This window comes from Lycium ferocissimum, chromosome 5 (assembly GCF_029784015.1).
Source record: "Lycium ferocissimum isolate CSIRO_LF1 chromosome 5, AGI_CSIRO_Lferr_CH_V1, whole genome shotgun sequence".
In the NCBI taxonomy this organism is placed as follows: domain Eukaryota; kingdom Viridiplantae; phylum Streptophyta; class Magnoliopsida; order Solanales; family Solanaceae; genus Lycium; species Lycium ferocissimum.
The window spans coordinates 12,394,789-12,538,136 of record NC_081346.1 but is presented as its reverse complement, the minus strand read 5'-3'; the positions used below and the strand labels follow the sequence as shown (position 1 = coordinate 12,538,136).

The window sequence follows — 143,348 nt, the reverse complement described above, 5'->3', positions numbered from 1 at the left end:
AATATAATTGGAGAGGTGGTTTTCGTTAGTTTAGTATCGGAGTAATTTTTTACTACTTCATCCTGTTAAACCTTATGAATTCTTCAATTGGCATTCTTAGAAGTTCTCTTTCTTGTAGTAAGTTTTATCACATCTACTTTCACATATTGTTGAAAAATAAACGATGAAAACAATGCAATGAAATAGTAATCTGCAGTAGCAAGAATTTATTGATGTGTTTTGTTAATTTCTTTTCTTCTATTGTTTTGAAGGGTCTCGGAATAATACTTTTGTAAGCTTTTTGTGAGTTTGCAAGTCGTTGTTTCCACAATCTTGAATTTACTTTCTGTGATTCCAACTGTTCCATGTTTAAATCACTGGATTTGCTTGTGATTTCTGTAGCCAGTTGCTAAAAGGTGTACCTCGTCAAATTGTTGTTCTGGCCGCTGTCTTAAACACTAAAGATAACCATTTCGCTATAAATTACGTCTTGCAGGGCAGCTTCTATTCCGAGGTTCAAGAATGGCACTTGTCTACAAATGAAATTGGCATACAACAACTTGGCGCCAATACTTCTGTTCTTGCTCCAGTGGATGGATTTCTCATGCACATGCTTACTTCCAAGTTATCTCAATCTCTTCCACATAGTTGTATACAAGGTTTGTTCTCTTTTCCTGGGCTTTTAATTTCTTCTCATAGTACAAGTAGGTTAAAAATTTTATTATACTAAGATGATATTGTCATATTTTGCTGAAAAAAGTTGTGATCTTTTTAAGGTTAGCCCCAATAGCAAGAAGAAGATTCCTTCAGATGGGAGGAAAGCAAGCATTAGAGAATTCTATGGTATGCACCATTTTCATTCATCTAGCTTCAACTAGCAGTTGAAGATGTAACCCAATGAAAAAAACATTTGGTGGTCTAAGAGCTGTAAAATTAGATATACTTGACATTGTATTCTGATATACTTAATCAAATATACTTTCCTGGATTGAATTTCATTTAGTGAGTATCTGATTTCATCCCATCAGTAAATAGAGAGACCTCATAGTAATTACATTGAGCAAACTTTTTGATATTTCATTGTGCCTCTATCTTTATGTCTAGCGTTTTTCTCTAACTATATCCATATACATGAACACGTATTTATCTGACAAATACCAATTTGCAGCGGTTTTATTACCATATCTCCAGCGCTTACATGATAGCTCATCAGAACAGGATAGTAGACAAGACGAACCTCAAGTTTCAGAAAAGATTCCTGGGAAGAAAGTACAAGAGCAAAAGCATTTTGATGCTGATCTAGAAAAAGAAAATGAATGTGGGATCTGCTTAGAACCGTCCACCAAAGTAGTTTTGCCAAACTGCTGTCATGCAATGTGCATTAATTGCTATCGTGACTGGCAAGTGATATTCTTGTTCCTCGTTTTCTTTTTCTGGATCCCTCATTATTACTTTTCATTGCCAAAAGAATAAGCTTTCTGGCAATTTTCTTAACCTTGATCTGTTGCAGGAACTTAAGGTCCGCGTCCTGCCCATTTTGCAGAGGAAGCCTCAAAAGAGTGAACTCAGGGGATCTGTGGGTTCTGACAGGCAATAGCGACGTCGTTGACCAGGCAACTCTTTCAAATGAGGAAATGTTGCGCTTCTATCTTTACATAAACAACCTGCCTAAAGATATTCCAGATGCGCTGTTCCTAGTTTATTACGAATATCTGATATGATTTAACTTCTGAACTAATTAAGATGTTTGATATTAGAAGTTTAACATACCGACCAAAGCCTGTGGATAGAGTCCGGTAAAGCCCTCTAATTCCTTCATTTGTCATTCATCCAAAACATTTATTGTTAACTTTGAGCTGAATAACTGCATCCTTACCGTAATTTGTAATAGACATTGAAGTCAGTAAAGAGACTGTTACCTCACTTTCAGCACTCTGACAAGTACTTGATTTGTAAGCGTATCGTCTTCTGCTAGTATAGACACTAAGATATGGCCTATGAAATCTTTCAAGAGGCATGTATTTTGCAATCAAAGAGTCAGACAAACATAAAAACGTTTATAATGCTCGTGAAGAAGCCCTTTTAATATGCTGCTACCCGAAGGAATTGTTTCTTCTGTCGAGTTTTTCGGATGAAGCTGTTGATCTCAAGCTGTAGAGACTGGAATCTAAATCAAACTAGTATTTTGTATTAAAAAAAAAAAAAATCGATTGACAATATTGTGCTACATGATAAGTCTACAAATAGCCGTTGTTAGCACTGCTATTTACTCCCTCCGTTCACTTTTGCTTGTCCACTTTAAACTTTTCACGTTATTTAAGAAATAATAAATGAAGTGCATAGTTTACCAATATGCCCATATTAATTAGTGCATATTTTTATTGGATTTGAAAAATGATTTGAAGTGAGTAATTAATACTATGGGTAAAATAGGAAAAATAAAATTCTCTTCATACTATGGGTAAAATAGGAAAAATAAAATTTTCTTCTCTTGATATGCTAAAAATGAAAAGTAAAGTGAAAATCTATTTTTGGAATGCCTAAAAAAGTAAAAGTGAATGGAGGGAGTAAAAGAACGACCGGACTTTACAAGAAGTTTAAATTTTAGCCGCGTTTTCAACTTCAGACCGTGGAGTCTAAAGTTGGCCTCTAACAAAGCCTGAGAATGCAGGTCAACTTCAAACCTGTGGTACAAAGTAGAGGTGGAACCAGGATTTGAACTTTACGAGTTTGAAATTCTAGACTAGTGGCATTAGGTGTTAGTAACTGGATTTTGAATTTAATTTTGTATATATTTGGTGAATTTTTTTAATACAAATACATGATTTAAACTAAAATTACTAAATTTAGACGAATTCATACGTCGGCTCCTAGCGCCCTTGATCTGAAGTTCCACCCAAGCCTATCTAGGTGCATTTCTCTTCACTCATCGACTCACATAGACTCGATGCAATTTGATAGAATCCCCTTGAAGAGAATGCATGCTTTGCACCTTAAACTTGTTCTGAAAAGTCATTTACCCACTTAAACTTTATGAGCTTCCCCGTACCCCCTAATCTTGTTCCGAATGGAATTAGCGTCACCTTTTGAGTAATAGACTCCTTAATCAATTAATAAGTTCAAAATAAAAACAAGTACATTATTGGTATAGCAATACACACAAAATTAAAACAATACTCAAAAGAAAAAGTTCAAACAATAATATAACTGAGTTAGATATATCAGAATGCACACAACCGAAAATATTGAGATAAACAGAAACATATTCCTCAAATATACACTAGTTTTACACCTAAATTTCCTCGAATGCAAAATGAAATTGAAAGAAAAGACAATGCATCCGGTGAAGAAAATTCCAGATAGCGAACCGAAGTGGACAGATGCCGCGGCTATTGGAAGAAAGACGATAGAATGTAGAAAATTCCAAATAGAACGGCAAAGTTGAATGGTGCGAGTGACTCTTAGTAGACGTGATTGGCCATAGAAACCAATTTTTTTTTTATTTGAATATTTTTAATTTGGGGTCGTGTTTGGTAATAGTTTTTGCAAAAAAATGTTTGGTTGTTTAAATGTACTGAAAGTGAAAAGAGTGAGAAAAAAAAGTGAAAACGAACTTTTTAGATGTTTTGTTATTTCAAATTTTAATTACTAAACGCCGATTTGAATAAAGTGGAAAAAAAAAATTCGAAATATGCATAATTCTCATGGTTAAACAGGTCACACTTGCAATTCACTATATCAAAAGTCTAAAATACCCTCGATAGAAAATTGCTATTTTATACTATATCAAACTATAAAATACTTCCTATATATCGAGCAAGAAATGAATTTCCAACGGAAGTCGTTCAGATATAACTTCAAACCAAAGTATTAATTGCAATTAGAGGAATAATATTTGTAAATTAATGCATGTTTTACTATTTTGTCCATTAGTATTTCAACTTAGAGAATTTAAAATTGAAAAAACTTATTTGAAAAGTATGCTAAGTTAATAAGTAGTTTTTAATCATAAATTTTCAATGTCTTCTCCAAATGAAATTCATGTTTTAATACAAGGGAAATATACATGACGTGGCAAACTACTACTACTAATTTTGTTTAGTAGCTATAGTTTGAATTAATTACTTCCTATAGCTAATAGTTGTATGTTAATGACACTTATTAGCTATTAAGGTAAAATAAGTTGAACACATGTATGTATCCCAACACTCTAGGTCAAATACTCTCTCCTCCTCTCTCTCTCTCTAACGCCTTATGGGAAATCTTCTCAACTGCTTCCACGTCTCTCTCTCTCTTTCCCGGTGGCAGAGTTGTAAGCCACCGTCGACTCCTGCTGTCTTTGTCGATGGCGGCGGTGACAATGACTTTAGATTGGGGAAGAGATAGCAGCGAATTGGCAATTCAGAGAATAGAAATACTCAATTCTGTGACTAGTACAGTTCTTGGATTTTATTCTCAACAAAAGGAAGTACCTTTTGACTTTTCTATCATTAAAATTAGAAGATGAAAGTGAGAACATGAATCCTTCAATGTTTTGTTGATTTCAACTATTTGAATTCGGGCAAGAAGCACTTAGGTTGCATTGACTCCCATTTTTACGTGTTTTTGTAGTTGGTACTCCCTCTGGATCAAAAAAAGAGTCCACTTAGCCATTTACACATTCCTTAAGAAAATACTAACTTCAAGACAAAAATAGGTAATTTGACTAAACTACCTCTAATTAAATTGGTATTGAGATTTGATCATATAACACTTAATAAGGGCAAATATGAACAAACAAGGTTAATTCTTTCTTGATTTGCTAAGTGGACCCTTTTTTTATCAAAAAAAAAAAGGCTAAGTGGACTCTTTTTTTAATCCGGAGGGAGTATATGATTTCAAATTCATGAAAAAAAATCTGGAAAGGAAATCCTCTGCGCAACTCGAAGTTAACGGGATTATGAAGATACAGCGGCGGTTGGTGGTGACGATGACGGTGACAGCGATGTTTTCGTAGATCTGGTGGCGTTGGTATCAAATCTGGACGGGAAACAGTCAGATCTAGCAGGATTTAGTGTATTTTGTATTTTTGAATACACTTTATTGTCCAAATCTGACCGGAAAATACACTTTATTCGCCCGTATTTCGAAGGAGATCTTTTTGTATACATCGAATACAGTGAATTCGTTGTATCTTAGATTTGAGTATATTCGTTTTTTCTAGTGTAAAATACCATGTTTCCTTGTATTTGTCGCCTGTATTTTGAAGCTGATTTTTTTGTATACAAATAAATACAGTGAATTTTTTAATACAGCTGAATATCCCTATATGTTTCTTTGCATATATGTAGTTTGAATACAATCGAATTTAAATACAATAAGTTGAATACAATATGTTTTTTTTTTAATCTTGTTTGAATACCGCTGATTTTTAAATATAATAAAGTGAATACAATGTAAAAGTAGCTACAAATAAATACAACTGAGTTGAATACTTTTGACGTGAATACATATGACTTGAATACAGCGAAGAGAATTTTTGAATACATTTTTACTTACTATATTTATGAATACAGTGAGACCGTTTTATGAATAAAGCTAGCCATTTTATGTACAGTGGGAAAACAATAGCTATGCCATGTAAATATTGAAACTATATATAGCTATGAAAAATTTTAAACGCCCAAAATATAGTCATTTATGTAAAATGCCCTTTGATAAAAACTCAATTTTCAATGAACTCAATTTTTTCAACTGCACGTGGCAGGAATTTGAGTTCAATGGAAAATTGAGTCATTGAGTTCAATTTCAGTTGGCTTCACGAAAAATCTTCACTAGGGGATGGGGCCCATCTTATCAGGACACGTGGCATGAATTTGACTATTGCTCCCCCACCTTCCCTTACGCCGCCCACACACAAGGGTATTGCTTCCGGAGTCCCGTCCTAATATGAACAGCTAGGTAGATAAATAGTCAGAATCCATGACTTTTGTAGGACAAAAAAAAAAAAAAATTGAACCAATACAAAAAAAAAAAATAACATAAATAGTAATTCACGCACTAATTTAGTGCGTGAAAGGACCAAACTATAAAATAAGAGTTTGGCCTTTCACGCACAAAATTTGTGTGTGAATGAGGCCTGCATTTTGTCAGACTTCTTTGCTCTCTTTCCTTGCACCACTTCAACCATTCCCTTCATTTTCTTCTTCTTATTAATTACTTTTCCTCCTCTTCTTTTTTTATTTTTTATTTTTTATTTTATTTTATGGTGAACAAATAAATGGGTCCTTTTTTTTTAAGTTGAGAATCAAAGAATATTGAGAACACATATAGATTTTTGACGGTGCATCTTTTATTCTTTTTTAATTTTTCTTTTTGTTTTTCTATTATTATTCTGCTAGGATCTTGGTCTATCTAATACTGTTTGATTTATCTTTCTCTGTTTCATATGTGTTATAGTTCATTTTGGGGTCCGGAACCAAAATGACTCAATAAAAATCAAGTGAACCAAAATACCCCAAAAAAAAAAAGTTACGGAGACGGAGCCGTTAACGCTTTAGCGCAAAAGATTTTACTACGTTCAAGCTAATTTTTTTTTTTGCATAGCGCATATTTTCTTGCGCTATGTTAGTAATCAAGAAAAAAATTTGGTAAACTTTTTTTTTTTTTTTGAAAAAACTTTGTGTTTTTTTTCATACTTTGACCAACGATTAGTCGTGTGTCAAGACTCCGAAACGTTAATATTTTATATAGAACCCGTATTTTTTGCGTACGATAATGTAGGCCCAATACATCAAGGATGCATAAACGTTCGGATAGTCATTTTAGGGGTTGAAAAGGTGCTCGAAGTAAGTTTTGTTTGAAAAAACTTAGTGTTTTTTTCATACTTTGACCAACGATTAGTCGTGTGTCAAAAGATCAAACGTCAATATTTTATATAGAACCTGATATTTTTTCTCGCGTACAATAATGTAGGCCCAATACATCAAGGATACATAGACGTTCGGTTAGTCATTTTAGGGGTTGAAAAGGTGTCAAGTAAGTTTTTTTTGAAAAAAACTTAGTGTTTTTTCCATACTTTGACCAACGATTAGTCGTGTGTCAAGACTCAAACGTTAATATTTTATATAGAACCTGATATTTTTTTCTGCGTACAATAATGTAGGCCCAATACATCAAGGATACATAGACGTTCGGATAGTCATTTTAGGGGTTGAAAAGGTGCCCGAAGTAAGTTTTTGAAATGGGTTAAGTATTTTATTTTTTAAGGTTTTGATTTAAGCGTGTTATTTTTTAATCAAGACATAACTTTATTTTGAATATAAATCTAATTCTAAAAAATATAAGGTGAAAAACTAGTTGTAAAATGGGTCAAACTTTAGATGGTCATAACTTTGCGCTTAGTCAAAGTATGGAAAAACACTAAGTTTTTTCAAACAAAACTTATTTCGGGCACCTTTTCAACCCCTAAAATGACTAACCGAACGTCTATGTATCCTTGATGTATTTACCTACATTATTGTACGCAAAAAAATATCGTTCTATATAAAAATATTGACGTTTCGAGTCTTGACACACGACTCATCGTTGGTCAAAGTATGAAAAAAACACTAAGTTTTTTCAAACAAAACTTACTTCTCGGCACCTTTTCAACCCCTAAAATGACTATCCGAACGTCTACGTATCCTTGATGTACGGGGCCTACATTATTGTACGCAGAAAAAAAAATATCGTGTTCTATATAAAATATTAACGTTTTCGTTTCACACACGTGTGCTAATCGTTGTCAAAGTATGAAAAAAAACACTAAGTTTTTTCAAAAAAAAAAAAAAAAGTTTACCAAATTTTTTCTTCGGTCTTGCTATAGCGCGGAAAAATCTTGCGCTATGCAAAAAAAAAATTCTTTAGCGTAGTAAAATATCAAATGCCAGCTAAAAGCGATTCTGGCGTCTCCGTAACTTTTTTTTGTTGGGGTCTTTTATTTCACTTGATTTTTATTGAGTCATTTTGGTTAGGACCCCAAAATGAACTATACACGATGAAACGAGAGAAAGATAAATCAAACAAGTATTAGATAGACCAAGATCCTAACGGAATAATAATAGAAAAACAAAAGAAGAATTAAAAAAGAATAAAAGGTGCACCGTTAAAAAATCTATATGTGTTCTCAATATTCTTTGATTCTCAACTTAAAAAAAAAGGACCCATTTATTTGTTCACCATAAAATGAAAAAATAAAAAGAGGAGGAAAAGTAATTAATAAGAAGAAGAAAATGAAGGGAATGGTTGAAGATGGTGCAAGGAAAGAGAGCAAAGAAGTCGACAAAATGCGAGGCCTCATTCACGCACAAATTTTGTGCGTGAAAGGCCAACTTCTTATTTTTGCAATTTGGTCCTTTCACGCACTAAATTAGTGCGTGAATCCTATTTATGTTATTTTTTTTTTTTGTATTAGTTTGGTTCAACTTTTTTTTTTTTTTGTCCTACAAAAGTCGCGGATTCTAAATAGTCATAGAAGGATGTAAGTGCTCCTAACTTCCTTGACGGGCATACCCTTGTGTACTTTCTTGGAAGTTGGAATGTTACTACGGTTCATATTCTAAGGAGCCGTTTGGACATAATTTGAAATTATGAGATAAAATTATATTTAGACATGCAATTTAGATTTCTTATATCGTATTTTTTTTATATACATAAAAAGCTCACAAATTGTGAAAACCATCAAAAAAAAAATTAATTCTTATACAATCTTACCAAATGAGCAAGTCACAGTCATAACAAAATTAATAAGCTACCAGAAGATCTTTTTAAAAGATATAACATCAATTGATCAAGCTTTAGTTCAATAAAAAGAAAAATTTAATATGAATAGTAATGTAACAACTCTTTAATATAACTCTCCTGCATGACAACAATCCCTTCACGCCGAGCATGCATTTTCCGATCAAATGATCGAGAAGAAGAACCAATAGTGTTACATTTAAAAAAATTATAAGTCTTTTTTTTTTACAAAGTATAAACTTATGGATCAAGTTTTACATTTAAAAATTTTGAAATCATGATTTGAAATCTCAAATCATGCCTTTTTTGGATGATTTGAAATTTTATCTCATGAGATGAAATCACATGTGCAAACGCCTACTAAGTTCATAAATTTTAATTTCATATCATTTATATGTCCTAATTTATGTGATATATTTTCTTTTTAGTCTCGAAAAGAATGTTACATTTTTATAATTAGAAACAATTTAACTTTAAAATTTTCTTTTTATAATTTATAGTCACACAAATATTTAAGGTTTGTTTTTTACCACAAATTTTCTTTATTAGACTTTGTTTCAGCTCAAATAGTGCTACATAAATTGAAACTGAGGGAATATTGAATAAATAGGGGCATTTAATTATTGGTGACTCTTTAGTTTTTTATTTTAGGAGACGTGACTCAAGTTTTAATTATTAGGTGGAGGTGCTAATTTTCTATTAGTGATTAAGGGGTTTTGAAGTTGCCCAAAGTTTTCATTTTGACACTTTGACCCTCAACTTTATTTTTAACACTTTGCACTCAAGTTTATTTTTAACACTTTGATTCCCCCCCCCCCCCCCCCTTCCAGACTCCGCCCCCGACCCCATGCCCCCCACGCCCCTCCCCTGCCCCCCACCCCGCCAATTTTTTTTTTTTGGATTTCTATAAAAAAAAAAAAAATTCACCCCCCCTCCTCCTCCCAACCCCCACAACCCCCGCCCAAAAAAAAAAAAATTAAATTTTTTTTTGATTTCCTTATTTGTTTTTTTCACCCCCTCCCTCCTCCTCTCCTCCTCGCAACCCCCCCCCCCCCCCACCTTCCAAAAAAAAAATTTGATTTTCTTTATTTTTTTTCACCCCCCCCCCTCCTCCTCCTCCCTCCTCGCAACCCTCCCCTCACGCACCACCCCCCAAAAAAATTTAAAAAAAAGTTTGATATTTTTTTTGTTTTTTCACTAGCCCCCGCTCCTCCTCCCGCCCCTCACTACCTCCACCCAAAAAAAATATTCAAATTTTATTTATATATTTTTTCACACCCCTCTCCTCCTCCTCCCTCGCAACCCTCTTCCCCCTCCCCACCCCCAAAAAAAAAAATTTAAAAATTTTGATATTTTTTTTTTAATTTTTTCACCAGCCCCCCCTCACTACCCCACCACCCCCCACCTTTCCCAAAAAAAAAACATTTGTTTAAAAAAGAAAAGTATTGAAAAGTTTTTGTTTTTGTTTTTGTTTTCTTTGCACCACCCCCCTCCCCCACTCAAAAAAAATATTGAAAAGAAGTTTTTAATTTTTTGGGGGGTTTAGGAAAAGTTTGGATAAAGTGTTGTTGTTGTTGTGTGTTTGTAGTGAAATAGATGATTTTTTTGTTGTTGTCCTGGTATGGTTCAGGGTTTAGGAAAAGATATCTAATAGATGGTTTTTTTGTTCTTGTCTAGGTATCTATCTGGTTCTGTTTATAGAAGATATCCAACGGATTTATAGTTGTTGCAAAAAGCTCTATACTTGTGGCAACAAGTAGACAATCTGTTCCAACAACTATAAATCTGTTGGACATAACTTCAGTTATTTGATTCTGTTTGTAAAAAATATCCAACAGATTTGTAGTTATTGTCCAAGCGGAAATGCTCCATAGTTGTTAATTGCACTATGTTGTAATAATAGTTATTTGTTGGAACTTTATGACATTTTAATGTTATTCTTTTTTAGAATGGTAATTTATATTCTTGGTGCTTATGAACTTGGTTTGTATGATATGTTGATCGTAGTCATATCACAAATGTGTGTATTGTTGTTAATAAATTGCTGAACAGTTTTCAACAAGTAATGAATGTAGCAACGGCTCAGAATTGTTGGGTTTTATCCAACAAGTAACAAGACTTGTTGCATGAACAACTAGTAACTTGTGTTTTATCCAATCGCTAAAAAGATTTCGAAAAATAAAAATGTCATTGCAACAACTGACAAGCCTTGTTGCGGAACTAAGTTACATGTTGGGGTTTTCCAACAAATGGAGTGACTTGTTGCGGAAAGTGGGTAACTTGTTGCGTTTTATCCAACAAAAGTAAGGACTTGTTCATAACTATATCATTTGCTACAACGTATACTACGGTTGTTGTAACAGATAATACGATTGTTAACGGATGCTACTTGATTCACCCATATTTAGTGATCAACAAAGAGAATCAATGATATTTAGTGATAAACAAAGGAAATCAATAATAAGTAGTGATCAATATATAATACTTAATCAATTTGATGGTAATTTGAGTCGAGAATATGCACTAAATCCAATAATCATTAGAGTGAATTGATGTGAACTACTTGATTCACCCATATTTAGTGATAAGCAAATGAAATCAATGATATTTAGTAATCACTATATAATACTTAATCAATTTGATAGCATTTTGAGTCAGGAAAGATGATCTACTAAGTTAGTATGCACTAAATCGAGTGATTATTATAGTGAATTGATGTGAACTTCTTGATTCACTCATATTTAGTGATAAACAAAGGAAATCAACTATATTTAGTGATCAACGTATAATACTTAATCAATTTGATGTATTTTGATTCAGGAAAGATGATCTACTAAGTCAGTATACACTAAATCGAGTGATCATTAGAGTGAATTGATGTGAACTACTTGATTCACTCATATTTAGTGATAAACAAATGAATCAACGATATTTATTGATCAATATGTAATAATTAATCAATTTGATAGTATTTTGAGTCAGGAAAGATGATCTACTAAGTCAGTATGCACTAAATCGAGTGATTATTAGAGTGAATTGATGTGAACTACTTGATTCACCCATATTTAGTGTTAAACAAATGAAATCAACGATATTTAGTGATGAATTTATATATATCTACTAACATCCTTAATGGATTAGATAGTAATTTCATGGATTAGATGGACAATTCTAAGTGTATTCTTAGACCAGATACTACGATTCTTGCCAGCCAATACACGATTCTTCATGACGGATACTACGATGTTGCAACAGTACTACACTTGCTATAACGGATACTACGGTTGTTACAAAGGATACTACGTTGTTCCAACGATACTACACTTGCCGCACGGACAATACACTTCGTCGCAACAGATACTACTTAGTTCATCCATATTTGGTGATCAATAAAGGGAATCAGCCATATTTAGTGATAAACAATGGAAATAAACCATATTTAGTGACAAACAATGGAAATCAACCATATTTATTGATCAATATATATAATAAAGCAATTTGATGGTATTTTGGGTCAGGATAGATGATCAACTAAGTCCAATACGCACTAAACGAAGTGATCATTCGAGTGAATTGATGTGAACTACTTGATTCACCCATCTTTAGTGATAAACAATGAAAATCAACCATATTTATTGATCAATATATATACTTAAGTTAAGCAATTTGATGGTGTTTTGGGTCAGGATAGATGATAAACTAAGTCCAATACGCACTAAACGGAGTGATCATTAGAGTGAATTGATGTGAACTACTTGATTCACCTATATTTAGTGATAAACAATGGAAATCAACCATATTTAGTGATCAATATATATACTTAACAATTTGATAGTGTTTTGGGTCAGGATGGATGATCAACTAAGTCCAATACGCACTAAATGAAGTGATCATTGGAGTGAATTGGTGTGAACTACTTGATTCACCCATATTTAGTGATAAACAGTGGAAATCAACCATATTTAGTGATCAATATATATATATATATATATATATATATATCTACTAAAATCATTAGTAATTTGTTGTAACTTCTTCCACAACTGTATGATTTGTTGCAACAGATTAGTAACTTGTTTAAATAGATTAGTTATTTGTTGGAACAGATTAGTAACTTGTTGAAATAGATTCGTAATTTGTTCATGAACTTCTTCCACAACTATACTATCTGTTGCAATAGATTAGTAACCTGTTTAAACAGATTAGTTACTTATTAGAATGGATTAGTAACTTATTGAAGCATTAGTAATTTGTTGCAACTTCTTCAACAAGCGTATGATATGTTGCAATCATTTAGGCAACTTGTCTAAGCAGACAAGTAACTTGTTTAAGCAGTTAGTTACTTGTTGGAACGGATTAGTAACTTGTTGCAACTTCTTCAACAATCGTATGATCTGTTGCAATCATTTAGGCAACTTGTCTAAGCAGATTAGTGATTTGGTTAAGCTGATCCATATTGAAAAAATGATTAGTAACTTGTTGCAACTTCTTCAACAAGTGTATGATCTGTTCTGACAATTAACTCATCATTGCGACATATTTTTTAGTTTTTACAATAATTTAAGCAATTGTTTGATTTTTTCCAACAAGGTAAGTAATTTGTTGCAACAACTAAGTAATTCTACTGTATGCATCTACTGCAACAATTAGTAAACAAAATAAATAAGTTCATAAATAGAAATTGTTTAACAACCACCTTGGCTTCAAATACCACAACTAATCAAAATAAATAAGTTCATAAACATCATTCACAAATAACATAAAGGACAAAAAAAAAAATTGTTCAACAGCCTCCAAATACCACAACTTAAGTAATAATTTATTCGTACAAATACCTTCTAGGGTGTAGCAGATTTCCTTGATGTACTTCATCTCCTTCATTTCCATCATCAGTTTCTTAATCTTCTAGTTCTTCTTCACTTTCTTCATTTGTATATACTGCTTCTTAGCTCGTTCTTCATCTCTTTACGAGGATTGATTGTCGGTTTGGTACGCTTGATTTAACTATATCTTTCCTCAACATTTCTTGATTCATAAATAAATTGGCTACTTGTTCAAAAGTGTAGAACTTGTTGCAATAATTACAAATATGTATGATATCCTCTACAAACAGAACCAAATAATTGAAGCTATATCCAACAGATTTGTAGTTGTTGCAACAGATTATCTACTTGTTACAACAAGTGTAGAATCTGTTGGATATCTTCTACAAACAAAAGCAAATAACTGAAGCTATGTCCAACAGATTTATAGTTGTTGCAACAAATTGTTTATTTGTTACAACAAGTGTAGAACTTGTTGCAATAACTAAAAATTTGTTGGATATCTTCTACAAACAAAGCAATAAGCAAATAAAAGCTATGTCAATGATTAGTGAGTCGTTGCAACGAGCTTGTCTACTTGTTGCAAAAAGTGTAAAATTTGTTGCAACAACTACAAATACATTGGTTATCTTCTACAAATAGAACCGTATAAATAGCATGACAAGAACAAAAAATCTATCTGTTGAATCTCCAAACCAGACAACAGAAAAATCATTTATTTCACTACAAACACATAACAACAACAACCTGGATTTTATCCAAACTTTTCCTAAACCCAAAAAAAAAAAAAAATCAAAACTTCCTTTCAAGATTTTTTTTTTTGGAGTGTGGGGGGGATTGCAAAAAATCAAAAATAAAAACTTTTCAAAACTTTTTTTTAAAAACAAAATTAATTTTTTTTGGGTGGGTGGGGAAGTAAGAAACGAAAAAAATAAAAATTCAAAACTTTTTTTCAACAAAAATCATTTTTTATTGGGGGGGGGGGGGGGGGGGTAGCAAAAAAATAAAAAATTTCAAAACTTTTTTTTTCAAAACAATTTTTACCGGAAAAAAAACAAAAAGAAAAACTTTTCAAAATTAAAAAAAAAAATTGGGGGAGGGGTGTTGGGGGGAGGAGGAGGAGGGGGTGAAATTAGGGGGGGGGGGAAAAGGAGTGGGGCTCGTAAAAAAATCAAAAAAAAAAAACGAAAATAAAAATAAAAATTTATTTAAAAAAAATGTGGGGGGGGGGGGGGGGGGGGGGTGGGAAGGAGGAGTAAGATAAAAAAAAATTAAAATTTTAAAAAAAAATTTGGGGGTGTGGGGGGGGGGGGGGTTGGGAGGAGGAGGGTGGGGTTAAAAACAAATAAAGAAATTCAAAATTTTAAAAAAAATTAGGGCGAAGGGGTGGGAGGAGGAGGAGTGGGGGCTGATAAAAAAAATCAATTTTTTTTAAAAAAATATTTCTAATTTTTTTTTTTTTTTGGGCGGGGAGGGGGAGGGTTGGGAGGAGTAGGAGAGGGATGAAAAAACAAATAAAGAAAATCAAAACATTTTTTTAAAAAAAATTGGGGGGAGGGGCAACCCAGGAGGTGGGAAGAGAGAAAAGGGGCGGTGGTGAAAAATAAAATAAATAAATAAAAAAATTCAATTTTTTTTGGGGCGGGGGGTGGGAGGGTGGGAGGAGGAGGGGGGTTTTAAAAAGCAAATAAAAAATTCAAAACTTAAAAAAAAAAAAAAATTGGGGGTGGGCTGTGTGGTGCGGGGGAGGGGTGGGAGGAGGAGAAGGAGGTTGGTGGGTTTTTTTGGATTAAGTTAGAGTCTTTTTATATTCTGTAAAAGATTAAGAAGTTAGAAAAAATACATTTTGAACCCTAATTTTCTTAATATCAAATTTAATTAAATTTTGCTTTCAAGTGATCCTACGAGTCACCTATACTAATTTCACACCTAAAAAGTCATCTATTGCTGATTCTTCCAAATAAATACTAGTATTACCTTTTCCCGCATGAGGATTAGACCAATTCCTACATGGATATTTCCTTGGTGACGCACGTTGACAGCTTCTGCTCCTATAATTTTGGGTTACTTTAGACATAATTTCAATAGCAAGCAGTACCTAATTAGAATTTAAGAAGAGTAGTAGATAGGAAATCATGAATGGCGTCGTCTGTTCTAGCTGCATTTAGTACCCAAATGAATCTGATTTTCTTGCTCCCTTGGCTGCTTGTTCTGTCAAACACCCTTGTGGGCGTCAAACCAGTCATCGCTCAACTGAACTACTTTTGTCCAAATACCACCGGTAATTATACAGGTGAGAGCAAGTATGAGTCAAATCTTAACCGCTTGCTGTATAGATCACTGTACAATGACGGTAGCAATTCCATCTATGCAAAAGCCAGTAAAGGAGAAGACCCTGATAAAGTTCATGGAGTATTCCTCTGTAGAGGAGACGTTGCACCTAAAGACTGCCAAAACTGCATAGATGTGGCAACTGACCAGATCCTGCGCGTATGTCAGCCCAAGAAACGGGCAATTATATGGTATGATGAGTGTTTGGTCCGCTATTCTAATGTACCTTTCACGTCCACGTTAGACCTCGCGGGTGGTCTGGTCATGATTAACGTAGAAAACATTTCACAGCCAGAACAATTTAAGGGGATTTTGATTGCAATGTTTAATAATCTTACCACTGAAGCTACTTCCGTCAATAACAATCTGAAATATGCTGCAAATTCTGAGGGAATTAGCCTGTCTCAAGAGTTGTATCGATTGTATGGCATGGTGCAGTGTCTACCTGATTTGTCAGCTGTAGATTGTCTTAACTGCCTGAGCACGGCTTTTGGTAATACTCCGTCTGACCCCATAAGAAAGGGATGCAGAGTTCTATTTGCAAGCTGCAATTACAGGTATGAGCTCTATCCATTCTTAAGTCCTGGTGGACGGGGACTGGAAGCACCACCACCATCGACCAGCGGGAGCCAGATTAACAAAGACGAAGGTATATTAAAGTCTTAAGATCTTATGAACTTCAAGGTTCTTGCTCAAATGTTGAGATTCATTTGATTTATGAACTTCAATTTTCAGTGCTGAAACAGCTCGTTTTAATTTAAACATGTTCCTTATTCCTTAAGGTCGTTATTAATCTTTTCAAGTTCAACTTTATTCTTTTTTAAACATTTGCAATCAGATTTCAAATTTGAAAAAACATTAGATAAGGATTTCTTTCAACATTTACATATGAAATTCATCTATTGAAGCGAGCGAAAGGTCCACCGATTTTTATTCTTAGAAAGATCATGTATTTTGTACTAATTAATAAGATTTATACTTCACCTCCAGACTCCTTGGCTTAATCTTCTGATTCAGAATCACTTTCAACCATCAAAGCAAGTTCAACACTTACAATTTTACCCTTTGACTCATTATGGAAGCGTTTCCCACTCTGCTAGCATTACTTTCTTGAAAGCTTTTGTTGGTCCCATTCAATATGTGGTCGGATACTCAATTTCCTTAAAAATAACCAAAATACTAAAATATACATATATTATACCCCGTAGTTAAAGATAACTTAATTAATTTAAATATAGAAGCTTTCTCAGTTGTTATTCCCTTCTTTTCCATTTTAGCTGATACTCTTTAATTTTTAGTTGGAGTGTCAACCTAAAGTCATAAGTTTTAATCGGTTATTTAATAAATTCTTGCCATACTAATTTTTTTAATTTCCGTATCTAATCAAAATTAAACTTTTCAAAACCGACTTGATCATATCGATTTCTTTTCAGTATTGGTACGGTTCAGAGAATTTTCAATAATTCATCTTTCAAACGTTACATAAGAATCGCACTGCTATTAGAATATCTTGTTATATGTAAGATTATTAAATGTCTTAATATAAGACATAAATATAGTATGTTCTTAGGTACAACTCAACAATCAAGAGAGATTCTGATTTTACTACTATATATAAGGAACTATAAAAGGACATTTGTAATCCTCACAAAACTTTTCCAAAAAATATTAAACTTTTCAATTAATTAATTCTAGGTCCTGATCTTATTTTTTAAAGTCAAATTTATTTTTTTGTTCTTATGGATTACTTTTTAAAAGCTATCGAACATTCTCGCTTTTATTTATTTGTTTTCTATCCCAGGGTATTCAGATATGATTTGAATCGCCTAATCCCGATTCGCGTAGCATAGGGCCCAATCGGGGGGAGCCTCCTACCATTTTTTTTTCCTGCTTCTCGAACCGGCAGGAACCACGATTAAGGAAGAACAACTCCATCCATCTACACTTTATTTTTCCCCGTTGCTTTCTTCTATTGATCTTATCTATTAACCTAAAAAATAGTCATTTCTTCGCTAGATATTCTTACTTCTTGTTCTCTTTGTTTTCTTCTTTTTCATTTCTTACTTATTATAGATTTTTACATGTAAGCATTTCTTTTACTTTATATTTGAGAATTTCTAAAAATTCTTTTACTCATGCTTAGGCATTTTTTACTTTATATTTATACTTTAATGAACTCATATGTGTTTACCAAGATTAGTAGCACAAAAATGATTTTCAGATAGTTTTAAAAATTATTAAATGATGTCATATTAAAAATTATTAAATGATGCCACATAATGTTGAAAATGAAGACAATATTATCAGTCAAGATCTGGTTATCTTTAAAATCTCTTGTTTGGTTAACTAAAATTAATCTTTTTAAACACAAAATGAGTTAGAAGTAGGGCGAATTAGAGTGTCGGTTATCTATTTGATCGGATTGATGAAGACTTTGCTCAAATTCTCGTATTTTTCTTAAGCTCATTATATATGTATAAATTATTAATTTAGGACTAAATAACTTAAAAAATTAGGACTTGAAACTCATATATCTCAAATTATGGCTCCACATTTAATTTGAAGTCAATAATTTCATCAAAATGAAACTTAAACGTAAAAGGAGTGAAATGAAAAAAGAGTTCGGTTTAAGGTGCATTTTGGTTCATCGAAATATATATCATCATTAGCTATTGGGGAAATGTAGTATTTGGTTTAAGGTGTAGTTTGGTTCATCGAAGTAATATTGAATCATTAGCTATTGGAGGATAAGAATTTTGGATGTTTAATACACAGCAATAACTGCTGTCTAATCCTTTACATGAGCGAGGAATTGGGATACGCACTGTATATTTTGGATGTTCTTGCAAAGGCTAAGTAAAAATAAATCTGAAATGGTTCAATTTTTTCTGTTTCAGAGAATTTGAAAAGGTCAAAGTAAATCCAAAACGAACAAATTGAAACCGAAAAGAAGAATCGAATTGAACCAAATTTACTTGGGTCTAGTTTCAGTCGAGTATTTTTTTTAATATCAAACCGGAATTTTAGAAAATTGAACTGAACCGGTCAAGAAAGTAATTATAATCTGAATTTGAAGAGTGTCAAAATCAAGAGACTCTTCTATGCTCAAGTCTTTTGTACTAAATAAGTTTTGGTCTTCGTGCAATTATGAAGGCACTCTCTTCACAGGGTAAGTGTTGAATGTTGATTTCAGCGTTGAAATGACGGTCTATGTTCTTTTTGCAGGCGGAAATTCTTCAAAGACAAAGCTTATTAGTATCATCATAGGTGTTATAGCACTTTTGGCTGTTGTCCTCTCAGGAACTAGCTTTTACCTTGTGAAAAGAAGAAGACAAATAGAGAAAGGTAAAAAGATATTGGTGTTTTAAATTGAAAAGAAAGTAATTGTTTCAGCTAGTCGATCACTAAGCTGAATCTTTGCAGAGGCTGATGAAAGTAGTCAAGAAATTCAATTTCTTAACACGGTAGTAGGAACACTTGGTGAAGACTTTCCGAATGATGATTTTCACTCCGAAAACCATTCGAGGTCCAAGGAGTTTCCAGTTGTGAAATTAGACCTCGTTCGTGCAGCTACAGAAAATTTTTCTGAAGAAAACAAGCTTGGAGAAGGTGGATTTGGTCCAGTGTACAAGGTAACAATTCCCTTTCATTTATCTCCAATTAACTCGGAAGTTCTTAAATATTAATCTAGTGAATGTAGGAGCTAGAGGGGATCAATTTGTCCTTTAATTTGGGTTATCTGATTTTGTGTATAACATTCGAAGGGAACACTAGCCAATGGCGTAGCAATTGCAATCAAGAGGCTCTCTAGAACGTCTGGTCAAGGACTGAAAGAGTTCAAGAATGAAGTAGTCTTAATTGCTAAATTACAACATAGAAATCTCGTGAGGCTTTTGGGTTGCTGCTTAGAGGGAAATGAAGCATTGCTTATCTATGAGTTCATGCCCAACAAAAGCTTGGACACCCTCCTCTTGGTTTGACCTTTACTTATTTGGACAATTAGAGTACTGCGAAGTGGCAATTATTCACTAACTTCCATGCTTTCTTTTTCTAGATTCAAGAGAAAATGAGATTCTGGATTGGAGAAAACGCCTCCACATTATTAAGGGAATAGCTAGGGGTATTATGTATCTGCACGAGGATTCTCGACTAAGAATCATTCATAGGGACCTAAAAGCTAGCAATGTTTTGCTGGACAAAGATATGAATCCGAAGATATCTGACTTTGGAATGGCAAAGATGTTTAGCGGAAATCAACGTGAAGCCAATACAAATAGAGTTGTTGGAACCTAGTAAGACTTCTCCTGATTCAAGCTCTGTACTTCTCATCACTCTGAGTTTTATTTCTTCTATAAAAATTCGGCCTTTACTTTGTCTGAAATCTTAAGAATATAAAAGATGTGTCACTTTGTGCGTTTAAGTCCTGCCATCAAAATAACTCGACACGCAGAGTGCAAAGAGGAAAAACTAGCTAGCACATTGAGGAGTATGTTGAGTACAATTGTATAAACAAACTTGTGCTCTTTCTTTAAAACAAGCTTTTAGATGAAGTGCTAACAGGGTTCAACATATTTGATGTGTGAAATTACAAGCTAATAGAAGATGATGCAAAATTCTGTTGGTTATAATTTAAAACGACATTGTGCTGTAAGATTGTGGCAAGGAGTAAGGACCAATTTTTACTTCTGCCATTTTTGCAGTGGATATATGGCCCCTGAGTATGCTATGGAGGGGCTTTTTTCTACTAAATCAGATGTTTTCAGCTTTGGTGTTCTGGTGCTTGAGATAGTGAGTGGGAGGAAGAACACTGGCTATCTTTCCGAAGATGGTCAGAGCCTCCTTAATTTTGTGAGTGTATTTCTTCTCCATTTTTGTTTTGAAGTCAGCTTGTTTTTGGTTATATCAGTTCAACTTGCATGAAGTAACCTAAAACCATCCTGAAAATTTAGGCATGGAAATTGTGGCGTGAAGGACATGGATTAGAGCTTATGGACCCTTGCTTATCGCAGTCCTGTGTGGCAGCTGAGATAACAAAATGCATCCATATTGGATTGCTCTGCGTTCAGCAAGATCCAGCAGATAGACCTACCATGTCGTCTATAATATTTATGCTAGAAAACGACCCTCAAACGCTTCCACAACCATCACAGCCTGCATTTTCCATTGGGCGAACCGTCATGAGACCAGCTGAGCCTGAATCTAATGATCAATTGTGTTCCGTTAATGAGGTCACTTTGTCAATTCTATCACCTCGATGACCTATGGACGGTTAATTCTTCCACAAGGGGTTCTTCTGTTTGCAGAGAATGCAGGGATTTCATACAAAAAATGTTATCCTACTCTAAGTTAAACTCTAAAATTATTTTTCTTCTTCAGTTCCTTCGTGACTTCTATCCTTCTATCTTTAATTAGTTTATTACTATTATTTTTATTCTGTTGCATATATTTCGAATCATATCAATTACTTTGAGAAAATGAAGTGTTCCCACTGTGTAAAGGTCAGTGAGATCTGACTTTATGCATAAAATCCTTCAAACAGAATCTACAAAGCGCAGGCTTACTAATTCACTGTGAATGGAAAGCTAATGACTGACTCGTTTCAAAACTGCAACTATTTCGCCAGCAAGTAACTAAATGGAGGTTTACAAAATGTCCCATTAAGAAACAAGCTAGCCATAGTCTTGTACATTGCTTCAGTAAGTTGAACACCGTCCCAATTAATGTACTGAGATGGGTCCGGACAAGAGCTTGAAGAAAGAGAACCACAAGTATTGAACACGTCTAAGTTCTAATTTCCACCACCAGATCCACAACAACTTTTGAACACCTCTTTAAAGCCATACTTGTTGGCACCTCTCACTACTGTGCTGTATGCATTCCAGTAGTCCGCATAAACAATGACAGCTTGTTGGAATTGTTTTCCGAATGAATCTAACTTGGCTTGGATGATGTTGTTGTAGATGCTGCTTTGCTTGTTTGCACTTCCCACACATCCCATGTCATCTCTATCAGTCTCAGGTTCCAAATATATAGATAGTGTTAAGCAACCTGTTGGAGGAAGACCTTGAACAAGAAGGTATTTTGCTCCCTTGTTCAGTAATGCCTGTACATGAACCCATTCAATTATGAGATTTGTTGGCCAAATTGTGTAGAATTAGAAGTGGTGAGACACAATATAATTAAGAGATTAAAAGTGTGTACTCTCAAACAATTTAAATTTTTAAATGAGGCGATCACACAATTTAATGTGGTATAAGATTTGACAGATGTCTATGTCGTGATGCACGTGAGAAGGCGTGTGGAGACAAACTAATATAATTAAGAATTTAAAAGTGTATTCTACTAATCTTTTAGGTGAGATAATCGTGCGATGACCTAAATATAATTAAGAAACTGAAAGTGCGTAAGAATCGAGTCAAACGTCATGAGCGCAGTGAGATATAATATACATATATCAATGGGATCACATTATAATGTTTTATCAAATAATGATTTTATCTTAGTAAATTTATATTTTTTAAAAGGGAAAAGGGTCAAGTTTACCCTCCAAGTATGATTTACAGTTTAAATTTGCCCTCCGTCAAAGTTTAAGGTCAAATTTGCCCTTCTCGTTAAGTGACGATAAATTTCTTCTTTATGAATGGAAGTGTGAGCTTAGGGGCGGATGCGATGAAGAGCTGAGGGTGTTCACCCAAACATCGTGACAAAAATTACGGTGTATATTTAAAAGTAAATTTTCTGTGTTTATGTACATACATTAACTTTTGAACACCCCGAACATATATTACAGTGTATATTTAGGACCAATTATTTTTTCGAACATCCTGAGTGAAAATTACGATCCGCCACTGATGACTTGGACTCCACAACACAAAAAAATAGCCACTTCGGATCCATGTCAGATCCACGTAGAATTTCATACCCCACTCAATTAACCCATTACCCGACCCGTTTCCCCATCCCATAACTATTCTTTCGACCTATTTCATTATAAGAATAGCCATTAGGTTAAATAGGGGAGAGAGAAAAAGGCAAAGCACTGGACCACTTCGCACTTCAACTACACAAGAAGAACATGAAAATTATCCCCACAGAAATAAGTTAGTAGCTTTTTATTTATTTATATTATTTTCCACAATATTTATGAGTTGGGTATGGGTTGAAAGAATATTTATGGGATGGGGAAACTAGTCGGGTCATGGGTTAATTGAGTTGGGTATGGGATCCTACGTGATTTTTTTTTTTTTTTTGTGATGTAGAGTTCAAGTCACACTTTTATTCATATAAAGCGCAATTTCAAAGATCCAACGTGGAGGTTAAATTCGATCCCAAATTTTAAGGGAGGGCAAATTTAAACTATAAACCATATTTGGAGGGTAAATTTGACCCTTTTCCCTTTTTAAAAATATTTAAGTACTTTTTTCTTTGATATGTAAATTAATTATGCTTAAAAATAAATAAATTATGCACATCAGATGTTAAAAAACAGCAGTAACTTAATCATTTAGATGTGCATTTACAAGAATTATTAATGTGTATGGGAAACTCTACATTAACTAATTATCCACACACAATTCCAACGTTCAAAATGATTTGACATTTTATATCGAAAATGGGGATCAATTGAGAAATTGGAGTTTTTCCTACTTATTTTGAGGTCGCAGTTCGAGTTCAAGACAAGGATCCTGGTCGCAGTGGAGAAAAGCAAAAATCCAGTTTAGAAGCATGCTTTGTTTGAAGTTGCATTTCTTCCACTGTTATTTCAGTTGATTACTATGTACTATGTGAATATCTGATTTTGAGTTATGAACTCTGGAAAATTAAATGAATCCTCTCACTGTGATTGTTTGGGTTTGATTTGTTTTTTATGTTTCTTAATTTATTTATTTTTTGCTTAAATTAGCAAGTTGTATAGATTCTGACTTCAAGTATATCCTTAAATGCATAGACTGGTGGGTTGTTAATTGGATCTGGGTTCTGTGGGTTAACTTAATTAAAAAGTTTTTTTTTATCCTGCATGGTATACGAAATAAACCAAATAATGCCAACTCATCCATTTGTTGACGGAAAATTGAACTTTATGGCTACGTTAATATTTTTTTAGAGACAATGCAACAGTTGAGTGATTTCATTGCGATAAAAAGGAAAAAAGAAAATGATTTTACTAAGTAATTTGGTCAACCTTGTTAGAATCTATGGAAGCTGCTAGGTTAGTTACCAGATGAGAGCATTTGAGAAAAAAGAAGTGCAGGAAAGAAAATATCTTAAAAGTGTGTATTAGAAATGAATGTAACAGTGTTTACATACAAGGCCTAGTGATCACATAATTAATGCTCTAACTAACTAATTGGCTGCTGCATTAGTTAAGTACTACCTGAGATGGAATGCTAAGTCATCCACGCTCCTTAACAAACCTGAGTGACCAGTTAAGAAATTAAATCTGTCATCGGGGTGACAGAATTGATAGGGTGACCTCGTTAACCGAACACAATTGATCATTGGATTGAGGCTCAGCTGATCTCGAGACAATTCGTCTAGTGGAAAATGTAGGCTGTGATGGTTGTGGAAGCGTTTGAGGGTCGTTTTCCAGCATAAAGACTACAGAGGACATGGTCGGTCTATCTGCTGGATCTTGCTCAACGCAAAGTAGTCCGATATGGATGCATTTTGTTATCTCAGCTGCCACAAAGGACTGCCGTAAGCAAGGGTCCATAAATTCTAATCCATGCCCTTCATGCCACAACTTCCATGCCTGTATTTTCAAGATAGTTTTAGGACGCTTCATTCACGTTGAAATTGAAAAAACCAAAAACAAGCTGACTTTAAAACAAAAATGGAGAAGAAATGCACTCACGAAATTAAGGAGGCTCTGACCATGTTCAGAAAGATAGCCAGTGTTCTTCCTACCACTTACTATCTCAAGCACCAGAACACCAAAGCTGAAAACATCTGATTTAGTAGAAAAAAGTCCCTCCATAGCGTACTCGGGGGCCATATATCCACTGTAAAAATGGAAGAAGTAAAAATTTCTTCTTACCATCAATCTTACAGCAGAATGTTTTTTTAAATTATACCAACAGATTTCAACATATTTGATGTGTGAAATTACAAGCTAATAGAAGATGATGCAAAATCTGTTAGCACTTTATCTAAAAGCTTGTTCTAGAGAAAGAGAACATGTTTGTTCATATAATTGTCTTGAACACACTCCTCAATGTGCAAGCTAGTTCTTCCTCTTCAGGCTCTGCATGTCGAGATATTTTGATGGCAGGACTTAAACGCACGAAGTGACACATCTTTTGAAGGGGAACCTTGGAGCAGCGGTAAAGTTGTCTCTGTGTGACCTATAGGTCGCGGGTTTGAACTGTGTTTGGTTAGGCTGTCTACATTACACCCCTTGAGGTGCGGTCCTTCCCCGGACCTTGCTAACACGGGATGCTTTATGCACCGGGCTGCCCTTTTTTTTAATCTCAAACAAAGTAAAGGTCCAATTTTTTATAGAGGAAAAAGCTCAGAGTGATGAGAAGTATAGAGCTTGAATTAGGAGAATTCTTACTAGGTTCCAACAACTCTATTTGTATTGGCTTCACGTTGATTTCCGCTAAACATCTTTGCCATTCCAAAGTCAGATATCTTGGGGTTCATATCTTTATCCAGTAAAACATTGCTAGCTTTTAGGTCCCTATGAATGATTCTTAGTCGAGAATCCTCGTGCAGATACAGAATGCCCCTGGCTATTCCCTTAATAATGTGGAGACGTTGTCTCCAATCCAGATTCTCATTTTCTCTTGAACCTAGAAAAAAAAAATATGAACTATGATGTTAGTGAACAATTGCTGCCTTGCGGTACACTAATTGGCCAAATAAGTAAAGGTCAAACCGAATAGGAAGAAGTCCAAGCTTTTGTTGGGCATGAACTCATAGATAAGCAATGCTTCATTTCCCTCTAAGCAGCAACCCAAGAGCCTCACGAGATTTCGGTGCTGTAATCTGGCAATTAAGACAGCTTCATTCTTGAACTCTTTCAGTCCTTGGCCAGATGTTCTAGAGAGCCTCTTGATTGCAATTGCTATGCCATTGGCTAGTGTACCCTGAAATGTGATACACAATATCGACTCACGATTAAGATTTAGGAACTTGCAGGATAATTGGAGATATATGATAGGAATTATTACCTTGTACACTGAACCAAATCCACCTTCTCCAAGCTTGTTTTCTTCAGAAAAGTTATCTGTAGCTGCACGAATGAGGTCTAATTTTACAACTGGAAACTCTTGGGACCTCGACTGATTTTCTGAGTGAAAATCATCATTTGAAAAGTCTTCACCAAGTGCTTCTACTACCGTGTTAAGAAATTGAATTTCTTGACTACTTTCATTCGCCTCTGTAGAGATTCAACTTAATGATCGGTTAGCTGAAACAATTACTTTCTTTTCAATTTAAAACACCAATATCTTTTTACCTTTCGCTACTCGTTTTCTTCTTTTCACAAGGTAAAAGCTAGATCCTGCTAGTAAAACAGCCAACAGCGCTATAATACCTATGATGATACTAATAAGCTTTGTCTTTGAAGTAGTTCTGCCTGAAAACAGAAAATAGACTGTCATTTCACCGCTAAAATCAACACTTACCCTCTAAAGAGAGTGACGTGGATGATTGAACAAAGACCAAAACTTATTTAATGAAAGACATGAGTATAGAAGGCTCCATTGATTAAGACACTCTTCAAATTCGGATTACAATTGGACATTGGTGTCTATGCCCGTTCATTTCAATTTTCTAAAATTCCAGTTTGATTTTTTGATTTTTAAAAGTACTAGACTGAAACTAAACTGAAGTAAAGTTGGTTCAATTTGATTTCTTCTTTTCGGTTTCGATTTATTCGTTTGGGATTTACTTTGACCTTTTCAAATTCTCTAATTGGGTTAAAATTGAACAATTTCAAATTTAATTTTACTTGGCAAAGTTGGATAACTTTATGTGACAAAAAATAGAAAAATGATTTTAGTGTGATAAACTAGTGTAATAGAAAAATGATTCTTGTATGATAAATTTTAAAGTTTGATGAACTTTATGTAACAAAAAATCGAAAAATCATTTTTGCGTGAAAACTCAAAGCTAGATGACTACCGGTGAAATTTATCCGAACTATTTCACCAATGGAATCTAAGTTCTAAATTAAAGGAAATCTCAACATGTGAGCAAGAACCTTGGCTTCACAAACACCATCTAGAAGTAAAATTAGTGCATGCAACTTTTCAAAAATTGAAAAGGAAAAAGAAAAGTTGCAAATTTTACTTCCAGATGGTGTTAATGAGTTATTGCATGCAGCTAGGCAAGTAGAAGAAGATAAGATCTTAATTATACTTATAATATACCTTTGTCTTCGTTAACCTGGCTGGTTGATGGTGGTGGTGCTTCCAGTCCCCGTTCACCGGGACTTAAGAATGGATATAGCTCATACCTTAAATTGCAGCTTGCAGACAGAGCTCTGCCTCCTCTTGGTACTTTGGCGTCAAATAGTTGGTTACTCATTACAGAAAGAGCAGTATTCAGGCAAGTGCGACAATCTACAGCTGACAAATCAGGTAGACACTGCACCATGCCATACAACTTTTGAAACAGGCTAATTTCATCAGAATTTGCAGCATATTTCTGATTGGGATTGACGGAAGTAGCTTGAGTCGTAAGATTATCAAACATTGCACTCAAATTCCCCTTAAATTGTTCCGGCCGTGAAACGTTTTGTGTGTTATACATGAGCAAAGAAACCGAGCGGCCTAACGTGGAGGCGAAAGATACATTAGAATAGCGGATCAAACACTGATCATACCATATAATTGCCTGTTTCTTGAAAGCACACACCCGCAAGATCTGCTCAGTTGCCACATCTATGCAGTTTTGGCAGTCTTTAGGTGCAACGTCTCCTCTACAGAGGAATACTCCATGAACTTTATCAGGGTCTTCTCCTTCACTGGCTTTTGCATAGATGGAATTGCCACCGTTATTGTACAGTGATCTATACAGCAAGCGGTTAAGATTTGACTGAAAATTGCTTCCTTGCGTATAATTACTAGTGGTTCTTGGGCAATAGTTTGCCAGAGGACTGATCTTTGCAGGTTTGACGCCCACAAGGATGTTTGACGGAACAAGCAGCCAAGGCAGCAAAAACATCAGAATTTTTCGGGTACTGCGCAGAACTATAACCGATGCCATTCTTGATTTCCGAGTCTTCCTAACGTCTGAGGTTACTAGCTTGCCTGGTGAAATATGTCTGAAATAATCTAAATGATAGGAGCAAAATATGACTCGGCTGGTCGAAAACCACCTGCTGCTTTTTCCCACTCCATATATCAGTTCGTCAACCTTGGTAATTAAAAAGGTTTGGCACTTATCTTGGCAAAGTCAATGAAAGAAGTGGTCTATTATATTCCAGGTTACAAGTAAGCTAGCTTCCTTCATATTTACAGCACTTTTCTTCTTGTCTAACGAGTTGGGATTGAAAGTAACGGCACTGGGCAAAGAAGCAATAAGCGCGTTAAACGCGCCACAATGTCCTTTTGAGATGGGACCAAGCAGATAACTTCTAGAAGCTGAAAATTAAGAACTTGTAGAAAGTTGAGAAGATTTGTCAAAAAGGCCACTTCTAAGTTTTAATTGCGACTGTGGCCACTCATTTTTTTTTTCAATTATTTTTTCGTATTATGGTTTAGAAATATGGGAATGAAGTATTTTTCATAATTATAAAAAGATTGAAAGTTTTAAGTTATACACTTAAGTCCAGTTGATTTCTAATAAAATACACAAACACCCCCTCTCTCTCATCCGTCCCTTTCTCTTCTTTATTTCTCTTTCTAGCTTGGAACTCTCAAACTTCCACCTCTCCCCCAAGCTCCAACGCGCCTTGATCGTCGTAAACAAGTAATTTCTTTAACTTTGCAACTCCGTCGGAGCATTTTGAGCTCCATATTGCCCTGAATTTTTTTATTTTTTTTCGATTTTGATAAAAAAAAACTAGGGTTCATAAAGATCTGCTTTTTTTCAAAACCTTTGTTGTTTTTCCTTTTTTTGTCAAAATGTGTGTTATTTATTCTTATTTTGGTTGTTTCGATCTTTGTTTTTCTGTTTTTGCTTTTTGAAATTATATATGGTCTATTAATAGGTTGTTGGTTGATTATTGTTATATCGTGGTTGATCAACGTCTCTATTGTTTGTATATAGATCGTATAAATGCCTCGGTGTAGAGGCAAAGGAGGAAAAATACTCCTCCGTTCTTGTACTATGGTTGAAACTCATTCTAATGTGAATCGTAAGCATAAAAATAAAAGAGGTGAAGAACTTAGCCGAGATAGAAAAAGAAAGAGAAGTGCAGAAGCTAAGAGTGCATCTCATTCAGACCCCATTGATGAGTGTGGTGTTGATGGAGATAGAGCTGATAGTAGAGTTGAGAGTGTATCTGGGGATGGTTCAAAACACTCTAATGTTGCTGAAGATGTTGATCCTTTGTCCTTGCCATATTGTGCAAAGACAATCAACGTTGAAAAGTATGGCTTGATCAATCAACGTTGAAAAGTATGACTGGATGATTATGAATCTTTTGCAGCAAAAGTTTCTGTTAGGAGCAGGCTGTCATTATTAGTTGAATTTAACAATGTGTTGAGAGATCAAAAACTAAGGACAATGTGGAAGCGTTCCTGTTTTGGTCACTTTAGAAAGCTGTCAAATTCTTCATCAATTTCAACGCACGGATGATCCACTATACGCTTTTTCGTCATGTGGTCTAGAAAAAGAAGCATGAAATGTGGCTCCTCGTGAACTTTTGGCTTGAAGTAGTTTGCGTTGATCACCGGTTTAAATTGTGGATCCTATCCTTCTCAATCTAGAGAGGACAGGGCAATAAAGAAAGGGGCAAAATTCTACGCAAAAGTTACTCGAAAGAAGAAGATTACATCAGACAAGCTATTGTCGGTGATAAGAGGGCCTAGATTAAATAAAGAAGAAAAGCTGAAATGTTGTCTTGTGTGGTTTCTCCATACAATTTTGATGGCCAAAGATGTGTCCAGGGGTGTGGAATGGCTGACGATTTGGAATTCTTCCAGAGCTATCCTTGGGGAAAGGAATCCTTTGAACTCACTTGGAATACTTGATGGACAAGGTAGACATGCCCAAGCACCACCAAACCCACCTTGATAAGAAGACGTCATCATATGCTCTCTACGGCTTCCCCTGGACATTCATGGTATTTATAAACCACTGGTGTAGCAAATTATAGACTGTGTGTTATTTATTTTTACACTCAGTGATTATTTGTGTTATTATAGGTCTGGACTTATGAAGCTTTCGCCGCACTTAGATTGCATACTAGCAAATCAGATGAGGTTCCTCTGCCTATTTCTAGGATTCCTAATTGGCACACCACAAAAATGGAGCGATTTACTGAAGGTGATCCTAGTATTAGAGGGGGAATTTCACAGGTATAAATTTGGAGTCTATTATCAATGTTTTTACAAAAATATAAACTAAATGCTAATGTTTTGCGTATTTGTAGGTTGTGCACCCTTACATTATCCCCACAATGCGTAAGATGGAGCAGGACTACATGCAAAACTTCTTGGCATTTGATGATGAGATTGATGATCCCATCATAGATAAATTGAAGATTGAATTGGAAGACGTGACCGTATTGGTTACACCAAAGAATTGCTCGAAGGCTCCCATTAGGTTGAGAAAGCAGCCCAAGGAGAATTCTGATGAGGATACTCATCATGCCTCGAAGCATCGTAGTAGGTTTGAAAAGGAGTCCAAGGAGCCCTCATATGATGTGGAAGATATTCAATCAGAAGATTTTGGTGGTAATGTTGGCATTGGGACTTCTAGGGGTCGTGCCGGACCAAGTGGGGCCCATTAATGTTGATATAGCATGTGGAACTATAGCAGCGTTTGGTAAAGATAGAGGAGTCTCTGAATGTTGTTCTCGCTTATGTGCAGGCCGAAAAATTAAGAAAGAGCGAGAAGGCGAAGAAGAAGAATCAGGACACTGTCAAAGAGAAAGGTGAACTTTTTATTATTATTTTTTTTTTTTTTTTTGCTGTAATTGTGTTGTATACGATTTGCATTCTTTTTAATTATGTCCAAAAAATGCAGCACAAGCACCTGTGGACCCATCTGCTATGAATAAGTTGAATGTAGGTGTTGAGCTCCCTATATCGGCTGCTCAAGCTGAGAAGGCAACAGATGTTCTGTGCCAACTGCCCAGGTTAATGAGAAGAATGCTAGTGCTGATTTTGAGAAGGTTGAGTTACCTACACTAGCTTCTGAAGTCGAGAAACTTGAGAAGGTTGTGGTCGAGAAGGTTGAACTACCTATGCCAGCTGCTCAAGCTGAGAAGGCTGCAGATGTCCCTGCTAAAGTTAATGAGAAAAATGCTAGTAAGGCGAGTCAAGCTGATGTTGAGTTTGACCCCGAAAAAGCTGTGTCGGGCATCCTCGCTCGGATTAATGGTTCTTCAGACAACTAATTTGGTTATTTGGGTTGTAACAAACAATTGAGTTTTTGCTGAATGTGTGTGGTGGATGATGCAAATAATCAGTACTAATGTCTGATAGTTTTAACAAATAATTATTTTGACTTTTTTGGATTAATTTATGCGAAGGTTAGATCATTGAAACCTTTGTATATAATTGTGTTGTTGCCTTTTGAATTTGGATGTGCATAAATATTTTGGATGTTTTCAAATATGATTGTTTTAACAAACAATTAATCTGACTGTTGTGTATCTAAGTGTGTTGTTTCATTATGAACTTATATGTCTTCAAATATGACTGTTTTTACAAGTAGTGGTCACTTCTTAATATAATTATCTATCGGCGACATGAAGCCTTATTATCTGCTACGATGATTGTATCATCAACTGTGAGTTTATATATACTATTATCGACTATGAATAAAGTTTATGCACAAACTCAATAGAAATATTATAGCGCTTGAGTATAAACACATATATTTGTCATATAAAAAAACCCGTTTCATATTGTCCAAAATTCTTCATACGCCAAAATGAAATACCCAGTCCCATTACAGCCCTGTTACATATTGCCATATAGCAAACACCACTAATAAACCATACAAAAGCATCGTTAGTCTATTATTTTTCTCTTCAGCCACCATCAACCTCTGTTTTACTTCATCCCTCTCAATTTTAGCTTCTCCTAACATAACTTTCAAGCGATTCTTCTTTTCTTCAGATTCTCTAAACAAAGACTGAAGTAATTCCTTGTTCTCTAAAGATTCTCTGAGCCTATTTTGCAGTTCAGATTTGGTTAAGGCTCTTGATGTTGGCGTCTCAGGTCCACCTGGGCTCTTGCTAGGTCCTGGCTCATTTGAGATTTTTTTGGTATTTTGTTAGGGTGTAGATCAATAAACTTAAAATAGTCGCAGCCACCATAATCCTAAAACAAACAGCAGTCAATTAGAGTTTTTTGTCCCGAAACCATATAAAAAAACGCATACATTTTGAATTAGAAACTTACAGTTCCAACTCATAATTAAAGAATTTGTGACCTGGATGTCTTCAAGACAGTATATTCACTGTAGAAACAAATGTCGGGATCTTGTGGTAGAGATGTTTCGGATAGCTGAGACATTTTGGGTGTTTTGATCAACAAAAGAGATAATGGTGGAGTTTGATCAAGAAAAGAGACTATGGAGGTGTTTGATCAACAAAAGAGACAATGGAGGTGTTTGAATTTTGAATCGGTTTTATATAGGGAAGGGTGTATTGTTACCGTTGTAAATTTAAGAATATTTTATTTTATTACCGTTGTAATAAATACGTTTTCTGACCCTCGAAATAAAGCTAAGTGTGTTGGATCATAACTACAGTAAACGACTATGATCGATAATTACTCATTGATATTGTCTATGTTGGACCTTCAAGGTTTATTATAAACCACGGGAATAAAGGTTTTTATTGGAACGAGAAGCCTGCTAAATTTGCACAAGTCCAACAGATAAAAAAAAAATGAACCCCAAACCCCAAATCTCAAAAAAGCCAAAAACAAATAAAAAGACTTGATACTATTTAAACATTATAATAACACTTTAATACATCATATGAGAGTCCCCATTCATTAGACACATGATCAAAATAGTTTTAGGACACCTAATGGTCCTTAAATCACTAATATTAGTCTAAAAAAGCCAAAAATAAATAAAAAGACTTCATAATATTTAAACATTATAATAACACTTTAATACATCATATGAGAGTCCCCACCAATTAGACACATGATTAAAAGACCTTCAACACAAGTAATGTTGTCCTTAGAACAAGGTTGTGCTTTGAGAACAATAACTTATTGTCAGACTAATTGGATAGTAGTGATATGATTACCATTACTTGTGCTTAAGGTCTTTTGATCATGTGTCTAATTGGTGGGGACTCTCATATGATGTATTAAAGTGTTATTATAATGTTTAAATAGTATCAAGTCTTTTTATTTATTTTATTTTATTCATTTGGGGCTTTTTATGACTAATATTAGTGATTTAAGGACCATTAGGTGTCCTAAAACTATTTTGATCATGTGTCTAATTGGTGGAGACTCTCATATAATGTATTAAAGTGTTATTATAATATTTAAATAGTATTAATTCTTTTTATTTATTTTATTTTATTCATTTTGACTTTTTTAGACTAATATTAATGATTTGAGGACCATTAGGTGTCCTAAAACTATTTTGATCATGTGTCTAATAGATGAAGACTCTCATATGATATATTAAACCGTTATTATAATGTTTAAATAAGATCAAGTCTTTTTATTTTTGGTTTTTTTAGATTTGGGGTTTTTTTTTTTTTTTTCTCTTTGGGTCTATTGAACTTGTGCAAATTTAGCAGGCTTCTAGTTCCAATAAAAACCTTTACTCCCGTGTTTATAATCAACCTTGACGGTTCATCATAGGCCGTCTCAATGACTAATTATAGATCATAATCGTTTACTATAGTTATGTTTATTAATAGACCCAACACACTTAGCTTTATTTCGACGGTTAGAAAACAAATGCTACAAACAGACTGTTTGATATAAAGACTGTTTGCATCGGTTAAGTGAACCATCACCCAATGGCTAAGAGACACGTGGCTATGGGCATGGAGGTGTCATTTAAATTTGTATTGGCATGGAGGTGTCATTTAAATTTGTATTTTATCAATGTGATTAGACATGAAAGGACAGTATTCTGAAAATGTAATCATTACGCTACTCACTTCCACATGATAAGGGTTTTAATTGGGGAGTATAGATCTCCCAAAGGAAGATTAATCTCCTAACTATGAACCATTATAGACCAACGGATTGGTTTATTATAAACACGCATAGAGTCTATGATAGACTAAAACAAAGTTGATTAATATTGAACTAATATAATTAAAATACATTCAAATTTTTTAAAAAAAAATCAAGTGGGATGCTCTCTCAAATATCAACACATTGTTTTCTTGTGACCAGCCCCCTTGCAAATTGAGCACTTGTTTCTCGTCCCTTTGCTACTTCCTTTGGACTTGAAAGATTCCGCGACGCCAGGAATACGCTTCACTCTCTTCCTTCCAAGTTTGGGGTCGTAAGGGGGTGGAGGAATATATGTTTGCGTACTTCTCTGGGACTTCCCATTCTGACTCTGCAGGGACTACATTAATAGTTTCACCAAATACAAGAATGTAAGACTGGACTTTATACATGGGCGAGGAATACTCGTAGATGCTTGAACCATAATTAGGTCCGTACTTCAATCTCAAGGTTGCCATCGCATGAGCGCACAATAATTTCACCAAGTTGTACTCTCTACAAGTACATGTTTTGTTCAGTAGATTGACTTTGGCAGTTAGGCCACCGCCGACTATGGCAAACTCGTTGGCATCCCGTTTATATTATTGACAAACAAGGAGTCTCCCTCATTAATCTTTTCCCTTAGCGTCTTTTTAGCTAAAGGCACAAATAAATTGATTGAACTGCTGATATTTGCATGTCTTTGCCTAAAAATTTCAGCAAACCTCCTGGAAATGAAGGTGAATAAAGCAGTCACAGGGTACTTTCTTTCATCCCTCAACATTAAGTTTAGCGACTCCGCAATGTTTGTGGTCAGCACATCGTACCTATTTGCTGCAAAATATGCCCTGCTCCACTCATCAAATACAATATCAAACTCGAGGCAATTAGCAGCTTTGGGGCATTTATTCCTTAATTGTTGAAAATGTTCATTGAACTCCTGGTAACCATATGCCTTTGCTGCATCATAGTACACAGGAAGAGAATCTTCACATTGGAAATTTTTTCGAGGGTTATCACCAAGATGCTTCATGCATTGTCCATGATGAGCATGCTCAAAAATTCTGAAACACCGTTGGTTGTGATCTGGTGCCTATCAGATATGATGCACAAGTCTGGTTCATCGGCGATTATATACCTCTGCTACTCGAAGAAGTAGGTCCAAGATTCATCGTACTCCTTATCCGCCACGCAAAAAGCAATTGGATAAATATTGTTCTCAGTATCCTGTGTGACGGTGGACAATAAGACACCCTCATACTTGCCGTATGAATGTGTGTCTTCAACGGCAATAACTTTTCACATGTTTTTATATCCTCGAATGCAAGCTTCGTAAGCTACGAAGTAATATTTGAACCTGTCCGCATCATCAAGACTAATGCAAATTCTGGAACCTGGATTTAGATTTTCAACCATGTACGAATAAGCTAGTAAGCAAGCACGTGCTCCGGTGTCCCCCTAACCATGTTCTTAGTCATTACACCAACCTTCCAATACTGTCAATAGCTTGGTTTACAATGGAACTCCCTGAAAACCGTCCTCTGGATTTCATTTGTCATTGGCCCTTTGTTGTCAATACAGTCATTCATCAAGACTGATGCAAGGACAGCTGTCGAGGCATGCTTATGAGTGCTCGTAACATGTTCAACCCTGCAAGTGTGATCACTAACGTACTTGTAAATGCAAAACCTATCCGAGTTGTCGTGTTTATTGGCCCGTAACACCTAACCACAATCAGGAGAGGTGCATTCCACCTTCTAATGTTTGATGTTCCTTGGATTTAGTTTAAAACAAAATGGGGTCTTTATTGCAGCTTTCTTCAATAAAACCTTTAAATACTCATTGTTCTCAAATGTTTGCCCACAGTAAAAATCAGTTCCATCACTGAAGTTGTGGTTGCTTTGTGAACCACTTGGTGGTTGTCCATCACCTCCATCATTTCCATCACACTCTCCATCATCACTATCAGGATGATCCATATCCATAAAATTATCACCATTGCCCTCATGTTGCAATGAAGCTTCAGTCAGGTCCGCGCTATGGCGGGTGGGTCCGCGGGGTGGAAACGCCGCCGATATAGAACCAACTTGAGACCTCTCAACAACATTTATTCTTAAAACAGGCCTAGAACCATCAGCAACAACATCAAGCATGTACAATACCACCTGTCTATCATTCGTTATGAAAGAATGATGGGTTTTTCCCCTAGTGGGCAAAGCATTAATCATATAACTAATGTATAAGTCGCTAGGCTCACAATTTAATTCCCTATTTTCCATTACGCTCGTGACCAAGCCATTATACGTACCATTGCGACGCACGGCAATCGGCACTGTCACCTTGCTCACAGAATTCCAATTCCAACATTTTGGGGTCTCCTCCCATTCACCCATGTAATCACTACCTACTATAATATATTCTGCAATCGATGCCGTAATAAACTATATAATAGACTACGACTTTGGTCTATGCCTGATCGATGACTCGACGACCGTGATCTATTACCGACCGAAGAGCGTATTAGACGTATGCAGATCAAAAAAGAGCAGGGATAAAGCTCTTACCAGTTGCGAACTGAGGTATTTGAATGGAGAAGTGACGGAATGTTGGAATGAGGCCGGAATTTTCGCCGGAAAAGTGAGCTTTACAACAATGAGGAAAGCTCCTTCTCAACTATTTCTACCAGATTTTACTTACAATGGCTGAACTATGGAAGCTTGCCATATTGGGGGCCGATTATCCGGTGAAAAGCTGGAATTTTTGCCCAAAAAATGGTCAGAAAAAAGCCGAAAACAGAAGCTTTTGGAGCTTTATATTTTGTTTTTATTTCTATTCCAGCTAATAAAAATGTTGGGGCTGAGGGGGCCAAAGTGTAGCTTTCAAAACTTTGGGGCTGGAATTTGACACAGCAATTCTCTAACGTGCTGACGTCATAAATGGAGGATAAAGCATTAATTTCTGAACACTTATGGCCTTTTGGCAATATAAGTTTTCAAAATAGCCTTTTGGCCAGTTCCCCCTAAAAAGTTGATTTCTTCCTCGATATATAATTAGTGATTGATTCCTCGAAAGGTCATTCAAGGAAATTGTCTACGAAATCATTTTTCTTTAGTATAGGAGTTGGGACAATGAACACTCAACTAATCTTTTGTTACTGAAAATATAATACCAACCAGTGCAGCCATTTTCAGGCACCAAAATTTTGACTTGGCATCCCATATTTTATTGTAAATGATTTCTTTATTTTCTTAGTTGGACCAAGACCCTTTCAATTAAAAAAGATATCCAATAAATAAACTATTCAACTAATACCCAAACCCATCATCTCTTGCGAGGGTCATTCTTACAAATCACATCTTTATATTCTAACTAAATGATTAATACTTCATTCGCTCATTCTTTAGAATAGATGTTTCATATTGTGATTTTGACATAACACTTTTATAAAGTCGAAAACCTTGCTGTTCAATTTTAATTCCAAAACTATTTTCAAGTTGTATTCTTGATCACAATTATTTCTTCTTTAAATTTTGAAACCTTTGGTTCTGGCTTACTTTTTGTGTGATTGACTTCACATATCAATTGTTATCATATACGGCAAGTTAAAGTCTAAAATTATTTTTGCTCTTCAGTTCCTTCTATCTTTAATTAACTTTCTATTTTTATTCTGTTGCGTATATTCCAAATCGTATCAGTTACTTTGGGAAAATGAAGTGTTCCCATTGTGTGGAGGTCATGATCAGTGACATCAGACTTTATGTATAAAATCCTTCAAACAGACTCTATAAAGCACGGGCTCATTAATTCACTATGAATCGGAAGGTAATTACTGACTCGTTTCAAAACTATTGCTATTTTGCTAGCAAGTAACTAAATGGGGGTTTACAGTATGTCCCATTAAGAAACAAGCCAGCCATGGTCTTGTACATGGCTTCAGTGAGATGAACACCGTCCCAATTAATGTACTGAGATGGGTCCGGACAAGAGCTTGAAGAAGGAGAACCACAAGTATTGAACACGTCAAAGTTTAAATTTCCACCACCAGATCCACAACAACATTTGAACACCTCCTTAAAACCATACTTGTTTGCACCTCTCACTACTGTGCTGTATGCATTCCAGTAGTCTGCATAAACAATGACAGCTTGTGGAAATTGTTTTCTGAAAGAATCTAATTTGGCTTGGATGATGCTGTTGTGGATGTTGCTTTGCTTGTTTGCATTTCCCACACATCCCATATCATCTCTATCAGTCTCAGGTGCCAAATACATGGATAGTGTTAAGCAACCTGTTGGAGGAAGACCCTGAACAAGAAGGTATTTTGCTCCCTTGTTCAGTAATGCCTGCAAACGAATCAATTCAAATATGAGGCTGGTTGGAATTTTGTAGAAAACAAATTTTAGAAGCGGTGAGACACAACATAATTAAGAGATTTAAAAGTGTGTACTCTCAAACAATTTTAAATTTTTTAATGAGGCTATCACACAATTTAATGTGGTATAAGATCTGACAGATGTGTGTGTTTTGCTAATGGAAAAAAAATTGTGATGCGTGTGAGGAGGCTTGTTGAGACAAACTAATATACTATAATTAAGAAATTAAAAGTGTATTCTATTAATAATCTTTTAGATGAGGCGGTCTACTATGACCAAGATCAATTTAATATTTTTAAAGAGTTAGGTCAAAAACACATCTCAAGTATCACTTTTTTTTTTTTAGTTTTTTACCTGAACTATAGGTGTGAGATCAGTTTTCTACCTAAACTATCATTAACTGGTTGGCAAAACACACATCAATTATCAATTGTTATCATAACTTTATAAAACATATAAAACTAATTAGCATATGCATATACATGACAAAAAAATCATATATTCCATCTTGGATATATTTTTAACAATATGAATTATAAATTTATCAATGCCTTAACCGCGCGAAGCGTGGGTGACTTTACTAGTTATATCATAGTAACACACATCATATCAATAATTTTTCTACCTCAACTATGTAGAAAAGCGAACAACTCTTTTTCACACCTTGAATAGTTTATTAGGTAGAACTCTCTCACACCCGATGAACTCAAAAAAAAAAAAAAAAAAAAAAGTGATCTTGAGGTGTGTTTTTGACCCTTATCTCAAAAATTTAATTATTCAAAAACTATACAAACGTACGTATTACAATTTAGAAATCTTTCTCATGTCAATATGATGAAAGAATATATTCTAAAATATTGATCAAAGAGTAGTATAACTAAAACGTGCACATTAACAAGGATATTGTTAATACCGCGAGCTTCAACACAAAAGAATTACGCACTATGCGGGAAACTCGTTGGTTCGAAATTTCTCTTGTCGGTGCAACATTTCAGTATGAAAATTCATCATCTAAGAAAGCAATGGATGCATGTAAATGATCGCACTAATGAACTGGATACTTATGACATGCAGCATTAAATGGATAGATAAGTTAATTACCTGTAAGAAACCAGTGACACTTCTGGTAGCAAGCCGTTGAACAGTTCTAGGTGAAACAGTAGATGCAAAGCTATACGCATAATCATTAGCACCAATTTCACCTACCCAAACCAGAGCATCACTAAACACAGCCTCACACTGCTTCGGCGTTGTTGTAGAATTTTCACAACCTTGACTCTCCAAAAAACTATTAAACCACTTAAGCTGCGTTTGAAGAGATTGAGGAGTCACATTCAACGTCATATTATTCTTCACAAAAAATCTATGCCTTATAGCAGTAGAACCAGCTACAGCAAAGTTAACACCATAAGTTTTATCCGCTTTTTGGTTAAGATGAGGCTGTAAAAACGGCAACGACAGTGACTCAGCGACGAAATCGATGACTAATCGACCGTCAGAGTATCTGTTGGTAGGGTGGTGGAAAAATGTGTTACCATAAGGAGGATTGGATACGTAATTGAAAGAGCTAGGACCAGTGGCTGAGTGTGTGTTGCCTGTGTCTGTGTAGGAATCACCAAAGGCATAGATTTTCTTGAATTTTTTGGGAGTGGAAGAAGAGGAGAGTACAACTGAAGGTGAAAAGATTAGTGTAATGGTGAATATGATGAAGGTGATATTCAAGGGGATCATTACCCTGGAGGAAAAAGCCATGGCTTCAGCCTCAGAGAGTATTTTTTAGTTGTGAGAGGTTTGAACTTTGGGAAAATTCTATGTGGTATATATAGATTTGATGCCTGTCAAAGTAGCATAGTTTATTATGGTAAACGGTCAAAAAACGAACTAGTACTAAACAAGAAGGTAAATAAAATCAGACAAGTATACTTATTTTGTTCTTCCCAATCTTAAAAATAATGACACGTTTTCATATTTAGAAATTATTTACATTAAAACATTTCATTTACACAGAGTGAGATGATTTACCTGTTTTCACTTTTCGGTTCTCGAGAATTAATTCGACCATTCTTCAAATTAAATTAGATTAAATTAATTTAATATCTTTAAATTAAAATTTTAGATATTCAAAACTATACAAAAAGTACTATAAATTGCAATTTTTCTTATGTTCGACCATTCTTCAAAGTTAAGTTAGATTAAATTAATTTAATATTTTTAAAATTAAAAGCTAGATATTCAAAACTACACAAAAAGTATTATAAATTGCAATTTTTCTTATGTCAATATGGTGGAAAAATATATTTTAAGATGTTAGTTAAAGTTCAAATATCTAGTTTGAAACGTGACAAGTATCTTGAGACGGAATGAGTAGGTTATTTACCCTACAATTTCAAAAATCTTTAGCCCTTTCTTAAACTCCTTTTTAATCAAAAAAGACAACTTATAATTGGATGGAGGGAGCACCATATTAATATTCAGGGATCTCATTTTCTTCTCTGATTTTATTTACCTTCTGTTTTGTTAGTTCGGTTTTAACCAATACTTTGTTTAGCATAATAAAGTATGTTACTTTGATGGGCATCAAATCTGCATAAACCAACACCACTTTGTGTGTAAAAGGGGGAAAAAATGGACATTATATGGAAGAGCAATTTCCTCTATTAAATGAGGATAGAGAAGATCACTATTGGAAATTAAACTCACTATCGATAACAGTACCATTCAACTGTAAATGCAATTAAATATTATTCAAGAGTGTTAGGATCATATTTCAAACACGTTAGTACTCCATTATACGGTTAACAGATACTAATTCTCAACTAAATTTGCTGCTCAATTATTAATCATCAAGTAACTATCATAGTTCTCAAATCTTTAATGTGCAAAAGTCAACAGACGAATTCTCAATTAAATTTGTTGTTCAATTATTCACCTTTCAAGATTCTTTGAAATGTGAACTTTGAGAAAAGATTTATTCAAATCAACTCCAGATCAATGCTCCTATAATTTAAGATTGGCTATAATCCATATTTTCAAACAAGTTACGTTAAACTCAACCTATATTGTCTTTGTGACTTTCTTTTCATGGAAGAGGTAAAAAAACTAGAAAAATGACATAATTACAATTGACAAATCAAATCCTCCTATTATCATATTTCAGGTTTTTTTTTTTTTTACACATGGTTTATGAAAATTATATTTTACATTTCGTAATTCACCCCATACTTTTCAAAACAAGTTAAGGAAGGCGGGGCCAAGCTCTAGAAGAAGAGGATGGAGGTAGTCAGGTGGTAGAGGAAGTAACAAACAAAATTTAAAGGTTGGAATAAATAAGAGGCTGGTGGGAGGGGATTAGGAAGCACTGAATTTATTAATGAGGGGAAATGTGTGGAAGTTAGTAGTTGAGGAAAGTAGGATTTCATATAAAGCTTTAAATGCAACATTAAATTCAGCACCACCTGCTTCCACGGTGATTTTATTGGATGATAAAATTAGATGTACAAAAATTAAAACGAGCAAAAGAGAGTTGAACACGTACGTTATAAAGCTATATATAGCAAATACTGGTAAGACTATAATTAAGATGCACGTAAAGTAAGATCTGTGTAGCTCCACCGCGGAGGCTACTGGCTTACTGCATTGCAACGCATCGCCGAACCCCAATTAATCGCCTTGACGTTGATAGTTACTAATCATTTAAATTTTCTCACATGGTTTGACCCGTTTGGCCATAGAAGTTACTACTTTTTTGCGGAATAATTTTTACATTATTTTGAAATCCAAGAATATTTCAAATTCAAAATTTCAAATTCAATTTTAAAAACAACTTAGATTTTCTACTCCATCTCCATAATTTCAAATAAAATGTTCTCTTATCTTCTTTGCGAAAACTATAACTAAATACAATTTCATCTTCAATTCCAACTTTAAAAATGCCAAATAATTGAAAAATAATTGATTTCTATGGCCAAATGCCGACTAATTTTATTTCATGACCTCAGGATTCTATTCCAAGCCTACTAATCTTGGCTGACTTGTTTTTCTTGCGCTAACCCCTTTACACAGTTGGCAAAATAGTAATCATGCGAGGCATATTATTCTTTGGCATCACAAAATTCAATTTTTTTTGATGATTTGTATTTTTTGAGCAATTAACATATAAATTAGTGGCTTTACTGTTACAAGAATTAGTTTGTGATTTAGCGTTACAAAATGTTAGCTTAGTGGTTTTACTGTTATAAATATAATTTTGTAAATTTAGTGTCATAGAGGGTATATTTAGTGATCATAGGCAAAATTAATGATTTGTAGCTCCACCGTGGAGAGGCTCACAGCATTACAAGTTGTGACGCATCGCCCAACACCACCAATTAATCCATAGCCTATTCCCTTATTAGCGTCTTTGTTTGTCATGGAGAAAATGTTGCATCAAGTTAGTTCAGAAAGGGGGGGAAATCGTACTCCATAAATAGAGATTTTGGATAAGTAAAAAGGTGCTAAGAAAATTAATAATCTTTCATTTCTCTGAAAAAACTGAGACCTTTATCTTATTATGGATTGTGATTTAATTTGTGGCCAACCAGACATCTGGCATTAGCCCATCAATGCACAACGTTGACCTCACCCGCTTTCACCGTCTTATGAAAGCTGCATGACTTTCTCAAACAACCCCTTTAAAAACAACTATTATATCTAATTCATAAATTTAAAATTTTTGTAAGTATAATCCATGTATTACCCGACGAAAGAATATGAATTTTATCGCTTTCGGATAATTTTAAACTGTGATAGAAAGTTTGATTATAATTTCTTTTATAATTTTAGGTCATCATCTAAAGTTTTCGATTGAACTTGTGTCGCTTAAACTTAATGGGCAACTTTAAACCGTATCTGCTTATAATCATTTTATAGGTAGTCTAGCTTTTTCTACAATTTAATTTAGACCGTCAACCAATACTTCAAATCGAACTTGTGTGAGTTCAACCTTATGTACAACTTTAGACCGTGGTCTTGTTGAAGAATGAAAAAAGTAAAAATACAATCATGAACATTGAGTTAGCTACGCGATTATTTCTTTACATGGTATCAGCGGGACTCCCACCCACACGTTAGCCCCAAATTAAATCGTCTCCTCCCGCATTGGAAGGGGTGTAAGAATGAAAAAAAAAAAGCATAATTGGGTTACAGGTCCAAAATTTACTACTGTATAAGATTAATTTCTATATGTAGTTCAGTTTTTTCTATAATTATAGACTATCGCCTCAAGTTTTCGATGAACTTCAAAAATAGTTTTTATGAGATGTAGTTGGGAGGTAATGCATGATTTCAGATTCTAATTGTTGTAGATGCTTGTGTTTTTGTACCAAACGTCCAAAATTTACTATTGTATAAGATTAATTTCTATATGTAGTTCAGTTTTTTCTATAATTGTAGACTATCGCCTCAAGTTTTCGATGAACTCAAAAATAGTTTTTATGAGATGTAGTTGGGAGCTAATGCATGATTTCAGATTCTAATTGTTGTAGATGCTTGTGTTTTTGTACCAAACGTTAAACCAGAAAGAAGATGAGGAGGAGGAAGATCAAAAGAAGAAAATAAGAAAATAAGTGCAAAAAAAAAAAAAAAAAGAAGAAGATCTAAAACGAATGTCGTTTATTAAAGAGAAAATTATGGCCCAATACTGTCCGCCATCTAGTTCACGAAATTTGGCCCAACTCTCTTATGTTTACCAATTTTAGCCCACTTCATATATATTTTGAAATTCTTCTTTCAGCCCTAATTCACACATCCTCTTCAACCCCCTTTTTCTCCTTCTCCTCTCTCTCTACCAGAGTTGCCAAATACGGATCCACAGTTGGAGAGGACATATTAATATCTCAGAATTTAGTATGACTCCTCCTGTTTTCACTCACTCCTTCTCTTTACAAGAGCTCGAATGAATTTTCTTTATTCAAGAAAAAAAAATTATAACCTTTTATTTTCTTCGAGTTATTCAAATAAAAAAATTGTATAATGGACAATATTGATCGTTCAATGAGTTGGAGAGGAATTAAGTAGATCTGCTGCTATCAAAAATAGGCATAAAGTTATGCAAATTTGGCATGGAATTAAAGCTTTTTTTTTTTTTTTTTTAGTGTTTGCATGTCAACTTATATTAGATAGATCAAGATTTACGTCATCAATATCGCTAGAAATGGAGAGTTGTTTGGCTTTCTTATGAGCCCTTTTCTCCATTTTGAAAACGTCACTTGTCTATTGTTCTTGTCTTATATTGGCTTTATTATTTACACCTTCTTCCCCGAACCTCAAAATCTAAAATTTTAATTAGCAGAATTGCCCTTCTTTTGGGCGAATTGCCCTACCAATTTTAGCCCACTATATATTTTGAATTCTTCTTTTCAGCCCTAATTCACGCTTCGAAAACCCCTTTTTCTCCTTCTCTCTCTCTACCAGAGTTGCCGTGTTCGAACGGATCCACAGTTGGAGAGGACATAGTAATATTTAAAATTTAGTATGACTCCTCCTGTTTTCACTCACTCCTTCTCTTTACAAGAGCTCGAATGAATTTTCTTTATTCAAGAAAAAAATTTATAACCTTTTATTTTCTTCGAGTTATTCAAAAAAAAAAAATTGTATAATGGACAATGTTGATTGTTTGGTGAGTTGGAAAGGAATTAAGTAGATCTGTTGCTATCAAAAATAGGCATAAAGTTAGGCAAATTTGGCATGGAATTAAAGCTTTTTTTTGCTTTCAACATCGATATCGCTAGAGATGGAGAGTTGTTTGGCTTTCTTATGAGCCCTTTTCTCCATTTTGAAAACCTTACATTCTTGTCTTATATTGGCTTTATTATTTCCACCTTCTTCCCTCAAAATCTAAGCTACTACAAGTCAAGTCCCAAATTGAAATTCCTTCTAAGATGGTTGGTCAAATTATCATGACTGGGTTGTATAAAATATAGTTTTCAATAAATTTTTACTCAACCAAATGTGAAAAAGCTTGAAAAAATTTGATGATTATACACTGATATACAATATTAATACATTATTTATACAATAGAGATACATTTTTTTTTTTATATATATATATATACTAGTTGCATGACTCGAGGAAAAATAGTACGCTCTTCGTTTCAATTTATAAGAAGATGTTACTATTTCTCGTGTTCTTTGATTATAATTTTTCAAATTTTCTTTTTTCAAAATATTTTGAATCATTAGTTATGTAGACTTGAGTTTTAGAACGTAAATTTTATTTTAAATTATTTAAAGAATCTATACTCAAATTCATGCCCGTTAAGTGATTGATCCTCGTACCGTACACCTTCGTGTAAATTATCCTTTTTATTCTCAACTCCATGCCAATTCAATATATCTACCCAATCGCCATTTAGTTTTGATTTTGATTTTGTTGTTGAAAATTAGTCTTTTCCAAATTAATTTTTTGAACAATAATTACACAAAAAAGTGGTCATGGAAGTTACTTATCCCCAATTAAAGTGGATTTGATTTCTTTTAACGACAATCCTTACCATGACTTTTTAAATTGGATGGTTAGACAAAGATTTATTTTTTATAATATGGTATCAATGCCTCCATCTCAATTCTAATTAATTCGACGCCGGAACACTTTAATTAACACGCTTACGTGCGGTAGTGTTAAGTTGTTGCATCGATTATGATAGTGAAATTAATTTCTTTAAATGTTGTTGGTCAATCCTCTCTCCATGAATTGAGATTCAGATACATTTATTAACAAATACCTATTAGTTTCAAAATTTTCTCTAGAAACATTGGTATTGTAATATATTATTAGTTACAATACCAAAAAAAATAATAAAAGGGAATAAAAATCAAGTGTATAGAGTATATGCGATCATGAACGATGATACAAGTTATTTATTGTGATTATTTTCGTAATATTGAGATCATGAATCTTGGAGATCCACAATAAAATTAAATATTTAATTATTGATCATCTAATATTAGTTATTAGGTGCTTCAATCACGTTTTTTAAGTTTGAGATCGAAAATCAATACATTACTTGAGTATATTTTTAAGTGTTGATCATAATATAAAGACGCAAAATTCAATTATTTTTCTACCGCATAATTAATTTAATAGTTTAACACACCTTTATAAATTAGCTGTAACACCTCTAAAAAGTAAAAAATATTTTTACCGAATTACACTTAATTAAACCCTATATATTTAGTATAATTTTTTTATTATGTAAAATTTCGAATCAAAATAAGCGCGAATTTGAAAAAAATATTAATATCTTCGATTATATAAAAAATTATTCATTTTAAAACTAAATGTAAAAACTAAAACGATCATATAATATGATCTGGATAAATAATCTAAAGAGGAGATCCTTAAATCATTACACTACACATCAATTATAAAAGGCCCAGTGGGCTCCATAAAATGAAAAAAAAGATGATGATGATCTAAGAAAAAAACCCATTGCAAGTCAAGTCCCAAATTGGAATGCTTTCTAAGATTCGGCGTATCACTATCATGACTAGGTTTTATAAAATATAATATATATATAATATATATATATATATATATATATATACATGTGCGTTTCTTTTAAAGTTTACCAAATATAATATATATTCAATGTATATATGTGTTTAATTAATGTATATATATATGTATAATGATACATATAATGTGTTCAATAGTGCTAAAAAAACATGTGAAATATGTGTGTACAACCTTTGAAATATAAAAGTGAAATTGACAAAAGTTAAAAGGTAAGATTAAAAGAGACAACACTTCTTTCAGCTATTTCTATTTCAAATGCAAAGGTTTTTGGGCTATGTTAACAATAAACTGTTTGGAACCCCTTTATTAAACTGTAAGAACCCCTTTATTAAACATTGGGCCCAAAAGGGACACTGGGGGGAAGTTTTATAAAATATTTTGGATAGCCCAGTCCAAAACTTCCAAAATAAACCCAAACTTTTCAATGACTGGTGCTTTTAAAGGCAAATGTAGTTCGATACAAGAATTTCACAGGGTGTTATTTGGCATCCTGACACTCATTTAATTTTTGTCCAATTTTTAAATCTTTTGCATGTATGACTCCTCCTTATTGTGCTTCTCTTCCTCCTCCTTCTTTATCTTCTTCATATTTGCTGTAAAAATTAAAAACTCAATGCTTAATTATTTGTGGTTGGTTTGGATTGATTGAGGAAATTTAAATAGAAAAATTGTTGTGTTTTGTTGAGTTTGATTGTTGAAGAAGACAAAGTAAGTTTATTGATTTTTGAAGGTTTGGGTTGAACTTACCATTGAGAATTATTAGGATCAGTATTAGAATTTTGGATATCAAGTTTGGAGTTGATTTAGATCGTTTGATTCCTTTTGAATCAAAAACATAATAGTGAATTTGTACACAAGCAAGTTTTAATGTTCCGTTAGGATTTGTGACCATTTTGTATCGAAGTTATGACAAAAATTATAATAAAGTCTTGCAGATCTATAAAGACTTGTGGCAAGTGAAGTCTTTGTCCATTCATCATAACTTTGATGATAAGATAAAACTTGTGAATAATTTGTTCCAAAATCATGACACAATTTGTACCAAATTCCCATTGACCTGTCTAAAATTTTGGCAAGACTAGTATTTATTCATTCATCAAACTCTGATGAAGAACTTGTGAACAATTTATTTCAACATTATGACACTGTTTGTACTAAACTCAAGACCATCTGTCAAGAAAAATCAAGGTCATGGAGGGATGTCATCCGTGTGAAACTAATTAGTCATTATAATTAGATGAATATATATTTTAATAATCTCTAAAATTAAACTTGAAAAATAATGTACTTATTATAACATATTTGTTATATGAAGAAAAAAAAATCATACTAACAAATGTGAAAATATAACAGAGTCCTTTATGTAAACACATTTTCACTTAGAATACATTATAATTGAAAGATGAATATATATTAAACACATTAATAATCTCTAAATTAATGACCATGATAAAAATAATCATTAAAATTTATTTTCGTTTAAATTTACAAAGTATTAATGAATCAAATTCATTTGTTATTTTTCTTTAAACATTTTCAAAGATCTTCATTAAAATGTTATACATGTTTTTATTTGTCATTACACAATCGTGATGATTGGTCAATTATATGATAGAGAAATTTTTATGTAATAAACAATTTATTTATATGAGATAGTTACTTTTAATTGTTGTGTGAAAGATAATATTAAAGTAGTTTAGTTTTATTTTCAACTGAGATACCATTAATCGTCTTGACCTTTATTAATGACCATGATAAAAATAATTGGCATTAAAATTTATTTTCGTTTAAATTTACAAAGTATTAATGAATCAAATAGAATCAATGTTGTGATCACTTTTTCTCCAAACATCTTTTCTAAAGAATTCTTTAAAGCATTTTCACCATAATACTCAATTTATACATAGTCCAACACAAGTTTTTAGCCTGTTTAGTAAATATGAATATTTAAATTAAAATTAAAATCAAAATAAAATAAAAGAAAAATTACCGAATATATGATCTGTCAATTATATGAAAAACTAACTTTTATTTAAAGAGAGTATTTTTACAATAAGAACAAAAACTATTCTTTCTTTCACAAATTATCCTTTTATAATGATCATACTTGACAAAATAAAATGACCGATTGGCCAACAAGATAAAAAGCAAAAACTCTTATCTTTGGAAAAAAAAAACGTCACTAAAGGCTAAAGTCTAAAAGAAAAAGCAAAATTGGAAAAAAGAAGGAAAAAAAGATTACAATAATACATATAAAACAAAAGGCTTTATTTAAAGTCAAAAATGCTTTATATAAAAAATTCTTTTCCACTTTATTGGGCGGGAATTGGAAAAAGTCTTCACTTCATTTTTATTTCCCTTTGTCTTTTAAGGAGGTGGAACATGCTTCGCCACTTTTGAATTGCTAAAATTGTATAAAATCCTCATTATTATCATCATCTTCATTATTTGTAGTATGTCGTTTCATTTACATCATTGTCTACATCATCATTTTCATTATCTGTCGTATTACTTGCATAGTATAAGATTCAATTTCAAATTTTTTATTAATCTTTCTTAAATTCCTCCATGTAGGTGGCTATCATTTCTCTTTGGATATAACTTCTTTTTTCATTTGAATCCTTCTCCTAACAATGTCTTCAGGAAAGGGCTAGGAATTTCCTTTGTTTGGAATTAATCGAGTCTCTATAACTAGCTATAGTAGTCTCAATTTGGTCTATTAACTCTTGTCCACGAATAGTTCCATCGGTAGATTTTTGAGTTAATTTTTTCCGAATTTTGTATAAAAATCCGTTTAAACAAGGTATATTTTGTGGGGTATGACCCATTTTCACAGACCATTTCATGATCCAAGGGATAGAAAATTCAATGAAGAAATACATATTGGCAATTCCTTCAAATAACGTAGTATTAGTTTCACAATCTATAATTTTTTGAGAAACTTCAACCCATTCAGTATATAAACTTTTAAAGGGTTCTGGTAAAATTTTTACAGTTGGACCGTAATGGATCCACCATTGACAAAACCAATTTGGAATGCCTTGTTTATAAACATTGACACATATTTTTATAAACCATGAATGCTTCTTATTAGGATTTTCATATAAAAAGACTTTATTAAAGCCTTTAACATAGTCCCAATAATTAAATTTGACTAGAATTTTTTGATCAGGATGGATATAATCCCTTTCCTTTAAAGTACTTAATCCCCATTCATTTGGAGAGAAAATCTTTTTTATAATGATTTTGGAAAAGTTATAAACATTTTTGCTATTAGCAGGGTAGAAATGTTGAAATTCTATTGATCCTAAAGATGAAAGAACCAACTCATAATTCATACGATATTTATAAGTAATTGTAGTATATGACACTTGATCAAGATACCTTTGCATTATTTGCCAAGGTTCATCTCTCCATTGGAGGTCTTCATTTTCTATGAGAATTATTAATTCTCTGTTGTCATTTTGTTCATATGAATCAGTGTCCTCATGATCATCATCGGTGAGGGCATTGGAATATGAAGGTGGCATATTATCCTTCTTCTTCTGGGATTCTATAAAATCAGCTATTGTTGATATGTGATTTCCTTCCTGCTATTATTGGAAGATCCTGTAATATTATCAGCTATTAGCTTTTTATCATCCATTTGGGCAAGAACAGTGCCTCTGCCTGTTCCTTTAGATGTTGTTCCTCTACTCCCCGTCCTCTGTTAGAGTTGGGGCTAAATTGCGGCCTCGTCTTGCAAATAAGATGAATAAGAGTTATGAACTCAAATATTTTCTTGTGAGAAAATCAGGGAGACTATTATCTGTACCTTTTTTATAATGGATTTCAAAATCAAATGGGGCTAATAATGCCTGCCATCTTGCAAACATTTGTTTAGAAACATCATGTTTACAATCTTTATTAAACATAAATTTAACTGCTTGGCAATCAATCTTTATTAAAAACTTTTGATTATATAAATCTCCTTGAAATTTAAGAACACATTTTACTATAGCAAGAATTTCTTTAGCCACAGTAGCATAATTTTTCTGGCTGTTATTCCATTTACCAGAATAAAATTGGACCAAATACTCCTGTTTATCATCTGGAGAATATTGTTTTAAAATCCCTCCATATCCAATATCAGAAGCATCCGTTTCAATAATCTTTTGCCAATTAGGATTGGCTAAAGTGAGACAAGGAAGGTTATTAACCTTTTCCTTAATTTTGCGAACTGCTTGGGTATGACCATCAGTCCATGGTTTTGGGATCTTTTTTAATCTATCATATAAAATAGATGTATCTTTTGCCAAATCTTTATAAAATGGTGAAATATAATTTAAGCTTCCAAGAAATCTTTGAAGGAGTTTTATCGTAATAATATCAGGAAATTTAGAAGCAAATTCAATACTTCTATTAATGGGAATAATTCTTCCCTTTTCAATGTTATGACCCAAAAATCTGACTTTTGTTTGAAAAAGAGACATTTTTGGTTTGGATATAACCAAGCCATTTTGAATAATAATTTTCTTGAATATATCAAGATGTTTAAAATGCATTTCTATAGTATTTGAAAATACTAAAATATCATCTATATAAACAATGATAAAATTGCTATAAGGCATAAAAATATCATTCATAATTTTTTGAAATTCTGAAGGGGCATTTTTTAATCCAAATGGCATAACATTCCATTCGAATTGCCCAATAGGGACATTAAAAGCAGTCTTGTATTTATCTACTTCGGCAATTTGAATTTGCCAATATCCCGATTTTAAATCAAATTTAGAAAATATAATAGCATTATGGAGACGATCCAATAAGTCCTTTTTATTAGGAATCGGATATCGAATCCATTTTAAAACCTTATTAAGAGGTTTATAATTAATAACTAATCTAGGAACTCCACGTTCCTGTTCGCCATGTTTATTAACACAAAAAACTGTGCATGACCATGAAGATTTTGAAGATCTTATAAGACCCTTTTGTAAAAGAGAAGAAATCTCATTTTTACATAATTCTAAATATTCAGAATTCATTTGACATGGTCTTGCTTTAGTAGGAATATTTTCTTCAGAAAAAGTTTCTTCATATGGAAGAGAAACAATATGTTTTTTTCTATCCCAAAAAGCATTAGGATGATCACTACAAATTTGTAATGAAAATTGATTTTTTAGAAAATCTATTTTTTGCTGTAATTTGGGATTTTGTAAAATCTCTTCAATATTAAGAGTATAAATTTCTTGTTTTAAAAAATTGACTTGTTGATGTTTATTCATCAACCTATCTTTGATTTCATTCAAAATCCTTGAAAAAGGTTCAGTTATAAACTGAAATTCAATTGTTTTCCTTCAAAGGTTCCTATAATACCTTTAGTATCCCATTTTTGGATAGGAAATATTTTTTGAAAAAATGGGGTTCCCAAAATTATTTGATTGGAAATATCTTTTACCAACACAAAACTTTCTGGTATACAGACTTTGTCTTGGCAAATATAAGCTTTTGGTAATTTAAAAGTAATACCCATTTTCTGCCCATTAGCAGACCTTAAACTATGGGTAGTTTTATGAAAATATTTTGAAGGAATTAAACCTTCTTGAATACAATTTAAATCAGCTCCGCCATCAACTAGAGCAGTAAATTCCTTTTTAAAATTATAATCAATTAAAAGAGTAATTTTTATAAAAAAACTTTTGAGAAGTAATAATTTCTAGAGTTTTAAGAAACTCTCCTTCTTGGCTAGTACCTCCTTTTTCTCCCATAGCTGGATCTTCTATGGTGTTATCAACTGGAGTTTCTATAACTTGTTTTCCTCTTCCCTCAATTCTAGAGATTCTTTCATCTAGAATCATATTATGCTTTTTGAGGGTGGAAATCTCCTGTTTGAGATTATCAATCTCATTTTTGAAATCTTGAATTGTGGCTGGAGTACTTACGATATTTCTCCTTTGTTGAAGAAGTGCTTTCACTTCTGACATGGTGTATGGACCTGTTGATTCCTGTATCTGAATACCAGTTTGAATTTCTGGTTTCTTAGGTGCTTCATTCACCTTATCAATGATTTGAGACCTAAGCTCTGGATCCTTAATAATTTTTAATAAACCCACAAGGTTATTTCAATCTAAAACATTGATATTGGTATCTTGGAATTGGGAGAAGAGATTATAAAATTCATCTTCTTATTTATTACCCTTGCTAGTATAGGGTTGTCCCATTTGACATGGTGCACATTCTTCATCTGAACTTGTAGAGGTACAACTTTCATCTTCAAGGACTCTAAGATCTTCATTTGATGAAAAGTCCTCCGATTTGTTAATATTGGACTCAAAACCCGAATCCTTCAAAAATCCAATTTAATAACAGTTTATATAACGATTCTTTTAGGTCATCATCAATATCAAGGCTCTTATTCTTTTCCTTGACTTTACAATTTTTGTAATAATGACCAACTCTGTCACATTTATAACAGGCTTTTGGATTTAACATAATCCTTTCTATTTTTAAACTCTTTTTCCCGTCTTGCTTTCTTTTGCAAGCGTTTCTCTTTCCATGCTTGGAAATCTTTCTTCTTTTTCTTGCGCCTATAAGGCGCTTTGGTCTGTGGAATATCCATACCAAATCGATATCCGATTCCTAATAAAAAGGATTTATTGGATCGTTTCCATAATGCTATTATATTTTCTAAATTTGATTTAAACTCGGGATATTGGCAAATTCAAATTTGCCGAAGCAGATAAATATAAGACTACTTTTAATGTCCCTATTGGGCAATTCAAATGGAATGTTATGCCATTTGGATTAAAAAATGCCTCTTTAGAATTTCAAAAAATTATGAATGATATTTATATGCCTTATAGCAATTTTATCATTGTTTATATAGATGATATTTTAGTATTTTCAAATACTATAGAAATACATTTTAGACATCTTGATACATTCAAGAAAATTATTATTCAAAATGGCCTGGTTATATGCAAACCAAAAATGTCCCTTTTCTAAACAAAAGTCAGATTTTTGGGTCATAACATTGAAAAGGGAAGAATTATTCTCATTAATAGAAGTATTGAATTTGCTTCTAAATTTCCCCGATATTATTCCATTAATAGATAAAAATTCAAATTACTTGTGAAAGATTTCTTGGAAGCTTAAATTATATTTTACCATTTTATAAAGATTTGGAAAAAGATACATGTTACTGTATTTGTAGTGGTTAAACTACTTATACATAGCACCAAAAAATATCTTCTATAGATATTACTTTAGTTATTAAATTTTGGTTCTAAAGAAAAGGTTTCAACGCTGGATCTTGGATTTGTTCAAACTTCAAACAAGCCCACAACTCGATGGCCCACGGACCACGGTAAACAACATTTTTTTGCGCGGAGTGCCCTTCTTTTGGGTTTTTAAATTTTGCCTCTCATATTGGGGTCTTTAAATTATCTTTTATCATTTATGCCTTTTAATTTTTTTACTTCGCATTGCAACTTTGAGCTTTTCCAAATCATGAGGTTTTGAGTTCGAACTCCGTGAAGATAAATTAAAAAAAAAATCTCAAGACAAGGTTTGGGTCAAGTAAAAACAAATTTATCAATATCACGCCTATCGGGAACGCCTTGCATAACTTTGATAATTCCGCCAGTCAAAGTCAAGCGGTCCCTATTAAACGAATCAACCGGCGTAATGTGCGAAATCACAACACGGACAAAAATCATCCGTAAGCACAGCGGTGGGGGCATACTGATTATGCGGATCCGGACAAACTTGATGAATTATCAGCCATGGGACTTCCGGTCGGCGTATAACTTTTAATTCCTTCACAAGTGTACGCGTCGTGAGTGTAAGCGAAAGGTAAACTCTCGCCTTGCGAATTTTTTTTTTTTTTAAAATTTTGACCGGCGCGGGTTCGAACCCTGCACCCATGTAATTTAAAGGCTTTAATCGAAAATTTAAAGACCACCCCAAAAGAAGGGCAATTCGCAGAATTGCCCGGTAAACAACGCAACGCGATTAAGCAATCTCAACAAGTAAAAACCAATATCAAGCCTTTAAATCTCGGTTAAAGTCAAGATTCCCCTATTAAACGAACCAAAATGAGCGAAACACAACACCAAAAATCATCCTAAGCACAGGTGATTATGAGCACTTCCTTAATCTACATGGTAATAAAGGCTGAAAGTTTAAAGAAAATTCCCACCACGCGTTAGAAAAAAGCGAGAAAACACTGCTATAGGAAAAAAATGAAAAACCAAAACCTGACATATTCACCGATTCATTTTCATTTCAACAATTAGATCTGATTTTTCAAATTGAATTTGAATTCTCAACTTTAGGGTTCTACAAAGTTGATTGATTCCTTCACGTAGAGCCCTAGGGTTTTGGTTTCCTTTTTTTGAGGATGTCGAGGGTTAACGAGAATTGGGAGAGATTGGTGCGAGCTACGGTGCGGAGAGAGCAGCTGCGGCAGAGTGGGCCGGGCCATGGGAGGACACCTAGCGGCATCGCGGGTTCGGTTCCGGATTCTCTTCAGCGGACTACTAATATTAATGCGATTCTTCAAGCGGCTGATGAGATACAGGATGAGGATCCTAATGTCGCTAGAATTTGTAAGTCACACCTCCAATTTGTTCACTTATTACGTTTTATTCTACTACGTATTACAATTTAAGGGCCTGTTTGGCCATGACTATTGTGAAATTTGGAAAAAGTAGCTTTTGTTTTCGAATTTGGAAATTGGAGTTGTGTTTGGCCAGGAATACAATTTGGATTTGTTTTTGAATTTTTGTGAGTGGTTTACAAGGTAGGGGTAAGGTCTGCGTACACTCCAACCTCTCCAGACCCCACCTGATGGGATTATACTGGGTAAGTTGGTTTGCAGTGAAAAAAGTGAAAACAACTTTTGGTGTTTTTCAACTTGAATTCCGGAATTTTATGGCCAAATATGATTTCCGGGATTCAACTCTGGAAAAAAGAAAATAAAAATATTCATGGCCAAACGGCCACTAAATGCCCAATAAATACACATGCTTAGGTGGTTGTGCCATTTAAAAAAATTGGATATCACATCCGGCAGAAGGTGCTACTAGCACAACAAATGATAAAATGAGAGAAGTCGCATGAGATGGTTTAGCCATGTCTTACATAAATATCTGTATACACTGTATTTTAGCCTCTTTACCTCCATAGGGTAGGGTTAAGGTCTGCGTACACACCACCTCCCCAGATCCTACTTGTTGGATTACACTGGATATGTTGTTGTTGTTGTTGTATTATGATGATTGAAAAATGATACAAGTGACATTGTGGGGGTGGGGGGGTTTGCGTGGGGGGTGGGGGATTGTCTCGAAAGACCTACTATCAGTCACTAGATTTAGTCTGAAACATACCACAATCGATTTAAGAATCCATATGGGCTACGTGAACGAGTTGGTATTACGACTTAGTTGTTGTTGTTACACTTTGCATTAATTTTCAGGAGTCTCTTTCTGGTCAGAGATTTGCATTGTCGTGTTAGGAATAATTGTGAAAGTTAGAGATCCTCTAGTTTTAAAGAACCCCAGTTTATGTGAGAAGTCAAATCATATTGTAGGCATTTGGACATTACTCAAAAATCTTGTTTTGAAGTAATGATTCCAGTGAAGTTATAATTTAAAATTAAGTTGTGTTTATATAACAATTTTTGCAAATAATACATGGAATGAAGTTGATGTTTGGATGCAATTCTTCAAAATTTGAAACAAAACTTCAACAACAACATACCCAATGTAATCTCACAAGTAGGGTCTAGGGAGGGTGGGGTGTACACAGACCTTATCCCTACGTTCTGTTTCATAGAACTTATGCCGCACAATATGATAGTAACTATCAAAACTTTTCGTGCTTCACCACATTCCTACCAAACAATAGTTTTCTAAGGCTTTAAGAGATTTCTTAATTTATTTTGCTTGAAAATGACTCCTCATAAGTCATAACTTAAAAAGGACTTTCCAAGCTCATAAGTTTTGAAAAATGTTTATTAAAAAATTCTAAACAAAATAATGAAGAGAATAGAGGGGATTTTTGTCTTGCTAAGGAGAAGAAATGTGAAGTTGGAAGTGGTTCACGTAATAAAGTTTTAGTAAAGTTCATCATCTTTTTTAAAAAAAAAGTTTTAGTAAAGTTGGTTGGATCATGAATTATAAATTTAGGGAAAAATTTTGCAAAAATAAAAATGTCCGATTTTCAAAATTTCACAGATATGAAACCTTAAATCTACTGCGTCAATAATTTACTATTTCAAGTAGAAAATGAAATACTTAACAAATTGATGTTCAAACATTGATTTGCAAATAATTTTCAGTACTCGCAAATACTATGCATGTCCAAATGGCACGTTAGTTTTTAAATGAAGTTGACCTTAATTAAAAAAATTAGATACAGATGATTCATGTAGGCTACTCAGCCCAGTTTGCATTCATGCATAGTCGATAATTTTGATATATGAATGGTATGGTTTTAATGTTTATAGGAGCGAATTGGATACAACAACAACAACGCCTCAGTCCCAGACTAGTTGGGTTGGGTGTATGAATCCCCACTTCTTCATTTAAGCTCATTTCATATCCTCTGCAACAACAACAATATAGATAAAAGTCTAAAACGTATCCTCAATTCGTAGATATCAACTCATCGTACAAAGTAAAATAAAAGTGAAAAATAAGACAAAGATATACTTATATGTATATAAAATAATAATAATAATAATAATAAAAGTTGTTTAACAAGTCTAAAACATATCCTCAACTCGTAGATATCACCTCTATGGATCTGTTTCTTCCGTTGTGCCTATCTTTTGCTAAGTCTGTATCGACACCCAGGATAACGCTAGAAAATCCCGGGATCCAGTCGTTAGCTTCACTGTCTTTAGCTGTTTGTGAGTCCTTTTTGTGAGATGTTCTGACAGGTTTGATGTGCTTTCAATAAATAATAATAAAGACAGTGAAGCTAAAGACTGGATCCCAGGATTTTCTAGCGTTATCCTTGGTGTCGATACAGTCTTAGCAAAAGATGAAGTGTTTGCTTTGTTTCACTTTTGGTGTAAAGAGTGCCTTTTAGAGGAGGAGGTATCCTTAATAGATTTGATAGGGCAACTGTAACTGTTTGTAGATTTTTGTTGGTTGTAGGGATATATCCTCTGTAACTATGGCTTTTGCACTGCCCTAGTGCTATCAATACCAATGTTATCAGCTCACAAAAAAAAAAAAAAAAAAAAAAAAAAACTAGATAATTATCCCCAATTTCAGGATCTTACTTTTTCTTGAATAAACTAAAGAACATTTCAAAATTTTGACTGTGGTTTATTCATTCCTTGTTGCTGTTACACACCTATTCATCGGATTTATTATTTGGTTAGGTGAGAATAAGTTTTAGTGGTAATTTTTTTGAGCTTCTACTACCCTCCCAAGACCCCACTTGTGGGATTACAGTGAGAATGTTGTTGTTTCATCTGAGCTTCTAATGTGGATCTTAGTTTTTGAACTTCGTTGGTTCTAGATGTGATCTTATGTCTAAGATCGGTTGTTTTGCTGAAGTATGTGAGCAGGCATATTCAATGGCGCAAAATTTGGATCCCAACAGCGATGGTCGAGGTGTTCTTCAGTTTAAAACTGGATTAATGTCTGTTATTAAGGTATTTCTCAAGTTAATACTGCTGATTATGGGCCATCTTAACCTTAAGGCAATTAGCTAATCATTTGGGCGATGTGGTAGTGACTGTTTATATTTTACGCGGCAATTCAACAAAATCTAAGAGAGGATAAACCGTGTATTGGGAGGAAAAAAAGAAAAGAAAAGGAAGATAAAAGACGATCCTTCTGCAGATTTTCTACGTTTTGGTTTATCTCCTGTATATGGGAGCTTTTCCGTTATCAATAAAAGATTACTCTTGATCGAAGAAATGAGATCGAAGAAACTCCCGGATTGATCATTAACTAGTATAACTCTTGCATATGGGAGCTTTTCCATTATCAATAAAATATTACTTAATCAAAAAAGCAAGATTGAAGAAATCTCGGATTGATCACTAACTAGATTCCAATACCAAATCCTAGTATCACCTCTGAAAACTTGGTTTTCCCAACTGAGAATCACTCCGTTTATTAGATTGGTCAATTAAAATTCACCATGATTAATGGTTTTGTTCACATTTTAGACTGTCCGTATTCACAGGACTATCTACCAGTCTTTGGTTGGAGGAATTTATTAATTAAAAAGTTGGATGCAGGCTACTAACTAGTTTGTATACTAATAAGGCTTGGTATTAAAGGGTTTGGATTCTTATCAGTTGTGTGCTTCTACTTTTGGGTTGTAGTTGGAAGATAATCAGGTAAATTTATCACTTTGCTTTGTCAGCTTTGTGTTGTCGTTTGTTGGATTTATAAAGCAAGTGCTTGCATCACAAGTTGTAGTTTATAGATGAATACAAGATTGTTCTCACAAAGAATTGATACCCAATATCGAGTAAGTTCAAACATTAGGGCGACCTAATTTTATGAAAACAATGAAGGGGTTAACTTATACTAATATTGAAGCATTATACAGGCAAGCAAATTAAGGATTAAAGTAAACTTAATTGAAGCTACGGTCATATGTCTCTTGATATTTCGGTTTGGGCTATATTATCTTCCTATATATTTGATGGCATGCGAGATTGTAGAAGTCACAATTATTCCAATTCTCTTTCCTATGCCAAATGGACCTAATTTAATAATCCAATATCCTATATCATGGATCATAACTTATAAAATAAGTTAGATGCTCTAATAACTAACTCTAATTTGAATGCTTGTGGTTTGCAAGTACCCAGTATTCGAACAAATCAAATCAAATCATCTCAAGTTCAATGCGTGAATCCAAATTCCCTTGACTTACCAATCAATCTAATTGGTGGCCGAGCAATTAGAATTATTTTAAAAAGAAAAATTAATAAACAATCCAACTTCCATTACATTAATACTAATATTGAAGCATTATACAGGCAAGCAAATTAAGGATTAAAGTAAACTTAATTGAAGCTACGGTCATATGTCTCTTGATATTACGGTTTGGGCTATATTATCTTCCTATATATTTGATGGCATGCGAGATTGTAGAAGTCGCAATTATTCCAATTCTCTTTCCTATGCCAAATGGACCTAATTTAATAATCCAATATCCTATATCATGGATCATAACTTATAAAATAAGGTAGATGCTCTAATAACTAACTCTAATTTGAATGCTTGTGGTTTGCAAGTACCCAGTATTCGAACAAATCAAATCAAATCATCTCAAGTTCAATGCGTGAATCCAAATTCCCTTGACTTACCAATCAATCTAATTGGTGGCCGAGCAATTAGAATTATTTTAAAAAGAAAAATTAATAAACAATCCAACTTCCATTACACTAATACTAAGCAAGAAAAAGTATTTTACAATCTAAATTATGCATCAGCTTGAACAAGCAAGTGCATCAGCAACAAAGGATATTTTGTCTTTTGAGGAACAATGGAAATCGTTACAAAAGTTTTGAACTTGAAGATACTAAAGAAAGAAGAAAAAGTTGAAGGAAAAAAGAAAGAAAGATAGAAGAAAAAGGTGAAGGAAAAAAAGAAAGAAAGATACAAGAAAAAGGTGAAGGAAAAAAGAAAGAAAGAAGAAAATGGTGAAGGATAAATCTGCTATAGCTTTCCAAGCTCTCTTTCCTTCAAAACATGATTTGTCCATTGCATACGACACCCCTTATGGGTGTGGCCGTGTGGTAAATGTATTGGGTTGAGAACCATGAGGTCTCATGGTCAAATCCTAGCGGAGGCAAAAAATACTAGGTAATTTCTTTCCATCTGTCTAAGTCCTGGTGCATGGAGTCACTCGGTATCTGTGCTGGTACGTAGTAGGTGCCCAGTGGAATTAGTGAGGTGCGTGCAAGCTGGCTCGGGCACCGCAGTTATTTAAAAAATGACATTTGTTAAGAGTTCTCCTTGGATATAATTTAAAGGTTCCGTCCTAGAGGCAACTCTGAATTTTCTTCCAGCAACTGGGCACTGAGGTGTCAGAAGTTCACTGGTCAGGGATGGCAAGACAGTAGGAGTTTGGTTGAGAGGACTCTCCACCTGCCATCTTGAGGTTGGTGGTTGGGTCACCAAAAAGGCAATCTGGGAAAAGGTTACTAATGAGCTGGCCAGGGATATGGGGATGAGTTTTACCATATCAAGCAAAGTAGTTGCTCAGAGTCGCCTGCCAGTGCCTAGACACCACCCAAAAACAGAGCCTAGCTGTTGAAATTTCTGAACCTCAAGGGGAATTTCTCCCCCCCTTTTTTTTGGGGGGGATAAGGTAAGTATTTTATTAACAATAGGGGAAGACCCCGTGTACAAGCCGTATACCAAAAGAAGAGAATCTACACCAAAATATGATTCTCAACAAAAGAGATCCAATCCTCTAGACATATGGGGACCTCAAGTGGAATTTCTCTTCAGCTGCTTTCTGGCGCTCGAGTCACCATTTTGATTAAGCTCAAAAGTCTCCTCTAAACTCCAAAAAGTTACTAAACTTGAACAAATATAATTGACATACAAAGACTTTATAAATCCAACAAAGTGTGAAATAATGTAACTTCTGAACAACTACTTAAAATTCGTCAATAATAAATGTGCATGTTAACAAGGTAAATCTATTTTTACAGCTTTATCACATTGCCGGCTGCTGCTTAACATGTGCTTAACTTATTGTACAATTGTTTCAGTAGATGCAGCTGATCATAATCTTATGCCTAGCTAGATTTGACAGCTGCATTATCCTTTACTAAAAATAATTAAACCATGATGTATGTTAGGTTAGTGAATGATGACCATGACTCTGATGAAAATATAATTCCACTCTAAGATTCGGTCATCAGTCTGATGAAGCACATAAGCGAAGCAAGGGGCATGTTTCTTTTCGTAGTCCTTTGTACTGAAAAACCTTGTACATAACTAAATCCCGTCTTATTACGAGTGCTAACAATCCCCATTTTGCCATTATGAATCCCACATAATCTTTTTTCTTGAACAATAATCCCACATAATCTTTTTGTTTTTGAAAAGGTAAGTAAGTTATATATTCAAAAGAGGATCAGCTTAGCACTAAGGTGGTGCTATGGCAGTACACATATGTGGAAACCCTCTGTCCAGAAAACAAAAAGAAGGCTTCCTACCATGGAAGTTCTATCCTTTTTTTGAAATGAATGAAAGACCTATCCTTGTAAAGATTCTATGAAGTTTTTCATGCTATTTTCATCCTTTATGTCCTGCAAATTCCACCACAAAGCCAAAAGAATCTTACATAATCTTGTGTCTGTAGTAGATAACCCTTTTGCATGTCCTGTACCCTTTGAGTGTGATGAAGTTTGATTGGAGTTCAATATTTGCAGCAAAAACTTGCCAAGAAGGACGGGGCTCAGATAGACCGTAATCGTGACATTGAACGCTTATGGGAATTTTATCAGCAATACAAAAGGCGGCACAAAGTGGATGATATTCAAAAAGAGGAACAAAAATGGCGTGAATCTGGAGCAGTTAGTGCTAATTTAGGAGAGTATGTTTCTGTTACCTTCTTGTATCTGAGTGTTACTTAGCGTACTTCCTATTCTCCTTTGGTTAATCTTACAGTAATTAGTGGTAGCCTTGCTGCATCAATTGCTCAAGATTATGCTTGTCTGACAGATGGAATTGATCTTCTTCTTAAAATAAAATTAAAATGGGTTGTTAGAATCTTGTCGAACTTTTCATGATAATGATGTGAATTTAAGGCTGGAAATGTCTGTTACTGAAACATTTGATTGCAGGAGTCTGTTTTTGATCATTATAGTATCCACTACTAAATATCCTGAGAGAAAATAGTAAATATGTCATTTAATCGTGTCAGCTTAAATTGTCGTTTATAGCCTTGAAAATATTCTGTAATTTCATGTGGCATTCTGTAGCATTTAAACTGAGATTCTTGTCATTGTTTGCCTTTGTCTTTTCAGTGGGTTTGTTTGTTAATGTGGAGGAATCATTGTAGAAGTGGCTTTGTCTGCTTGACTTGATTAATATCTATTTAGTTTCTGTCATCTGTTTGACTTGATTTGTGTGTATAGCTAAAGTGTTCATTCACTTGAAAGTCTTTATATTTTAGATTTCGGGGTGATGCAGCAGATCTTCTTGGTCCTTTAGCTTAAGCCTTGAGGCATCCTTTCTATCTATCTTCCATTTGCTGCAGTGCTTGTCTCTCATTTACTGACTGAGGCATTCTTCCAGTTAGCTAGCATATTCACTTTCAGCATATAACCTCTTTCTGATCAAAATTGCGACAGTATGGAATTTTGATTGTTGAATAGTAGTTCTATTATCAGAGAAGTTGAGGACGGATCTTATTCTTTTGTTTGATCCTTGCTTGTTGTTTTTGTAAAGGAAAAAACTTCACCCAATTATTTGTTCTTTTATTGTTCTAGGTTGGGATTTAGATTTTCAGAAATGAGAAAGGTGTTCGCTACCTTGAGGGCTGTGGTTGAAGTGATGGAGTATCTAAGCAAAGAAGCAGCTCCTGATGGTGTGGGAAGGCTTATTATGGAGGAGGTAATATTTCCTTTCACTCGTTCGTATATCTCTCTTACTATAGTCTGAGACTAATTCCCTACTTGTGGCATCTTCCATGGATTGTTCAGTTGAGAAGGATCAAGAAGTCTGATGCAACTTTATCGGGGGAACTTGCTTCATACAATATTGTTCCTCTAGAGGCACCATCGTTGACAAATGCTATTGTTTTTTTTCCGGAGGTATGAACGTTGATTATTCCTTTTATTCTTTGACCAACAATAATCTTTTTTGAAACTCTATGACCAATAATATTTATTTACCAAATTTATGAATCTCCTAATCATTCCCCCTATTTGGCTTTGCCTGTTCTGAATTATGGCCCTTTTTTGATTGTATGAAATGATTTTATTTCCTGTCTCTCTTGAGTGAAAATTCCTCATTAAAAGTTTTGTAAATACCGGTGTTTTCTTCCGGTGCTTAAAACCTACTTAACGGAAGAAGAATGTGGGCTTGAGTGCCAACACCACTAAACTGATAAGGAAATATTGCACGTTATGCTAGTCGCCTGTATAATCTGCATTCTGCTTAATTAAAATAGTTTCTGAACTATTGTGAGTCTTAGGTTTCATTTTATTTTGGGACTACACTTCTTTGCTACAGTAGTGGATCATCTATTCTTCAGTATGTCTATCTACTTGGCTGCATTTGAAAAATCATCCATTCTTCAATATCTCTACAGATCCGTTATATACATTCATGTAATGTGTCAAAGAGAAGTAATTTTACTGGGCAACACATGCAGGTTCAGGGTGCCATATCAGCAGTTAAGTACACTGAGCAGTTCCCTCAGCTACCTGATAATTTTGAGATTCCTGGACAGCGGGATATGGATATGTTTGATCTTTTAGAATATGTCTTTGGCTTTCAGGTTGGTGTTTAATGTCATTTTGAGATGCCTTATTTCTAATTTTTTTATGTAAGAACTTCAAAATGAATTTGTAAGCTTCACTTTACCAAATTTGGAATTTGCTATATAATTAAACTTATCTTGTTTGCTATTAAAACAATTTTTAATATCTCCTGCCTTCCAGAATACATTGTAGGGCATAAATAAATATGAGGCATTACTTTTGTTCTCTAACAAAACTAAATAGTGTCATATTGCATAATTCCTTCTTGTAACCCTGCAAAATTTCCTTTATCAGATAATATTGGTAAGTGGTCAAATTTTAAGTTGTTTGTACTTGTGGAATGATTCACCGGAGCTTTGACCATCAAGAGAACTTCCTTAGCTGTAAAAAGTGTACTTCAAGAGAACTTCCTTAGCTGTAAAAAGTGTACTTGTGGGAAGAGTCGGTGATTTCTATTTTGTGGAGGCCTCGTGGTTTTGTTGAGTTTGGGTATTGCTCCTTTGACACACCATTCTTGCCAAACCGATCTCACGGGGACTGCATAGGATTGTATATTGTATACCTCTATATGCAAGTTGCATATGGAAATAAACAACAATAGGATAGGCAAAGTCAATTATGTTAATTTTACCTTTAGCTCTAGCGGTTTTGCATGTCCTATAACTCTAGTTCTAACCTGTTACTATGTTGCATTGTGTCACTATTCCTGCTGATCTGGGTTTTCTTATGTGCAGAAAGACAATGTAAGGAACCAGCGCGAGAATGTCATCCTTATTGTTGCAAATGCCCAGTCACAACTCGGGATACCTGTTGAGGCTGATCCAGTGAGTTATTAGTTGATTATTAGAGCATTTGGTTATCTGTTTGGTGTACTACTGTACTGGTGTCATTGCATAAATGAGTGCTTGAATTTTCAGTTTTTTTGATAAGTCATTAATTCGCACCCAAGTGTGTGGCATAGTGGTCAGTGAAGTCGGTTGAGCACCTTGAGGTCTCAGGTTCAAATCGTGGCAGAGAAAATATTAGCTGATTTCTTCCCATCTGTTCTAGCCTTGGTGGACAGATTTACTTGGTGCCTGTTGCAGGTAGGTGGGAGGTGACTGGTATCCAGTATAATTAGTCGAGGTGCGCCTAAGCTGGGCCTGACACCACAGTTATTAAAAAAGAAGAAGGAATAAATCATTAATTAATTGAAGGTGTAAAATCTCTGCGCACAATCTTATATACAAAATAAGTGTTACATTGTATGGTTTTGGAGATGTCCTCGCTAGCGGGGTGGTGAATTTGGTAACAGCGTTAAACTAAGAATATTTAATGGTACTATCTCCCCACTGGTCTGTAATACCTTTGTGGTCCAAGGAAGTAGTTTTATATCTAGACTAGATATCCCATAGTCGACTGGTTAGCAAGAGGCCGAAGTGAGTCATTGTCAATATATTACATTTTAAAACTTTTCCTCTTTCATCGTGTCCTGCTTATTAATATTGATAATTCCTGATATTTTCAACCCCCTAACCACAGCTTTTAAAGCCGTCTTGGACTCTTCTTCTTTTTGTGTTTGAATAAGCATCTGAAACATTATTCTTATGATGGCTGAGATGTCACATGGTAGAATCATCATATGAACTTCGAGTGGATGCATTTGGTCATTTTTCCGTTTCAAATGTAGCTAGCAGAACTGTTACGTCACAGTGTTGAGATGAGCATCCATCATCACTAAATCACTACTAGTTTCTCTGTTCAGTTGTATATGCATCAACGTTCAGGATTACGTTGATATCTTGTCTTAAATATTTAAATAATTGTTGTGAGCTGGTTGGTTGAAAGAGTTTTGGAAAGGTTCCAATTAAAGTCTACCTGCAAGTCAATGTTCATTCTGATGGTGGGCTGTTCTATCTTCTATACAAGAAATTTTTGCTTTTTTTGTTTTTCCTTCCATTTTTTTAATAATATTTTTAAAACTTAGTAGGAACCTTAAGCTGATACTTTTAAATGGTTAATGTAGTTGAAAGTGGCATTACAGTTTATATACCGAATTGTACGTGTTACTTCAGTTACAGGAGAAAGGTTATCGCTCCAAACTTATGTGTGTTTTTTTTTTTTTCCTCTTTGACAGAAAATAGACGAGAAGGTTATCACAGAGGTTTTTCTGAAGGTCCTGGATAATTACATCAAGTGGTGTAGATACTTACGCATTCGGCTTGTGTGGAATAAGTTAGTTCTGCAACCTTTTTTATATATAGTGCTAATGTAATTCACAACCGATTCTCATTTCAATCATGTCAACAGATTAGAAGCCATTAACTGGGACAGAAAGCTTTTTCTTGTTTCACTGTATTTCTGCATATGGGGTGAAGCAGCAAATGTCCGTTTCCTTCCTGAATGCATCTGCTATATATTCCACCATGTAAGTCAGTCTCTGTTTTCTATTTCTTTTGCTATTTGATTAGTGGTTGAACTGGAGCTATTTGCTGTTTGACCAGCAGTCTTGCAGGAGATAGTTGGCCGCTTTAGAATCTGTGGCCCTTTATTCTAGTGATGATTTCGAAATAGATTATTGACATATTTAGTCCCAGCATTAACGCGTGAAATACAAGATCCCTCTATTCTAGTGATGATTCTAAATAGATTATTGACATATTTAATCCCAGCATTAATGCGTGAATACAAGATAATAGATATATTTTCCGAGATTAAACTATTCAAGTATACATAAGCTGTCACAAATGTCATATTATTGAATGTATATTTCCTTTTTTTTTTTTTTTGAGTCAAAAGGTAACCAAAAAGAAGAGCTAACAAATGTCAATTTCTGATATTCTATTACTATGTGTTGTAACTGAAAGGTTTGATCAAAAAAATGTGTACTAACTGAATGGTGTGGTTCCAAAACCTTGTAAATCATGTTTAGTTGCTGAACTATTTAAGTTAGCTGAACCTATGATTTGTAACCTAGACTGTTTGAATGAACCCGAAGCATGACAGGATTATGGTCTCTTTAGAGTATTCAATAATGTGGATGCTGCCATTCATTGTAAGAAACAGGATCCTTGTTGACAGCTGGAGTAACTACTACCTAGCCTGTTCGGAACTTAAATGTTATGTAGTAATCGCGGTTAAGGTCCTGAACTTTTGTCTAGCGTTCCTTGGTTGGCCTAGGATCTAAAACTTTTTGGCATTCATGACAGTCAAAAAGATTACGCTGTGATCTGTCCTTTATATTACCACTTCTATTCTGCATCGCTCCAAGACACTTATTGGATGTCCATTCCAACTGTGATGTACTGTTGCACTTCTAGTTTTTAGATGAGTGCCTAAGTTACCACCTGCAATATTTTCAGTTATCCTTATGGCTGTTCTCTGGTGGTTTATCTTCCTTTCTCTGTTTGTTTTCTTGATGATAATTTCAGGCTAAGGTTTTTCTCCCCAAACTTTTAAACCCTCTCTGATGGTTGAAGAGGGTTGTGGTGTTCTCATTTTCACCAAGTAACCTAACCAGCTTGTGTTTATTTGGAAGTCAACTGATATCTGTCTATCTTGGAGTGTATTTCTTTAAATCTTGGCTCTGTTTAAACTTTCCATTAGCGAGACTACTTCTCTTATTTGGTTAATGGCCTGCCTCCCTTCGCGCAGGGATTGTAGTACTTCTGAATTCTGAAGATCTGTGCCTCTGATTGTTCTGTTTGACTGTATTAATCACTTCATCAAATTATGCTAGGAAAAGGAACTTCTTAGATTTTTTGATACCAAAGTGGCAAGTATATTGAGATATTCCTGAAAAATATAGAAAGTACATTCAACTTGTTTGCATTCATTGATTGTGAAACACATCCATCACTTGGTGAGCTGGACTGATTGACTCTGAAATCTGTCCTGAATCCAGTTTTTCTCGTGTTCTAACGGACAGTTTTGGCGAACACGGGTGAAATTGTGATGTTGAGTGCATGATCAGATTGGAATATGAAATTTACAGTTCCTACTGAGCTGAAATCACATTTAAGCCGAACATAATTGGTGTTTAGTTGTCGTAAGATTACTTGATGCTGACTCTAAAGTATTACTGTCCTTTTTTGCTTTTGTCATTGTGGTGTTCAGTTTGACATTATTTTAAGAAAAATGTTAAGATGAGATCATTCTAAGGATGTTCTAGTGGTTTGTATTCTTTTCATGAAGCAGCGTCCAGCACTAGTTATCTCTGCGTAACATGTGGCCTCCAAATTAGGGCCACACGAAATATTTGAATGTTTGTCTTGATGGGTTCACACGTTATTTTGCATTATGCAGATGGCTAGAGAATTAGATGCAATTTTAGATCATGGAAAAGCCAGTCCTGCCGCGAGTTGTGTGGGCAAAAACCAGTCTGTGTCCTTTCTGGAAAACATTATCTGTCCTATATATGGCACAATATTTGCGGTGAGCACATTTATCACACTTTATCCCGTTATTCCATAAGGTTTAATCCATTTCTGTACTTACAACTACTGTTTGAGTTATGAATAATACGTGTTGGAGTAAGAACTGTGATTGTGCGCCATGAAGATGAAATGATCTTCGTTTGCTTGCAAAATCAAAATTGGAGGGCTATAAACTGAAAGAATTCGGTGAAGTTTGAATAGCCTAGTTATGCTATGAAAAGTAGTAACATGTGCTTAACCGATTTGTTCCCCAGCCCATGGTTGGAAAATGCTTGTGCATTCTATTGTGATGACACATCTTATACTTCCATTTCCCTTGAAAAAAAAAAAATATGTATGCTTCCATATCTTCAAGGATCTTCAATGCAAATGAGTGATTTTGGCTTCTTGTAAATTTCTGACCTTTTTATGGTACCTTTTGTTCTGTGCTCCTATGGTTCAGCCGTCTAATCTTATCCAATATCAACCATATTAAGGATTATCTGATGCTCTTTGTTACTGTATTGTAATTTCAGTGGTCTATCTTTTAGCATAGTTGCTTTTTGTTTTGTGGTAGTGACAATTTTAGCTAAATTCCCCGTAATGGCGAAAAACCTTGTTCAGAAGGCTGGTGAATCCTTGTTAAAAAGTGCATGATGTTTTACAAGCAGTGCTTTTTGTATATATGCAGCTTATTAATTTGCGTCTTCTCAAAATATTTAAAAATGTGATTGACATCTTCCGCAAATTGGTAGAGGAATGTCTTAGTTTGTTCTGGTGTTTACTCTTCATAAAATAGTTAGAATGCTATCTTGAGGTCTTGTAATATTTTGGTACATTTTGTGCTTGTTTTGGGAGTTATTTACTTTTCTTTAACCTATTTACCTATGTATATTGTTTCTGGGTTGGTTTTTCCTTTTTTTCTTTTAATCTGCAGGAAGCTGAAAGAAACAATAATGGGAAAGCTGCACACTCAAAGTGGCGAAATTATGATGATTTTAATGAATATTTCTGGTATGTTCCTTCTTGATGTGCAAATTGAATTTAGCCCCACAGATTTGGATCTCATTCTTTGTAACTGATGCTTATCCAGGTCACCTTCTTGCTTTGAGTTGGGTTGGCCTTTTAAGGAGGATTCCTCGTTCTTGCGGAAGCCTCCCAAGAAAGGCAAACGGGTTGGTTTTACTCTGTTCTAAAATTTCTCTTGAATCATGAGTTAGTTAGATGCCTGCATATTCAAAATCTGGAGTAGAGATATGTTTCTCCACATGTCCTTCCGATGAAGCGTGACATAGTCTTCTGGTTTCGGTGTCTCTGTGGGTATTTTCTGGTTTTTCATTTTGTGTCTTGGATTGGTTTGTATTTGTATAACATAATGACTAGAATGTGAAGAGTCCAGCATTACCGTGCCATCAGATAATAAATGCACGATGGACTGTCTCACATGATAGAATGTCACTTTGGGGTAGTGTTTTTTGATGACAAACTGAAACATGCTACTCCCTCCGTTTCAATTTGTTTGTCTTACTATCCTTTTTAGTCCGTTTAAAAAAAAGAAGTTTTTTTGGCAACTCTTCAATTCCAACTTTCCACTTGACATGTTTAAGACCAAAAGAATAAAGGGCATTTTGGTCCATTCCACATATCTTTAATTTAAGACCAAAAGTCTTCTTTACTTTCTTAAACTCCGTGCCAAGTCAAAACCAGATAAACAAATTGAAACAGAGGGAGTATTTGATTATCTAGATTTATTACATATATAATAACTAGGCATGTGATGCAATATGGGTTCCAAGTGTTCTGAGAAAAGTGTGTTTTTTCACTTGGCTAGCCTCTAGAGGGGTGATTTTGACAGCGGAAAATCTTAGAAGGTTGAAAGTTGTCTGCATCAGTTGGTGTTACATGTGCGTGCAAAGAGACGTCGAGTTTCTCTCACTTGAGAAGTAGTCTCCGCTCTCTTGTTTACTTTATGCGTAAACAGAAAGTTCCTAGTTGTATAGAGGATTGGGTGGAGTTTTTAGAGGATCGTATTTTGTAGATTCTTGATCTTTTGTTATACCCTTTGTATACGGCCGATGTGGCAATGTTTATGAATGAAAATACTTTTACTTGATCAAAAAAAAAAAAAAATAACTTGGATTTAGTTTTCTGCTCATGGCGAGGAAAGATGTTTCTTAAGTCTTCCTATCCTATTTCATGATTGTGGATTGTGTTAGGACTGCTTTTGGCTTATGATTGAAGTTGGTGAAGTTTAGGATGAGTCCTGAAAGTGATTTCTACAACTACTACTACATACATACCCAGTGTAATCCCACAAGTAGGGTCTGGGGAGGGTAGTGTGTATGCAGAACTTAACCCTGCCTTGGGAGAGAGGCTGTTGCCAATAGACCCTCGGCTCAAGGACTGAAAGGGCTTTCTAGACACATGAATATTTGGGTTTCAGGAATCTGGTTTTGAGTTTGTTACATTTTCCGAGAGATTTAACTGAGGTGTATTAACTGATGGTTCTCATGCTGTTCCTTTTCTTGGTTTTTACTTTGCCGTTTGATCATTTTGACCTGCATTATGTTTGTTTTTCCCCATATTTGTCCCTATTTCCTCAAACCTCAATATTAACTGTACTATGCTGTTCTCATTTTTTTAGTTTTAATATTCTTTTTGTTCGTACTCTGAACTGGCAGACTGGAAAAAGCACATTTGTTGAGCATCGGACTTTCCTTCACTTGTACCGAAGTTTTCATCGTTTGTGGATCTTTTTGGTTGTCATGTTCCAGGTTATATTCGTTCTTCTCATGCTGCTTATCCACTAAGTTATTTTTTTCTTTTTATTTTTGTGTTTTGGCTTATCCACCAAGTTAGATCTATAGCATAAAAGGATTAATATCATCTTTTTCCTCTACTGTTCAGGCATTGACAATCATAGCTTTCAGCAATGAGAAAATCAATCTGGACACTTTCAAGAAATTGCTTAGTGTTGGCCCGACATTTGCTGTTATGAATTTCATAGAGAGTTAGTTGGCAGCTGTGCTATTGCTCTGATTTATTTTTTAGTCTTTTCTTTTCTTCTGCTTACATTCTTGTTTACTGAGTGATCTCGCTTCTTCTCTAGGTTTCTTAGATGTGCTCCTCATGTTTGGGGCCTACAGTACCGCGAGAGGCATGGCTATATCAAGGATTGTTATCAGGTTTTTCTGGACTGGTGTGAGCTCGGCATTTGCAATATATGTCTATCTGTAAGTCTTTGTTTCTAGGAGTTAGTTTTTATTCTTGTATTTTCTCATTAAAGATTGCTATTTGGTGTAATCACAATACAGGAAACTTTTAGAAGAAAGGAATACAAACAACAACTCCTTTTATTTCCGCCTTTATATCCTGGTTCTGGGTGTTTATGCCGGCATACGGATAGTTTTTGCGCTCCTGACAAAGTTACCTGCCTGTCACAAGTTATCGGCTATGTCTGATCAATCTTTCTTCCAATTTTTTAAGTGGATCTATCAGGTATTATTCTCGTATATGGTTTTGTTCCCCTAATTTCTTGATCAAAAAATTATTTACCTTATCAAAAAAATCCGGTATTATTCTATACATTGTAAGACTTCTTTGCCACTATGCTTCGCTCAATTTGTTTGACATATTAATTATATTTCCAGGAGAGATACTTTGTTGGCCGCGGTCTTGTTGAGAAAACAACTGACTATTTACGGTTTGTTCTTGGTTCTTTTAACGTTTAAGCTTTTGAATTTTGTAAGGGTAGTCTTGATTCTCATTAATTACTAGTGGAATGTTCTGTTAAATACATGATTTCATCCATGCTTTTCAGTTACTTAAGTCTCTTTTGGTTTGTAAAATACAAGCATAAAAACTGGCGAAAATGATTTTGTGGCGTTAACTATGGTTGTTGTTGTAGTTATTATTCTCAATATTTCATGTGATCTGTGTCTGAGGTTCCACAAATTACTTGACAACAATCTTGATTTAGTACTTTCCACGACTAACAATTTTATTTTATTTTTGTTCTTTTTTCTATTACATTATACTTCCTCTACTTTTTTTGTGTATCGTGGTTAAGTTGTCTTATCCTCTAAAGTGAAGCTCCACTGTAGTCAATTTATGCCTGTATACTTATGGTCTTTTTTCTGTTTTCTTTTCCGGGTCTTATCTTTGTCTAGTACTGCCGTTTGTAACTGAGAAAAGTAAATTTTTTCCAGAAATCAATTTCCTCTGTCCCAATTATGTGGCACAGTCGGAATTTCGAGATTCAAACTTCTAAATTTTGACCGTGAATTCGGACATAGAAGCTTTGATTTTTTCTTTGTAATAAAATTTATATATTTTGAAACTACATAAAAAATAATATAAATCATACTCCCTCCGTTTCTATTTCTTTGTCTGGTTTTAACTTGAAACGGAATCTAAGAAAGTAAAGAAGACTATTGAATGTTGTGGTCTTAAACTAAAGATATGTAGGATGTACCAAAACGCCCTTTAATCTTGTGGTCTTAAACATGCCATGTGGAAAGTTGGGATTAAAGAGTTGCCAAAAAAGGAATGAGGTATTCTTTTGAAATGGACTAAAAAGGAAAGTAAGACAAACAAATTGAAACGGAGGGAGTAATAATTAGCAGCTTAAAGTATGTAGAAGCCATAGAAAATAATCCAGTCAAAGAAAAACTTGGTTGACTCGAGAAATCTGAACGGTGCCACATGAATTGGGACGGAGGGAGTAATTTTTTTGAAAAATAATGAGAGAAGTTATATGCTATTTCATCATTTAATATTCTTGATTTTTAGCCATGGTTAGTTGCTTGTAATATGGATAAATGATAATCATGTATTGGATCTAGCACAATCTCTTTTTGTTCCTTTTGTAATCCTGCATCTTCTTGTTGCCTTCAATGGATCTATTTACTATATTAAAAAAGTTGCCTGTAATATGGATTTTATTGCAAATTATTTGCCTTGTTTCACATTTACTCCTGGAGTACTAATTTGGCTTGCTGTCATATGTGCGAAGAGTTAATGTCTTCATGTGTTTTAAATGCTGCAGATATTTGGTCTACTGGTTGGTGATATTTGCTTGCAAGTTCACTTTTGCCTACTTTCTTCAGGCAAGTGATGGTGCTTAGCTTTTGAAGTATCATTATTTTTTATCAGTATTACTTTTTGCCAGTCTTTGCAGTGCAGTTTAGTTTCATTGTGCTGAGATCCTTTGTTTGCTATGATAACAATTGCAGATCAAACCGCTAGTTGTACCTACTCGGATCATAATGGATTCTGTTTTCCTGCAGTACTCCTGGCATGATTTTATATCGAAGAGTAAGCCAACTTTTCTTATTGGTGTCTGTGTGATCCAAAATTAAATCTATTTGTGATTGTTATTTTCCATCAAAATTGGCTTCGGTTCTGGTGATGTTACTTTAAAAGTATATATTTCTGGCTTTACAGTAAATTAGTAACATTTGGAACCAATGATTACCCTGTCTTCCAGCTTAGTAACAACAACAACATACCCAGTTAAATCCCACAATGTGGGGTCTGGGGAGGGTAAAGTATACGCAGACCTTACCCCTACCTTGGAAGGTAGGGAGGTTGTTTCCGAAAGACCCTCGGCTCAAGAGAAAACATGCTCGGAAAAAGGCAGAGAGGGATAAGATGTTCAAAGCAGTATGAAAATGAAACTAGCGAAAGCAAAAAAAAGCCACGATAAAGCAGTCTGAAAGAAAAGAGCTTCCAACTTTGTAATGAAATGGGTAACTGTCGTGGAAGAAAACTTGAGATCTTTCTCTTTGCGCAGATTGTTGTCACGACCCAAAATCCCTCCTAGGCCGTGATGATACCTAACCTTACCCTTGAGGCGAACCAATATAAAAGTAACCACGATACTCAGGCATTATAGTAAAAATAAAGAACAACAGAATAACATGAATAAAACATTTCCATGTCAATACAACACGTAACTATACAACCCCCAAGAACTGGTGTCACTAGTCATGACTAATGAGCTACTAATAATAGGAAACCGAGTTGATTTCCGATATTTTCTCATGAACATGCAACATGTTAACTCAACCTGCACATAAGGTGCAACAGGTGTTAGCATGAGTACAAAATCGATGTGTACTCAGCATCATTGAACCACCCCAAAAACTTTGAAAGATTTGATGTTTTATTGGAGGAGTGGGAGGAGGAGGAGAAACCGTAAGGCATGGAACGTGGTTCCTCTTACGTTGATGTGGGTGGTTTGGAGAGAGAGAAACAGGAGAGCTTTTGAGGGGGTAGAGTCGAGTTTAACTCAGTTGAGAAGTAGCCTTCGGTCTCTTATTTTCTTTTGGTTCACCCATAAAGTTCCTAGTTGTATAGAAGAACGGGTGGATTTTGTAGAGATTCATGTTTTGTAGATTCTTTAGCTTTTGTTATACCCCTTTTATTCCGTCAGTTATGGCCATGCTTATAAACGAAATACCTTTACCTGATAAATAAAAATCAATAAAATATATTATCACCAAATAAAAAAAAAAGATTTCCAAGTAAGTGTCCTGTATTGTTGCCTGGAAAAGTAAGGCTGTGTACTGCAGAATGATCTGAGGAATAAACAGTTTCTTTAAATGACTTTCCTTCCCAGCTAGAACTAACCTTTAAAATTATATTATTGACTTGTGTTTGATAGTCTGTCCAGTGTTGGTGAAAGTTTATTGTTCTGCTACTATAAAATGCTCATTTTATTGGGAAGAATCCCCCTCCTCGGTCCTGATATGTAATTAATCTTGGATTGCATTTACTTTGTAGGTTAGTAATAGTTTATGTTTTATGCATTAATCTAGTCACCCAACCTTAAATGACCAACGGATTTGTCCATTATTTTTTTTTTGTTGCTGGGCGTTAATTAGGTGGTCTTCTTCTACTCCCCCTCCCCTCTCCCCGCGTGCGTGTATGAGATTAAAAGGAGCCTCTTCTAGCTTTTTTGCAGATGCATGTTTATGCATGCAATGCACGTGCTCTTTTAGTCTGCCTTTCTAATCCCCTTTTGTTGGGTCGAATCTTAAAATACTTATTGGCTTATTGATAGTTATTGAACATTTAGTGTTCTTCTTTATCCAACAGAAACTAACATTTGTTTTTGTCAAGATGCGAAATTGGTCACTTACGTATGTTTTTCTTTTGGCAGACAACAATAATGTATTGACAATTGTTAGCTTGTGGTCTCCTGTTGTAGCTGTAAGTATTCATTATTGATTTCAATAACGTACTTTAGGTTTTGGATATTGCTTTCTGAAATGTTTTAAAGCTAATTTTAACAATATAGCAGTTCTATGCTCAGTTATTTTCTCTTTTTGCACTTTGTATTCCATTATGGTTATTTAACTCTGTGGTATGAGGAAGATTCTCTGCAAGTTCATATCTATAGTTAAGGATGTTGAGTACTTACGTCTTACTAGCTTTCAACTCCACTCAGAAAACTTTTACATCCAAATATAGCTAGCTCCATAAGAGATCTACTAAGTTGTTGTCATTGCTATGATAAAGTGCAAAAAGGGCAGTGGAAGGGGGAAACAGTCACAGATTTGCAACTATTAAACTATCCATCCATCAATTATTACAGCTAATAACACACTTGTTCGTATTAAAGTTTTATACTTTACAACTGCTCATTCCCTTTAGTGGCTGCTATTAATGCTGGTCATTCCAGTTTGAGATTGCTGGTATTATTCCCTTTAACAGATTTTGTCATGGCTTTTTAGGTTATGAACGTAATCCTCATTTACTAAATTCTTGTTAGATTTTGTATTCCTTTTGTCTATATTGGTTTGGTGTTGGTTCCTCTCTTTAATACTCTTCATTTCCAGATTTATCTCATGGATATTCATATATGGTACACTTTATTATCTGCAATTGTTGGCGGTGTAATGGGAGCGCGGGCTCGCTTAGGGGAGGTATAGTATCAAATTTCGGCTCTCTGAATTTTCCCGGAAAACTTTGCTGCCTCTTGTGCATCTTCTTGCCAATTTAGTTGCATGCTGTTAATCTTTTATAGGCAACTTTATCCTGAAGTTATGTTTTCCTTTAAAATATTGAATTTCTCAGATACGCTCAATTGAGATGGTGCATAAACGTTTTGAGAGCTTTCCTGAAGCCTTCGTCAAGAACCTTGTGTCACCTCAGACAAAAAGGTGATGGCCCTCAAGTTAGGCAATTGTTCATCACCTACCATGTTGCTTATAATATATTGAAATTTTACATTTGCGCGGATCTTTTTTTCTTTTACATGGTGGTTGGTCAGCCCAGCTTTGTTCTAGCCAATTAAAAAACCATGTACTCTTTGAAATCCGCTTCTGATACTGCATTCCTGTAACATGTCTACTTTTATGCATTTACAGGATACATACTGACAGACAATTATCAGAGGTGAGTCTCTTTGAAACCTTGAATGTGCATTCTGATCTCTATGGATTATCAATATATTAGTTCTGTTGCGTTTCTGTTTGTCCTTCGGTGCTTTTTCATTGATATGGATGTGATATGATTAAGGAGTCGTGACTATTTCTTGGTCGAACACTCTGGGGTAGCGTTTTGTGTATGTCTATAGTTAATATGTTCTTCCATTTTTTTAACAGTACCGGTTTCAAAAAAAAAAAAAAAAATGTACTTCCATTTTGATGTCTATTGTTAAAAGTTTCTTCAATTTTGCAGACATCTCAAGATAACAACAAAGCATATGCAGCTCTCTTTTCACCATTTTGGAATGAGATTATCAAAAGTTTGCGTGAAGAGGACTATGTCAGTAACAGGTAATTTTTTGATGCTTGTGACCCAATTTGGCACTTGTTCCTTTCTGTACAAATCTCTTGCTTTTCATTCTCAAATATTTACTTAACCGTTCCAATGCCCTGATGTACCTTAGGGAGATGGATTTACTTTCAATGCCTAGCAACACAGGAAGTCTACGACTTGTACAATGGCCTCTGTTTCTTCTCTGCAGTAAGGTGCTCCCAGCAGAATTTTTCTTATAATTTCTATATTGGGGAGCATCCACACACTGTTTGTAAATGGAGCAATTTTTACAGATCTTGTTGGCTATTGATTTGGCTTTGGACTGCCAAGATAGACAAGAAGATCTTTGGGCCAGAATATGCAGGGATGAGTACATGGCCTATGCTGTCCAGGAGTGCTATTACAGTATCGAAAAGATCTTATACTCTCTGGTTGATGGAGAGGGAAGACTTTGGTATGACTTTTTACATCTGGCAAACTAGATTTACCTTGTTTTTCTTGTTGCATATAGTTTGTTTGATGTGTTCTTGCTCTGAAGTGGTCAATATTCATGTTTTCCCTGATGGTAGGGTTGAAAGAATATATCGCGAGATCAACAATAGCATAATGGAGGGTTCACTTGTGATAACCTTATCACTGAAGAAACTTCCAGTTGTGTTATCAAGATTTACAGCATTGACTGGACTTTTGGTAACGTTCTGCCGTGCTATATTGTTTGTGTTGAGATTATTAAGTAGTCCACTTGGCAACTGACCTCAACTGCCTATATGTATTATTATATCTGTTTACTGCAATGATTTAATCTTGTGTTCATGGCCTATGCTGCTCGGACTCTTCAAAAAAGTTGCCGAGCGCGTGTTGGATACTCCAAAAGTAGTACATTTTTGGAGAATCCAACACGGGTGCGACAACACTTTTGGAGAGTCCGAGCAGCATAGTTCATGGCAGTGGATAGACAATTTGAAACTTCTTGTTGTAGGGATAGAGGTCCTAATATTTTCTGAATCACTCTTTTCTTGTAGAAAGTTATAGCAAACTTCTGTTCTGTATTCGGGGATTAGCCAATGCTGGTATAAGCAACGGCATACGGTTTTTGTTAATAGTGGTTATGTCGTACCAAATATTTTGCAACTTGAAACATCTAGTGCTTGTGGCTTGGATTAGGGCCATGGGTGCTAGTGAGTCGGCCAGGGTAGCTTGGCTTGGATCAACTGCTCCTAATCCAAACTTGGCCTGTTTAAACAAGTAGCTTTCATAGCTTGAGCTTGTGCTCGAAGTCAGTGATTAGCACACACAAAATTGACAATTAGACTTATTGCTCCCTAATGCACACGCAAGTATACGCGATCGAACAAGTGATAAAGTGATAAGTGTCGAACCTAAGAGACTTGTGAGTTACCATTAACTAAATTAAACTATCCTACTTATCTAAGTAAGAAATAAAACCCAAAGTTACAATAGTAAACTAACTCAAATATAAAAGAAAACAAATTATGAAGTAATGTTTATGTTATAAATGAGATGCAATAGATCTAGGGCTATGGGCTATCTAACAATCATGTGTAATCTTCATTTGATTCAATTTCATAATTTATCTAGTTACTAATTAACAGGATTAATATTATTGGTAAGAATCTCTCGAGTTCTTACTAGCCTATTCAAGTTACTTTCGTCTATGGTCATGAACCTTAACAAGAACGCATGTATAAATCTTGTAAATAAATCAAGCAAGGCAATTTAGGTATATGTCGATCCTAAGTGTAAATCCGCTCCCCATTGCCCCGGGTTAAGAACTTACCCGATTTAATCCTATTGCTATCTTGAATTCCCACTTTCGGGTCCAACTTATCCAACTTCAAGATTCATAGATATTCGATTGACGATCAAGCAATCAAATAAGTAAGCTCAGGATTAAATAAATACACCAATATGATAAATTAATTAATTGAAATCAATATTCGAATAACGACCATTATGAAAGAACCATAACCCTAGAAAGTGAAGTTTAGCTCCACAAAGACATGGAAGAAAAACAACAAATCATCCAAAGAAACATAAAAACTAATAGTATGTGGGAGAAAGGTAGAACTCAATGAATTCTGGCATCCATGGTGGCTTGTTGCTCTTTTTCCAGGTCACAAGTTATCTCAAAATCGTGTAAAAGGATGTATTTATAGATTGTAAGGATGCTGTAGACTCCCAAACAATGTCCTGATTGGATCAGGCAGTTAATCAGGAAAACTGCCTGGACGCCACACGGGGCGCGGTGCACTTGCTGGTGCGCCAGACAGGTTGCACTTTAGAATTTGGACTTCAATGCTATGCCAATGCGACATCTAGGCACCACACAATCAGGGTGGACGCGACACCCACCGCGACGCGGCAGGTGGCGCGCTGTGCGTCTGGAACTTCTGCTCTTGCTTTGTGTCGCTATGCCAATGTTGTGCCATTTGTAGGTAAATGGTGCGCGGCATCCACCCGATGCGCTAGGTGGCCCGGCAGTGTTGTCTGATTCATGTGACTTGTTTTCCATGCGCCACCAACACGATATCATATCACGGCAAGTCCTGAAATGCTCCAAAACGCTCCAAAATATCACTAAGTATTGATTGCAACTCTACAACCATGCCATGTCATGGTGGCTACTCACGTTTGGTGGTTTCTTGCTCGTTCCACTCCGGTTTAGCTCCAAATAGCTCGAAACTCACATACTCATCAAAATATACCAATATAAGCACAATCACTAGAAATTATACTTCAAAAGACGATAAAAGTACTAAAATGTGGGCCAATAGTGGCTAAGTATGTTGTTACCTTCTCAAAAGAAAAAAAAAATGGCTTAGTATATGCATTTTAGGCTGAACACTAAAACTACCTTAAAATTGGATGTGAATCTTTATACCCAATTCCTCAAACTTGAGCATGTATAAATAGGCACAAGTAAGGATATAACAAAAAGATTATAGATTCTCAAAATGTAATGAGAATCTTAGATCAATGTATTATAGGCAAACAAGAACTGGTTCATAAAAAAAAGGAGAGGAAATCCAACAATCAAGACTTCACCAGTTCATTAAAAAAAAGTAGGTGAATAATCAAGACTTTAAAAATTGATATACCTATAATACTCAGTGACTTTTCCAATGTATCATTTTGAAGCAATGGTTGTTCATATAATTAGTAGGCGTTTGGCCATAGAAACTAAAATAATTTTCACTTTATCTCAAATTTTTGAAATTGGAGTTGTGTTTGGTTATATTTTTTTTTGCAAATAATATTTGGTTCTTTGAATGTACTGAAAGTGGAAAAAGTGAAAATAAGGTCTTAGGTATTTTCCAAATTTCAAATTTTCGGGAAAAAAGTGAATAATTCTTATGGCCAAATTTTCAGTGGCATTTTTACAACATTAGTTAAAATATGGTTTCAAATGTATCTCAGCCAATAATAAACAACTCATATTTTGTACTCACTCTCTTTGTTATTGTGCTGAACCAAAGTGAGCTACCAAATTAGGTCAGAGGGAGCATATATCAGGGGTTGTGGTATTTAATGTAATCCCATGTCTAGATCATGAATGAGAGTAAGATAAAATGAGCCTGCAGTTTAAATGTCCGAGATTTTGAAATCAACAAAATCTTACGGCGGCAAATCTAGCAGGCTTCCTAGAAATAGGCCTCCTGTAAAGATTGTTCTTAGTGTTTCACTGACTGCATCACACAGATAATCTATGTTTAACACCTGCTTTGTGTTGTTACTCTGATTACAATTTATTTGCTATTTTTTGATTCTTGCTATATCATCTTTTATGTCTCTGAGAGTATTTTTAGTTAATTATATGCGTTCACCCTTAGGAAACGTTATTAGTCTCAGTTCTTATTTAGTTATTTTTAATACATCTTGTGCTTTTATGGTTCATATCACTCATGTCTGCTGTTGTTTTTCCAAATTCTTGTGCCATTGCAGATTCGCAATGAAACTCCTGAACTTTCAAAGGGTGCTGCCAAAGCTATGTATGATCTGTATGAGGTTGTTACCCATGATCTGCTGTCATCCGATTTAAGGTGAATCAAATTGTATGATTATTGTTCTCAAACTTCAACTGGTTTTTTGTTTGGGACGTTTTGAGAGTTAAATATGTTCTTAATCTGGGCAGGGAGCAGCTTGATACTTGGAATATATTAGCAAGGGCAAGGAATGAGGGCCGACTCTTTTCTAGGGTGGAGTGGCCTAGAGATCCTGAAATTGTATGAGCCTAGTACTTCTATTGAATTTGTTGCTGATCTGTCATGCTATTGTACAGAATCTTTCTTAACATTTTTTTTGCCGCTAGTCTCCTTTGTTGATACACTAAGCTGTTAAATATCTTGTGCTTCTTGCAGAAAGAGCAGGTGAAAAGGCTGCATTTACTTCTTACTGTGAAGGAATCGGCCGCTAATATTCCTAAGAATCTCGAAGCAAGAAGAAGACTGGAGTTCTTTACAAATTCTTTGTTTATGGACATGCCACCAGCAAAGCCAGTTAGTGAGATGATGCCATTCTGGTATTTTGATGCTGTCACCTTGTTTTTTAGTTGAATATTTGACATAAGAACAAAATCTGGATGTTTCTTAATATGGTTATATTGGGAACAGTGTCTTCACCCCATACTATAGTGAGACAGTGCTATATAGTTCTTCTGATCTGCGATTCGAAAATGAAGATGGCATATCTACCCTTTTCTATCTTCAGAAAATATATCCAGGTATCTTTTTCATTTGGTCTGTTACTATACTTATCCCATCTTGTACATAGCTGTTGAGACTTTCTTCTTGGTAGATCTGCTACATCTTGGCTTTAACCAGCATGGAGGAAAATGTGGAAAATTTTAATTTTCTTCACTTCGTGTTCTTCTGTTTACATTAGAGAAGTTCAGAGAAGTGTTTTTCCTACTCTTCAATTTTGATTAACCATTTAACTAATCGCGCTTGTTTAAATCAATAATTTAGATTAATTGTGTGGTTGCTTGATATGTCACATGGATCCTTCATCTCATTGATGTACTTGTGTCGGATGGGTATGACCTGGGTGTGGTTACTTTGGGCATATTCTTTATAATACACTAAAAGTTTGCAAAAAATCTACACGTGCCTCATCTGTGTACTTGTACCCCTATCCAGTATGGACCCATTACGAGTCCATGTGACACAGGCTCTACACAAGTGGTCAGGTTAATTTCATGTTTGATTACTTCTTAGTTCTTTCTGTAAAACGGAAGAGAAGAATGTTAAGTTTCAACCAAATGCTTAATGTATCAGTTATAAGAATACTGTCTGCGGAGGTTTTTGAGGAAATTCGTCTTAATTAACTGAAATTTAACTAAGTAATATACATTAAGGAAATACAAAAGAAGGCCACTGATCTGTAAATAACTTTGTATGATTTTCTCTTCTATGTTTTTGTATTTCCTCTGTTTCCTTTCCTTTTCTATTTGTATTTGTTTATTATTGCTATCGTTGAATCCTGTGTTTTATAACGACAAACTCTCTTATTTTATTGTTCCGCAAGATTTGAATTCGTGTATTTCCTTCAATTGGGTGGCCTTCACTTCGTCTTGCAATTAATTACTGGTCATTTTCATGTAAGCGTTTAAATTTTGGTTAAATTTTGGTTGTTATAGTCTATATTGTGTTATTTGTATAAAATATATATTTGTTTAGATTCTAGTTCACTTCTAGGGTGCGCGTGATCGAGATAAAGGAGTACCAATTCGAGTCAAAATGCATAAATGCAGGCTGCAAGAGTACCGATTCGAGGAAAACTTTGAATACTAGATTTGACCTCAAAATAATAGGGGTTAAAGTCGGCTAGTGACATATGATTGGGGGTAATCTTCATCGTATAGACGAAAACTGTCCGGATCACCAGTTAAGGCTCCTAAATGACCGCTCAGTGATAAAGGAGGTAGGGGTCAGAGACAACCAAGAGGATTGGCTCGAAGCAGCCACCCAATTATTAAGTACTTAATCTTAAAAATGTAATGCTTTATAATTTAAAATTGTGATCACTTTAAAACTGTCCTCCAGTAGTTATTTTCTTTAGAATGGGAAGTGAAAAAAAAAAGGGTCTTATGGGGCTTGAAGTGAAGCGCACTATTTATTGAATTAAAAAAATTACCGTCCATATATGGATTTAGTATTTGTGAATATCAAATTTCAATTAAAGTTACTAACTCAACATCCAACATATAATAAAATGACGCTAGTCATTATTACTGTATATTGGACATTCATGATACTAATTCCTTATATAAAAAATGACAATTTGTTTCCTAATTAAATCGGTAATGATATTAGACCAAGTTCTCAGCATAAAACATCATTAGACAATATATTAACAATGTCATTGAAATATGAGGCTGTTATGGAAAAACAAGGAAGCCTTGAAGTGAGGGACTCATGATCTTGAACAAAACTCTACTTGAAAATGGTTAAGGAGGTTCGGGGTGATGGAGCAATCATTATGGAAGGGCTGATAGTGGAAAAGTATGACACAAAAATTGGGGAATGAAGGACGAGTGATGTCACACTCCCCGCTGGTGTTCGGTTTGTGGAGAAACATCATGAAAGTTAGGGAGAAATTTCAGTGGCCAAATAACTTTTCGGATGGGTGATGGGATTAGTTTCTGGGTCCATTGATGGACGTTGCATACTTCTCATAATGTTTATGTTGAGTTTCGTGCTCGATAGAGATGACAGTGTTGGTGTCTCACTTGTTCGCGGATGATACCTTGTTTTTTTGCGATGCAGATGAGACCCAACTAGATTACTTAGGCCAAGTTCTCACTTGGTTTCAGGCGGTTTCTTGCCTGAAAATTAATTTGAGGAAGTGTGAGATTATTCATGTTGGGGAGGTGAATGATATTTAATCGCTTGCTTAAGTATTGAATTACAGGGTTGGGGCTCTTCCGACTAAATATCTTGGAGTACCATTAGGTGCGTCGAACAAGGATCATATGGTGTGGAATCCGATTTTTCAGACTGTTGAGAAGAGGCTAGCAGGGTAGCGGAAAAAATATTTGTCCAAAGGGCAGGAAGGAAGTGCTCACCAAGAGTACTTTCTCTAGCATCCTCACTTACTATGTCTTTGTTTCATGCTCCCAACTTCGGTTTGGAAAGGACTCAGAGAAATTTCCTATGGGATGCAGCAGATGGAGCAAGAAAATCACCTGCTGCGGTGGGAGACTATCACTCCTCCTAGAAAATGGGGAGGTCTTGGCAAAGATTTGAAGGTCTTTAGCAAACCTTTATTGGGCAAGTGGCTTTCGAGGTTTGGGATGGAGGTACAAGCTTTGTGGAGGGGGTGATAGATTATCATTGATAGTTGATAAATTTTTTGAGAATGTTAATTTTTTTTTTTTTTTTTTTTTTTTTTAAGAATGAATCGCTATTAGTTTAAAAATATTGAGTTACAGAAGAGGGTTGGAGAAGTAGAGATATCAATTTGCATTCAAGGTTGGAGACAGGAGGAGAGTATGTTTTTTGGGACATAGTAAGTGTGGGTACTTTTTATTGAAAGAAGAATTTAAGAGTTTGTACAGAATTTCTTGCCAAAGAGACTTGTCAATTCAACAAATTAGGGGGACACAAGGTGGCGAAACTTTATGGGATTTGAGATATAGAAGGGAATTTCTAGATTGGGAAGTGGCGGAGTTCCGGAGATCGCTAGCCTTTCTACATAGGCAAGATAATCCGGTTGATGATTCCGATGTTTGGAGGTGGGTTTTGGGAAATAATGGAACGTTCTTTGTAAACTGTTTTTACGAGAAACTCTTGGTTAAGGAATAGATGAATTTCCATGTAATGCAATATGGATTCCAAGGGTGTTGAGGAAGGTGTGCTTCTTCAGTAGGGATGATTTTGATAGCGGAAAATCTTAGAAAACGGAAGATTGTCTATGTCGGTGTTACATGTACAAGGAGGCAGGCGAGGACGTGGATCACCTTCTCTTACATTGCGGGCTAACTGTGAGGCTATGTTGGAATATATTCAGGTGGTTTGGCACTCTTTAGACAACGCCAAAAACGGTGAAAGATTTGATGTTCAGTTGGAAGAGCGGGAGAACGAAGAGAAGATGAAGGGCTTGGAACGTGGTTCCACTTGCTTTAATGTGGGTAGTTTGAAGAGAGAAACAAGAGAGCTTTTGAAGGTGTAGAGTCAAGTTTCTCTCAATTGAGGAGTAGTTTCCGTTCTCTTGTTTTCTTTTGGTGTGAACAAAAAGTTCCTACCAACAACGGTTGTCGTGGAGTGGTAAGTACTCCTTCATCCTTAACCAGAGGTCTCGGATTCGAGTCCCTGGGTATGGAATTGCCTTTGTTAGGCAGCACTTTACTCCCTAATGTGGGACTTTCCGGCGCGAATCAGATTTAGTCAGTCCCTGATGTGGGTACCAGACACTGGGGTGAGAAACAAAAAAAAAAAAAAAAAAAAAAAAGGAGTGAACAGAAAGTTCCTGTTTGTATAGATGATTGGGGGAAGTCTGTAGAGTCTTTACCTCTTGGTATACCCTTTGTACACGACCAGTTTGGCCATGTTTATTAATGAAATACATTTACTTGATCAAGAAAATGGCAATGCAACAAATCCGCAAGGTACAAGAAGATTAGTTCTTTGAAATCTAAGATTTCGTAGGAACTTTTAGGATTGGGTGATAGGGAGGTTTCCATATTAAAGAGGAACTACTTTACAAGCAGAGCATGTCACACATTTTACAAGATTCGTGCTGATGGGTTTAAGGAGAGACAAGATGTTCTTAATTAAAGCTTACTACCAGAAACTGTTGGTGAGAGAGGAGGTGGTTTTTTTGCATGTTTTTGATAAAGACTCTTAGGGCGCCTAAAAAGTGTGTTTTTTGATGTGGCTAGTACATAGGAAGTTAGGAAGAGGAGGATTACACATGTCAGCTGATGTTTTATGTCTCTGATGTTCGGACGAATATGTAAATCATTTCATATTGCATTGTCATTAGGCAATGACTCTGTGGTGGATGGTTTGGAGGGTTTTTTTTTTTTTTTTTTTTTTCTCCGATCAAACAGAGTCACGATTTTATTGACACCAAGAAGAAAAGTTGAAAAAGTGGGTTAAGCCTGACCTTTTGCTACAAGATGCGAGTTCATACTATGGCTGAACAACCTTTCTATCAAATACACAGAAGATTCGTCAATAAGTGATAGTAAGCTGTAGATTCAAGGTGGTTCATAGTTGAGCATACTTGGACTCTTCTTCTTGATTCTGAATGAAGGTAATTGCCATCTATCAGTGTTTGACAAGCCTTTTAATCGTCTTGGGAGGTCAGCAAAAGTATAATATATACAGTTGTTCTCTTGATTGTGGCTTAGAGAAGCTAATTTATCAGCAGCGGATGGTTTTGAGTTGGCTCAAAGTATAGTAAAGGGATAGACGCGAAGAGAAGCCCAAGAGCATGGAATGTTGCCTCTCTAACCTTATGTGGGTTATTTGGAAAGAGTTCAATATAGAGCATTTGAAGGTGTGGAGAATGCTATTTTAAACTTGAGGAGTACTCTCTTGTTTTTAGTTTGTTTTTGGCGCACCCACGAGGTTCTTACTTGTATAGGTGATTGGGTGAGTGTTATAGAGAACCATATTTTGGTGTAGAGATTCTCTATATTTTGATTAAATTGAAATTGACTTAAACAAAGGAATTGCAGAGCTTTTGATTGGGTGGAAAATGACTTTGTATATTTTCTTAATAACCTCCTGATTTTATTTAATTTTTTGTGCACACACGAGGTTCCTGCTTGTATAGGTGATTGTGTGTCTTTGTAGTGAATTATATTTTTGTGAAGTTCTCTACTTCTTGGTATAATGCTTGTTTACGGGAGTATTATAATTTTTTATCTTGTTCACCTTGTTTGATAAGATAATGCCTCTATTATCAATCGCTCTGCCTTATGTATTTTGTCTTTCCTTACTGCTGTATGGTCTTAATCTTTGTCACTGTGTATGACCCATGTTATAGATGAGTGGGAGAATTTTTTGGAGCGGATTGGTCGAGGTGATAGTGGTGATAATGACATTCAGGAAGGCTCCAGTGATGCCTTGGAGCTTCGGTTTTGGGCGTCTTATCGGGGCCAAACTCTAGCTAGGACAGGTTTGATTGTTCTCATGGTAATTATGTTTCTATATTTGGTGGTCTAGTATCTTCTGATAATGCTAGTTATTGTTTTTATGTGGTTTTGTATACAGTTCGTGGTATGATGTATTACAGAAGGGCATTAATGCTACAAAGTTACTTGGAAAGGAGAGCGCCAGGAGGTTGGTAATATTTTTTAATTGTTGTTATGTCAAATGGAAAGCCTGAATTTACTGATGTAATTTTTCCGTATCTTTTGCAAGGAGTGGATGGTCATTCTCAAACAAACTCTTTGACGAGCCAAGGGTTTGAATTATCACGAGAAGCACGGGCTCAAGCTGATTTGAAGTTTACTTATGTGGTTTCATGCCAAATTTATGGGCAGCAAAAACTGCGAAAGGCTCCAGAGGCTACTGATATTGGTCTTTTATTGCGAAGGTCTGCATTAATATTTTGTTTCTTCTGATGCACCATTTCAGATGATATTTTTATCAGTTAGGTTTTTTTTTGGTTCTTATATAATATTGCAAAATATCTTGAACTATTTCTTTCGATCTCCATCTTTTTACCCGTAATAGGTATTGGTATATACCCGGATTTTGTTCTTTCATTAGCAGTTGACAAGGTCGATGAGGTGTTGTAATTGTTGTGGACTCTAGATAATTTTCTTTTGGCATATTGCAAGGGAGCACCCAATACCTTGCTATGATGTCAAGTTTGAGTCTTCTGTTTTTTATTCCCCAGTTTTCTTGTCCTAAATACTGAAGTCTTTCTTTGCTTGATTTACTAAGTAAACTCTTGATTTACTAAGTAAACTCCCTAAATTGCAATCATTTGCATGATAGTCAAGCACTCAGCAAACTGAAACATGATTCTAATTCAATGTCTCTTTGCCTCTTTTTTGCTTTATCCCAAGTATGTAATGAACAGTTGTTCATTGGGTGGTGCAAATCTTGAAAGTTCATGTCCACTTTTATATTTTGAGGATGCCTTAATTTATGCATCATATGTTTTATGCAAGGAATGAAGCACTTCGTGTTGCTTTCATACATGTTGAGGAGATTGCAGGGGATGATGGGAAAGTTTCAAAGGAATTTTATTCAAAGCTTGTCAAAGCTGATGCACATGGGAAAGATCAGGTATGATCTATTGTTGAGTAACTCTTAATTTAAGCTTTTGTGAATGAATTTTGGTATGTATGGTATGGTAGATGTCTGAACTTCAACTAAGTTCATTACCTTTCAGTTATATTTGTCCCATCTGATCTGTAGGCTGCTCCATTTTTTTGGCTACTCTTCGCTTTTGCCTTAAGGTTTTGGGTTGGAATGCTCTAATAACTTTTATATGGTATCAGACAGTGTTATCTGTTAAGATTCTTAGAGAAGGATCGAGTCACAGGACGGTGAACAGGAAAATCTAAATCAATTAACTTCGACTTTCCCTTGTCTTTGTTGTCACGTCCCCAAAATACCCCTAGACGTGATTGGCACCCAGCATACACCACCCGCCAGACGAATCATATCTCATACTAATAGTCATTTATGAAAGCACTAAAAGAAAATAGGTGCAGGTCCAACGACATTATTAATAATAAAATACAAAATAGTCATCAACCAAATCCATTAAGGACGGTGAACAGGAAAATCTAAATCAATTAACTTCGACTTTCCCTTGCCTTTGTTGTCACGTCCCCAAAATACACATAGACGTGATTGGCACCCAAAGACACACCACCCGCCACCCGCCAGGCGAATCATATCTCATACTAATAATCATTTATGAAAGCACTAAAAGAAAATAGGTGCAGGTCCAACGACATTATTAATAATAAAATACGAAATAGTCATCAACCAAATCCATTATCGACTAATGAAAGCCAACCAACGCTAAGATAGAAGAATCACTAGCCCAAATTCCACATTGAGACCATGGAGCATCTAATAGAGTTACATGAGTTTAAACGTCGGGCATGTAAACCCAAAATAAAGGAAATAACTAGAAATAAACTAGATAAAGCTGAAATGGCTGCCTCCAAGAACAATACGGTGGCTTACCTCAGCAATAGAATCCACTCACGAAATCTTTAGCCACAAACCTCGTTCTCAACAACGGTATCTGCATAGACATGCAGGTAAGGAGTGAGTTATACATAAATATAATCCAGTAAGATTCTCAACCCGCCACTTTAAATACCCCTGGAACAAGGGTAAGAAAATACAAACACACAACAAGCACAACAATAATATGTACGAGAATTATATCATAATATAATATCCAACAAGGTCCAAACCATCATTTATCAAGAATAATATATATCTCAACTCAATTTACACTAAGGACCTCCTATAAATGGCAATTAAAGAATAATCAACACCATGAATCCACGGCAGCATACATAATGTGCCAAATATATCAGGAAGCATACACAATGCTCAGGAAGCATACAAAATGCCCTAGTGAAATCAAGAAGCATACACAATGCTAAACGAAGCATACACAATGCCCAATCTCATGGCTCACAGCCGTATCACATCACGATACAATTTATAATGAGAGTTTTAGTGTATTTGAAAATCAAATACATGTGGCTGGCCTTATGGACCACCGATTCTGCCAAGCACACGCTCGCCCCAACACATGGACCAGGCAGACAAAACATATTTTTAAAACAGGTTTTGAAAAACAAGTACCCAAAGCTTAAAGTCTCACTTACTTCGCTAATGACAAGTTTCCCCAACCTTGCAACGTCTAGAACACCAACTAAACGGCCTCCTCTGGCCTCAATCTGTTCAAAAATATTTATTAAAGCTGTCAATTATACTAGTCAGGGTCAAACCTCAATATCTCTAACTTTCAAGATTAAAGATAATAATATCTCAACATCACTATCCAAACTTAACTAGCGGATATTCTGTCTAGTAAATTCACATTCGCTATTCCAAAAGTGATGATCAACTGTGTATAAACAGTTTAAGATGGAATCTGAAGTCTGCAGCTAAACAACACCGAACCTATGGCTTCAACTGGCCAATTTCCCAAAATAGTGCTAAGTCTCAATTTCTCAAAGTAATGCTCAGTATCATAATTTGCATATGATTATTCATCATAATCATTGTCGTATCTTTATTATAATCCTATGGCCTCTCATTATTATCCAATCATCACTTACTCATTAGGTCTTCAACTTAAAAGTACTCCTACTAGAAATTGTAGCTGCAGCAATAACAAAATTGGGTTTTCCATAGCAACTTTCAAAGACTAGTATTTCATGTCTAATTACACCAATTCACCAATAATTGCCAAATCATTGTGTCCTCCAGTCATGGCTAATCATTACCACAGTAATCATTATATATTCTAATAAGTACAAAGAATTGTTTAGCACAGTAGCTTTTAAGAAAAATTCAGTACTTCATCTCTAATTCCACCAAATCCTCCCTACTCTCTCTTCTCTCAAGGTTGAGCCATATATATATATATATAAAATCTGCTCTTATTCTAATGTGATAGCCATAGTTTTATTTGGGGAAAATCACAATTCACCAAAAATATATTATGCTAAAGAGCCAAAGTAACCCCAATACCTGCACTAAGGAAGCTTTGTTGTGCCCTTCTAAGCTGCCCGTGAACTTCCACAATTTCTCAATAGTTTTGCTCTTTGTTTTTCCCTTTCTTTTCTTTTAAAAACTACAGCCAGCAACTACCCTAATTTTCTACTCTGTAAATCCTAAAAACTGACCAGCAACCAGAATAAGACAATAGGCTTGGCCCACTCCTTTTAATTTCGTTTTTAAAAAAATAATATTTAGGACAAATGACCAAATAACCCTTATTTAAAATTGGGTTATTACATGTGTCCAAAGTCCTAGATCGACCTATTTTGGATATAAATTCAGCTCGTTAAAGGGAAGCTGAAACCTTAAAGTTCAATGGAAGAGAGAACTCTGATCTCTTGTTTTTGGTTAAATATGCTTGTTATTTCATTCCCCGAATACCCGTTTAATTAGGGAGTCTTATTACAGCAATAGGAAGTTTAAACCTTATGAAACTAGGAAACATAAATTCTATTCTAGAATAATAACGATAGCTAAGCGTAATCCTTATGAAGCTAGGAAACATAAATCCTATTCAAGAATAATAAGAATCACTAAACAGAAAGCTACTACAAATATAATTAAATACTCAATTTAATTGGCTTCATACTGCTTTGAAAATCTTGTCATTATGCCGAGGGTCTTCCGGAAACAGCCTATCTACCTCCCAAGGTAGGGGTAAGGTTTGCGTACAGTACACTCTACCCTCCCAGACCCCACTTTGTGGGATTTCACTGGGTTTGTTGTTGTTGTACTTAATTTAATTGGCTTCCCTTCTGGAATACGTCTTTCCCACAAACGCGTCCACGACATTATCAAAAGTGAAAAGCACCAAAAAGCTCTAAAGTCTGTTGAGGCTTTTGAGTGCAAAGCGCAAATAAAACATGAGCTTTAATGAAAGAATTACAAATATGCGTGTTTAGTTCAAGACTAATAATTATAAGCAAGAAGAACAAATATGTAGACAATGAAATTGAAAAAATTACTATAAAGTGAAATATCAATTGTTTAGTGTCGCCTCTTCCGGAGACGCTCGTTGGCAAGGAAAAGTATGTCTTATAGGCTTAATGACGACATTGAAGCACACATAAAGCGAGGCAAAGCGCTCAACACGTTTTGAGCCTCGCTTAGGCTTAAGCGCGCCTTTGACAACACTGGTATCAGGGCCAACACTTTCGTAAGCACAATTCACGCTCGTAAATCCTCATTAAATTTAGCATGTGAACTTCAAATCAGGTTAGGCGTGTGGAAGATGTTGAGCTATATATGTCCTTTATGGATTGTCTAAGGGCTTCAGAAGGGGTTATAAAGGTCTTAGACAGCTTTACCCATTGCATTAATGTTTCTGGTTGGATTTCAGATTCTTTGTCCGACACAAATTTGTTAATGGTAGTTTTTGAAATTATGAGAAAGCATTTGCTGAAATCAGGGTCTTCTAAACTTGTATCATGGAACTTTATTGCATCTGAAACCAGGGTCAGTTTTATTGATTGTAAATGACAAGATAATCAAATTGATCCTTTAGGGTTCCAATAAACGCAAGTAGCTTTCCATGCCCTGATGATTTTGTTGTAGGTAAATGATGTCAGACACAACTTTAATAATGCTCTTAATATCGTTCCTGTATGAGGTTTTGACTTTTGGCCAGAACGTGTAAGAATTCTTACGAGACTGGAAGAGATTAAGTAGCTTCTGATTAAGGGTATGCCAGAACATGCTTCATAATTGTACATTTATTTTGATCCATGTAGTTCATTATCTTCTGTAGAGTTCTTGGGTAAGTGTCATCGTACTTCTGATCGATGAACCACAATTCTAGTGAAGCAGCCCAAGAGATATAATTACTATAGCCTTCTAACTTTACTATAGTAACGGTAAGTGAAGGATTAAAGGGGGAAGCAGATGAGAAATTCAACAATTTGATTATCATTAGAAAAAGAATCAAGCAGATGCTAAAAGTTACATGATATTATGAGTTACTCCGGCCTGTCCACTTTACTAGTCATCCTTACTAAAAATAGATGGTCCAAAATAGTTGTCATTTTAGAAAACCAAGATACATTTAACTATTAGTTTCCACCTTTTCCCTTGGTCAAAGTACCCTTTTAGTTAATGTTTTCTTAAGGGGCCTGCAGAAGGTAAACATGACAAGTAAAATGGACCGGAGAGAGTAGCTCCTGTACAGGCAAAAGACTATGCGAGGATTAGAGTGCTAACAAAGTCAAAGAAATTGATCAGTGCAATTTACAATAGTCAAGTTAGTCCAGCTCAACAAATTAGGGAAACATCTAATCTTCATAGAGTGATTTAGAGTTGAGATTCCATAAAAAAATCTGCTGTTCCTTGACGCACCAGAAAATGCTTGCAGGGGATCATCATCCATAACCTTTTTATGGCTTTATCAACTCTTCATATACACCAGCTGGTGTCTGAGGCATGAGTTCATGACCCCAATTAAGACCAAATATTGCAAGGAACATGTACTTAGATCAGTGGCCACTATACAATGCAAAAAGAGAGTTGTAGGTTCTCCCTCTTTTGGTATACGGCTTGTATTCATGACTTGGGCATGGTAATTCAATGAATTCTAAATCCTGATAAGCCATGCTGATATGGGACTGGGCAAACACTCGTTTTGGATTTAGGATGGATTAATAATTGTAGTTGATGACCTACCTAGATAGACTTAGCTCTCTATTGTTCTTCTCCTAAAATTGTTTTACATGCAGGAAATATATTCAGTTAAGCTTCCTGGAGATCCAAAACTTGGAGAAGGCAAACCGGAAAACCAAAACCATGCAATAATATTTACCCGTGGGGAAGCAGTTCAAACAATTGATATGAATCAGGTAAATAGTTTTCCCTTAATGCTTGACTTATTAGGTAAATGTTTTTCCCTGTCCAAATTGTATATGATTAGTTTACACATACTGAGCGTGGAATCAGGAATTCTTCAAATTTTCAAATAAAAAAGGCATTTCTTTTAAATTTTTGCTTTCAGAACATCTTTGTCCTCAAAGATTTGCATCTGTATTTCCATGTGAATCGTGATTAATATTGTGCGATTTACAGTGTTCTTTATTTGGAAGTAAATCAGTATACTTTTGTATTTCCAGTGTTGTCATGCCAGCAGAGCCTCATTTTGGATGATATGTTAACGTGGTTTATTCGCAGTTTATACTATTCTGTAAAAAAGATCTTTTCCTTGCTCCTGGGATACATTGTCATTACATTTAACTGTGAAGTGTAAATATAAACAAGTTGAGGTTCTTTTTCATTTCCTTTTCTTCTAAGCATAAATTAAATTTTGTCTCTCTAATGCAGGATAACTACCTTGAGGAAGCAATGAAAGTCAGAAATCTTCTCGAGGAATTTCATGGTAAACACGGGCTCCGACCACCCACTATCCTGGGTGTTAGGGAGCATGTTTTTACTGGAAGGTGAGTTTCTATTGAATCTGGGATGAACAATCTTTCCTCCGATAATGTTGCTAAGCTACTTTGTGTACTGGTTTTCAATTCTGCAGTGTCTCTTCGCTCGCTTGGTTTATGTCCAACCAGGAAACCAGTTTTGTCACGTTGGGCCAACGTGTTTTAGCAAAGCCTCTCAAGTTAGTATCTTTTGACGTAGATTGATCTTGTTGTCTAAAATGGGATTATTTTCTTTAGAAATTCTCACTAGCATCAAACATTTTTATTGTTGTTGGATTTGGTCATTTCTAGTTCTGTCTTTTCCTCGCATTTCAGTATCTATATCAATTCAGGTTACCTTGAGGTGTTAATACATGCTGAGATGGTACTATTCACAAATATAAATAGAAAGCCTCTGAAATAGTGGCAACTATTGCTGCTCTACTTTCTATGTATCTCTTTCAGCTTTTATATGTGTTTATCTTATTTAAGAGAAGTCATACATTTCTTAGCCTTTTTGCTAAGATCAAGTATATTATCTCTTCTTATCATATTAGTCTACCGAGACTGCAATTTTGGGTCCTAACAGATTCCTTGAAACTGTTTTGTGTGTACCAGTTACCAATGCAGCTAAGCTGACGTTGCTAGTTTTAGAATCATAAACTTCTGTTTTTCGTAGAAGAGGTTTTACTTTTTGGCTGCAACCTCTGCCCCAGCTTCTGTTTTGTCACGACCCAACCCGCCATGACTGGCACCCACACTAACTCCTAGTGGGCGAACCAATACGTAAGCCATCTACTCATTCAAGTCCATTTTTATATTAACCAATTCAATCAGTTATTAACCATTCAAGCACAAGATAAATCAAAATTTAGTCATGCCATAAAATAAGGAAGTAAATGTAGAAGTCCTAACTATTAGAACCCCAAAATCCGAAAGTCACTGTACAAGGATTCTAATCCAAAACATGTCTAAGGAATGTAAGTTGTCTAAAATAAATAACCATCAGTCTCTGGAACGGAAATAGACAATAATAAAAGATCTTCGGCGGCTTGACATGGATAAAAGCTCACCCTAAATTTGTGAGCAAACGGCCTCAACGCTAGATGAGGTCGGCTAGCAGTCTTTCGATCATAGTCTGCACTCAAAAGAATGCAGCAAGGTAGTATCAGTACAAACACCATGTACCGGTAGATATCATAGGCCGACTAAGTTTAGTATCATGCATACATCACAAAATCAATAAAATAGACAAGCAAGTCAACAACACATAATCAAATACCCAACAGCAAGTCAACCAAGGATATTAACAATCAAGTCACCCAATGATATCAAGAGTTAGATCAACGGAAGCAAACAACGTAAATAGTCTACCAACAACTAAATACACGCTGTACACACATGTTAAATGATGTCATTACTCAGTAGTCATGATCTGCAGGGGACCCATGGTGTCCATGTACCATTCGTTCCGGACTCACTCCTCGGACCCGAGCTCACAACTAGGCCACATCCTCACCCCCGGTCAAATGTGCCTGTTGATATCTAGGCCTCATCCTCACCCCCGGTCAAAATATGTCTATTCATATATAGGCCTCATCCTCACCCAATGAGCCTTTTCCTATATATATATATATATACACACATACACACACACACACATATCCATATCTATTGTCACCTTGTTTTCAATAATCGAATTATCATTTTGTATCTCACTTTCACTAAGAAGATCATATTAACTTCTCACCACAACATCATCAACTTGTAGGTTTCAACACAATGAATAGTGGCACGAAGCTCACATAATCACTCAATCAATAGCATATAGGAAGTTCAACCACACACATCATGTTTGAAGACTAGACATGCTTTCTCCGATCAATTTCACAACACATACAATCAACTAATCAAAGTCTAACTCAATTAGACGTAACCTACCTCGATGTAGAGCTGGAACAATGCAGATTACTCCGCTATAGTCTTTCGCTTCCGTAAAGCCTCGGAACGCTCAAAGTCTAGCAATTAGAATGCTAAATAAGTCATAATTACTCTAGTCACAAAATCAATTCAAAGAACACCCTTCCCTTTAGCCCCAATCCAATGGGTGAAAGATTTCTAGGTGTAAATTAGCCCAACATTGGCCTTAGCAACCACCAACAATGAATCTACAAGGTTATTTAATCAAAACATCTATTACAAGCAGTTTCCATGGTCAAGCTACCATTTTTATGAAACCCTAAGTCTCAATTCATTTAGTTCATGTCTCTAATGGTTCGATCCTTGATTAAAAGGTGATAGCCCAAGCCATTAGATGATAAACACACAAAGCAATCATAACCCATCAATTTTTGAAAGTCTATCAAGTTCTAGGGTTACTATTTCCAATTCACCATTGTAGACCCATAAAAGGGATGATAATCATGGAGATGAAAGCGTAATGTTGGAAGGAATGGTTGAGACTTACCTCTCAAGGATATTCTTGGCCTAGCTTGGAAATTCGCCCTACGTGCTTGTGGGGAACTGTTTTGAAGTTTTATGAATAAAGAATTCGGAACTAAGTGTTTAAAAGCCAACATTCTGTCCCCGTCGACTGCTGCGGTGGCCCATCCGTTGCTGCAGCGGTCCCGCTATAGCGGGCAAGTGCCGGCTGTAGCGGACCTCACTAAATCCTTCCCTCCGCTGTGGCGGGCCTGATCCCGCTATAGCGGCACCGCTACAGCGGTCCAGTGCCCGCCATAGCGGACACACCCAGACTCGACTGACCGCCGCGGCGGTCCACCCCCGCAGCGGCACTTCTTCTGCTGCAGCGATGCTACTGAACCAGTATGCTCGCTAATTTCACAGTTTTTCAACTCTACCACCCAACATTTCATCCGAGGCCTCACAAACACAAACAAAACATGCACATCGGTATAAAAACACCATACAGACTTTCCCGTGGCCTTGGAATTCCCAACGGAGTTCTAATTCCCTACATCACCCCCCAATGGACCCAAACAAACCATAATCACAAACAAGTCAAGTTTTCAGTTCTTAGACTTATACAATCGGGTTTCTATTAGCTCGTTGTACCTTGTGAAGGTTCTATTTGGTGGGGTGATCCTATATTTTTCATAACGACCGGGAGGGTCGTTACATGTTTCTTTTAATCTTTCCCTTCTTTTTTTTCCGCGCTGCACCCCCCCCCCCCCACACCACCACCCACCAGTAAAGGCTAATAGTATGCCCTGTCTGGTTACTAGAGAAGCTCCATTGTCTTTTGAAACTTAAAGAGGACTTCCTATTCTTGTTTTAAGAACCCTGGGCATTCCCTTTAGGGAACCCAACATGTTGGATACTTTGCAACTGAAACCAGTAGGACCAACACTTTGAATGTTTTTTATCCTTGTTTCAATGCATTTTGCCGCAGGAAACCAATCTTTCTCACGCACTATTCGGACTCTCTGGTTTTTACTCTTTTCTTTGTCAAAATCCGCAATGAAATAGTGATAGTTCATTGGCTATGTATTACAATCATGTGTTTGGATGGGGTAGGTACATGGGAATTCAAGGGCTCTACTGGGTTTCTGTGGAGTCATTCTTTTTATCTTCTCCTTGTATTTACATCTTTTTTTAAATAAACACACAAACAGAAACAGACGCATGCGCACACACACCCATACAACATGTATTTGGCCTCTGTATGATTATATTTGTTGTTGTTTTTTTTTTTTTTTTTTTTTTTTTGGGGTGTTTGGTAGCTGTAGGATTCGCAGGGTTTAGCGTTTACTATGCTTTCCCTTCAAATACAAGTGTTTGGGCATCTTTTCTTTTTCTCTGCCTTCTGCGTTAATTAAAAAAAATATGTATGTGAAATAAAATTGGAAAAAGACCAATGTCTTGGACTAGTTGTGCAACTATTGCAAGGTGAAACTCATGCACTGGTGTTAAGGCGTTATGAAGCATGTGGCATGAATCTCTGGTCTGTTTCCATTTCCTGTGCACATTATTTTTTAACTACTAATAGACTGTTTGAGTCACTATTTATCATAATATTAATATATTGTTAAAGTCAATAACTCTGCTCTCCATGATGTGAGCGTCTCTTGAAAAGAGTTGCTTATGTGAAAGAATCTGGCAGAAAAGTTTTTCATTTTCGTAAGTGGCTTGCAGGGTTCGCATGCACTATGGACATCCTGATATCTTCGATCGAATCTTTCATATCACAAGGGGTGGCATTAGTAAGGCATCGCGTGTTATCAACATTAGTGAAGACATCTATGCCGGTAAGTTTGAGAGACTTGATGTACTCATAGTAGATCCTTTTTCCCACCTTTTCCTTTAATTGCTTCCTGCCTAATTCCCATTGTTTGGTATATCGATAATCTGGACTTCATGTGGTGATTGTTAACATTTTTCAGATTATGAATACAAATAGAGCTACTTCACAAAATTTCTGTTGTTGCTGTTATTTGGTTTATTTGACTAGCTTCCATGTTATTGTTATTTTCTTTCTATTCCTTTCTTTTCTTTTTTCCTTCATGAAAGAAAAAGTTAGTTACATTGCTAACAAGGGGAAATCCCACAAGTAAAATGTATACAAAGCACATGATACTGTACAGAGGATGACTTCCCATGAAGTTCAGCCAATAGTCTCTTTGAATAGCAGTTTTTTCTTTAAGCTGGCAGTTCTACCGTAACTTTTGTGGTGCTTTTTATTTTTTCTGAAGCATATGATTTTCTAGCGTTATATCTATGTTTTCCACTGTCCTTTGCAGGTTTTAATTCCACTTTAAGGCAGGGTAATATTACCCACCATGAGTATATTCAGGTTGGTACAGTTACGCTTTCTTACATTTGGTTAGATGAATTTTTTAATTATCTTGAAGGCTGTGTTGATGAATGTAGGTTGGAAAGGGAAGAGATGTTGGGTTAAATCAAATAGCTTTATTTGAAGGCAAGGTAGCTGGTGGAAATGGAGAGCAAGTTCTGAGCAGGGATGTGTACAGGATTGGCCAACTTTTTGATTTCTTTAGGATGCTCTCGTTCTACTTCACAACAGTTGGTTATTATGTTTGTACAATGGTATCAAATCTCTCTTTTTTCTTCTATCATTCCCTGTTTCCCAAATTACTTGATCCATCCTCCTTTTGGATGTCTCATATTCTGTCCTTTTCCCTTACATGGCAATTTTCAGATTAATATAAAAAAGCGAGGCCACCACCTCACCTCTGGTCATGCTAGTCTAAACTATCCACCTCACCTCTGACCATGCTAGTCTAAACTATCTTTTGTTGTTTTCTCGATCAGTAAATTAATTTAATGTATATTTTAGAGGTCAGTCTAATGAACTATTCCGAGTCAGTTTTTTCCATAATTGATGGTGCAACGTCGGGCCATAATATAGTATATGAAACAAATATATTGCTTCTTTTCATTCTAACATCTTTACACATTCCAACAATTGCTTTAGACATATTTCTCTTCTGGAATCCCATAAATAATTTAGTCTAAACTATATTCTCATAGATTCCAGGCTAGTTTCATATAATATTAGAGAGAAAAGTATGTTTCTTTTTCCCGTTTGCTGACTCTGGCTTTTTCTCATAATAATTTTCTTTATTGCAGATGACAGTCCTCACTGTATATATTTTCTTATATGGAAGAGCATATCTGGTAAAATTTTCAAACATGTCTCTTCTGTTTTTCTAGTAGTCTTAGTTGTTTGTCACTGTTGTATGTGTGTGGAGTGATGTACATGCACTTTTTTGAGATGTTTAACAAGATTAATCTTGCCTCTTATTGCACTGTTCCCTGATGTTTCTAATGTGATCTGTTTGTCTATTACATATATCATGGTAAGGCACATTTAGAGAAAATGAATGAACTTCCCAACTACTTTTTTTTATGAAACAAGGAGAACAGTTGAACTTTAGTGAGTTCAGCTGCTTTTCTTCTTTTTAATTTAAAGGATAAAAATCTTCGTAAACATGGTTTGCTTTTGAATGTCTGAGAACATTAATTTGCTCTGGTGTCAGGTGTCACTATCTGACACTGTTAGATATATTCCTAGGAGCACGTAAACCTTATAACAATATCGAGAGAAAAGGATGAATAAAACTGCGGTAACTTCTTCAACTTATTCTATATGGAAGGATGAGGAACTTAATACATATGTTTAGCTTTTAAACCAAAACTTCAGTATCTTTAAGTCAACTGTTAACTGATTCTACAACATGCTTTTGTCCTTCAAACGGAATAGTATGTGTCTACCGTTTAATATTAGAGGGTTGCCAACAATTCTTGATTGGTCCTACCTACTATTATATAAGTCTCAGCAGTTCTCTTATTTCAAGCAGGCTTTCTCTGGACTTGATGAAGGAATATCAACGAGAGCTAAACTTATGGGTAACACTGCACTGGATGCTGCTCTGAATGCTCAATTTTTTGTTCAAATAGGGATTTTCACTGCAGTTCCCATGATAATGGGTTTCATTCTTGAACTTGGTTTACTAAAGGTATACACTGTATCTCGTGTTATCATATAGATAATACTGGATTTTGTCTTTTTTTGTGCTTAAATTGGTGTTTCTATTTTTTTGCTTTGCATTCACATGCACTAATTTTGCAGGCCGTCTTCAGCTTTATTACGATGCAGCTTCAGTTTTGTTCTGTCTTCTTTACCTTTTCACTCGGGACTAGGACTCACTATTTTGGACGCACTATCCTCCACGGTGGTGCAAAGGTAAATGGATCATATGAATTTCACTCTGAAGTAACTTATAAAAGGCACCTGTAATAATCCATCACGTTACTCTTAAATAGTACCGGGCAACTGGACGAGGTTTCGTTGTTCGTCACATCAAGTTCGCGGAGAACTATAGGCTTTACTCTAGAAGTCATTTTGTTAAAGCGTGAGTCTTGTGCTCCATTGATTTGATTTGTGAATTTGTTTCTGTAACTAGAACTGTCATTTGATACTCTTTGCTCCACAGGTTGGAAGTGGCTTTGCTTCTTATAGTATACCTGGCATATGGTTACAGTAGTGGAAGCACTACTTCATTTATCTTACTAAGTCTCAGCAGTTGGTTCCTTGTTATTTCATGGCTATTTGCTCCTTACATCTTCAATCCCTCTGGATTTGAATGGCAAAAGTATGTTTTTTATTTCTCGTATTTACTGTTCTTTATGGAAACTTCTTTTATATGATTGCTCTGCACTGAATGCATTTTACAGAAGCACCGATTTTACTATACCATGTACTCTCTCTGTCCCAGTTTAAGTGTCTTACTTTCCTCTCGGTCTGTTCCAAAAAGAGTGCCTCTTTCTATATTTAGTAAGTCGACAATTCAACATCCTAGATGGCAAGTTTATAACCACAAGATTCAAAAGTCTCCCTTTATTTCTTAAATTCCGTGCCTATTTAAACTAAAACACTTCAATTTGTGACGGAGGGAGTAATTCTTAAAACTGCTTTCTGCCAAAAGAGCAGAGTTGAGAACCTTGATGAGATTTGGTACTACATAAGTTATTCTCCCTTACTACCATTTTGATTGATCCATTTAACTCTTTACATAATTTTGGTGAAAATATTTTGAAATGAGTTACTAAATTTGAGCTTGGTAAAGAGATGGTAAGTTAAAATAAGATGAAGAGCATGTTTGGCCTAGCGGTTTTGACACCAAAAGCGCTTTTTGGCGCCAAAATAAGATTAAGTAGAAGCAGAAGCATTTTTTCTGCGGTCGGGGAGAATCAGAAAATTTCTACTACTTGAAAAAAGCAGAAGCAGAAGCAAAAAATTATTTTTTTCAAAACAAAGCATCTCTACCATAATACATAACCAAGTATATCCCTCATTAATCCATCAATTTCTAATTAATAATTCTCTGTGTTGAATTTCAATTTGTGGAATGATTTTGTATTTTATTTTAGTTGTAGTTTTTTAGTATGTTTAAATCATCGTGTTGATATTATATCAATATTTAATATTTTTTATTTATCTATGTATTTTATTAATTGAAATTTTAACATGTACTTTTAAATTTTAGTTAAATAAAAGTTAAAATTTAATTGAAGTCTTTCATAATAGATATTTAAAAAAATTTCTCTCTGTAAAATAATCTTGATAGTAAACATTCGTTGATACTTGTCCTTTTTCATAATTTGACGCTCAAAAGTATTTTTTAAAGAAGATTAGTCAAACACAATCTGCTTATTAAAAGCTGTCAAACACACTTTTCCAATTAATTAGCCAAACACAAACTGCTTCTCACTAAAAGTACTTTTTTGAAAAGCACTTCTCAAAATAAGTAGTTTTTACCCGCTAGGCCAAACAGGCTCTAAGTAGTCATATATCTAGTGTAGTAAATTGACTTTAAAGAATTGTTGAAATTTTCACTTAAGGAAATAGTTCTTTTGTAGGATGGGACTACAATAGCAAGTAAATGAAAGAAAAGAGGATGAGGGAGTAGTGACCTATATGTAATTACACTAATTATTTATTTGAACATCATAGTTGTCATCAGTGCTTTCCATATTCTTTGTTCACATGTCATCCTCCATATGTGATTCGCGATGCTGTTAAAGTTGCTGATAATTCCGTGCTTCCCTCAATACTTGTCATGATTTTACAGGACTGTTGAGGACTTTGATGATTGGACCAGCTGGCTTCTGTACAAGGGTGGGGTAGGTGTCAAGGGAGACGACAGCTGGGAGTCCTGGTGGGATGAAGAACAGGTCTCTTTATATATGCTTTTAATTATAAATTTTGTAACTTAAATTATAACTTCATGAACTCTCTTTTCCTTGTCAATTGCTTTCTGGCCAGTTATACTGTATCGATAACCCATTTACTTGTTTCCTCTTTTTGATGCAAACATTAGAGATTCTTAAATTGAGATATTCCTTTCCGTTATCTCCTTCCTCTGTGCTCCGTCTGCCTAAAAATAAAATGTGAGGAAGTTCTAGGTCAACTTAATTATTCCGAGGAAGTTGAGTCATTCTATTGGAAGATGTAGCTGCTTATGAGGAAAAAAAAAAAAAAAAACTAATTTTCTTCTCTAAAAGCATCTCTCTCTTCTCCCTGAAAAATGAAAAGAAAGGCAGAAAAGGGAGTTATGGAAATTGCTCTTTCTGAGACTGTTTGCTTTTTATATTGCAGATACATATCCAGACTTTGAGAGGACGGATACTAGAGACAATATTGAGTCTCAGATTTTTTCTCTTCCAATACGGCATTGTCTATAAACTCCATTTGACTGGAAAGGACACTTCACTTGCGGTATGTTTTCTGCATTATTTGCGTGCTAAGACAAAACATTTAGTATTCTCTTTGTTGAATCAGCCAACTTTTTGTAGCACAACTGTAGGATTCCTTAATGTCAACAGTATAATTGCTTATAATTGGCCATACATGGTTGATTATTATGTGAATAGATTGAGTGGATAGCCTGGGAAGATAAAGCACATATTCATGGGAAACAATCTTTCGTATGCAAAAGTTATGCTACTATTCTCAGTGTGAAAGATCCAAAGCTTATGTGTACTTGGGCATGCTGATGCTTCCTGGATTACTGATGCTGACGCTTCAATTTGTTTCTTCTTGGGGCAAAGAATAAAAACTTTTATTGGTTATATGACTATTGAATTAGTAGATAATGGGAGCTACTCTGGTTGGAGTTCTTTTAAATTTAACTTCTTTTTTTTTTTTTTTTTAATGTATTCCGTACATGTCACAGAAGATGGTGAAGAACAGAAGATATTCTGATAGATGGGAAACATTAAAACAGGTTTTCCTATAATTGGATTAATAAATAATTGACATAGCTTGATATCAGCAGGGATACTGCTTTTGGTTGATCAATGATCGAGAAAAACTTTAATATAGAAGAAGGCAGCATTCCCTCTAGTTTTGCCAATTTTTGATTGTTTAATACTGTTCTCTGATTTAGTGATGTTGAGTGCTGCTGTGTATTTCTGTGTTGCGTTGATTATGTTCTCTTCTAAAGATGACACTAATCTAAACCCTCTGTACAATTAGATATACGGCTTTTCTTGGATTGTACTGGTGGGAATTGTTATGATTTTCAAGGTATGAAGCTGTCTTTGATGTTTTTGGCTTACTTTATGGAGTCTTATGTGACTGCAGTGCCCCAAACTTCTCAATAATCTTGGAATTTATCAAATTACAGGTCTTTACCTTCAGTCCTAAAAAATCCACCAACTTCCAGCTCATGCTGCGATTTTTTCAAGGAGTTACAGCTTTGGTACTTGTTGCAGCTCTTTGCCTTGTTGTGAGACTTACAGAACTCTCTGTTCCTGATTTGTTTGCTAGTGTGCTCGCCTTTATTGCTACTGGTTGGGCCGTCCTTTGCGTAAGTTAGCTAGCTCATCGGCTGCTTTCTAACATCTTTTTGTTGTTCTACCTTCTGATGACCATTTGCATAATTTACTGCATAGATGATTCCTTCTCACCTTTATTTGTTGCTGTATAGTGCTAAGTTGCGCGGACTCTTCACTTCGTTGCCACACCCGTGTTGGATTCTCCCAAAATGCACTACTTTTGGAGTATCCGACACGCACCCGACGATATTTTTGAAGAGTCCGTGCAACATAGGTATAGTGTTAAAAAATATCTTCTTAAGTTACTATTAGTAGGTTGGAATATCTGGTGTCAAATTTTTGTCATAGCGTGCTTGAACTCAATTCTACATTTGTGAATTCTCACTATCATCCTGTTGGAATGTAAAACCAAGTCTTTAACGATGGCCCTTTTTAAGTGTTTCCCTCGAATATATATATATATTCACATATGCATGTCATGGAGGTATCAATTTCAGTTTTTGGAAGTCGCATCATGCGTGAACTCATTCTGCAGTCACTGCACGACCTGCACTACCTGGATCTCCCCTCACTCCATCTTTTATCTCAAGTGTTGAATTAGTTCTCAGTGAAAGAGGTCTCGAGTCAAGGAAGAAAAACCTGTGAGAGATCCGATCTCGGTTGTTTTCAACCCAAACCCCCCCCCCCCCAACCCACCCCACCCGGTTTTTTGGTTCCCATTGGCTTTATGATTAGGGTCCCCTGGCTGACATAAAGTTTCAAAGACATATTTCTATTTGCTAAATCATTTATAACCTGGCGGGAAAGTAAATAAAGATATCCTTTATGTGACTGTTTTGTAGGATAATACGTGAGTATATTTTACAGATTCTTTTTGTTCTTTAAGTTGCAAATTGTAATTTTCCTGGCAGCTGGCAATCACATGGAGGAGGGTAGTGTGGAGTTTGGGTCTATGGGAATCTGTGAAGGAATTTGCTAGGATGTATGATGCCGGGATGGGTATCATTATCTTTGCTCCAGTGGCAATATTATCGTGGTTCCCCTTTGTCTCTACCTTCCAGTCGCGTATACTCTTCAACCAAGCATTCAGTCGTGGTCTGGAGATCTCTCTCATTCTTGCTGGGAACAAGGCAAATGTTGAGCCCTCCGCATTTTAGTTCTTATAAGAAGGCCTCTAATCATGTAGAATTTGTATAGTTTGCAAATTGTAGATTGTATCATATGCCTTTTGTCTAATTATTTCATAGTTAGGATACTCTCAGATTGTTAGTACATTAACTATTGTAGACATCAGTTTGGCATCTCAAGTTCCATCTGTAGTTTGATGTGACATTTTGGCCATTTAGCCCTGTAAAGTGGTATGCATGAAGATGGATCGTCCTTTATTTGTCATTCATACTTTTCTGCTAAGGTAAATACAATATCTTGAGTGTCTCGTCCATTTTGCTACTTTTTTGTATCTATCGTTTCTTCATCGTGAGTAATTTGCACAATATCTTCTCTAATAATATTTTTTCCTACATTCTTATCTTACTGCCGCTTCAGAACTTGTGAGAACTGGACGGATAAAACCATCTCTAATGTATTTCTCCCCCTTCCCTAACGTGTATGAGATTTATTTTCTCAAAGAAGGTGCGAGTATTTTTTTTTTTTTTTTTCCTTTTTCGCAAATACCAGAAGTTTGGTGCTGACAGTAATGTTTTTGGTGTAAATATTCATGAATAGCGGCTTAACGATCTTTCAACTTTCTAGTTAGCACCTCACATTATTCAGGACATAACTACTGTTCGTCCATTTCGTTTTACTTATCATGTTTACTAAAAATATTTGTTTTGTGAAACAATCTTTTTCACATAGCGTATATAGGGATTAATGCGATGAAAACAAGTACAATAAGGTTGTTTAGTGAACGGAGGGGAGTAACAGCAGCTATTTACTTGTTATTCCGTTGAATTAATTAATGATACAGAATCCTTTTATACCAAGACGAAGTAATTAATAAGTCCCCTCACAAACTGTTTTTCTACTAAGCTGACGGCAAATAATATTAAAAGGAAAATCTTATATAACTGTCAGACTCCATTTTTGGATGCATCACAGCGAGTTCAAAACATTCCTTACGCTTGGTATAAGTTAAACTTATCTCACGTTACTTTCATAGCCAATTCTGGAATAAATCTTCAATTATATGATAACCCAGAATATAACACTATCTACGCTTTACAGGTTAAAAAAAAAAAAAAAAAGGAAAGGAAAACAGTTAGACACGAAAAAGAGTTGCATATCTCAAAGCAGTGCCCCGCCTTAACCAACCCCCGGAAGCTGAAAACAGGGAAAAGATTTCTGGAAATAGTTTTAGCCAACAGAAGTCAACAGAAAAATCATAAATAAAGCTTTGAAGCTGTATTCAAAGGGAAAAATATGATAAAATAACCCAGATCATTCCCCCTGCTCAAACCGTAACACCCAACATCAGTATCCAAAGATCTTCATTCAATCTAAAACAAAATGCCCTACCAATAATTTACAGTATCCTATTCCGCTTGCGCTTTTAACAACATTAAACATAGAGAGATTATCATCCCATCCTCTAAATAGATCTGAGAACTTATACTCAAGTTGGTGTAGTTTCAAGTCTCAGAAAATCAACCATCGGCTTATGGGTTGAACTAAACTCTAGATGAAACTGGTCTAAAAATTATACAGACTGATGTATCAGTGGTCCACTTCCAGTTGCCATCCTGGAGACATCTGTGATTGCTGATGCTGATCAAAGCCAGACTCGGTAGATGCAGCAGATCTAACATAATTTTCTGGATGATCAAACTTACAGGCAGGACCAAACTTGCATATCCCATAGCGGCTGTAGAATGAGCAGACAGTTTGATCCTACATTTACAAAGACGCATATGTGGAGCAAAAGTCAGCAAATTTGACCTATATCTCCAAAGCTAAAAATCTAGGAAGAAACATCAAACAAATTTAAGATCCAGACAGAAGAAAAACGTACAGGTCTTAGTGGCAGGCCCTTGTCATTAAGAATACTTGAGTTTGCTTTTGATATTCGAGACTTTGGATGATGAAATTTGCAGTTAGATTTGTATTTGCAGTCTCCAGTTTTAATGAAGAAACTGCATTCAGGTTGACCGGGACGTTCAGGATATTCATCAATCAGCAGGGGCTGTTGAGGCCGTGGATAGAAATTGGTCTTGGCCGCCGGGTTATTCATAGCAAATGCTGGAGGAGTAGGTAGCCTCTTCTCTGATGTTGGATAGACCGGGGCCTCAATCCGCAAAAACAAAGAAACAAGTAAGCGCGGGCAGCAAAGGTGTCTTGCTACTAAATCAGCAGTCTAAGTCAGAAACCTTATTAAGCAAAATGCAAAACCCCAAAAGTCCAGAATAGTAGATTGCTTTTAAGAAAACAGGCGAAGAAAAAAGAGCCTCAACTCAAGAAATTTCACAGTCAATGAGAATGTAATACAAACTTTCTGATCAAGAAGAATGTTATATAAACTTATCTATTTTATTTAGCATTTATCATATTGTCCAATAACCAGCAAGTTCCTTCTGGCGCAAGAATGAGTGCCGTGACATATAACTCGACCAAGTATAGTTCTCACATGTTAAAGCTAGAAGATACCAGTAAAATGTCCACCTCTATCTACAGAAATAGACGGCTAAACCATATACTATCTATCACTTGCCTGGACGGAAGTACCTGCTTCAGATAAATCCGAAAGGTCAGAAGGACTAAGTTAAGCACTAGAGATATCATAACTTAAATCTTCAGAAAACACATCATTTTTTATAAGATAATAAAATTATACTCCCTCCGTCCCCATTTATGTGATATAGTTTGACTGGGCACGAAGTTAAGAAATAAAAGAAGACTTTGAATCTTGTGGTCTAAAATAAGCCAAAGATATTTGTGTGGTTATAGATCATCTCGTTAAGCGTGAAAGGTAAAGTTTAAAGTTAAATAATTGCCAAATAAGGAAATGTATCATTCTTTTTGGAACAGACTAAAAAGGAAAGTGTATCATATAAATTGGGACAGGAGTATTAAAGATGGGCAACAAGTACCAGTATACATGCAGCATACCAAAAAGTAGACAATCTTACAATACAGAGCACACATCATAAACAACATACAATGGATACTAAGCTAAGGTATGGACTACCTGATACCCCTTCCATTCAGTATTTGGAGAAGGAATGCCTTGGGTTGGTGGGTACATCATTGGTACATAAGGAGCTGTGTCATTCAATGCTCTTGGTGAAGACCAAGAAGATGCAGCTGAATGGGAGGAAGCTTGTACGGGAACAGCTCCCGCGTTGTTATATCCAGGAGGAGGATCAGCTCCAGCCACAGTGGTAGGATCAGGATGATGAAACCTACAGTTGGACCCATACTTGCAAGAGCCAGTACGCATATAGTAAGGGCACTCCCTCTCCCCCTGACATGAAGATTAGCATATATGATCCCTTACGAGAAAAATTCCCAGATTTATAAACTTCTGAAACAATGGAGAGAAGTAATACCGGTCGAATGGGCAGGCCAAGAAAGTTAAACTCCACAATCGGTGAGATGGAACCCTTTTCCCTACTATGACTAAATTTACAAGCTTTTCCATACTTGCAACCCCCTGATGTCAGGTAATACTGCATAGGGAAAAAAAGGAAAGCAAGACACAAGTAATTACCAAAATCAAGGAAGTTATTCACACAAAAAAAAAAAAAAAAAAAAAAAAAAAAAAAACCAAGAAAAGGAAGTTATTCTGGCACAACCAGCAAATTAAGTTTCATCAACAAAGGAAATGAAGACAACTTTTTAATGCAACAGCACCAAGGCTTACAAGGCACAACAAAAGCATTTAAAAACAGTACATGATTCAGAAAATAACCAAGAAAAACAGTTATACCAACAACCAAATATTTTAACAGCTACTGTTCTGACCGCTGTTTTTTTAAGAAGGTTATATCATTAAAAAGGGCATCAGAGAGATGCCACAGTTACAAAAACAGAAGCCTTAGTAAGCTTCAGAGTAAAAAATTTGAAAATGGGACATTGTCAGCTCCAAAACAAGAGTGTCTAGTCTACTCAAAATCCAAAAATAGTCAACACTATATATATATATTTTTTTTTTTTGATAAGTAAAAGAAATCGTCAACACTATTAGCAGGGGTAAGGAAGTTACAAATAAACAAGTTAACTAAACATCTAGCTTTCAGGGATTGAGTTGGAGTTGAAATTCCATAAAAACACCTGCCGTTTCATTCATTCCAAACAACCCAAAAATGACTGTTCTTGCCATTGGTTTTTATAAAGCTTTCTCGTCATTGTCAACACATAAATCATTTAAGGCAAAAAAGCATGTCCGCATCATTAACTAATAGGCAATTTCAATCACTGCATAAGGCAAAGGCTCCACATGAAGACACATCTATATAATCAAGGTTTTGCTGATAGCTCCTGCATGACATATTATCATGTTTCCTTATCCAAAAGAACACATATGGTCATGTGTCAGTCCCATCTCTAAATATATCCAAGAAGATAAAGAAGATATTTAAGAACAGTCACAAAACAAAAAATTAATTTCCTGCATGTGAAAAACAAATTGCAGCATTTAGAATAATTAAGCGGTGTTTTCTGATTTTATGTGTATCAAATTATTGCTCAACTAAAATACTACAATCTGGATATGTGAAATTTACTTAGTTCCTCACAATGGATTAGTTGAGCCTCCTCTTGAATTCGTAGAGTGAATATAATTTAGTTTAGCCCATTGACAATGTTCCATAGAGAGTCAAGGAGAACCAGCTAAACAAAATTGGCTAAACTAAAAATTATATTCTTGAACCTCTTCTTTTCTGGTTCTCCTTGAACCTCTTCTTTTCTCTTTTCTCCTCCTACAAGCCCTTCCTTTTCTTTTAACTATGCAATTCCATTCATCAACTCCCTCAGCTTTATTTTTCACTCTTTCAAACAGCTCCCTATAGCAAATTCTTAAATCGTTGTCGAATAGCTTAAAACATGAAGGAATCCCTTGGACATGGCATCTTGTTCTCCAATTCCAACTATCTCTCCTGAAGTCGTTTGTGAATACATGTTTTTAAACTTATTATCCTGCTAAACCAATCCATATAGAAAATGGAGAAAGTGGAACTTGGGTAGGAACAACTTCCAAACAATTGACATAAGAAATGCGTCAAGTCTCAACTTTAATCTCATACACCAACTCTTCACCGGAAGAACATTTGCTCCTAGATTCTTTTTCTCTTATTAATTGAATTAAAGACAAATTGGCAAGCGTTCAGCCTTAATGATTAATGATATTTTGCCCCTTGTCTGTTTTTGAGTAATGATGTTAAGTGGACCTCAACTAATCCTTGGGGCAACTCGTTAAAACCCACAATCCTCTATTTAGTGTAAACTAACCATCCAAAACCGGAATAGAATGATTCACACCGAGTGTCGTAGCTGGATTTCGGGCTTTTGATCCCAAGGTATTGTTCATATGCCCTCCAGAGGCGGATCCAGGATTTAAACTCTGTGGGTTCAACCTTTCAGATTCTTAGTTTTAACCTGATGTATTTTAAAAGTTATGGGTTCATGTCTACTATTTATTGCAATTTTAATAAATTTTTACATATAAATTTATGCTCCGCGTCGAAAGATAGGGGTTCAATTGAACCCCCACCTATCATGCTACATCCGCCACTAATGCCCTCAACCATTCCACCATCCATTGCATCAACAAAAATAAGTGGTGTTTACGTTTTGCCTTTGATGTTTAAAACATCAAATGTTTGCCAAAATAACCCAATCATTAGCTTTTTCTTGGTTTCCCTCCCATAAACTAGGGCTTCTACATGATTTTATTCTTTAATTATTTGTCTTAAAAAAAAAAAATGTCACATAACTATATTGTCTTATCATCCCCACTTTACCTTTTCAGAAAAGTTCACCTTTCACGAGGAAGAAATGTAATACTCTCACTACCTCCAATTTCGCATTTTGCATATATTTAGCTTATGTGTCAAACCTCTATTTGTTTCTTGAACTCCATGAGCAATGAAAAACCGCCACATAAAATGGGACAGTTTTTTCTTGAAGAAGTAAGAATATTATTAACAAAAGGGCATTAAGTAGCCCGAATAAGTAAAACCATTTCCTACACATCAATCACTTATAGAACACCCTAATCAAAACCTTCAGTATCTCATAACCACTACCATTAAATTCATCTTTCACTATATTATATCCCTTCTGATGTAAAGATAAATTATCTCCCTTTATATGTTGCCACATCAATTTGTAGCCACAACAAAACTTTTTGAATGCTTTAACCAAGGCTCAAACAATGGAAAGAAACCACAAAAATGGAGAAACTACAAGTCAATTCTAATAAATATACAGACATAACGTCACAACAGTCACTCTCCAGTTGAGACCACGGTGCTAGTTAATTAAATAATTCACGTTGCAATGTATATTGTATCTAAGGCAATTGCATTGAACTTACAGAAGGTAACTAAATTTGGCATCATAAGTGAGGCTTTGAGTTTATACATGTAAATCCTAATCACTGAGTATGCACCCTAGCTGTTCTATGCCAAAATATTGTACTACCTGCAGAATGGCCAGGTCATATCAGTAATGCAGACAAATCCCAAAAGAAGGACCATGATGACTACCAAATAAAACAGCGAGAGAGAAATAGATAAAAGGAGAGGAAGGGAGAGGGAGAGAGAGAGAGCATCTATCCATTTTATATACTGTTAAGAGTAGGGTCTATTTCCTCAACCAGGTATCAGCAAAAGCAATGTGTTGGCATAAAAGTAAACACTAGAGATCAAGTTTGTCAATGAATATAAGCATTCTGAATTTCAAAAAAGACCTAACTGCATTACATTATGATATCTCCATCCTCGATAAAAGAAAATTATTAATAACAGAACAAGCACAGTATATCTGATTTGCCTTTATGCACTGATTGCTAACAATGATAAATTCCACACCTTGCATTCAATCTGCCCCGGCCTCTCTTGGCTTTCTTCCCTTTGCTTCCCCTTCTCCTTTGTCCCCTGCTGAAGAATTGATAGAAGAGGCTAACATAGTAAACATCAGCAAAGCCTTAAATTTTTTGATAAGGTAACTAAGATAGTAACAATTTGGGAAAACCTCCGTATACAAGCCGTATACCAAAAGAGAGAACCTACATCAAAAAAGATACTCAAAAAAGGGAGACCCTATCTTCTACAAATTGGGGTCTCATGCGAACACCAAAAGCAAACTAGAAACAAAAGACTATTTTGCAGCTTTACAAAATCTTGTCCAACCCCTTCAAACGCTTTCCTATTTCTCTCTCTCCATTTTCTTATAGTTGTGGTGTCCAGGCCAACTTGCACTTACCTCGACTAATTCCACGGTGTACTTGTCTGTCTCGGCTGGGAATGGAAGCTGAGACCTCATGGTGCTCAACCCACTTCATTGACCACTAGGCCACACCCTTGGGTGCCTATTTCTCCCTCTCCATATAACCCATATAACTGCTAGTGGGGCAACATTCCATGCCCTAGGACTTCTCTTCCCCCTCCTATCAGCCCAACTTAGTAAAAACTCCTCCACTGTGCTTGGCATCACCCATTGCACCCCAAACCAAGCAAAGCTTTAAAACAGAACCAACTATTAAGACAACAAATGCAACGAAGAACACACCAAATATAAAGTGACCTCCCTAAAACCAACGAATTTGCAATCCTACTATTTCATTAGAAAAAATGTCAACTAAAAGCATTACTTCAATAAGCATAGCAGTAGATAAAACAAAGAAAGTTAATCAACCATCCAGTACCCACACATTAGCTTGAATGATCTGCAAGTGCTAGCAATATATTAAACCTAGCATTCATTTATCTTCTCCATCCAATCCCCCACTACTTCAACTTCAAAGAACAAAACTCTAATATTCTCTGTAACTTAACACAGAAATGCAACAAAAGATAAATTGCACCATTATCCTCAACAAACAATCAACAAATCACTCGATCAACCTGAAAGAACGAACTTTCTAGATAAAAAAGTAGCAGCAATCCCTACTCCGAAATGTACCTGCAATTTTCTTTTGGAAGGGTGATTAAACTTGCAATTAGATCCAAATTTACACATCCCTGTTTTCAAATAATAAGGACAATCCAGAGCATCAGGTCTTAAAGGGTAATTAAACTTCCTCTTAATCCTATTAGCATTATTAAACCCTACTTCCTTAGAAGAATCCCCTTCTTCAAATCCATTATCTTTTTCCCCATCATTTCGACTTTGGCTCCTGTTTTCGTCATCATCATAACCATATTCATCATCATCATATCCCCATCCCTCATCATCATTCCCTTCAACAACCTCATTTTCCTTCATTTTTCCATCTTCTTGATGATAACGTTCCAAAACCTGGCTCAAGACCAGATTTTGAAGCTCATCACATATGATTTGCATCGCCATCTCATCTTCATCATCATCAGTTTTTGGTGGGTTTTCGTTAGGGTTTTGGGAATTGGGATCGGACGTTTTGGGAGTTTGGGATTGAAGCCCTAACTCCTCTTCAGTGTGATCTAGGGTTTGATGATGTTGTTCAATTGCTTCTTCCATCGTTGTTACGCTATTTGGAACGTTGTTACCCATTTATTTTTCGTTACCATTAAGTGAAGTTGTGCGTGTTGAGTAAGACTCTGGTTAAATGAGTCAAAACAAATAGCGCTGCTACTTCACGTATTTATACTATTTTCTTTTTTATTTTGCTTTAATTTTTCTAGTTTTCTTTCTTCTTCCTAATTATTTTAACATTTCCTTTTTGAATGGTGTTCGAACAAAATATTAAAGGAAAATAATTTATGTCTGAATCATATGATATCTCATTGTATACTAATTCAAATTCACACTTCATAATATCTATTTAAAAAAAAAAAATCTTACGAATTTTTTTTTTCTACTTTTAGAGCTCGATGGTTTTAGAGATTTTATCATAACCTTTTATGTTTTATTAATGTTAATTGTTATTATTAAAAGCTCACATCGATAAAAGACTGTTTTCCTAACTTTATCAGGGAAATGGATGCACAGCATGATCAATGGTTTCTATCAGATCCAAAGAATTTTAGTTTGTTCATAAATATGTGTTGAGAAATTTAGCGAATATGTATAATTGAAAACCTTGAATCTGCCTATAGTTTCTTATAAAGAAAAGTTGTTTGATTCTGAATTTTAAAATCTATGTTTCGATCAATGGTTTATAGCTCTTCTAATTTTTGTTCACTTTTAGTAATAGCAATTTGTTCCTTCATTTTCCAGGTTAATTTATTTTCCTCCACCTTATTAGCGTTTGAACTTTAAAATATTTGTGATAGTAGTAGTGTAATAAAGATGTAAGCAATTATATGAGAAAATCTAATTGTAAAGTGTTTATTTAATGCAAACTTCCTCAACCCCCCGTTAAAGAGCATAAAGCATTTATGCGTACAAACAATTGTGGGAAAATAACGATTTTAGTCCTTGAGTTATTGCTTAATTCCATTTTTAGTCCTTATGTTATTGGGCTTAGCGTATTTGACCTTCAATTAAATAAACTGTGCAATTTTAATCCTTGAGGTAACGGAAGCTAATGCAGAATAAGAAACTTAACGAAATCTTACTTGAAAAAAATCAGAAAATTGAAAAGCAAAACAAAAAAGTAAACGAAAGAAAGAAAAAGAGAAAGTAGATAACAATACTTCACCATGACAAGTAGCTAGCAAACAAGATAATAGAAGTGAAGCTACTTAAAATGAATGATGGAAGAGTACCCATTTGACAATAACTTGATGATTGCTGTATTTGAATGCTTCTTCCAAACAATCAGGAAGAGAACGTTTGGAATGTAACGAGACTACTTATGGAGTAATATCTTACTACATATGTTGTCTCGTTAAAAATGGAGTTGTATACTTTAGATTTCTTAATATTCCCCACAAGAGAAGTTCATTTAAAAAAAAAAAAAAAAAATTAGAAGAAGAAGCGATAGACCCTTAGGGCAACAAGCTCTTGAAGATTAATAACAGTTTTTTATAAGCAAGTTCATCGAAACTTTCAGCTTCTCCCTCGCTGTGTTTTTACTATACTCTTCTTAAGTATGGAATGGATCCCTCAACAAAAGGGCTTGGGAGGATCATGATTCAGATCTCTTGTAATTATATATGGAGAAGTGGAGCCCCGTCACCTTTCTCGAAATAAGCTGAACTAATAGTTGCGAGGTTGAAGGGTTTTTAGTCTCTATCTCTTTTTGTTCTTCTTAATGTATTTTTAAATAAGATTCCGTTAAGTTTTTTATTTTCAGTTAGCTTCAATTACCTCAGGGATTAAAATTGCACAGTTTATTTAATTGAAGGTCAAATATGCTAAGTCCACTAACACAAGGACTAAAAATGGAATTAAGCAATAATGCAGGAACTAAAATCACCATTTTCCCAAAAATTGTGAAAGCAAATCAAGTTCAAAATAGAACCAACTATTAAGACAACAAATGCAACGAAGAACACACCAAATATAAAGTGACCTCTCTAAAACCAACGAATTTGCAATCCTACTATTTCATTAGAAAAAATGTCAACTAAAAGCATTACTTCAAGGAGCATGGCAGTAGATATAACAAAGAAAGTTAATCAACCATCCAGTACCACACATTAGCTTGTATGATCTGCAAGTGCTACCCATATATTAAACGGAAAAGGGTCAAATACACCCCTGTATCGTTAGAAAAGGGTTAAATATACTCCTCATTACACTTTGGGTCCAAATATCCCCTTCCCGTTATACTTTGAGTCCAAATTTATCCTCTGGTTATACTTTGAGTTCAAATATACCCCTCCTCCATTAAAATTGTCCAAGGTGGACATGAGATCTGACATCATGACAACTCGGTGAGATGAACAACCCATGGCATGCCACCTCGCCACCCTAACCCATTTAACCCTCTTTTCCCCTTCTTCCATCACTACCATCTCCTCCCCCTTCAGAAAAGCAAAAACATCAAAATATGATTCGTACCTCATAAACACAAATTAGTGGGTTCAAATTAGTCATTTGAATTTGCAGAAATTTGATTATTACTTCGTAAACACAAACTAATGGGTTCAAATTAGTCTTTCAGGTTAACAGAAATAAGATTCTTACTTAAAAAACACAAATTAGCAGGTGCACATTAGTCATTTAGATTTGGATAAATCTGATTACTTCATAACCAAATTAATGGGCTCAAATTAGTCATTTAAATTAGCATAGAATTGATACTTTCTTCTTAAATACAAATTAGTAGATCAGCTTTCAATTTTACAACTTATATACAAGCACTCATTGGTTAACATTCACAGGTATTCGTCGGGACATAGTGCAAAAAGAACAGGTTAAAATGATAACGAGCAAATCTACCAAAGTTGAGATTTTACTGATTTGATAATAACACGCATTATAACGGGTTCGTATTAGTCATTTAGATTTTTAGAAAATTGATTCTTACATCATAAAATCAAATTAATGGGTTCAAATTAGTTATTTAACTTAACAGAAAATATATTCTTACTTCCAAAACACAAACTAGTAGATCCACTTTTCACAACCTTTGAAGGGGGTGAGAGATGGTAGCGATGGAAGAAAGGGGGTAAATGGGTTAAGGTGGTGAGGTGGCATGTCATGTGGTGTCCACCTTACCGAATTGTCAGCGTCATGTCAGATCTCATATCCACCTTGAACAATTTTAATGGAAGAGGGGTATATATAAACTCAAAGTATAACAGAGGGATATATTTGGATTCAAAGTATAACGGAAAAGATATATTTGGACCCAAAGTATAAAGAGAGGTATATTTAACCTTTTTCTAATAGTACAGGGTATATTTGACCCTTGTCCGTATATTAAACCTAGCATTCATTTATCTCCTACCTCGAAAACTCTAATATTCGCTGTAACTTAACACATAAAAACAACAAAGATAAATTGCACCATTATCCTCGACAAACAATCAAAAAATCACTCGATCAACCGAAAAAAAGAACTTTCTAGATAACAAAGTAGCATCAATCCCTACTCCGAAATATACCTGGAATTTTCTTTTGGGATGGTGATTAAACTTGCAATTAGATCCAAATTTACACATCCCTGTTTTCAATTTGTAAGGACAACCCTGAGCATCAGGTCTTAAAGGATAATTAAACTTCCTCTTAATCCTATTAGCTTTATTAATCCCTACTTCCTTAGAAGAATCCCCTTCTTCAAATCCATTTTCTTTTTCCCCATTATTTTGACTTTCGCTCCTGTTTTCGTCATCATCATAACCCCATCCATCATCACCATCATATCCCCATCCATCATCATCATTCCCTTCAACATTATTTTCAACCTCACTTTCCAATCTTTCCTTCATTTTTCCATCTTCTTGATGATCAAGTTCCAAAACCTGGCTCAAGACCAGATTGTTTTGAAGCTCATCACATATGATTTGCATCGCCATCTCATCTTCAACATTATTTTCAACCTCACTTTCCAATCTTTCCTTCATTTTTCCATTTTCTTGATGATCAAGTTCCAAAACCTGGCTCAAGACTAGATTGTTTTGAAGCTCATCACATATGATTTTCATCGCCATCTCATCTTCATCATCAGTTTTTGGTTGGTTTTCGTTAGGGTTTTGGGAATTGGGATCGGATTGTAACGACGTCGTTTTGGGAGTTTCGGATTGAAGCTCTAACTCCCTTTCAGTGTGACCTAGGGGTTGATGTTGTTCAATTGCTTCTTCCATTATTGTTACACTATTTGGAACGTTGTTACCCATTGTATTGTATTGTATTGTACCACAAAGTGAAGTGTGTGTGTTGAGGGAGATAGTGATTAAATGAGTATGTCTGAATCATATGGAGAAAAGGACAAAAATGGTCCCTTAATTATGATAGTAGGTTCAAAATAGTCCCTTAACTATGCACTTAACGGTTTTGGTCCTTTAAGTTTGCCACATGTTAACAAAAACGGTCCCTTAACTATGAGGGTTGGTTAAAAATAGTCCCTTAAGTATGAACTTAACAGTTTTGGTCCTTTAAGTTCGCCAAAAGTTAACAGTTTTAGTCTCGACAAAATATTCATCGAACTCTGTTTGTTAGATTTGACGAGAACTATGAAAGAACTCTAGATCGGTCAAATAACTCGGGACAAAACCGACGGACGTTAGTCGGTTATAGGAAAAAACTGAGGAAAAATCTACAGACTTGATAATGTCAGATAATAGTGTCCCGGAACACAAAGACCGACAAGCTCTGTCGATTAAAATCGAGGGAGTCCATTCCCTAAGTAAAATACACTAGATTCGTTTTTACTGAAAACTCGAGAAAAATAAATACTTCCAGTGTAGTGATTCTTTTTTTTTTAAATAGCTTCCGCGCATTTTTCCTCAAAAATAACTGATGGACTTCCGTTGGTTTTCGTAAAAAACAATATAAATTAAAAAATAGTGTCCCTCGATTTTATCCATCGGTTTCCGTCCATCGTTTTTTTCGCTTGTTTTTGGTAGTGACAATTATTTTAGTTTCTGCTATTTCTAATTTATTTCTAAAGTCTAGCGTATTTTATTTAGCCGATGGATTCCCTCAGTTTTAATCGATAGAGTCCGTCGGTCTTTGTGTTTCGAGACACCATTTTCTAACATTATCAAGTTTGTAAGTTTTTTCCTATAATCGACTGACATCCGTCAATTTTGTCCCGAGGTATTTGACCGTTTCTTTAATAATGTGTACCTCTAGATGTGAGTTCTCGCTAATTTTTTTCTTTTTTTTACAGTTCTAGTCAAATCTAACAAACAGAGTTCGATGAATAGTTTGTCGGAGACTAAAACTGTTAACTTTTGGTGAACTTAAGGAACAAAACCGTTAAGTGCATACTTAAGGGACTATTTTTAACCAACTCTCATAGTTAAGGGACCATTTTTGTTAACTTATGGCAAACTTAAAGGACCAAAACCGTTAAGTGCATAGTTAAAAGACTATTTTGAACCTACTCTCATAGTTAAGGGACCATTTATGTCCTTTTCTCAAATCATATGATTTCTCATTTTATGTGTTGAGGGAGATAGTGATTAAATGAGTATGTCTGAATCATATGATATCTCATTTTATACTACTTCCTCAGTCTCAATTTATGTGATATAATTTGACTGGGCATGAAGTTTAAGAAATAAAAACAGACTTTTAAATCTTATGGTCTAAATAACCCAAAGTATTTGTGTGGTTATAAATCATTTCGGTAAGTGTAAAAAGTAAAGTTTAAAGTTAAATTGTTGTCAAATAAAGAAATGTATTATTCTTTTGCGGACAAACTAAAAAGGAAAGTGTATCACATAAATTGGAACATAGGGAGTAATTCAGATTCACACTACATAATGTCTATTAAAAAAAAATAAATCTTACGAAGATTTTTTCTATTTGTAGAGCTCGATGGTGTTAGAGATTTTATTCATTTTATCATAACCTTTTATGTTTTATTAATGTTAATTGTTATTTTTAAAAGCTCACATCAATAAAAGACAGTTTTCCTAACAATATGAGGGAAATGAATGCACAACATGATCAATGGTTTCTATCAGACCCAATAATTTTAGTTTGTTCATAAATATGTGTTGAGAAATTTATCGAATATGTATAATTGAGTATCTTGAATCTGCTTATAGTTTCTTATAAAGAAAAGTTGTTGATTCTGAATTTTAAAATCTATGTTTCGATCTGTGGTTTAAATATAACAATTTGAAATATAAGGTCTTGATCCATCTAAGTTACTTAGGTATTAAGTCCTGGTCCATTTTTAGACTACTTCAGTCATAAGCTATTTACCCACCTCTTTAGTACCTACTTATAAAAGGCATCAACATAGGGAAAAAAAAAAAAAAAAAACAAGAGCCACAGGGAAGAGAAGTGAAGAAAAGAAGCTAGAAACTTAGAACCAGATAAGACTTAGAACCATATAAGAAAAATTCAAGACCCAACTAGTTTCTCCATTCTTGACTTTGCAAATAAGTTCTTTCATCACTAAATTCACCCTTCTATTGGGTAGGGAGCAATAACAACTAAGATTTAGAATCAAATAAATTGGAATTCTCTTTTAGAGTTCTAAATTTGGGAATAAAATTAAAAACCTGATGTTGGTATGCTCAGTCCAGACAAAGAATAGCAGTAGTTAGAAATCTAAAATTAGTAACCTGATCAGCATAGGTTAATTGGGGGAAATTGGCATCTGATCAGCCCACATGTGACTCGAATATTGCTTTATATATTTTAGATAACTAATACTTCAAGAAGACAATTGTCGGAAGGTAATTGGAGTTATTCGGCAAGAGTACAATGAGTGATAATTCCTTCATAGTTGATTTTTTTAACTGTTGCATGTTTTAAATTCGTTTTCTTGCATAGAACTGGTAGTCTAACGAAAGAGATTATTTGCACACAGACAAGCAAGAGTATGACCTTATATATAAAAACGCATTAATTCACTTTTACATATTGTATGTTCTTGAACTATGCCATTTATGAGTTGTTATATATATTTTTTATGATAAGGATGAGTTTATATATACTGCTGGATTTAATTCTTGACACGGAAATAATACATTTGTATTATGAAAAAGGAACTTTCGGAAGAACCTTTGTCAGATTCGCCATTATCTAACGTCGGGATCATTAGACTTGATGCACCTTGTAAGTGACTCGTATTGTAAAAAGGCCCTCTAGAAGGGAACCTAGCTGACGGGGTAGTCAGATGGCTATGGTAAATCCATAGTGTTAGAATGTATATTTCGATACTGGCATAGGGACCTCCCAATGAATAAGAACATGATTATTTAACTAGTTTAAACATAGTTTTCATACATGTATTGTTCTGTTGGTTTAAAGGAGACATCTTTTGATGATTTTAACTGCTGCATGATTTCTTATACATATGCTTGTCCCAAATAAAATGCTATGGATGATGTTATTACTCACGCAGTCGGTGTGACTGGCCCCACTCGCTTGTTTTATTTTCCCACAAATAACTTAGCCGAGGGTGACATTCTGACTCAGACAGAGCTGACAACGAATCCAGTAAGCCCCGCACTTGTTTCGCGTGGGCCATCATGTTGCTGACTACTATAGTACATTAGTTCTTTTTTTTTTTTTTCAAATCCTAGAGTTTTGCTCCTTAAGTCGGCCTTGTATATCTTATTTTGGCTTGTGTTAGTAAAGTATAGCTTGAGACTTATAAGTTTAGCAAAAGCCAATGGCTTGGGATTCTGAAGCTCTGTCAGACTTAATATGTTGGTATTGTAGCTTGTTGGATTATTTTACTGAGTGTTGACAGGTTTTGATTTATGAATTTTCTCTCGGTACGGAAAGCTGCGAAATCTTTACTAACATGAAATGGTTCAGGCTTGCTCGGTCGGCTTAGGCTAACTGAGCGCCGGTTATGACCTAGGTGGGTGGGCCGTGACATTAAAGCTCTTCTATTTTTTGTTCACTTGTAGTAATAGCAATTTGTTCCTTCATTTTCCAGGTTAATTTATTTTCTTCCAACTTATTAGAGTTTAAAATATTTGTGATAGTAGTAGTGTAATAAAGATGTAAGCAATTATATGAGAAAGTCTAATCGTAAAGTGTTTATTTAATGCGAGCTTCATCAATCCCCTATTAACGAGCATAAAGCATTTATGTGTACAAAAAATTATGGGAAAATGACGATTTTAGTCCTTGAGTTATTGCTTAATTCCATTTTTAGTCCTTGTGTTATTGGACTTAGCGTATTTGACCTTCAATTAAACAAACTGTGCAATTTTAGTCCTTGAGCTAACGGAAAATAAGAAACTTAACGAAATCTTACTTGAAAAAAATCAGAAAATTGAAAAGCAAAACAAAAAAAGTAATTGAAAGAAAGAAAAAGAGAAGGTAGATAACAATACTTCACCATGACAAGTAGCTAGCAAACAAAATAATAGAAGTGAAGCTACTTAAAATGAAAGATGGAAGAGTACCCATTTGCCAATAACTTGACGACTGTTGTATTTGAATGCTTCTTCCAAACAATCAGGAAGAGAATGTTTGGAATGTAAGGAGACTATACTTATGGAGTAATATCTTACTACAGATGTTTTCTCATTAAAAATGGAGTTGTATTCTTTAGGTTTCTTAATCTTCCCCACAAGACAAGTTCATTTTTTTTTTTTTTTTTTAAAAAGTTTAGAAGAAGAAGCGATGGACCCTCTGGGCAACAAGCTCTTGAAGATTAAGAATAGTTTCTTATAAGCAAGTTCATCAAAACTTTCAGCTTCTTCCTTGCTGCGTTTTTACTATACTCTTCTGAAGTATGGAATGGATCCTTCAACAAAAGGACTTGGGAGCATCATGATTCAGATCTCTTGTAATTATATCTGGAGAAGTGGAGCCCCATCGCCTTTCTTGAAAGAAGCTGAACTAATAGTTGTGAGGTTGAGGGTTTTTAGTCTCTCTCTCTTTTTGTTCTTCTTAATGAATTTTTAAATAAGATTCCGTTAAGTTTCTTATTTTCTGTTAGCTTCCGTCACCTCAGGGATTAAAATTGCACAGTTTATTTAATTGAAGGTCAAATATGCTAAGTCCAATAACACAAGGACTAAAAATGGAATTAAGCAATAACGCGGGAACTAAAATCACCATTTTCCCAAAAATTGTGAAAGCAAATCGAGTATTCATTGTACTTTTCTGTTTTGTTGGGGAAAAAGTGGAGCGTTTTAACTTCTACATTTTCATAAAAACAACGAGATGGCTCAACTTAATTTGGACTCGCATGAATTTTGTAAAAATGTATGTTTAAGACAATTTGTATATTTATTACACTTATCCATGTTATTGTTAGGGAAAAAAATATGAGAATGTTTTATGTTTTGTAAAATTAAGTAGAACCTTCTATTTATACAAATTTTAGACTCATTCGACATGTCAATTTTGACATGAAGAAAGCTTTTACTCAATATTTTGCTTATTTTATTTCTACTGGAGCTCAGTAAAATTTTGCACTTTTCCGTTAGTATTTGTGGTTCAACTTGGAGTTGGACTAAATGTGTCCACTTTCTGCATGCTAAAGAGACTAGTTGTAGTGTTCATTGGTATATATTAAAGACCAAAATACACATACCACAGTGCATTAGAGACCACTGGATATTTTTCCTCAACTATAAAAAGTCAAAAGTTAAGAAATTTATTTAGACTTTCGTCATTATTGAGACTGTAAATTCAAAATCTTAAATGCCGCCAAATTGTTTAAAGATGTCTTCCATCATTTAGTGAATAACTCCGTGCTCTATTTCGTTTAAGGTGACACTGTTAGAAATTCTCTATTTAGTGGACTCACATATTTAATATTATTGTACTTAGATTGCTATCAATTAAAGAAGCCCATGTTCTGATCTAATAAAGTATTAATTTTATGGGCTAAATATATAAATCATATATTATAAGGTATGGATTTTATATGCGTAGAAACCTAATTAACTTTTCACTTATAATTGATGAGTTCATAACTGAAGAGTTACACCTCTTCTGAAAAGTTACCTTTGAAGAGTTATGTCTTTTTAGAAGAGTTGTGTATATTCTATTTAAATCGGTTGTGGTGCTTGTGCCACACACGTTATCAGTCTTCTCTCTTCCCATCATAGAAAAGAATCAGAACACATTAACGTGTGAAGGCTCAGAAGATCATAACTTTCTTCTATCGATTCTTACAATGCATGGATCAAGGTAAGTGCCCTTGCTATTCTTTTAAGAATTCATCTCTCTGTCTAATGATTTACTTGTGATCCTGCGTGGAGTGTATAAAGTTTTTCAACAAGTGGTATCAGAGCACGATCTAGTTAGGTCATTTGACGTGATATAAAGACATTAATGATCCACAAAAGGTATCACAGTTTAATTTGTGGTCGAATTTAAATCTGAAATGAGTATAATTTTTCGATGGAACCAGAAGGTTTCAAACACTGCCTCCTTCAGTCTTCTTCACTGGTTTTTAAGGAAATATTCTGCCAATTATCCCAACGATTGTCTTGCACTACCGATATAAAATAATAATAGTCTAATAATAGCCAATTAGGATGTGTTTCTTTTTAAGCCTAAGTGTTGCTTGAGTTGGTTTTCTGATTTGACAAAAACAGCCGCATGGTGACGCCTATTCGAAATTTAATTGGTGAACCTAAAATATGTTCATTGGACTAATTTTGTATGGAAGATCCTTCTTCTATTTGTTTATTATATTGGAGATTTGAGAAAAAGCAAAAAGAACATTCTAATCCAAAATAGTGGACCATATCATGATGGATTTTTTTTTTCACTGGAGAAAGAATTTTGCAAGCTTTGTTATGCAATTCATGAGATCAATTTTCTACTGGTTGTTCCAAATTTATGGGTAAAATAGTTTTTAAAGGATAATTAGGTTAAGGGGGTGGCAGAGTGTTCAAAGTGAAAACACCATAGTTCACTCACGGCATTATGTTCTTTTGGTGTAATTTGTATGCATAACTGGTTCTGCATATCTATTTACATTTATGTAATTTTAAAGTGTTATTTTGGTTTAAGTTATTAATCTTTATTTGATGGTTTCTTTAAGATTAATATTTTAAAAGGCAAACCAAAATATAATACAGGACAATTTCGTGTCAAATTTTTTCTGGATCTAATGAGGTTTTCGGAGTAGCCAAAGCACTTTAAGACCACAAAGTACTAAGTTCGGAAGATTTAAAATGGAATATGACACCAAAACTTGATATGTCAATGTCAAGGAATTTTTATTAAATTTAAGGTTTAGGTATTTCCCCACAAATTTCAAAACCATAAGGTATTAGGTTGTGATGAATTTCATTTGGAATGACATTGAATTAAAGGACTAATGTCATGAAATTTTCTTAAATCTAAGATTTTAGGATTGCTAACACATCCTAAAATTATAAGACATTAGATTTTGAAATGACATTAAACAATATCATTAATACCAAAGGTTATATATCTACAAATTTGAGAGTAGCTAAAGCATCTTAAATTTGATAGCAAAGATGTGCAAACCTTATAAAAATATGGTGTTAATATTGCAATGAATTCATTAGGTAATTAGCCGATCGCCCAAAGGTACGGTTAATATGAGGAAATTGATAGGGGTAGAATGAGACATTTAAATATTAAGACCGAATTTTTCCGATCGCCCATATGTACGGCAAAGTTTGAAGGGTTTTTCGTATTTAAATTGTTTCAGTTCTATAGTTAGTAAGTTCCATGCGGTTTGCAAACTTTTGCCCAAAGGTGATAGTGGAATTTCCTAGTGTCAAGTTCATTTGTCTTATAGAACAAAAGTAACTTTGAAGTTTTGGCAGTTTTATGCATTATCAGGCATAGTTTTTATGTAGATTTTGTTGTGCTTTTCGAATTTTCTAAAGCATTTATTGCATAAAGCGAGTATCGATATGCAATTTTTCCAATTGCATTTTGAGGATGTCTTTTTTGCTATTTTCCACTGCGTATAAAATAAATAGTTATTTGTACTGGAATTGAAATTATACCATGTGTGCTTCTTCTTTCAAATGAAATAAATTAGTCTAATATGTTGCCAAAGTAACCTTTATTAGATAAAATTTATTTATTTTGAACTTTAAGCATGTTTTGTCTATGCGAAATAATTATCCCAAAGGAAGATTATTTTGGCCAGATTATGGATAGTCATGAATATGTGAATACATTTAGTAATATCATGCTGGTAATGTGTCGGTCCAAAAAAAGGCATATTACAAGGCCGTTTTGGTAGTCAATATTCATGGACTATGTATAAGAGTACCACTTACAAATTATTATTTTTGTCCAAAGACTAAATAATAATGTTGTGTTAGGTATCTTGAGACGAGTCCTTTTTGGATATATATGTGATAGGAATATGTATATCCAAAGTTCGTCGAAACTAAAACATATACACATTAAATTTTTTATTGTGAAGAAAAGAGTTTAGAGTTTTCTTGTGTCAACAGAGCATACAAACTCCATTATTGCGTATCCGCTCATTAAAGGTTGTAACATAAAGTTTTTTTATGAGCTTATATGGATGTCATTGGATTCTATGATGAGCCACTTCAGTGGGAGTTTGTTGTTTTATCTATGCTCTTGACATGTTGAAGTATATTTTCTGTACAGATTAAAATTTTATGAATTCATGAATTTCGTGTGTTTATTGTAAACTCTGAAAATAAAGTTATTGACTTTCTACTGCGTTTTTGCATAAAGTGTAAGAAAGTCATTTTGGACTATTTAAAGTCATAAAGTAGGACCAGTTGGAAATAGGCATGACTGAGATCAATATTATTAGGACCAGTTAGAAATAGACATGACTGAGATCAATTTTACATGTAATTTCCATGCTATGCATCCATACTTGATCTATGTCATTGATTTTGTTGATATTGTGACCATTGATGGGTATCTATCACGAAAGCCGTGTTGATCCTATATTAGTACTATTAATGCACCAGAATGCTTAGAGATAGCAAATTGTGCGCACTATAAAGTTTTTAGGTTATGTACAATTTTTCAGAAGTATATGTGGTACAAGTGGGAGATTGTTAGAAATTCTCTATTTAGTAGACTCACATATTTAATATAATTGTACATAGATTGCTATCAATTAAAGAAGCCCATTTTCTAATCTAATAAAGTATTAATTTTATGGGCTAAACATATAAATCATATGTTATAAGGTGTGGATTTTATAGATGTAGAAACCTAATTAACTCTTCACTTATAATTGATGGGTTCATAACTGAAAAGTTACCCCTCTTCTGAAACGTTATCTTTGAAGAGTTATGTCTCTTTAGAAGAGCTGTGTATATTCTATTTAAGTTGGTTGTGGTCCATGTGCCAACACGTTATTAGTCTTCTCTCTCCCCATCATAGAAAAAAATCAGAACACATTAACATGTGAAGGCTTAGAAGATCATAACTTTCTCCTATCGATTCTTACAATGCATGGATCAAGGTAAGTGCCCTTGCTATTCTTTTATGAATTCATATTTCTGTCTAATGATTTACTTGCGATCCTGTGTGGAATGTATAAAGTTTTCCAACAGGCACGCCTTAGTATCATAAGGTTATGCATATATGTTTTCCATTAAAATATACATAGTAAACCATTTTACATCTTTACGAAGAATTCAATTTTATCAAATTCATGTTGGAGATAAGGAGCAATAGTGACTCCATTCATGCATGTCTTTACTTAAGATGTCACTTTCAATAATGAACGCCGGTTGTTTTGTTAATGTAGTATCGAATTTCGCTTGAAAACCGGTACGTTTCTATTTTTTAAATAAATAATAACTTTTCTTTAGAGAACAACATGTTAAACCGCCTATCTCTCCCTATTTGCCTTAGAGTTGTCTTCCTTACTTCCTCTTCGACTTTCAGAATTGTGAACTAAATTCTCTTTCTTTTACAAGATAAGCTGGGGAACTGAAAATTGAGAGGACGTCATTGAGTTTTAAACAACGGTGAGGTATGGTAATTAGTAAAATTGTTCTAGAATTTGCAGTTATTACACCATATATAAAAAAAATCTCTCTTAAATATTGAATTACTTATCGTTTAACTAGATGGAAAATAGATAAAGCATCGTGGTTTTCTAAGTCTTAATTTCAAATTTATTGAAATACATGTTTGCAGCTAGATTTGCTACAGCTGAAAGTATTTCTCATGGAAGCAATGTATTAAACCTTGCATCTGATTGCTCAAGTAAACTCGGAAAACAAGCTTTGCTAAGAAATTGGAAGTATAAATTGATTAAATATATATTCAAACTAAAACATTGCATGATTATGATAATTTTTAATTACTCAATAAATATACAAGTATCTCAATATTAAAGAAATCACAACTTAAGACACGAAATTACACTTCTAGCACAAACAACAAAGTTTGGCATGTACAAATATAAATCTAACAAATTAAAATTACAATATGGTGATGAAACCTTCAAAATTGCTTTAAATTCGACGAAGCCTTTTAATTTTCATTTGATACAGTAGTATTTAAGCCACTTCATCAATGGTTACGAATATAGAACATCAACAAGCTCCTAAACTTATTCTAGAATTAACAAAATCCTCATCTTTTCATGATAATAACCATAACACTTCCCTTTCATTTTCGTAGAGCCAACGCTCTTTTGTTGACGACCCGGTTTTTACAAATTAACATTAGCGGTTCACTGTTTGGTTAAAAATTCATCCAAACCGAAAATCAAAATCAAACCGATTAAATAAATCGATATTTACTTGAGTTAGGTTTGGTTTGGTTTTGATTTTTTTAAAATCGAATATTTGGTTTGGTTTTGGTTTTACTAAAAGCAAACCGAACCGAACCGAACCGACAAATTTTATACATAATTTTTATAATTATATATATACAATATATTAATTTTTATAAAATACTTTTAAATAATTTATATACTTTTTACATAAAATTTTATTTATCTCTAATAGGCTAGTGAACTTATACCTTAAGCCGATTTAAAAAAAAAAATCCATGAATTCAAACTCATTTATTCAAAGAAACAACTATATGAGATTTATCTAGATTTATTTTTGTATTTCTTATAAACTTTATTGACTTAATTAAAATCATAAATCCTAAGACATTTTCTTCATAATGCAAGAAACTATAACTACCACAATAAAAGGGTAATAAGAGATTATAATTTTGAAAAGGATAGAAAATTCTCTCCTAATTGTAGAGGAAAAAAAAACATGAAAGAGATATGGATGCCTACAGAAAAATTGGTTTTCCAACAGTGATGGCAAGAATCCGCGAAATAATGTTCTTTCTCCTTTTTGTGTTCGGCAATGAAAAGCTAAGGAGGTCAAGCTTGATTACTTCTTCCCTTTTCAGTATGCCGCAGTTTAGTATAAGGAGTAGATTCCCGCTCGAGGGAATTTTTTTTTTTATTGCGTTCCCGGCTCTGGGCTCTCTCAATCAAAGGATACCGTTAATTTTCTTAAAAATCGATCCAAACCGACTACAACCAAACCGATGGATATGTATTATATTTGGTTTGGTTTGGTTTTAATAATTTTTAAAACCGACTAGATTGGTTTGGTTTTGGTTTTAAGCCAAAACCGACCCAAACCGACCCATGGACACCCCTATTAACATGGATAAATAATACTATTATTTTTGCTTGAGTTACAGCACAAAGTGCAAAAAGTTGTTTTGTGGCACTCTTCACATGATTTGAGAATCCTGGCAGGAAAAAGGTTCTTCAGCTACTTTTCGAGAGGAAATTGGTAAGAAAAGCATCTTTTGCACATATTGCACGGCATATTCCTATTGTTATTTGTTCTATATACACGTTATATGTATAATACATACTGTGTTGTGGCTGAAGAAATACATTTAAACAATGAGTTGCAAGAGAATCGAGGAAATTGAATTCTAAATGCACTCAGTTTGAATGGAAACAAAAAAGTTCGACAAAGATCTGCCGTATTATGTTATAGATCTTTTGTGTTATTTTACGGTTCTCCTGTAGAAAGATCATATATAACTAAAATAACATTTGTAATGGACTATGAAAATTTCCCCAGTAAGTCAATAGGGTTTAGCAAGCTATCAATAGCTGGAAGAAGATAAATTGACAGTTTAGACTAGCTAACATAGTGGCACCAACATGTATGAATAATTTGATTTTGACATATCTTAATCTTAATAAAAGAAAATGTAGAAAATAAATGACTATGAATTCTTTGATTGATAGTCTTTAAGTGAAGATGCACAGGCCTAGATGGTTCCTCAAATAAATATTGCATAATGATGAACCTAGCTACTCGTAGATAATGCATAATGATGTTCCTGGAACTTAATATGATTGAACTTTCAGTCCTCTATTTGCAACACCAGAGTAAACACCTAAAATTACAAGAGTCTAATCCTGCAGCAACTGAACAAGAGAAGATGGAAAAAAGAAAAGAATCCACTTCCGGATTTCAATTTCAAATGTTAAATTACTTGATTTTGGAGATAATTCTTACAGGATTGAAGCAATTGAACTACTTCAAATCAATGAATGGGACCAATGAGGTACCATGACTAAGGATATCTGGTACCAAGAGAGACTTACAAAACGAGACTTGAACCTACCCCTACCCCTATGTCTGTTAACTGAACACAGTTCCATCAGTCATGTCAAATTACAATTTGCTTCCTTAGTCAACCTCTTACCTTTTTCGAAATGTGGCCTGTCTTCCGCTTGTGACGACTGAAATCTGAGACAAAACGAAATGTCTGACCACAGCCGGACTCAGTACAAACATAAGGACGTGCACCTGTATGAACTCTTATGTGTTCAGTTCGAGCCCATGCCCACTTAAACGTCATTTTGCAGCCCTTCCAAGGGCATTTCAGAGGACGGTCGTCCACATGAACCCGTCGATGCTGTACCAAATACTTGTGTGAGAAGAACTTCTTCTTGCACCCTTCGACAGGACAGATATTCTTTTTATGCAATGTAAGCTCCTGCTTTGAGCTAAAACTCATACTGCACCCTTCGAAGTCACAATGATATTCTCCTTCCTTATCCCTCGTCTTTTTACTATTATTACTTCTAGGAGCCTTCGTTACTGGTTCTTTCTTAGTGTTGCTATTTGCAGAAGGAAGTCTGACCTTAGGACCTTTCTCTGATTTCTTGCTTTCATGCTGCTTGGTTGGAGCTGGTTTGGACTTAACCAACTTGGAAGCTGACTCTTTGCTTGGTTTTGGAATCCTTTTCCTCAGACGGGTGCTAGGACCACCATCTGGATCATCATCATCAACGAGTGAACCAAATCTCTTTTTCTTATCAACATCCTTTTGAGGCTCAGGAGTTTCATATTTAATCCTCTTACTCCTAAGATTAGTTTTCCGGTACTGCTGAAGGCAATTAATAAGTGAAGAATCATCATGATCATCTGCTATTGTTAATTTAGCATTCGAAGCATTCCTACTTTCTGCTGTACTCTTCCTCTTTTTTCCAGTCTTGCAAGTTGTAGCAACAACTTTACCAGTCGGAGTCCTTTCACGTGGTTTCTCAGACTTCACCTCAGTCTTAATCTGGACCGAGATGCTTTTGCTCTGTTCTTGTTCTTCATCAACATCCCTCTCAGCAAGCAGAGGATGAACTTGACTATTCATCCAGACTTTCCCACACCATTTCCCAGCAACAATTGCTCTCCTCTGCTTCCCTGACCCTCGCCCGGTATACTCTGATTTTTCTGGGGCATTATCTGGAGAACTACGACCAAATGCATTGTATATAATGAAATTATAAGGCATCTGTTTACTATAGAGAGGAGAGCGGCTTAGATTGGCGCTGTAGAAGAGGTTGATGTCTAATTTCACAGTCCAATCCCCATTGCCATGTATAGCTTCTTCAATTTCCAAAGCTGATTGTATCATTTCCTCATCTTCTCTAGTGGCCTCACAGAATGAAATCTCTCTCCAGAAATGATCACTCCCCAACTCTTCAGCCACTTTTTTAGCTTGAGATTCTAGCTTAGGATAGTCTGCCAATATTTCAACATGTGTCAAGGTTATGTGAAAGAATCATACCAACACTATAGCTACACGAGTACATAAAGAAATGTTTTTGTTCCAATCTTACCTTTTATGGTTTTGTTCCAGTCTTACCACTTAAAATACATCAGATGTTTTCAATCACATACTTTTATATTTCTCAACTACCTAATAATGTTTATCCATAACCTTTGCTTTCTTAGAGAGTAGTAGTTGTTTCACTTCATCTTGGACATCATGATGGGAAAAAATCACAAATCAGTTATCTCATTTAACAGATGAATATTAATAAGTAACACTAAGGTGCAACTTCCAATGGAGATCAAATTATAACAAAGCAACTGGGACCAAAGCTCCGCTATTCTCCTAGATGAACATTGGATAGCCTTGCCTCAGGCCAACTTAAAAATGAAATAAAAAGCTAGAAAGAAATAAAGTAATTAGAAAGATCTTTAAACAGTGAAGAGAAGACATATAAGAGCTTATTGCAGCAAGAGTAAGCTGTTTAGCCAGAAACCAAATTAGAGCTCACCTGGATGACAAAGAAGAGAGATATGTGCTCCACCAACTTGTCGGAGCTGTTCTTCTACTTGTACAGCATGCTGGAGACAGAATACATGTATTCTGAAAGAGTCTTCATCAGATGTTGAAGTGAATTGCATACGCGCATTGTCAAATGGAGCAACAGCATTGTTTTTTGCTATTTCCCCTTTATTGGAGATACAATCTGCAGCAACTTGATGGGATCTTACTTGATGCCTTGACGTACCTAACAATGTATTTGACTCCCCTGATGGGGAATTTTCATTCTCCAAGTGAATGGAATTGTCAAATTTTTGACAGTCTGTACCTTGAGATGCAGCTCTTTTTTGTCTGTGGTTTGCGTAAGGATCAATAACTCGGAGAAAAACCTCATCCTCAGAATCTGTATGTCTGCTTTCACAAGCTTCAACAGGAATATCTGCCTCAACCTCATCTTCATCAGAATCTGACGAATTAGCATAAGCTAAAGCCAACAGGCCAAGGGAAGAAGTTTCTTTGCGTGCTTTGGTCCTTGAAAGCCCTTCTACACTTCCATTATTCAATTTCCGAATTCGATCAGATGACTCTACTGGGACATCAATCAGGCCACCAGGAGCCCTTTTACCAAACCATCCTGTAAACAACACATAAAGTTTAACTATAACTTGTCCTGCAAACCAAATATGTGAATAACAAGAGACAGGATTTAAAATCTTAGAAATTGCAAAATTTGCGACAGATCATTTCATGAAGAAGGTACCTGAACTGGAATCTGATTCTGCAGCATTTGGGTCCCTACCCATAGCAGCTACACCTCCTGTCCAGTCACTAAAGTTACGATAATCAGATGACATCAAATGATGAGCAGCTGCTTCACTTGGCCGAATTATGGCCACACACGTATAACATAAGATCCCACAAGTTACACAAGAAAAAAGTCCTTGCTCTGACAGCGTATCACATTTGTAAGCCATTCCTCTTGCAGTGTCCAGGTTCATCCGTTCAGGCTCTGGAGAGGATTGGGCATCATCCTTCCTGCCAGAGTCTAGCAGTCTGTTACCAGCATTCCAGAAAGAGTACTTTCCTTTCTCCAAAGAGAAACTTGCAAATGGCTTCATCCCCTGTTTCCTGCCTAGCATGAGATCATCATATGCGGAGTCTTTATTACTCTTCACCTCATGATCTGGACAGGATAAACTGGTGAACAACTTGGAATTAACCTTTAATTGGGACCCAGCTACTAAATTAGAGCAAGTAGAAATCCCTGTAGAATTTCGAGGGAGAAGTACAACAGGTGATCCTTCTCGAAGAATGTGAAGAAGATAGTTGTTACTGTTCATATCCTCAACAAATAGTTCTTTGACTAACATATCTCCTTCACTCTTTTTCTTGTCCTTCAGGCGAGAACTCCTTGGTTCTATCCTAATGTTCTTTGGTACTCTGCAGCAGAAGATTAAAGAAGCTAAAGAAACCAATAAACAGACCCCTACCTAACATACAAGATGCTCTAAATAGATTGTTACATATATTCTATAGTCTTAAACCACCATACAATCATGCAAAGAAGCGGTTCAATCAGAGATATATAACCAGCCAGCGCGACTCTTTAGATGTAGGGATGCAAAACTTACTAAAGTACTATTTATCTAGTTCAATCTAAGATTCCCTGCAACTGTATATACAAAGATGAAATCATCTGGATGCAGCCTTTCAATGGTTTCTTCCTCCATAGTACAGAAAATTATGCTACAGAAAAGTAACAGCAGCAACGGCAAGAAGAAGCGTAATGTAGTAAGAGTGGGAGAACACACTTAAATCTGGCAACTGAGAGTAAGACAGAGTCACTTCAGCACAATCCCTGAAACTACCACTGTGTTGGCTATCCAAGATCTTAATCATTGTCCATCTACACTCCCAATCCCCTTTATAATATGCTAAAACAGAAAAGACAGATCCGCATATGACCAAAAGGTCCAAAACTTGATCTGCTTTGCTAAATGAGTCCAATTTTCATGCAGAATTGCTAGGAACATCAAACATGCAGTCTCATAGAATAACCATGGCAATACAATGTCACTGTTAAACTAAGGAAATAAAAGGTACAAAATGATAAATTCCTAATCTTTGAAGATGGTCTAACAAGCATTAGACGGTCAAACATTTTTTAAAATATTGTCAGACACATGCCTATGTGAACTACTTCAAAAGAAGGAGATCCATTGACTTCAAGATAATTTAAGTTTGTACAGGACTCGGGGGGGATCCTTTGTAGAAAACAGATCAAGGAGAGAGGGAAAAGAAGGAGAACATAAAGCAGGGTGAAAGGTAGCGAGAACCCAAGTGCTTAAGCAGACAACCTCCAGTAGAGACTTCGAATATGAATGAATGGAACTACATTGATAAAAGTAATGATCGTTTATAAGAAGTTATACATCTTATGAGTTCACAGGAATCTTACTTCCTTGCATCTTGATGTGTAGATCTTATTGTATATATTGATATACAAGGTAGGCAAAGCATAATATCGTAAACCACAAGAGAATAAGTATTGCAAAGCGAAACCTGAGGATAGGTCTACAGGCAATCTATTACAATTTACCTTAAGGTTTCAATAATGCAGGAATGGTAACATGAACAAATTTACCTATGGCAAGAAAACAAACCTTGAACACAGTGAAAGTGCTAGATCATAAAGCAACTGGAAATGTGACACCATTGGAGGACAATTAATTGATGCTCTACGGATCGCAGCATCTTTTGCAACTCTCAACCACTCAGGAGTAGCAATATTAGAAGCCTCCCCGCAATTAAATCCTAAATTTTAAGATTGTACAAAGTCCAAAAATTGTCATTTTCTGGTAATTATCTTCCTTCAACAACTACAGAGGAACAAATAGATCCCAATACATAATTACATTTAACAAAGAAATTGTCTTACCGTGACTAAACCCTGAGTGATAGGCTCGTGGAAAGGTAACAACAAACTCTCCGGCATTTTGCACCAGCCTGAATTCAAATAGGATAGTCAGGAGTTGAAATGGTGTCTTGCCACCAGAGAAAAACATCATGCATTAACCACAGAGATGATGTCTCTACATTCATCTAATAGTGTTTACTGTGAAAACAATCAAAAGGGTTCGAAAACAATCATTAATATGTCGCATATGACACAGCTAATGGTTGAAATACTATTGATCCTTTTCCCACAAAACCAGGCCAACTAATGGTTCACATATAGATGTCTTCTCCAGCAAAACGGACAATATCTGCCTTTCTCTTATTCCACTTTAGTTCTCTGTCATGAAACCTATACCCATTCAGCTTAAAAGCTTATAATAAAATACCCTCTATGTATACAAAACAAGAAGCAATTAAAACCCCCGAGGTCATCAAAATGCCAACAATATTAATTTGTACACCACCAATAACACAGAAACAAAAATTGCAAACACCAGTATTTCACCTGCAGCATGGAATACCAGCACTTAGCAGTACTTCAGGTGACATAACTGTGGTCTTCTCCCCAAGTGTAGCAAAGGTAACTGAAAGAAAATGCAAAATTATGGAGTTCAAATTCACTGTGTATACTGGTTGAAGATGTAAGTGATCAAAATATAACTAGAATTAATCTAAACATTAACTGAAGTCAATCATAAAAAGAAACAGAGGGATCAAACCTATTGCAGAATAGTGTACTTGTTTAAGAATAACCATGTACGACTTAACAGAGAATTATATATACCAACACCTGTGATGACTAGGATAACCGCATTATTGCCTTTTCTAACTTAACATATTCAACAAGTGATTTTGAGGCTAATGTCGTAAGTTTTCAATGTTTTTAGTCACAAAAGAGAATTTGATGAAGTAATTGGTTAAAGACTGGCAAAAGTTCCTGGCAAGTCCAACTTGAATATCCAAAAGAAATCAAAGGAAAAACAGAAGGGGAAACTTGATAGATTTTTGCCAAAAGTTTCAGGTGATTTATTGTTTTTGACATGCCTGATTAATGTATTAGACATTAATTCTGACTTGAAATCCCGTTGGATAATTAATTTGGCGATAATTTCCTCTGAAGGAGAATATATTCAATGATTTAAAGAACTGATTACGACTTAATGGAGAATTATATATATCAACATTTCCTCTGAAGGAGAATATATTCAATGAATTAAAGAACTGATTACAGCTTAACGGAGAATTATATATATTAACACCGGTGATTATCCAGCAACATACATGTATAACATCCCTGGACATTGTAAAAACAGAGCTTTGTATTCTTTTGCAGTAAACTGCAAAAAGGAACAGAGTTGGGCAAATTTGAGTTATCTGTTTGCTTCATAGACTGGCTAGGACTAGAAAAGGCCCCCCATATTTAGTTCAATTTTGCTTAATTCACTGCTTACTAACAACTAAACATAAGAAGGGTAATGACATATGTTGTTTCTCGTAACTAGGGGGTCGTTTCGTTGCTGGTTGGGAAGTGAATTATTCTTGTATTAAAACCAGCATAATTAGTGCCCTGTTTGGTTTAATTGCTATGTATAAAATTCAGCACACTAGTTACGGTGTTTGGTTACCCGCTAACAACCCCGCATAACTAATACCTGCAAACGACCCCTTAAAGGTACAAATGACAGGAAACAGAAAACAGGACAAATCACTTGAGCAATATCAATACTTCCATATAATTGGAGTGTCAATACAACTCACCAAGAGGATTAGTTTCTCCTGAATAACCTTGGACCCTGATCACTTCCTCAAACGCCACAGCTGCATCCTTAGGCACACCATACCAAGTTTTCCCAGCACCCATATGATGGTAATTCAAGCTATGCAAATCATGATCTTCAACATGCCAAGCAAACCAACTAAACATCATAGCAAGATACACCATAGGTGAAGTTACCCCTGGAATCTCCTCTTTCATAAACTTCAGTAAAGACCCTTTTGACCTTGACACACCTCTCATATTCCACTCTGTATCAGCCAAAGTACCAACATCCAAATTACTCCCAAAAGTAGCCTTTTTTGGTGCAAATGCAGAACCAGGCATGTCATTTGCATACTCAACTGAAAAGGGTTTATCCACAGTAGCTTTCCAATAAAGGGTTTCAATTTCAAGTGGTGTCAACACTTTCTTGATCTTTTTCAAGTAATTTTTCTCAAAGCTTTTAGCTTTAGCCTGAAATTGCTGAACTGTATAGATTTCTCCACTCTGCCAAACGGGTTTCTTAACGGGTCGGTGTTTTCTTGGGCAAAACCCGATCTGTTGTTGCCTAGTAGTGAATGTTGGACCATTTGAACCGGGCCTAGCTGAAAGTGACCGGTTTAGGTTAGAAAGAGCGGTTTTTTTTGGCGGTGCTTGTACTGGTGGTACAATTTTGCAAATTCCATACTTAGAAGCTTCTTTTTCGATCTTGAAAATGTAAGCAATGGGATCTTGAAATTCTTCTAGGGTTGGATGATACTCTGGTGCTACTGGTAGGGTTTTTAGCCATGGAAACACTTCAATGTTACTACTTGCTTCTGCCATTAATCAAAAAAAATAAAATTTCCTATATCCAAAGCATATATATGTAAGATCTATGAGAGAAACATTGTGTTAAAGGGATAAAGAGAGGAGAGAGAGAGAGGTGTTAGAGATTCTCTTCTCCACCATTTTTTTTCTCTTTGGTATTTATAGCAGAAAGGAAGTAATAATTTTTATAAGAGTTAGCTGAGTGTTAGTATTTGTTTTTGTTTCTCTTCCTCTGTTCTTTGTGCCAAAAAAAGAAAAACAGAGGATAGAAAAAAAAGGGTGCAGCAGGGGAGAGAGTAAAAACATGTGAGTGGGGGAGGGGGGTTTTATCTGGGTTTGCAACGCCATACTCTTGAAAAGGACACCACCGTTTTTAGTGTATTCCATTTTTGCCAATCACCACTCCTATTATTATTCTTAAGGGGAAAAGGTTGAATTTTTTATTTTTTTTTATTTAGTTTCGATTCACTTCTACCCTTATCGGTTAGCAAATTTATTCGTCCTTTTTGAGTTTTCGCATCAAATAAATAGATTGCACGTGTTAAAATAGTTCGATCTAAATATGTCATTTACTGTATTCCATTTTTGTCAATCACCACTCCTTTTTTAAGGAGAAAAAGTCGAAAATTATTCTTTTATTATTTAAAATTTCTTAATTGTACTTTCTTTTCTATAGTTTTTGTTCGATTCCACCCTTATAGATTAGCAAATTCATTCGTCCTTTTCGAGTTACTGCGTAAAATAAATAGATCACATGTGTTAAAACAGTTCGATCTAAATATGTCATTTAGTATTCCATTTTTGTCAATCAACACTCCTATTACTCCCTAACGTCTCAAATTAATTGTCGTGATTCTTATACGGTCATGAAGTAATATTAATTAGGAGGCAATTTTTAACTATTTTATTTTTCATTCATATTTGAACAATCATAATATCGCTCTGTACTTGAGGTGTTTGTAGTCATTAAAAGCAATTACTAAAGATAAAATGAGAAAAAATAATTAACATTTTTTTAGTCGAACGGTAAAATTTTATTTTAACCAACTAGAAGTATTTACACCTCCTGCTCATTGGACTCTAGATATAGAAACTCGCAAAAATAAACTCAATGAAATCCTATACACTGTCCCCAGTATAACCTCACAGGTCCTCCAGTGTGTTCATCAATTCTAACATGGGAAACTATTTTAAAATATTAAGCACTCTTTTCTATTTACAGTTTTGGCCTACTATATGAAGCATCAATACTATTTCTGTGACTCTATTTTCCTTGGTTCTCCTCTATTGTTGAAACCTTCTTGCATTTCTTGCAATCCATGTGTGATATACTGTAACTGCAAATACAATAGAGCAATGTAGACTGGATATCTGCTTGTTGTTTTCTGAGCCACCCATGCTATGTCAGCTTCCCAAGGACCAATCTGTTTGTCGAAGCACATCCAAGAGATCAGTGTCCTCCAAATGAACTGAGAATAAGAGCACTGGAAAATAGATGGTCCAGAAATACTATTATATCTGTCTCACATAGCCCACAATCTTTTGCAACTTGGATTCCCATTTCTATAGTCTATCCACTGTTGCCAATCTTTTTGGTATAGCTAGTAGCCATAGAATGAACTGGTGTTTGGGCACCAATCCTTTCAACAACACCAACTATTCCACTGAACTTTAGGTCAGATAGGTTGCATTGCTCTTTCAGCTTTGCTAATACTGAATTTCTCACCAGCGACAAAGGAATCAAGATCAGTTATACCATTGGTCAGTACTTCTCTTATATTAAAGATTTTCTACCATTAATTTTGTCTTAAACTTCTAATACGATAAATAATTGGAGATAGATGGAGTATTTCTTTCGGGGGGAAAAGGTTAAAATTATTCTTTTACAATTTGAAATTGCTCAATTTTTTAGTCCGCCATTTTGAGTTCACTTCTACACATGCCCGGTTAGAAAAATCATTTGCCCTTTTCATTAACTGAACTTCCCCGTAAAATGAATAGATTCCACGAGTTTTTCTAATCTACGACTTTGGGTTCACTTTTACACATGCCGGTTAGCAAATTTGTTTGCCCTTTTCATTAACTGAACTCCCGTGTAAAGTGAATAAATTTCACGTGTTTCTTAGCCTGCGACTTTGAATTCACTTTTACACTTGTCGGTTAGAAAATTCATTTGATCTTTTCATTAACTGAGCTCCTACATAAACTGAATAGATTTCACGGGTTAAAATATTTCAATCTAAATATACCATTTTATCTTTAATTGTGATTAGAAATTACTCTTTGTTATACTTTAGATTGGAGGTTCATTAGTGTTTAAAACAAAAATATAACTTTTTTCTCATAGTGAGTTAAAAGTAGACCTAATATATAACTAGTTTTTCAGCACGTGCATTGCACGTGTATGCCTGATTATATATCATATAATTTTATAGTAAAATTTGAATAAATAATTTTAATATGTTAAAATAAATTAAGTGGTGCTTCTAAATAGATAGGACAAGTAGAATTGATAATATGGGATGAAGTTCCATGACCAAGCGTTACACAATTGACAACAACTAATTTAAAGATCATATAAACGTGAGTGAATCCCGCTTTACCCTCCTAACATTTAAGGGTTGGGAAACGATACCCCCCTCACATATTGAATGGGAACGATAATCCCCTATCCAATATTTTTCGGTAAGAATAAATAATTAATTTCAAAAAAATAATAAAAAGTCACTAAACTAGCCATTGAAACGAGATTTAATCTTTGTTAAATCTTACCTATATTTTTCTCTATATGTCCAAGTTTTGAATCTTTCGTCTATATATATATATTAACAATTAAAATTAAAACACAAAATTTGGTGGACTGGAAACCAAAGAGAAGATAATTCAATTGCTTATGTAAAATAGTGCTAAATAGTAATTATTAAATTTATCAATATATCTTACGACAAGTAACAAGAGAAAGTTTCTATTTATATTGTGGACGAATTCAAAATCACGACTAAAATCATATATGATATTATTTTGATTAAACGTAAGATACTAAATGAAAAAGAAAATAATTAAAATATCATAGTAAGAAAAACAGAATGAGAAAAGGGTTAGAGAAGTGTGTGTGTGTGTGTACAAACACACATATTCATTATGAATTAAATCTAAAGATTAAATCAAATAATATTTAAAAACATTTAATTTGTTTCCTTTAATTTCACAGAAATATCGTTAATTTGAGATATTATATTGAAAATTAGATGATACTTGACATTTTGTTATGATACAATGCACTCAAACAAGCGACATCACAATGTAACATAGATTAGTGTCTTTTAATATCATCATTCGCTCATACGGTACTAATAAATTTGTATTTAGATTGTTGAATAATTAAGATCTTGGCCCTCTAGTCCCCCAAACAAAAACAAAATAATAATAATAATAATAATAATAATGAACGAAATATAGCTTGAAATTTATTAATAGAATTTTTCAAGTAGTTGTTATACATTATTTTTAAAAGAATAGGTGAATGGAACATATGAGTTATATATTGTATTTAATTCTAAAAAAAAGAAAAAAAGATCTTTATTAAAAAACAAAAGATTCCACGGAAAATATTGAATAGGGGGTTATCATTTCCCAATCAATATATGAGGGTATCTTTCCCATCCCAAATGTTGGGGTAAAAATTAGGTTATTCACTCTATAAACGTCAATGGACCTTTTGGCTGAAAGAGTCATGGTCTTTAAGGAGATTGTTGTCGAGTATTGTTGGTTGTTCGAAAATCTATAAGAACAACAACTATTGTTGTTGAAAGAAAGCGAGCTAAGAACCAAGTGTATACATCCGAACCCCTCCAAATAGAAAAATTACAGATGTATATTGAAGGTTAAAATTATTTTTATGTATATATGGTAGGTATTGAACCCTTGACCTTGAAACAATGTTCTTATTTCATATTTTTGAATCCTCACGTTAAAATCCACAGAACAACCACCGGTAGTGCCAGATTCTACTACATCTGTCTCACATAGCACACACTCTTTTGCAACTTGGATTCCCCATTATTGTAGTAATTTTTTATAGGAGTTAGCTATGTGTTAGTAGTGGAGTAATATTTGTTTTTGTTTCTCTCCTCTGTTCTTTATGCTAAAAAAGAAAAACAGAGGATAGAAAAATGGAGAGCAGGGGAGAGAGTAAAAACATGTGAGTGAGGGTGGGGGTTTATCTGAGTTTGCGCGCGCTCACTTGAAAATGACACCGCGGTTATACTTGTATTCCATTTTTACTAATCACTACTCCTAATATTATTTTTTTAGGAAAAAAAAAATCAAAAATTATTCTTTTTATTATTTTAAATTTCTAATTTTTCTTCCCTTTTTTTTTTTTTTTTTTATTTTTTTTAGTTTTGTTCCTTTTACCCTTTTAAAAC

The 143,348-nt window shown here is 34.8% G+C and overlaps 7 protein-coding genes across 14 annotated transcripts; 3 read left to right on the top strand and 4 right to left on the bottom strand.

Moving 5' to 3' along the window:
* Window positions 1-6: 6 nt before the first annotated feature.
* On the top strand, window positions 7-1,906 carry LOC132056050 (E3 ubiquitin-protein ligase AIRP2-like). 2 transcript variants are annotated; one of them, XM_059448101.1, is made up of 5 exons: window positions 7-395; window positions 476-638; window positions 756-822; window positions 1,148-1,383; window positions 1,490-1,625. In XM_059448101.1, the coding sequence occupies exons 2-5, from the start codon at window positions 519-521 to the stop codon at window positions 1,574-1,576; spliced, it is 510 nt and encodes a 169-aa protein (XP_059304084.1). In that variant the 5' UTR covers window positions 7-395; window positions 476-518; the 3' UTR covers window positions 1,577-1,625. The 2 variants fall into 2 exon arrangements, with proteins under 2 accessions (XP_059304084.1, XP_059304083.1); XM_059448100.1 differs by having other exon boundaries at window positions 15-395; window positions 1,148-1,379; window positions 1,490-1,906.
* Window positions 1,907-15,639: 13,733 nt separating this feature from the next.
* On the top strand, window positions 15,640-21,344 carry LOC132056051 (cysteine-rich receptor-like protein kinase 15). The gene is made up of 7 exons (XM_059448102.1): window positions 15,640-16,542; window positions 19,119-19,238; window positions 19,317-19,525; window positions 19,658-19,854; window positions 19,934-20,185; window positions 20,594-20,741; window positions 20,843-21,344. Exons 1-7 carry the CDS (start codon window positions 15,702-15,704, stop codon window positions 21,149-21,151), a joined length of 2,076 nt encoding a protein of 691 aa, XP_059304085.1. The 5' UTR covers window positions 15,640-15,701; the 3' UTR covers window positions 21,152-21,344.
* Window positions 21,345-21,630: 286 nt separating this feature from the next.
* Window positions 21,631-40,398, bottom strand: LOC132056048 (GDSL esterase/lipase At3g48460). 2 transcript variants are annotated; one of them, XM_059448097.1, is made up of 2 exons: window positions 39,694-40,398; window positions 21,631-21,996 (listed from the first exon to the last, which is right to left on the bottom strand). In XM_059448097.1, exons 1-2 carry the CDS (start codon window positions 40,342-40,344, stop codon window positions 21,682-21,684), a joined length of 966 nt encoding a protein of 321 aa, XP_059304080.1. In that variant the 5' UTR covers window positions 40,345-40,398; the 3' UTR covers window positions 21,631-21,681. The 2 variants fall into 2 exon arrangements, with proteins under 2 accessions (XP_059304080.1, XP_059304079.1); XM_059448096.1 differs by lacking the exon at window positions 21,631-21,996 and adding an exon at window positions 37,961-38,562 and having other exon boundaries at window positions 39,694-40,397.
* LOC132056047 (cysteine-rich receptor-like protein kinase 44) lies at window positions 24,146-28,486 on the bottom strand. The gene is made up of 7 exons (XM_059448095.1): window positions 27,272-28,486; window positions 26,356-26,475; window positions 26,069-26,277; window positions 25,774-25,984; window positions 25,450-25,687; window positions 24,748-24,895; window positions 24,146-24,645 (listed from the first exon to the last, which is right to left on the bottom strand). Exons 1-7 carry the CDS (start codon window positions 28,107-28,109, stop codon window positions 24,337-24,339), a joined length of 2,073 nt encoding a protein of 690 aa, XP_059304078.1. The 5' UTR covers window positions 28,110-28,486; the 3' UTR covers window positions 24,146-24,336.
* A 14,847-nt stretch (window positions 40,399-55,245) lies between the features above and the next one.
* On the top strand, window positions 55,246-106,622 carry LOC132056046 (callose synthase 10). The gene is made up of 51 exons (XM_059448094.1): window positions 55,246-55,734; window positions 58,699-58,796; window positions 62,556-62,719; window positions 63,618-63,741; window positions 63,831-63,941; window positions 64,505-64,630; window positions 65,348-65,437; window positions 66,730-66,827; window positions 66,903-67,020; window positions 68,898-69,026; window positions 69,945-70,021; window positions 70,101-70,182; window positions 71,689-71,781; window positions 71,915-72,017; window positions 72,117-72,240; window positions 72,322-72,505; window positions 72,658-72,710; window positions 74,055-74,115; window positions 74,242-74,323; window positions 76,173-76,222; window positions 76,852-76,938; window positions 77,090-77,175; window positions 77,383-77,410; window positions 77,696-77,793; window positions 77,907-77,988; window positions 78,070-78,230; window positions 78,346-78,466; window positions 81,740-81,837; window positions 81,930-82,020; window positions 82,156-82,316; window positions 82,408-82,517; window positions 87,791-87,922; window positions 88,018-88,086; window positions 88,168-88,342; window positions 88,926-89,043; window positions 94,227-94,346; window positions 94,822-94,937; window positions 95,024-95,107; window positions 99,063-99,175; window positions 99,668-99,720; window positions 99,798-99,974; window positions 100,518-100,565; window positions 101,249-101,407; window positions 101,521-101,634; window positions 101,715-101,803; window positions 101,885-102,043; window positions 103,523-103,625; window positions 104,050-104,169; window positions 104,929-104,979; window positions 105,080-105,262; window positions 106,142-106,622. Exons 1-51 carry the CDS (start codon window positions 55,527-55,529, stop codon window positions 106,385-106,387), a joined length of 5,727 nt encoding a protein of 1,908 aa, XP_059304077.1. The 5' UTR covers window positions 55,246-55,526; the 3' UTR covers window positions 106,388-106,622.
* A 977-nt stretch (window positions 106,623-107,599) lies between these two features.
* LOC132056044 (zinc finger CCCH domain-containing protein 67) lies at window positions 107,600-119,148 on the bottom strand. Of its 6 annotated transcripts, none has more exons than XM_059448087.1 (6): window positions 118,364-119,148; window positions 113,258-113,347; window positions 109,775-109,894; window positions 109,414-109,689; window positions 108,241-108,513; window positions 107,600-108,119 (listed from the first exon to the last, which is right to left on the bottom strand). In XM_059448087.1, exons 1-6 carry the CDS (start codon window positions 119,093-119,095, stop codon window positions 107,946-107,948), a joined length of 1,665 nt encoding a protein of 554 aa, XP_059304070.1. In that variant the 5' UTR covers window positions 119,096-119,148; the 3' UTR covers window positions 107,600-107,945. The 6 variants fall into 6 exon arrangements, with proteins under 6 accessions (XP_059304070.1, XP_059304072.1, XP_059304073.1 ...); XM_059448089.1 differs by having other exon boundaries at window positions 113,258-113,326; XM_059448090.1 differs by having other exon boundaries at window positions 113,258-113,323.
* A 12,134-nt stretch (window positions 119,149-131,282) lies between these two features.
* Window positions 131,283-139,206, bottom strand: LOC132056043 (lysine-specific demethylase REF6). The gene is made up of 7 exons (XM_059448086.1): window positions 138,114-139,206; window positions 136,861-136,939; window positions 136,336-136,403; window positions 136,061-136,211; window positions 134,158-134,837; window positions 133,408-134,031; window positions 131,283-132,865 (listed from the first exon to the last, which is right to left on the bottom strand). The coding sequence occupies exons 1-7, from the start codon at window positions 138,934-138,936 to the stop codon at window positions 131,535-131,537; spliced, it is 3,756 nt and encodes a 1,251-aa protein (XP_059304069.1). The 5' UTR covers window positions 138,937-139,206; the 3' UTR covers window positions 131,283-131,534.
* Between the last annotated feature and the right edge of the window lie 4,142 nt (window positions 139,207-143,348).

Excerpts from the sequence above, each read along its gene's own strand:
- LOC132056047 (XM_059448095.1), bottom strand. The coding sequence starts at position 28,109 with ATGGCATCGGTTATAGTTCTGCGCAGTACCCGAAAAATTCTGATGTTT. Across the intron at positions 25,985-26,068 it reads GATTTGGTTCAGTGTACAAG|GGTACACTAGCCAATGGCAT; the intron begins GTAATAATTCCT and ends ATCACATTTCAG. Across the intron at positions 24,896-25,449 it reads AATAGAGTTGTTGGAACCTA|TGGATATATGGCCCCCGAGT; the intron begins GTAAGAATTCTC and ends CCATTTTTACAG.
- LOC132056043 (XM_059448086.1), bottom strand. The coding sequence starts at position 138,936 with ATGGCAGAAGCAAGTAGTAACATTGAAGTGTTTCCATGGCTAAAAACC. Across the intron at positions 134,838-136,060 it reads GCACTTTCACTGTGTTCAAG|AGTACCAAAGAACATTAGGA; the intron begins GTTTGTTTTCTT and ends CTTCTGCTGCAG. Across the intron at positions 132,866-133,407 it reads CTCTCTTCTTTGTCATCCAG|ACTATCCTAAGCTAGAATCT; the intron begins GTGAGCTCTAAT and ends AAATATTGGCAG.
- LOC132056051 (XM_059448102.1), top strand. The coding sequence starts at position 15,702 with ATGGCGTCGTCTGTTCTAGCTGCATTTAGTACCCAAATGAATCTGATT. Across the intron at positions 16,543-19,118 it reads CCAGATTAACAAAGACGAAG|GCGGAAATTCTTCAAAGACA; the intron begins GTATATTAAAGT and ends TTCTTTTTGCAG. Across the intron at positions 20,742-20,842 it reads GTCAGAGCCTCCTTAATTTT|GCATGGAAATTGTGGCGTGA; the intron begins GTGAGTGTATTT and ends CTGAAAATTTAG.
- LOC132056050 (XM_059448100.1), top strand. The coding sequence starts at position 519 with ATGAAATTGGCATACAACAACTTGGCGCCAATACTTCTGTTCTTGCTC. Across the intron at positions 639-755 it reads TCCACATAGTTGTATACAAG|GTTAGCCCCAATAGCAAGAA; the intron begins GTTTGTTCTCTT and ends GATCTTTTTAAG. Across the intron at positions 823-1,147 it reads AAGCATTAGAGAATTCTATG|CGGTTTTATTACCATATCTC; the intron begins GTATGCACCATT and ends ACCAATTTGCAG.
- LOC132056044 (XM_059448087.1), bottom strand. The coding sequence starts at position 119,095 with ATGGGTAACAACGTTCCAAATAGTGTAACAATAATGGAAGAAGCAATT. Across the intron at positions 113,348-118,363 it reads ATCCCAAAAGAAAATTCCAG|CCTCTTCTATCAATTCTTCA; the intron begins GTATATTTCGGA and ends TTACTATGTTAG. Across the intron at positions 108,514-109,413 it reads CTGAATGGAAGGGGTATCAG|GCCCCGGTCTATCCAACATC; the intron begins GTAGTCCATACC and ends TTGCGGATTGAG.
- LOC132056046 (XM_059448094.1), top strand. The coding sequence starts at position 55,527 with ATGTCGAGGGTTAACGAGAATTGGGAGAGATTGGTGCGAGCTACGGTG. Across the intron at positions 63,942-64,504 it reads CTATTGTTTTTTTTCCGGAG|GTTCAGGGTGCCATATCAGC; the intron begins GTATGAACGTTG and ends CAACACATGCAG. Across the intron at positions 89,044-94,226 it reads ATGCACATGGGAAAGATCAG|GAAATATATTCAGTTAAGCT; the intron begins GTATGATCTATT and ends TTTTACATGCAG.
- LOC132056048 (XM_059448096.1), bottom strand. The coding sequence starts at position 40,344 with ATGGCTTTTTCCTCCAGGGTAATGATCCCCTTGAATATCACCTTCATC. Across the intron at positions 38,563-39,693 it reads GTGTCACTGGTTTCTTACAG|GCATTACTGAACAAGGGAGC; the intron begins GTAATTAACTTA and ends ATTCGTTTGCAG.